The sequence below is a fragment of the Bos indicus genome, chromosome 2 (assembly GCF_029378745.1).
Source record: "Bos indicus isolate NIAB-ARS_2022 breed Sahiwal x Tharparkar chromosome 2, NIAB-ARS_B.indTharparkar_mat_pri_1.0, whole genome shotgun sequence".
Taxonomy (NCBI): Eukaryota; Metazoa; Chordata; class Mammalia; order Artiodactyla; family Bovidae; genus Bos; species Bos indicus.
Window position 1 is genome coordinate 118799408 of NC_091761.1, and position 121896 is coordinate 118921303.

Below are 121896 nucleotides of genomic sequence, written 5' to 3' on the forward strand. Positions count from 1 at the left end.
GACCTTCTATTTGATATTCTGTAAAGTGGAGCTTGCTCTGAGTCTTAACTGAGGAATGGAGATGACGCCTGTGAATACTGTCCTTTCATCCCCTCTGATCTCGAGGTGCCTGGCAGGGAAAATGTGCCTGGTTGCTGAGATCTGTACATTCATGATGTCCTGGAGAGGTATGGTCTCATTCTACTTTTAGAGCTCCCCTGGTACTGTTAGAGCTTCCTGGCCACTCGTGACCAGCATCATCCTACCATAAAGCTGGATCTGGAGAGACTCAGGCTCAAGCTCCAAGTTGATACAACCAGGTGGATTTTTTTTCTCATTCTTTTATTTTTTTCAATTATAGAAGTATGGCAATACATTTAAATGAGACTTGGAAAATATAGAACAAAGTTACATACAGTTCCACTATATATTACAATTATTTTTGAGTAGATAAATTAAGATTTTTTAATTGGAATTTTAATATCAAACTCTCAAAAATTAATAGAATATACAGAGAAGTAGAAGGATATAGTAGACCTAAAAAGCATCATGAACCAATTCAACATGATTAAGATTTATACAATTTTCACACAACAGCAGGATACAAACTCTATTCAAGTTCCCATAGACTGTAAACTAGGAGACACTGGAACATATCCAGGGTGCAAGAATTTCATGGTCTAAAGGTATTGAAATCCTACAGAGTCTGACTAGGTGGATTTTTAAAGGAAGACCAAGTTGAGTGGCTTTGAAGTTCTTACAGCACAGTTCAGCTGTTGTTCACTCCCTGCCCCACCAAGCCTCAGATGCGGACAGAACCTCCTGGAGCCGCCTGGAAGCCATGGCCCCGGCAGCGGGTGCAGATACCCTCTTTGAGGGTGCAGGTCGAGGCTGCTTTTTGCCAACGCTGTGCTAAAGATGCAGACGTGCAAGCCCTGCTCAGGGAGCCTGTCAGCTGCTCCTGGATGCTAATTAAGCAGGGTGGGCTAGCGTGCACCCTTCACCCAGATGTCCTTTCAGCTGTTGCTCTCAGGTCTTCTATCATGAGCCCCTCAGTGGATGTGTGGGGCTGGGATGGGGTAGAATGGCTGAAATGTGGCTTGAGTGCCGGTTTCTGCTGATGGAGGGGGTGCCTCTGTGCCCTTCCCCCATCCACCCAGACAGTGCAGGTGTGCCCTGAGTGCCTGCCCACCACTCCCCCTGACACCGCTGTACCATCGTGGGCCCCTCGGGAGCACTACAGGGGCTTAAGTCAGGGTTTCTGGTTCAGCGTCCTCTCCCAGGCTTCTTAATGAACCTTCATTAGACCCTAGAGTTCAGGTAAGGCTGAGATGCTTAACCCCCAGAAGAACACCTGCTGTCCCAGAGATCTGCACTCCCAGTGCCCTAATGGGAACCAGCGCTGGCCAGGGAGAACACAAAGGGGAGCAGAACATGCCACCCGAAAGTGTGCCACTTTGGTGTGTGGATTATTTTGAACTGAAGGCGATTAAGACCTTGAAAACTTAGGAAAACCTTTTTACCTCTTCTTTAACTGCCTGAAAAGTGAACACGTTAGTCGCTCAGTTGTGTCCAACTTCTTGTGACCCCATGGACTGTAGCCCACCAGGCTCCTCTGTCCAGGTGATTCTCCAGGCAAAAATAGTGGAGTGGGTTGCCATTGTCCTTCTGACCCAGGATCTTCCTGACCCAGGGATTGAATCTGCTTAGCAGGCAGATTCTTTACTGTCTGAGCCATCAGGGAAGCCTAAGAGATTTTTGAAAGGAAGCTTGTATCAAAAAGACAGCTCTTACCAGAGATAACTTTTTTCTAATCTGAGAGACTTACTGGCCTGGGTAATATCTGATGCCAACCATCTGCTCTTCCCATCTTCCTGTGAATGGCCCTCATCCTCCTCTGGCACCCCAGACCCCTAACCCTTTCCTCAGCTCAGGATGGCAGCAAAGCCTCAATTGGCCAACTGCCTTTGTATCTTCTGTCTTTGTGGGGTTCCAGTATGCACATAATTTGTTTTTCTCCTATTAATTTGTCATCTGTCAACTTAATTATTACACCAGCCAAAGAATCTAGAATGGAGGAAAAGAATCCTTTTCTTCCCCAGCAACGAGGAGATGAGCTTCTAGCACAAGGGAGGGAGGGGAAGGAGGAAGAAAAGACTAGGATGAAAAAGAGGGAGAAGAGAAGAGAAAGAGGTGCCAGCAACTCAATCAACATCACTCCTTGATTTCTAAATCAGCACTTTTCTATCACTCCTCCTCCCAAGCTCTACTTGAGCAAATACGTGTGCTAAGTTGCTTCAGTCGTGTCTGACTCTTTGTGACCCCATGGACTGTAGCCCACCAGGCTCCTCTGTCCACGGGATTTTCCAGGCAAGAATAGTGGAGTGGGTTGTCATGCCCTCCTCCAGGGGATTTTCCTGACTCAGGGATAGAACCCAGGTCTCCTGCATCTCCTGCATTGCAGGTGAATTCATTACCACTGAGCCACTGGGAAGCTGAGCAAATATAAAGAAGCAAATTGTTTCAGAAATCCTAGTTTCACTTTATGTCTCCATTGCTAAACCAGAGACATAAGAGCAAGCCTGTTTGTTTCATGATTTTTAGGGCATGAACAGAGGGAAGGAAGAAATACTCTTGGCAGCCTACCGCTTTTTCTAAGGCCTTCATAATTTCCTGTTAATTTAAGACCTGAACCTTTGCCAGGTAAATAACACAGGTAAAGATAAACTTCACTGGCCCTGGACTCTGACCTTTGTTGAACGCCCCGCCCCCTCTCCAATCTGGCCTCCATCCCACCGCTGGAAAGTTTGGAACTGTTACCTGGAAATTTTGAGCAGAGAACAAATAGCTGAAGAGATAGAACATATTGATTTTAGACCAGTGAAAGTATAAAAACACCAGCACATTTGAGAGTTCCTCTCCAGTCAGCTGATAAGTTTCCCTCTCTTTCTCAAAAAGGTAACCCAATGGAGTCAATTTCCCTTCCACGTTCTTGATAGGGCTCCCACCGACTCTGCCACCTCCCAGCTTATACCCACCCAGGCTGTACTTTGCCAGCATTGCACAGAACAATTTACTTAGACAAGAGTAATTTAAATAAGTATTTAATCACTTTTTCTCCCTATTGTTGAGCACACCTATATTTCTCTTCTTGTTGGAAGGCTTCCTCTAACAGTGATTTCAAAGAGGGGCTGTATATGATAAAGGGGTTATACCCTTTATATAGCTGATAATCTAGCTAAAGATCAAAATCTAGGTTCCAAGTTCTTTCTCTTTGATACTTTAAAAATATCATTCAACTATTTTCTTAAATCCAGTGTTACTGTTTAGAAATCTGAAGGCAATTGATTTTTGTTCCTTCCTCACCCCTCCGCTACCCTGTTGCCTGGAGCATAGAGGTAATGGCTGGAGCTTTCGCTGCCAGTTTGAATCATGAGGACAAGATGGAGGAATAGTGATCCAGAATGAAACCTGTGTCTTCAAAGACCCAGTAAAACAGAGCTACAACATCAGCCATGAACTATCCATCTTTAAACTTCTACAACAGAGAGAAATAAATGTTCATTGTGTTTATACAGTTATGTGTAGTCCGTGTCATTAGCAGCTAAAATGAATCTGATTTCATGTATTGATTAAATCTGCATTAGCTTATACTTTCCAGAAATCTGATTAATTTTCTCAGTGAGTTCCTGTTCACCAGATATCAGCTATCTTGGCTGGCAGCGGGTAAATATGAAAGGGACTGAAATTTAGGGTTTATCTTGAGCTCCCTCCTAGTGAGCTCAAGGAATATGAGTGGGCATAGGAATGGCCTCTGGCATGACAGTGGGAATTTGGCAACTCCCCATGTGCCACCACGCTCCACCCCCATCAGGGGACTTGTGGGCACATTCTCCCCGCACGACTCTTTTCATGAGCCAGGCCTTGTGGTTGGAATGCCCTGTTCCCGCCAGGGGAAAGAAGGGACTGCTAGGCTGCAGGTCTGCTTGTCTGTACTTCTGCCCTCAGCCTGATGTTACCATCTGGGGCTGTTTTCAGTGCCATGGGAGGCGGGGTGGGGAGAGGCTGGAATTGGGCAATGATCTATGGAGGCCTCTGTGGGGTGAAAAGAACACATCACAAGGCGATCGATCACTCAGCCTATCCCTTTCCAGGGCACCCAGCTCTCATCTGGAAAGGGTTTCTGTGTCTCTCCCACACATGTGGCCTCCCCTGCTGCGGCCGCCAGGAAGGTAGGGTGGGGGAGGGCACATTTCATGGTTTTAGGTTTGTCTCTCGGTCTTCTTCAACCTCCCTCTCGCTTCCATAGCACCTTCAGGTCTGTATTCACGGGAGTGTGCCGACATCTCAGGCACATTACCATCTTGTCAGCCCTGCATTTTTTCATTGTACCAATCACCATCTGAAGCTGATATTTATACATGTATTTGTTTACGGTCTTTCTCTCGAAACCTCCACTAGATCTGCAGCTCCACAAAGGTTGTAATTTCGCCTGTTCACAGCTGTCTTCCCAGCACTGGGCACAGTGCATGGTAGAGATGCTTGATAAATCCAAACTGTTGACTGAATCACTGAGCTGGTGCTGGAGCACAACCTGATTCCAGCGCGGGGATTCCTGCTCCATATCTTGTGCTTTTCCCACCAAAGTCCCTGGATCTCCTGGGCAAAAATGGTGTAGAGAAGCAAGAGCTCATATTAACTAAGACCCCAACAATGATATTGGGTCCTTCCCGAAACACTGGCTGAAATCACTGCTGGATGATCAGACGTAGGGCAGGGCTCCTCTGTCCATGGAATCCTCACGGCTTGAGCTCAAGAAAGCTTTGTTTTAATTGAATAGACACACAAACTCTCCAGGAAGAGGTGTTTCAACATAACTACAGGGGGCAGGAAACAGGGTAACTACAAGAGCAGTTTGGGGGTTATATGGTGGAGGAGAGAATGGAATACTAACGTGTTCTTGGCTTAAAAGGGTCTTTGGTCTATACTGTCTCATAGAGGGCAGGTAAAGAGCCTTGACCAGCGCTGCCCAATGCCCTAGCCACTCATTTCGTGTGGCTATTTACACTTAATTAAAATGAAATAAAATCTAAAATTCAGTTTCTCAATAGCACTAGCCAGGGCTACTGATTTCCAGTGCTCCATAATAGCCACATATGGCTAGTAGCTATTGCACTGGACAGCTGTTGTTTAGTTGCTTAGCACTGTCCGACACTTCTGCAACCCCATGGACTGGAGCCCACCAGGCTCCTCTCTCTACAAGATTGACCAGGCAAGAATACTGGAGTGGGTTGCCATTTCCTCCTCCAGGGGATCTTCCCAACCCAGGGATCGAACCTGCATCTCCGGCATTGCGGGCAGATTCTTTACCGCCGAACCACTTCGGAAGCCATCACTGGACAGTACAGGTAATATATAAAACACTTTCATCATCACAGAATGTTCTGTTGGACAAAGCTGACTTAGACCCTCAGAATGAAAGGGAATTTATTCCTATTGCTGACCTGGCCTACTGACATTCTCTTGTCTTCCAGCCCATCCCCACGTCCCCAACACACACATAGATCAAAACAGCATCCCATCCCCCCAGACTTCCTGCTCCACAGGGAGCAACACTATCTGCCTTTACTTCCAGGGCCCTGCAGGTCATAGGATTTACTGAAACGATGAGCCCTCAATACGTTTTTGTTCAAGGCTGAAGGCCCCCAAAGTGAGTCAAGGACCGAAATAAAGGAAGAGACTCCTGCTTCCCTTCTTTTCTCACCTCTGGTGCCCACACACACACACACCCTCCCCAAATTCCAAAGCGGCAGTCAGGGACAGTCCCACCTCCAAAACTTCTGTCCCCACACCACGAGAATGCCTCAGAAATATCTGCTCCAGGTCTCAGACCAGTCTTGCTTGTGAAGGTACATTTGTTCACATGATAATTTTCTGTCTTACCCCACCTTCGACTCCTGTGCACTTAGCACAAGTGTGAGCTGCTCAGCCGTGTCTGACTCTTTGTGACCCCGTGGACTGTAGCCCACCAGGCTCCTCTGTCCGTGGAATTCTCCAGGCAAGAATCCTGGAGAGGGTGGCCGTTCCCTTCTCCAGTGCACATAGTAGGTGTTCAGTAAATGTTGAATGAACCGCTCAGTTTCCCCTTGTCTGCCACCCGGGGGACCTCGGGAGGCGCCACCCTTAGAGAGCTGGTGGGGAGAAAGCCCCCGCCCAGTTCCCGGCTGAAGCTGGGCAATCCGGCCCGAGGGCCGGGGGTCGGGCAAGGCGCAGCCCTGGAGGCGTGTCCTCCCGGGCCGGGCGCTGCCGCCCCGAGAGGCGGGCAGTTGGCCCGGCAGGGCCGCAGCGGCCGCAGAGGTCGGGCGGCCGCGAGCATGGAGAGGGAGCTGGAGGCGCTGGCCGCCCGGCCCGAGAGCCCGGGCGAGCCGCCCTTCCAGGCGCTGGTGGAGGCGGCGGGCGGCCGCGGGCAGGTGCTGCTGGTGGGCGAGCTATGGGAGCGCGAGCAGAGTCGCGCGCTGCTGTGGGACTTCGCCCGAGCGATGTTCCCGCCCCAACAAGCCGCCGGCAAGCCGGGCGGCGGGGCCGCCGAGGGCGCGGGGCCCGGGGCGCCGAGGGCGCCGAAAAGGCACGCGACCGGGGCGCGCGCCATCCGCTCGCCGCTCGTCTTCGTGCTGTGCCGCGCGTCGTCGCTGGCCGCCCGGGGGCCGCGGCGCCACCTGCGGGAGATGCTGCGGGATGTGCGAGGCCGGCGGCGGGCCGGCGCGGCGCTTGTCGGGGTGCTGGTGGCCGAGGCGGAGCCGGAGGACGCGGTGGCCCCGGAGCTGCGGCTGCTGGAGGCGCTGCTGCGCACTGTGTTCGGCCGCCAGGCGGGAGGCCCAGTGCAGGCGGCAGCCTACCGCCCTGGCCAGCCGGGTTCCAGCCTGGCGGTTCAGGCGGCCGCCTGCAGGGCCCTGCAAGCCGCCGGGCCCTGGCAGCCAGGTGAGGGGGGCGCGAGGCCCGCGGGGCATGGGCGGGCGGCAGCTGGACATCGCACTGGGTGGGAGCTCTTTAGGACAGCGCCCCCCGCCCCCGCCTATTGGTACCCGAGGTAAACTGAGGCCGGGAGAGAGGCGGTGCCTAGCCCTAGACCTCCCAACGAGGGCGGAGCGGGCCCTGGGCAAGGGGCCGAGTCTGTGCCAGGCGGACCCTGAGTGTATGCGAAATACAGGGGCTTAGGAAAGCCAAGCAGAAGGCAGGGGAGGTTGGTAGAGAGAGGGCTGGACGGCGCTGGACAAAGATCTAGAAGTTTCTGGGAGGAGAAGGAGGGCGAGGAGACGGGGAAGCCTTGCGAAACGCCAGTTTAAAGGTGGGAGGAGCACAGGACTGGGACTAGGGTGTTTCTGGTGCTGGGAGCTTCTAGGACGCGCGCTGCTAGGGATGCGGAATGCGCTACGGGTGCGATGGTGAAGCGCCGTGGGGTCAAAGGAACAAGGCAAGGAATAAATGCGGGGCACTTGGAAGTTGGGGGAAAAGGATGTAAGGGACTGAGGCACAGGCTTTCCCAGTCCTTCTTGACTGCCCACCGCAGTATCTGTCTCTCTTCCTCCTAAGGAGAGGGGAGGGGAGTGGGGGTCTTTTCCCAGCCCCGGTGACTGCTGCCATCAGCGAAAGGGTGAGAATCTCCTCCATTCTGGTACACGAGGTCTTACAGAAGCTTTCCAGGGCCCCGAGATTAAAATACGGACGCTAAGTACAACTGGACCTGGCAAAGCTAGGAAGTGCCAGAGCGATCTTTGCACTTCTAGCATCCTTCGCCTACTCCTCTCTCCAGCATCTGCCACCCCCAAGCCTTCCAGCCTCTACCAACCCTTCTTGCTACAGTTTCTTAAGATAGAGGCTGTATTCTGCCTCCCTGGGCATTCGTGTGTTAACCCAGCAACTGGATGATGCCAGACTTAACAGGGGTGGGGATGGGTCTCCTTTTCCAGCAGGAAACCTGGTACCCCTGATGTCACAGGCTTCCCTGCCAACTTGGCCAGCCTAGGTGAAGACCATCCCTTTCAGCTGTAGAGCCTGTCCTAACCTCTCCCACCCCTTCCCACATCTGTTCTGTTGAGTCTGTGAGAAAGCCAGCTAAATTTGAAACACAGTGTCTAGCATCCAGAAAGACATAATATCCCGAGGTGGATTGTCATTCAGATTGTTGCTGCCAGCACCTTTGCTGACCTGGCCCCATGGGGAAAATTTTCTGTTCCTTAGTGAGTTTGTGCCTAGAAAATTATCTGAGCCCTTAGTTTCTTAGCTATCTACTATTCCCAGGGAACAACTTTTTAATTCCCCAGAGCCAAGCTTGCTCTGGCCTCTACTTTTTTTTTTAACATTGCAATTGCATGAAAAGCGTTTTCTTCCATCCTCCTTTTCCTCTCACCATTCAGAAGTGGACTTCTCCTCCAGAAAGCCTTCCCTGACCCACTCCCCATCACAAATCAAACCCCAGGACCCGCTTCTGCTCTCCAAGCTCTTACCATGGTGGTTTCGTCACTTTCCCGTGTGAATCACCACTGTATTCCCATTTCCCGACACCCTGCTCAGCACACAGAATCCTTGCCTCCTTTTAAACAGGAACACTTAAAATCTTTTAAAAGTTTGTGAGGGAATCATTCTCTATTGGATTAAAGTCAATTATACTTTCATCAAAAAGTATTGAACATGAAACCTTTCATTAATGACTGAAGGTCATGGGTGTAATTATAACTCATTGTCCAGAAATTCCTTTCAGGTTTTTGTGGTAGGCTATGCCGTGGATTCATGCTGCTAAGGTTTTGCTAGTGATAGCAAAGTTTTCCAGTCTCTTCCCTCACTGTCTGGTGGCTATTCTTAGACTTTTAGGCTACCTGCCTCTTGCTAGTGGTTGTTTACTCGGTGTATGCTTAATACAGCTGTCTTTTGGTTGCAAAACTAAGGACCCACTCTTATTAAATTGGGTACAAATTAAGAGTAAATGGGCCCCACATAAAGAATCATAAATAAGGATTTTCTGTGTTTTGGCTCTCTGGAGTCCTTTTTTAAAACTTTGTTCCAGTTGACCTGATTGCAGATGGCTAGGGATCCCCAGATAACTGAGGTGATACTATAATAAGGAAACTCGAATCAACATGTAATTATTTTGTGTATGATTATCAAAAATGATTAATTCTATTCCTATTAAGAAATAGTTTGATGGCTTTTTCAAGAATAGTTGAATGGCCATCATTAAAAAATACAAATAATAAATGTTGAAGAGGGTTTGAAGAAATGGGAACTGCTCGCTACACGGTTCGTAGGAATGTAAAGTGGAGCAGCCACGATGGAAAACAGCATGGAGGTTCCTCAAAAAACTAAAAATAGAGTCTCCACGCGATCCGGCAGTCCCACTCCTGGTCATATATCCAAGGGAAGCCATAATTCAAAAAGGTACACCACCCCTACGTTCACAGCAGCACTGTTTACAATAGCCAAATGTGGGAACAACCTGAGTGTCCATTGACAGATGGAGAGACAAAGAAGATGAGATACATACACAATGAAATGTTACTCAGCGTAACAAAGAATAAAATAATGACATTTATATATATATATATATAATGAAATATTACTCAGCCATAACAAAGAATGAAATAATGCCATTATATATATACAATGAAATATGACTCAGCCATAACAAAGTATGAAATAATGTCATTATATATATAATGAAATATTACTCAGCCATAACAAAGTATGAAATAATGTCATTTTATATATATATATAATGAAATATTACTCAGCCATAAAGAAGAATGAAATAATGTCATTCTCAGCAACATGGATAGACTTAGAGATTATCTTACTGAGCGAATGAAGAAAGTCAGAAATATCATATGATATCACTTATATGTGGAATTTAAAATATGACACAAAAGAGCATATCTATGAAACAAACAGACTCACAGACAGAGAGCAGACTTCTGTTTGCCAAGGAGGAAGGGTCATGCAGAAGGAAAGGATTGAGAGCTTGGGGTTAAAATTATTATGTATAGGAGGGACACACAGCAAAGTCCTACTGTATAGCACTGGGAGCTATATTCAATATCCTTTGATAAACAGAAATGGAAAAGAATATATTTTTTAAATGTATAACTGAGTCACTTTGTGGCACAGCATAAATTAGCACAACACTGTAAATCAACTATACTTCAATAAAATTTTAAAAACTTGTTTGAACTAAAAAATCGAGGGAGGAGGTTTATGGGTCCTTGAATTTTTTCTTTTGTGCTATATAATTATAATTAACTTCACATCGTTTTGGTTACTGTTGTTTCTCCAATATGGTACCTACATAGGGTTTCTGTGAAAATGAAATGAAGTAATATCAATATATATAAAAACAACTGGGTTTTTAAAGTTAAGTTTGAAAACCCTACCCCCTTTTGCAAATTAGAATCTTTTTTTTTCTTTTCTTTTTTTTTTTAGTTAGTTGAAACTAGGGCAGTTGACAGCTGAAACTTTGGTTGCTGAACTGAAAATTCTCTCAGTTGCATCAGGAATCATCTGACCCATGGCCTCTGAGACTTTGTGTTCTTTCTAGCAGAAGGAGCCTGGGAGAGACCAGGCCTTCCAGCACTGCTGGCGTGCTTTTCCTGGGGTCCCTGGAGCCGGGGGAAGAACCCAGATACCAGCTCCCGCAGTGGTCCAGCTCAGGGTGAGTGTGTCGCCTTCTTGGACTCCTGGACCCTGAGGCGGGGGCGGGGGGGGGGGGGGTGGGGGGGTTGGGGTTACAGTCAGGTGCACACAGGGACAGGAGGGATGGAGTGGACCAACATCCAGGAAGGCGGGGAGTAGCAGGGTGGGGTGGGGTGGGGGCTCTAGCCCCAGAAGTCTCCGCCTAAGGAAGGCCGTGTGGGCGGGGCCGTAAGGCAGATGTCAGACTTGCCTGGTGGGGCACCTGGAGCCAAAAGCATTGTTCCCTGCCTTGCCCCACCCCCGCACCCCTGCCCACCCCCCCAAGGATCTTGGGAGGTTCCCCAGAACAAGTGACTTTTGAGCTAAGGGTTGGGGGATTTTCTTAGACGGAAATGGGAAAGCTTTGGAGAGGGAGCACTATGAACCAAGGCTTGACAGCATGATGTCAAGCTCAGAAAAGGGACCCCTGCCCAGAGGGCCGGGGTGTGAGACGCATAAGAGGACTGGTGAGGGCCAAGGCTGAAGAAGAGAGTCAGAACCAAATCAGGGCCCTGGGCCCAGGTCTCTCAGGAATAGGGAGCCACTGGCGACTTCTGAGCAAAGGCGTGCAGATTAGGATGTTAAAGAGGGGGCTGGACTGCAGGAGCAGGGAGAGACCAGAGGCAGAGCCCAGCTAAGAGGGAACTGCACCCTGCTGGGGCGCTGGGGTCCCTGCCTCCGCAGGCTGTCACCCCAAGAGGCCCTGAAATTGCCTCCTCTCCCAGGCTCTCTCACTCATGGCGGCTGCTCCTTCCATCAGCAAGAGAATCTCCAGCCTCGTGTAACATAATGTAATCACAGGAGGGACAACCCGTCACCTTTGGCACAAACCGAAATCAGTGGCCTGACTATCTCATCATATTCACAGGTCCCACCCGCACACAAAGGAGGGGATTATGCAGCATAAGTGCCCCAAGGAGTGGGAAACTTGCTGTCTCAGAATTCTGCCCACACAACTGAAAGCTTAAAAAATACAAAAGGAGAAACACAAATATTAAAAATCATTCGTTTAGTTCCCTCACTCAAAGGTAACCATAATTTGGATAGACTACTCTGTCTCCCTAGCTACCTATTTATAGCACCTTGTACTATTTACATTTTAATAAATTCACTTCTATATAATAGATAAATCATCTGCAAAATGCATCACATATTTAAAATATTTAATTACAGAAATGTTGACTTCAATCTCTGCATCATCATTTTGGATGTATCTGGAAACTAAAGGGAAAGAAAGTGAAGGAATCATAAACAACTTTATGTAGATCTTGGATCACTTCCCTCTGTAGCATAGAACAGATTGTTTAGTCTCATGTAGAAGTGAATACATTAAGATGCAAATTGCATGTACAGACCATATGTATACGTTTATAATGCAGATCATAAATAGTAGATTATACATACATACATATACTGTTTTAGAGTCTGCTTTCTTCATCAATAGCATAGTGTGACTGTGCAGTATTCCACAGCAACAATTACACATCAGCATCTTTCATCTTCTTTTTTCTTTGAGATAATTGTAGATTCACACACAGTTGGAAGAGACCATGTAAAGAGTTTCTATGTACATCTTGCCCAGTTTCCCCCCATGGTAACTTCTTGCAAAACTATAGGATAATATCGACAACCTGGATATGGACACTGAAACAATCCACAGGCCTTATTCATACACAAATGCAAGTAGAATTAGATATCCCTAATTCTACTTGCGTTTGTGCATGTGTTTAGTCTTAGGGAATTTGATACATCATTTTTAATGCCTGAATCCCATCATATGACTGAGTAAGCGATAGTTTACTCAGCCAATCCCTTTGTCAGACCTCATATCAATTAGGGTGCTCTCAGCTCCGGGTGAAGAAACCATGATGCAAACCAGTATCAACAGCCAAGGAATTCATTATTTCACCTAAAAGACAGTCTAGAGATGGAATCAGCTTCAGGGCTCATTGATTCAGGGGCCCAGCGACCCCATCAAGGACTCAGGCTCTTTCCTTCTCTCTGCCGGGCTGTCCGTGCCGTTTCATCGGTAGGCTGGTAGCAAGATGGCTGGAGCAGTTCCACTGCTGCTGGTGCTATGCTGCTGCTATATCGCTTTAGTCGTGTCCGACTCTTTGCAACCCCATGGACTGTAACCTGCCAGGCTCCTCTCTCTTTGGGATTCTCCAGGCTAGAATACTGGAATGGGTTGCCGTGCCCTCCTCCAGGGGATCTTCCTGACCTAGGGATTGAGCTCAGTCTCCTGTCTCCTGCCCTGCAGGCAGATTCTTGACCGCTGAGCCACCACCACTGGGAATTCTAATTATTCCTAATTATTTCCTTAGGATAAAATCCTAGAAGTGGAATTGCTGGGTCAAAGGGTATGTACCTTTTTAAGGTTTTCACTATGCATTTTGTTGGGTTTTTAAAGTAGATAGTTACTGGGGCCGACTTCTTCGCTTTCATTCCCAGCATACCCACTCAGAAACTTTGTCCTCTGACTGGGTGATTCCTTCTCTTATGTTCCAGGTGACCTCCGGGACTCTGAGGAGGAGCTGGTACTGACGGCTGTATATCCCAATGGAGATTGCGAGGATCCCGGAGAGGGGTCAGAACCCTGTGACAGAATTGCCTCTGCTCCCACTGAGCCCGCCGGAGACTTGAGATGAAGGCTGGACCCCTGGCTGCCCCAGCTCTAACCTGCAGACTTGGAGCTGGCTCTTCTCACTGAGTTCCCCCTGCCTCCGTGTTGACCTTGGGATGATGGTAACTACAAGGTCCCACCTGCCGGGGGCTGTTGCATTGACATGTTACCAGCCAGGCAGTGAGACTTACGAAGCTAAGTAGGGCCTAGGAAAATGTATCCTCTGGGAACCTGCACCCCACCTTGCATCTGCTCATTCTCTGGTCACAGTGGGGTTATTATTTCTCTTTGTGCCTCGGTTTCTCTATGCCATTGAAACAGACAGCTATGGGCTTTGAGGTCCTGTGGTGCTGTGGCATCCTGTCGTTGTTTGCATGAGCATCCATCATTTCAAGAGCAGCTGGACCAGAAATCATCAGATCTGAGAGAGGAGCCCTGGACCTGTCACTCAACCTTTGGGGCTTCTAGTTTTCAAACACGTAGGAGTGCTACCAGCCCAGTGGCTCTCAACCAGGGGCCAGGCTACTGCTCCAGGCAGCATTGGAAACTGTGTTGTGTGTGTGTATTGGGAGAGTCACTGTGACTGTGGGGCACCCCTGGAATTTAGTGGGCACCTCATAATGTACAGGACAATCTCCAATGGTGCAAAATTGTTCCATTAAAAAATGCCAGTTGTGGCAACTTTGAGAAACGATGGGTGAGACTGTCTCCTCCCAGTCAAATTCTAGGAAGAGTCCCCAGAGCAGAGAGAATTGGATTTCCTGGGGCTTTGGCTCCCAGAGCAAGCCAGAATAAAGATGCACTGCCATCCTGGGGGCCTCTGGGGCCAGAGCGAAGATGGCCCATGATGCAGCCCCAGAGTATAAGTAGTTTTGCGCATCTTTATTCTCCACGTTGACATTGACTTTCTGTGCCAAGTTCTTTGAGAATAAAGATGCTGGGAACTGACCATGTCACCAAACAGAAGGAAAGTTAGGGGTAGGAATTACAAGAGCATAGGATTTGTTTTGGATCTCAGATCTGGTCCTAACACAAGATCAAAGCTGATGAAGCCCAGAGGTACCAAGTTCCAGAATCCTTTTTGCTCTGCTTATGAGTCCATCGGAGTCAATGATGTTCCTTTAAAAGTCAGGAAGACCATCTGTGTTTACTCAGAGAGAAAACTCTGTATTACCTCCCTTGTCCTTCTCACCTGCCCCTGGAGAAATCCAGTCTTTAGAATGGCAAGGAGAGCTCTGATTTTCCCAAGTAGAAAGCACTATCTGTGGGAAGCAGCTAAATGCATTCATCCATGCATGATTCACTCAGCAGACATGCAGCTGTGACTGCTATTTGCCCAGCACTCTACAAGATGCTACATAACTTGTGTTAGTTATTTCAGCTCTTGCTATGATGGCAACCAAACATGGAATGGGAAACCTTCTGCTGCCCAGGAGCTCTTTGATGTTAAGGAGGAGCGCTTTCTGCTCCAGGCCTCCTGTTTATTCTAACAGGGAGCCTAATCCATATTCGACTTCCCAGGTGACACTAGCGGTAAAGACTCTGCCTGCCAATGCAGAAGAGGCAGGTGCTATCCCTGGGTCAGGAAGATGCCCTGGAGGAGGACACGGCAACCCACTCCAGTATTCTTGCCTGGAAAAAGTCCATGAACAGAGGAGGCTGGCAGGGTACAGCCAGAGGGTCAAAAAGAGTTGGACACGACTGCATGACTGAGCACACACACAGTCCTTATCAATGTGAGGGCAGGTAGGATGACAGGAAGGACTTCCCCATACACAAGGATGGATCAGTGAACTGCTGGTTTTGTTTTAAAACAAGGGGCCCCATTCCTTCAACCGTGGCCACCTCCTGGGAAGAGAGGAAGCGGGAGAGCAGCCCATGTCCCCCTGTCACCCACGTCCTCCAGCCAGGCAAGCTGTTTGCCTGCACCGCCACTGCAAGCTGGATCCAGAGTTGCAGGCAGACCAATTTCTGCATCAGTATTATCTCGACTGAAGGCTAGGACTGCAGAGGGCTCTGCGGTATTTAGTGGGGCCCAGAATGGTGTGTCTCAGTTAATCCAGAGGGAGTTCAGACCAGTGCAGTCAGCAGAGATGCTGAGACTGCGGCCACTTTTATTGGTGCACTTGTGCAACAACAGGAGTGGCTGGTTCCAGTGCTGGTATTGGAACAGTCTTCGGCAGCCTCATCATTGATTATGCCAGAAACCCTTTTCTGAAGCAGCAACTATTCTCATAAGCTATCCTGGAATTTTTTTTTTTTTTTTTTTGCCAAACCACATGGCATGTGGGATCTTAGTTTCCAGACCAGGGATCGAACCCACACCCCCTGCACTGCAAGGCGGAAACTTTACCACTGGACTGCCAGGGAAGTCCCTGATGATTGCTTTCTTGAATTTTGTTTGCCATGTAACAGAAATTACTGCTTGAAATGTTGGCATTCATATTAAGTATGGATGTAATTCTGTGTATCTAACTGTGACTCTGAAAACTGTAGTACTGGTGTCAGGGAAATGTACATTATTTCCAAAGTCATTTCGTTAACGATAAAAACTTTAAAAAATAAAAAGGAATTAAATAAAATGGGAAGGCTGGTAATTTTGAAGCTGCTATATATTTCTATTTCTCTGTTAACCTCTTTGTAATAATTTGATTGAAGTTTTTTTAATCTAGTGGGGGAGGTGGGAGCTTTATTTAAGTTAGGAAATTGTCTAAGGCAGAAGTCACACGACAGCAGCCTCTGCTGTGTTTAAAAATCTTTTGTAGGGATTTCCCTGGCAGTCTAGTGGTTAAGAATCCACCTTCTAATGTAGGGGATGTGGGTTCAATCCAAAGTAAGATGGCAGCTGAGCCCACGCACTGCAAAAAAGAGTCTGCCACTACTGAGACCCGCAAGTAAGTCTGCAAGCCTCTGGTGTGAAGGGTGGTTTGGTGATGTTCAGTCGCTTCAGTCATGTCCGACCCTCTGCAACCCCATGGACCGTAGCCCACCAGGCTCCTCTGTCCATGAGATTTCCCAGGCAAGAATACTGGAGTGGATACCATTCCCTTCTCCAGGAGATCTTCCAGACCCAGGGATCGAACCCAGGTCTCCTCCATCTTCTGCATTGTAGGTGGATTCTTTACCGCTGAGCCACTGGGGAAGCCCAAAGGGTGGTTTACACATGATTTTTTCATTACCTTCAGTATTTGCTGTGAATAGTTGAAGAGAGCAGGTCTTTCTTTACTGAGCTTTGGGTTCTGCCTCCCAAATGTTAAATGGGACTGAGACCCACCTTTGCTTCCTTCGGGCAGGGTCTGCTCCTCTCCCCACCCCACAGTTCCTGCTTGGAAGCCCTGGCCTGCCTTCTCTGCCATCTCGAGAAATTGCTAAGACAAGCCCCATCCTTTCAGGAAGTATGGTTGCTGTCTTCTAGCAGACAGTAGAGTTGGGTACCAGAGGGATGCCCTTGATGGTGAGTCTCTTCGCAAGGTACAAAGGTTGGGGTGGGCCTTTCTGAGGGGGCAATTAGAACAATGCTACCAGGAGCCATCAGCAAGGGGCCTCCGGTCAGGTCCCAGTGTGGACTCTTGGGGGCTAATCTTTCTAATATGGCCGTGGTTCTGACTTGAATCAAGAATTCCTAATAGCTAATAAAATCAGACCTCATTGCTGTCTAATCAAAAACAAAATGGATCTTCCCCTTTATTCTCATAAAATGTTTCTTGAAGGGACCTTTGAGAGCAGGGCATCAGGGTGAATGGCAGGGCCTCTGGAATCATCTGGTCTGAAAATCCCCCAGTCCTGGCCAGGGTGACATGTCCGCAACCACATTTGCTGGGATTGGAAAACCGGCAGCTGGAAAGTATCAGTAAACATTTAAAAGAGACTGCCTTTTCTTTAAAAGATAGCATTTAACTTGGTACTTATTAGGGTGTGTGTCTGCACACGCGGATGTTTAACAAGCCAAGACAGCCTAACGGAGTCTCAGAGAACCCTTTATACTATGTGCGTCACGGTTTCCTCTCAAAGCCTTTGTCTACAAGAGGACTCTGCACAGGGGTCCCTTGGTGATCAAACCACAGGCTTAAGGCAAAGTTGCAAAGGGGCCAGGGGCTGAGGCCCCCAAACCTGTGGTCTAAACAAGCCCCTCTCAGCCGGGACAGACCACCTAGGACCCCACGTGCCTGGAGAAGGTTGATGGTGGCCACGTTAACCTGAAAGCCATCCATGCTGTAGCAGATCCCCGCTGCAGGGCTATTCCTGTGGTCAGGAGGCTGCACTTTGTCCTGTTTGGGAGGCAAACACAGCCCACACAGCGGAGGAAGCCAGTTGTTTAGGAGGAAGCCGCTTATTTTGTACTCGAGGCCTGTATAACCCCCTCGTGACATGGTTTTATGTGTAAGTGGCTCAAGGATTGGGACAGAAGTGGAAGCTGCCCTGGGCAGCCTGCCACATTATTACATGTGGAAAGTTCAGGGGGAAACAGGGTACAAGGCAGGAGTGACGCCCAGAATCCCACATGTATCCCTGAAGCCTTTGGTCCCTGGGCCGGAACCCTCTGGTTGCCTTCAATTTGGGGCTGCCTAATTGGAGCAGGGGCTTCCCTAGTGGCTCTGTGGTAAAGAATTCGCCTGCATTGCAGGAGACATGGGTTTGACCCCTGGGTTGGGAGGAGCCCCTGGAGAAGGGTGTGGCTACCCACTCCAGTATTCTTGCCTGGAGAATTCCATGGACAGAGGAGCTGGTGGGCTACAGTCATGGGGTGGCAAAGAGTCAGACACGACTGACCTACTAACACACATATACAATATGGAGCAGAGGCAGAGACCAAGCCACGCTGTGGTTCACAGAGATCTTGGAATTCGACTCCGAGGGACCATGGGATGTGACTGGCTGGGCGCTGAGGCTGTCGTGGGACCAGGGCTTTGACAAGAGCGTGAATCTTGTCTGGCTTCCTCCCTGAGCTGCCCAGTCTCAGCCAGGCCTCCTGCTGCAAGTGCAGACCAGTGCATTTCCAAGACAGAAATTCAGATTTTAAGTCTTAAATCATGCTTGTGACTGTCCTGCTCTGCATTTATTTGGAGTAATTAGGTGCTGTGCTTAGTCCTTGTGACCAAGCCCTCATAAAGAGTCCCAGTGGCAGAAACCGGGCCTTTGTCTTGTCACAGGAGTTCTTTCTCTTCCTCACTGGTTGACAAGGTCTTCGCAGAGCAGGGTGTGGCCTCAGATCACTACCCCAACACCAGAAGGCCTCCAGCCTGACCACCCTGACCCTCCCCCGTCCGGGGCACTGTGCTCTCCAGAACTCCTAGCTGCCATGGCGGTCACTCCCAGCCCCTTAACCCCAGAGAGAGGTGGGTATTGTGTTCAACTTTTGCCCCTGGTCTGGTCTGGCCCTGCCTGTGCCATCACCAAGGAGCAGCCACGACTATGAAGTAAGGCAAGGGGCCTGGCCCGAATCCAAGGGCAGAGGGACTGCGGCCTTTGGGTGAGTCTAGACCAGCTCGTCTCAGGAGAACCTACAGGCACACCTATAGCTTTAGCTTTTCTAGTAGCCATATTGTAAAAAAGATCAAAAGAAACAGGGGAAATCATTTTAACAACATTTTATTTAGCTCAGTATGTCCAAAATAGTATCATTCCAACCGCATTTTTAATACATTTTAATGAGACATTTTGCGTCTTTGAAATCCCAGTGAGAATTTTACACTTCAGATAAGTTTTATTCATAACACTTACTCTATATTTAGATTTTATTAAATTTACAGTTGCAAAAATAGATTTACATCTTCAGATTGTTCCACATACACTTACAAATTGTCCAGTGACTGAATTGGGTGTCCGTTTTTAAATTTCAATGGAAAAAAATTGTAATTTAATTTAAAATCAGTTCCTGGGTTGCACAAGCCACATTTCAAGCGGCCACCTGGGGCTAGTAGCCCTCGGATAGAACAGCCAGAGTGCAGGAGACCTCTCCTGAGGGCACATTGTGACTCCTCCCACCCCTGGCCACTAGCCCAGAGCTGGCTCGTCATCTTAGACCTTTCACTCTCTCAGCCACCCTAGCCCCTACTCCGGACCCTATACCCACCATGCCCTCTCCCTACACCCTTCCCCCACCCCACGAGGGGACAGTGGCTTCCAGCATCAGCTCGTCCATGGCAGACTTCCAGTTTCCCAAGATAGGCATTGCCTTCCTGGTCACTGTCCTTCGAGGAAAGAGACCCTAACATCTTCAATGGCTTCCAGGGTTCTCTCATGCTTTAGTCCATCCAGGCCAATTCCAGCCCCAGCCGGGCATTTCCCTCCAACGGAGCACCTACCCCCTGGAGGCCCAAGTCCCCATCTGCATTTCCCGTTTCTGCTCCACGAATAAGTGCTTTCAGTCAAAAAGCATGTGGCCTGCAGGCTATACGTGAAGCAACCAGTAGCCACGTGACCAGTTTTACTGCCCGCTGTCCTCTGCCAAGCCCTTGATGACAGCACCTCCCGGCACGAGCCCGGCTGCCACGTAGGTGGACCCACCCTCTATACAGCAGATCTACTGTGCAACAGGGATCTGATCCCTGGTGTCCTGGAACCGACAGCGGCCCTTTGCACCTTATCACTCGGCAGCTTAGGAAGCAATCCCTGGCAGTCAGTGATTAAAGACACATGGCTGGAAAAGAGGGAGAAAGGAGAAAGGAAGAAAGAGAGAGGAAGGGAAAGAGAAAGACAGAGACAGGGACACAGAAAGAGACAGAGAGGCAGAGCCAGGCAAAGGGCACGTGCACGGAGGTCTTCTGAAAATTTGCCTGTGTTTGCTGAGCTCATCACCTCTGTGGAGATCAAGATCACTCCCATGAAAAGTGGGTCTGACATGTACTCCAGTGTTCATCGCAGCACTGTTTACAATAGCCAGGACATGGAAGCAACCTAGATGTCCACTGGCAGACGAATGGATAAGGAAGCTGTGGTACATATACACAATAGAATGTTACTCAGCCATTAAAAAGTATGCATTTGAATCAGTTCTAATGAGGTGGATGAAACTGGAGCCTATTATGCAGAGCAAAGTAAGTCAGAAAGAAAAACACCAATACAGTATATTAACAATATATATGGAATTTAGAAAGATGGTAACAATGACCCTATATGCGAGACAGCAGAAGAGACACAGATGTAAAGAACAGACTTTTGGACTCTGTGGGAGAAGGCGAGGGTGGGATGATTTGAAAGAATAGCACTGAAACATGTATATTACCATATGTGAAATAGACTGTCAGTCCAGGTTCGATGCATGAGACAGGGTGCTCAGGGCTGGTGCACTGGGATGACCCTGAGGGATGGGATGGGAGCGAGGTGGGAGGGGGGTTCAGGATGGGGAACGTATGTACACCCGTGGCTGATTCATGTCAATGTATGGCAAAAACCACCACAATACTGTAAAGTAATTAGCCTCCAATTAAAATAAATAAATTTTTAAAAAAGAAAAGTGGATCTGCCACCCTCACCTCAGCCACCAGCACTTGTCTTTGGCAGCCCCAGGGGGCCACTTGAAAGGTGGCTAGTGCAACCCAGGAACTGATTTTAAATTAAATTAAAATTTTATTTCATTGAAATTTAAAAACCGACACCCAATTCAGTCATCGGACAACGCTTAAGTATATGTGTCTAATACGTCTAAGTAGAGGAGCTATCCCTTGAGTTCTGCCCCTGCCCTTGATTGGAGTGGATGGTGTCCTTTGGTGGTGTTTTAAATCCCCGGCGGGAGAACCAAGATCCCGCATTCCAGGTGACAAGGCCAAAAATAAATAAGTAGATTCAATTCGCTTAAAATATCTGTTGTAAAAATCAAATACGTAGATTCAATTCGCTTAAAATACCTGTTGTAAAACTCAATTAATCAATAATTTTTTTTTTTTTTTAAAGAAAAACTCCCAGGGCTTCCACTAGAGGGGGCAGGGCTTCCATCCGTGGTTGGGGAACTACGATCCCGCATGCCAAACGGAGGCCAAAAAAAAAATTTTTTTTTCAAAAATCCCCAAATTTTTAAAAAAGTAGCGGGGGGTGGGGAGGTGGAAAGCAATCAAATCCAGTTCTTCACAGGAGGACCGGGCCCTCCGAAGACCCAGGATTTAAATGCCAGAAGGCTTACGGACTGGGCGGGGGCGGATGGGAGGCTGGGGCAGCGGATAGACGGTGCTCGCTTTGGAGAGCTCGCCCCTTCCCATTTTCTCCGCCTTCTGGGAGGCGCTGCAACCACTAGAGGGCGCTGCGCGGGCCACGGAGATGCTCCCACTACGCTTCGGACTGAATCCTGCTCCAGGTGGGTATGAAAGTGAAAGTGAAAGTCGCTCGGTAGTGTCGGACTCTTTGCGACCCCATGGACTATACAGTCCATGGAATTCTCCAGGCCAGAATACTGGAATGTGGGTAGCCTTTCCCTTCTCCAGGGAATCTTCCCAAACCAGGGATCCAACGGGGATCTCCTGCATTGCAGGCGGATTCTTTACCCACTGAGCTTCAGGGAAGCACCAAGATGGGTATATGTGCAAATAAAAATCAGAATCATGGTTTCCTCCTTTCACTCTGACAGAGACCCCGGCCCAGCCCATACGAGTGTGAGACAACAACTGACCTCGTTGGGGCTTTGAGATCTTTTGTGTTACCCCTAAATCTGGAGGGAGATTGTTTTTATGAACAGAGCACTGGGTAAGAATCCTTTCTGTGGTCTTGCTGTGTCCTTTGAAAAGAAATCACTTTAGAGTCTTGGAGAGGCAGGGGTTTCTAAGATATAGGTCTGAGTTCCACCCTTGTGCCATTGGTCTAATAAACATTTATTGATCATCTGTTACCTGCGTGACCCTGTGCTAGTTACCATAGGGGACACAGATGAATGAGATGTGGCTGTGCCCTTGAGTAGTTCCTTGTCTACTTGGAACATAGGCAAGGAGATAAGATTATAGCTGTGTGGGGTAAAGGCTGTAAGGGGACACATCGTAAGGTGGTCATGGAAGGCTTCCTGGAGGAGGTGTGGCTTGACCGGAACTCAGGACAAGTCTGATTAGCTGGGTATGAGAGGGAGAAGGCCTTGAAGGTAGAAGGGCGGTCAGAGACAAGGTGCACAGCTGCACAGCTGCTCAGGATGGCAGGAGTGTGGCCCACAGGGCAGAGGAGTGGGGCATGCAGGTGGAGGGTAAGCAGGGTTGGGTGAAAGTCCTGGAGGAGCTCGGAGGAGACAGTCCCTGTCTTCCTTGTTTTGAGTAGTGCTCTAGGCTGGCTGTGAAGAATGGCCCGCAGAATTGTGAGATGGTGAGCAGGAAGTCAAGGCTGTTGGGAGCTGCTGCAGCGAAAAAAGAAAGAGGGGAAATTTATTTTTCTTATAAATATAAGTTTATACCTTTCTACCCTCTTCACCCATTTCACCCAAGTTACCAACTTTAAAAATTCCAAGGATTTCACAAAAAATTCTGGTTTCTGGTTTTTCTTGGAAAAAAGTCATAAGCCCTCATGACAGTAGCCCGCATCTTGGCCGACCACCACAGTAGGAGCAAGCAGCCACTGCTCTCTTTAAATGGGGTGGGCAAGCATTCGCAATCGCTCAGTCCAACTCTTTTCGACCTTTGGACTGCAGCTTGCCAGACTCCTCTGTCCATGGGAGTTTTGAGGCAAGAATACTGGAGTGGGTTGCCATTTTCCTCCTCCAGGGGATCTTCTTGACCCAGAGATTGAACCTGTGTCTCCTGTGTCTCCTGTATTGCAGGTGGATTCTTTACCCACAGAGCCATCAGGAAAGCCCTGAATCGGGGCATCACTCTTCACTTTGTCCCAGTCGCCGCTACCCCCTACTGCCCCTCACACACTAGTATCAGTTTCCATGCACTATCCTGCTGAGCCGGTGTTTTCTTACACTAGACGTGCTTCACTCATTTCCACTACCTGTTAGCGTTTGTATCTGATTCTTTTAGGACTTTGGGGCACACAAGAGTCTTTATGTGAGTGATCAGTCAGAGTACTGATCAGTACTCAGCCTGTTTGTTTTTCATGCACACTTCTGAGGGCAGTGCCTTTTAATCTGAGCTAGATTCTTCAAAAGTGTTTAATAATTACATTTAATATATTTTAACACATAGCTTTAAGAATACTAATTTTTTTTAGTTGATGACACTCAAGTGTGTCATCAATCAAATTTTATTTCCAGTGAGAAACAATGGTTTGTGGAACTAGGTTAAACTGTTTTGAAAAGGCCTCAGAAATAAGCTTTAGTAATAACTAGCCTGTTGAAGACTAGCTTGATAGTGCGAGGCTAGAAGCTTTAAAATGCCACCATTTGTCACTCATGTTTGTCAAGACTTTCTCAGTACTGACTATTGAAGTAAATTGTCTACTAAAGCTGGAATAAAACCGCGGATGGCGATCATAACTGCCATTTCAAATTAGATATACTAAAAAACAGGAACCCGCTGCTATGGAGGCTGAGAGGAACTGGGCAGAGGGAAGGCAACAACGACATTTTTTTTCCTTTGGAACACTTTTCACTGTATATCTTTGTATATTTCTGATTTTTAAACCATTTACAATATTCACTATTCCAAATGTAAATTAAAACTTTCCTTGTTCAACTTTATGATAAACCAGTGATTACTTAGGCATTCACTGTGATACGATAATAGAGCACTGATGTGAGAATTTCTTTTAAAGCTGGGCTCCACTTTTTAAAAATTTTGAAAATCACTTTTCTAAGAAAATGCTCTTTGCACTACCCAGACCCTCAAAGGCTTGGCTGGGGGGCGCTGCAGGGAGACCGCCCAGGCAGCAGGTGGCGCTGCCAACACCGCGAGCAACCTCCCCTCAACCTCCCTTTTCTCATCAATGGCGGGTGACGGTGGGGTCCTTTTCCTAGGGGTGGCTATTCTGAAGCCTGACCCCAGGTGCGGACGCGAGTTCCTGTCCCCGTGGGAGCTGTGGCCTCGAGGAGGGTTAGAGAAGACCATGGAGCTCTTCGTGCACCCCCATCCCGCGCGAGGCGGGGCGGCAGCGGCGGCCCGGGGAGACACTGGCCCAGGGGGCAGAATTCGCGCCGGGCGGCAGGCGGCGTCGCGGGCAGCTCCGGGGCGGGCAGGGTCCTGGGTGAGAAGTGAGCCGGCGGCCTGAGGCGGCGACTGACTCGAGCAGGGCACCGGGGGGAGCCAGGAGGCTCGGCGAAGCGAGCGGGCCCTGAGCTGACAGATACACGGCGCGGCCCGGGCGGCGAGCGAGCGGGCGGGCGAGTGCGGGGCGCAGCCATGATCACTTCGGCCGGTGAGTGGGGCCGCCGCCGGCGCCGCCAGGGAGGAGCCGCCACGCCGGCTTTTAGCTGAGTCAGGGCCGGTGACTGGGCACCTCGGCGGAGGCGCGGCGCGCCTCGCTGTCCGAAGCCCACCTCCGGGCGGGAGCTGGCCGTGCGGCCCGGCCTCTCCGAGGGGGGCCCCGCGACCACCTCCGGCTCGGGGGGAAAATCGCGCTGAGTGGACCGGCTCGTCGTCCCTCCCCAGCCACTCCCCCCGACCCGTGCCCGCACCCTAGGGGCTTCCCGGGCCGGTCTGCGACCCCAACGGCTTTTCCTTAATTCCCTCCCTCCCGAGGTTGAGCGTGTGGGGCCGTCCGATCCCAGCCCTTTCTCGCGGGTGGTTAGGGTGGGATGGTTCCCTCTGTGCAGCCGGACAGTAAGGCAGCCCATGCTACACACTACTTCCCGACCTGACCCAGCTCTTATCTTCTTTGGAGTGAAATCTAAATTAAACGAGGGCTGGGGCAGGTCGTTTCTGAGTTTATTCCAAGGATATTTTAATTAGGCACCCCGAGAACTTTTCCTGTGTACTGAGAATCAGCCTAAGGTTTTGAGGCTGGATGCGCGGTAACTCTGCTACCTTGAAGAAGGAACTCCTGGGTGTGCGGGCGGGTTTCCTCTACTTAACCCTTGAGCGCGTGGATTCGTGGAATGACGTTTGCAGTGGTATCAGCTCCGAAGTCAGTTTTCAAGTGGAGATTTTTAAGCCCCTCACTACAGATCGATCTGCACAAAGTTGTCCACAGTCTTGGTGCCTTTTTTTTTTTTTTTTTTTTTTGCCGGCTCACAGACCTTTTTCTCGTCCTGCTTTACTCTACACTTGTCCCGCAAGTGTTTTGTTGTAAACAAACTGATGATCAGAAGACAGTGACTTGCACTTTTAAGGAACTTGTGTTTCTAAAGATTGCTTAAATTGGCGGGACCCTGGAAGGCATAATTTTACACTTGAAGAAATGCCACCGGTACATAGACTTTTGTTTTAGTTCAGTATAAGTAAAAGCTTTTCCAGTCAGAATTCTGTAAAGATAAAATTAGCATTAAATTTCTTACCACTTGTAAATGTAGGACTCATTATTTTTCAGATTCATCTTCTTAGCCCAAAGTACCTTCATCTCTTGCCTGGGTTGCTTTGAGAGCCCTAAGATTCTGTTTTTCCGACATTACCTCCATATAGTTTATTCTTCTTGTTGTAGTCAGAGTATTCTTTCTTAAACTTTAATCACATAATATTCTTTTGCTTAAAATCCTTCAGTGCTCTCTGTTGTGTTTATAATAAAATACAAATTTAAAGACCTACATGATTTGATTCCTGCTTTGTCTTGTACTACTCTCTCCTTCGGTTTTACATAATCATACTGGCCTTTCTGTTCCTTGAATATGTCAGTTTCTTTCCTATGGGCCCTGTCACATTCTCTTCCCCCTTTCTAAACTCTTCTTCCTCAAGTTTTCCCTTAGCTTCTCAGTCCTTAGTTTCTGATCACATTTTAGTCTTTCCTGATCATCCTATTAAAACATGCTGGGTCTCTCCCCCTGATCCATCCCCTTCCTTCATTACAGTCCTGTAATTACTTTGTTTACTTACCTGACTACTGTCTTTCTGTCTGTGGTAGAATTTGGGGCGGGAAACCTTTCATAATTCCTAGAACTGCCAAGCAGATGGCAGAACTTCAAAAGTGTATCTCGAATGAAGAAATCAGTTAACTAATCGAATCAATAAATCAGTCACTAGAGTATTTGAAGTAGAGGCTAAAAAGAAAACACTTGTATGGAACTTAATAGAATTTAAACCTGATGATTTCTGAAGTCCTGCTCTGAGGCTCAGTGATGGTAGAATAGTACTTATTTTGTTACTCATTGGTTACATTTACAGGATTACTTAATCAGCTTCTGCTCCAAACCTTTTTGTCACCTGATTTCCTGTTCTTTGGCTGGCTGTGGTTTAGGATCTGTCCCTGGTGCTAAAGAGAAGCTAACAGGTTCCAGTTTGAATTAGTCGGTTTATTTGTTCATTTATGGTCTAGGCACTTGCAGGACACTACAGACACAGTGGTGAATAAAAGGTCAGCATGTACTGTTAAGTTTTTCAAGAGTTTTGGCTGTGAAAGGGAGTGGAGAGAGAGAGATAGGGGGTTATTAAAAGGGAGATGTTAGAATGAAATTCTTTGAGGCAACTGTTTCAACTTCAGGCTGTGTCTTCTGGAGCATAGCTTCATGTTTATGAATAATATGCTATTTTAAATAATGCTATAAGTTGATACAGCAACTTAGATAGTACTTGCTGACTTCGTATTACGGCACAGGAGATTTTTTAGCATCCTGAAACCTTTCCCATTCCCCAGTGCACCCATCCCCCATCTAAAGGTGAGTTCTCCTGCTTTTAAGATGGGAAATATTTGTGTATGAAGTGTAGGTATTTGATTTCATTGTGTTCCATGGACAATGGCAGCATTTCTAAGCCAGGACAACCATGTAACACGTTAGTCATAAGTGAAACCAAACAGGAGAGTGTACAAAAATTTTCATCACGTCTTTTGGTAAAAGCAGTTCAGGCATACTGTTGATTGTTGATAAGGGAATGGGTAGCATTTTTAGTATTTTGATAAAGCGTTCTGCTGTTTACCATCTGTTCCAGATTTAAGGCACTCTTCTCTATTAGCTCTTCATTGTCACTAGTTCCCAATCTCCCCCCACCCCCCACATTGGATTCTTTAATCTGTTTTCTCTTCATGCTTTCAATTCAGCCTCTCTCTTCTGAATTTGTTATACCAACCTATAGCACCAAGAGGTTCCTTTTATTTGCATTTAAAGTTTTAGAATAGTAATATGCCCTAGCTAGAACCATGGCATAGTTTCCTTCGCTGAATTTTGTGTCTTTTCCCATATGACTCTTTAAAGACTCCTGAAGCTGTTTGGCAAACCTACACTTAACACTTAGAAATGACTACATCTACTAAGGAAAGTTGCCTTGACACTTTTTGTATCAGCTTACAGTTTCAACTCACTGTTGCAGAATGATTTTTAGGACCTACATGGAAAACATCTGAGAAACATTTTAGTTTCCTTTATGGTTCAAGGACAATAATTTCCCACTTTTTTCCCCCCCTTAATAATCCCTTTGATATGTGACTGTATTTCAGGGTGCATTTTTGGGAGAGAACAGTTATTTCCTCTACTCTTCACTGTTGGTGCCAACACCTCAGGCTCGCATGAGGATTGCTTTGCTTCAGTAACATGTCAGAACAAGTGAGATTGCTCATCATTTAGTGAAACCTTGTAGGTTACTTGTAATACAACAGAGGTGCCTTAATATAAGCATCTTGAAATAGTCAAATTATTTTACTCCATTGAGTTGACAAGTAAATATTCCTGCTTCTGTAAATAATTTTATGACTCTTGGTTTATTTCGTGTGAATAATTTTATTCTAAAATTGTGTAGGCAAGTTTCTCATTTTGGTCAGTCAATTAGGCCAGTGATTTTCAAACTATAATGAATATCAGTATTGTAAGGAAGGCTTGTGGCCCCATTACTGGACCCCACCCCCACAATTTTTGATTCACTAGATCTGTAATGGGGCCAAGAATTTTTATTTTTAACAAGTTCCCAGGTAATGTTTGTACCAATTGATCCAGGAGCCATACTTTGAAAACTGTTGAATTAGGCACATAATGTGATATATGTGGTATCGTGAGAGTTTGATAACAGTTAACTCTTGAACTTTGAAATAGAAACTTTTTGGTTTTAAAGAAAAATAATCATTCCTATAATGAAGTCACCCCTCAAAAAATGCTTATTTTCCAACTGTGATATATTTTTCATTAAGCATTAGTTTATCTTAGCATATATATTGCATAATCACAATATATAGCCTCCCTGGTGGCTTAGTTGGTAAAGAATCTGCCTGCAATGCAGGAGACCCCAGTTCGATCCTTGGGTTTGGAAGATGGCAACCCACTTCAGTATTTTTTCTTGGGGAATCCCATAGATAGAGGAGCTTGGCGGGCTACAGTCTATCAGGTCACAAGAGTTGGACACAGCTGAGCAACTAAATTAATCACAGTCTACCTTTTGTCTTGTAGCTGGAATTATTTCTCTTCTGGATGAAGAAGAACCACAGCTTAAGGTATGAGTTGAAGAAAATTAACTGGGCTTAATATTTGTGCTTTGAAACTGTTTGGCTATATTGATATTTGTGTATATTCCATCATTTAAAATAGCATCGTACCCAGTCTATAACCACTCATTGAAATCTAGACCCAGAAGACAGTGTTTTGGCAACAACAGTTGGTTTTCCCTAGAGTTTAGCAAAGCTGAGGCAAATAAATCTCAGTATGGTACCTAGAAACCAACCCCCCTCCAATTTTCTATATCAACAGAAATCACATATTTTAAAGCTTTTTTGATACGACAAGAATTTTAAATATACTTTAGTTGGCTCTAGGCACCTGAATTCATTTATATCCAAACCAGCAACCTAGAGTCAATCTTACACATACTGTCAAAGAATAAAAATGTTCAGTATGATAAGGAGTGACATTATATGGCTAGTCTCATGTTCTATGACTGAAAACAGAAAGGAAGTATGTAAGCCAAAGAGAAAATGTAAGTTAGTTGGTAAACTTTTATATTTGTCATAGATTAAAACTTTTAGTAAATATGACTTAAAATTTGGCCATTGATTTGTTTGCTTTTTTTTTTTAAGGAAATATAATGATAAGCCTGTCTCAAAATCGAATTTTGGTTTTATCTTCTACAGGAATTTGCACTACACAAATTGAATGCAGTTGTCAATGACTTCTGGGCAGAAATTTCTGAGTCTGTAGACAAAATGTAAGAATTTGTTTCTATTAATTGGAATAAAGTAGATCAACCTTAATTATCCATGGATGTGGGTCTTGTGATTTATAAATTCATTTAGAAATTTGCTGCCACTAAATTGTGACTTGAGTATATAGATTTGGAATTTTTAAAGAGAACCACAGTTTGAACTAGGCCTATACTTCCTAATTTCTTTCAGAGAAGTTTTGTATGAAGATGAAGGGTTCCGGAGTCGGCAGTTTGCGGCCTTAGTGGCATCTAAAGTATTTTATCACCTGGGGGCTTTTGAGGAGTCTCTGAATTATGCACTTGGAGCAGGTGACCTCTTCAATGTCAATGATAACTCTGAATATGTGGAAACTATTATAGGTAATTATCTTCCATCTAGTAAGGCTTTATATTGTTGGCCTCTTTCTTGCTCTCCTACATATAGCATTTTTCCCCCCTGAATTACTCTTTGATGTTGGCACGTTCCATTTTAATGAAAGTTCATAATCTTTCTACAGTAATCTTATGCAGACTTGAGTTTTTAGATCTGCCTTAGAATTCTGTGCTGTTATTTATCATAATAAACAGTAACATCAATAACAGTAATTATTAATGAAAGCACTCACCTCACAAAATATTTTAAGAGTGACTAAGAAATTATTCAGAAACAGCTGACTTAAGGCAAAGTTAGTTATCTCGGTGGTTATGGTCATCTCTTTTCCAGTGGGCATATGCTTATACAAAAAAATTTAATCAGGTTATTGTGAATAACAGAAATTAAATGATAGCAATTTATAGAACTGTTTCTAGCACAAACATTATTCAGTATTTCTACTGTGCTAGGCACTGTCTTGGTCATTCTTCATTTCATGGTTTATTCATAGCTTTCCTGTGAAGGGGGAGCTCACCCTGTTGTAAAGATGAGAAAACTTGGGTTTCAAGATGATAAAGACACATGGTTATTAAATAGGAGGGTCAGAATTTAAAATCTAGGCTTAATCTCTACGAAATCCATATTGTTTCTACTAGTAACCGTTGTTGTCTTATTTTTTTCTGTATTTTTGAAGTGAGAAGGTAGCACACAGGCAAGCCTCTGGGTTCTCCATCTTGCAAGTTGAATCAGCTCTGTAAGATTTTGTTCTGAGCTTTTGTAGCTTTAAAAATGTTAGAAAACACTTGCTCTAATAGATGAAAGAAGAGATTGTGTACCCTTCAGACATGTCTTTAGGAATATCAAGCTTTAGGTCATAATTACAGATAGCCCAAGAGTGTTTTCTGGAAATGTGTATAGTATAGCTAGTTTTTTTAATTCCTGATTAAGAGGAGATCTGTATTATTCCCCTGCACTTTTAAAGGGAGAAAATTGGTATTCTCTTTCAGAAATTGGGAAATGCTGTACTAGGGAGTCCAAAGGGGTACTTTTCAAATGTCCCTGAAGTTTGTAGTAAGATTTTGTGTTCACATTTAAAAATTTTTTGCCATGATGGTGCGAGGATGTTTCAAGCTTTATTGTTATTGGGGATTCATTAAATTGGAGTTTTCATCTGTGAATCCTGTGGGAAGAACAGATTATTTTAAAGAATAGACCATATCATTTGAAACCAGAACACTTCCCCTGCATTGTTAGGAATGGGGAGTTAAATACTTTTATCTCTTTTCTTTTATTTGAAGGATTTATTTTGATGAGTGTTGATAATTTTATCCAGCATTGATCTGCAGGTGCTTGTAATGTTACCATTTTACAAATGATTTTAATCAGGACAGTTGGTCCATGAGGTGGCAGCTTCCTTCCTGTGTATCATCTTAATCTTAGCTTGTAAGAGGTGATTGTTGATTGGTAGACCAGTTCTGTTTGCTCTTCTTTAGGTAGAAATGGGGTTCACCCTTCTAGTTTTCTTGGGACTATTAGAATGGATTTTTTTTTTTTCATAATATCAGTGAGATCTGTGAAAAGATACATAAAATAGAATTTAGGAACACCTTCGTAGGACCTTAAATGAATGTCATAAACAGTACACTCAGAAAACTCAAGGCTAAAAATTTTCTCCCAATTGTAATAAGACTTTAGCTAGAAATGAGGCTACAGTTAGTATATACCTGGTAAGTGAGAGCACGAGTCTCATTTGAAACTAGGAGGTAACATTTTTCTTTCTCCATTATTAAATCTGAGATTCCTCTCTGGTGAGACAGGGGTAATGTTTCCTCGCAACTACATTTGGTTCAAAAAGCTCCTGTTGGGGCCTGGTAAAGATTTTCTGCAATGAAAATTGTTTAAGGTCTGTGTTGTGACTGCCACTTTGTTCTTACTAACTGTACCTGAACCTGTCTAATTCTTCCTGGATCGATCCTGAACCTGGTATATTCCAGTTTAGGAAAGTGTTCTGCTTCCCCCGAATATAGCCCCATTGACATGGGCCTTGTAGTCGATCGGCAGTTCTTCCTGCTAGTTCAATCATTTCTGTTTGCTAAGGCTGTAGTTTGCAACTCATTAATCTTGTCCTTGTACCTTTCTCTTTGAAATGGAGAGTGACAAGCCAGTGAGTTATAGAGAGGACAGCTGTTATATATCTCATTTAGCTTGAGTGGCTATCTTCCTTATGAAGGTGGAAGAAGTCTTAGGGTAATTTCCCTTTTTGGTTGCTCTTAACAAGTTTATGGTATGATGGTAAAGTAGTGTAAGTTGTAAACATGATACTTCCTCCCCTTTCATCCAAATCATTGTGAAATGTGAAAGCCAAATAGTGCATGTGCACCACTGCATGAATTTTCATACTCTAGGGGAGAGGGGAAATATGTGTGAAAAGTTCTCCCTACCTCACATTGAGGCAGTGAATATTTTAGTTGATTGCTGGAAAGGGTTTTGGAAATCTTCTTTAGGATTGCCTTTGGGACCAGTGACACATTTCAGGTCATTTCACCATTATTCTACAAAGATGATTAAGGCAGGCTCTACTTTCAAGGAACTAATAGTTTCATTAATGTGAAGACTGATAATTTATTGCCACGTGATAATTGCTACAATAGGTTTTTGTTAATATTCTCAATGGCAAGTGTTTGTTTTTTGAAAAGTGAAACAGTCAGCTATTTGTAGCCAACTCTGTAAAATAAGCAGCTTGGCCAAGTTGAATAATGTAATTTTGGTCAAAGTACAGTAAAAAGATAGTAATGTTTTAAATAATGTCAACTTATGGAATTAGTATAACTGTTATGAAGGGAGGTATTGTTTGAAGGTATAACTTCTAGCATTTAAAATATTTGAAATTTACTTATTACTCCACAGTCATCCCGTAAGTTTTCATGGTGATAACTGTAGGTATTGTCCTTTCTAGTAGTATCAGCCCAATTTACAAAGTAATCAGTTATTTTATTTTCTCTGTAGCAAAGTGCATTGATCACTACACCAAACAATGTGTGGAAAATGCAGATTTGCCCGAAGGAGAAAAAAAACCAATTGACCAGAGATTGGAAGGCATTGTGAATAAAATGTTTCAAAGATGTCTGGATGATCACAAGTATAAGCAAGCTATCGGCATTGCTCTGGAAACACGAAGACTGGACGTCTTTGAGAAGACTATACTTGAGTCGGTAGGTAGAGGGTGCAACTTTAGAGATTGTTATTGATGAAGAATCAGCAGAGCAAATTATTAAAACTGAAAATTATAGTGAGAAGAAACTCTAGCTTAGAATAAAATGCAATGCTCTTTTGAAAAAAGTTTATTTTTATGATTTTAAAATATGCTTTTTTATATTTTTAATGTATTTTAAAGGAATTTTGGCTGTGCTTGTTGAATAGCCTCTTTTGTCTTACCACTTTTATTCCTTTGAGGTCTTGCATGGGGAAGTTGTCTTAATTAGGCTTTCTCTAGTTGCTGTGCTTGGGCTTCTCATTGCCGTGGCTTCTCTTACTATAGCGCATGGGCTCTAGGGTGCAGGCTTCAGTAGTATGGCATGTGGCCGTGGCTCTCCTAAGGCACGGGGAATCTTCCCAGGCCAGGGATTGAACCTGTGACCCTTGCATTAGCAGGCAGATTCTTAACCACTGGACCATCAGAGAAGTCCTCTGCCCTTTTAAAGAAGACTATAATGATAGCTACTATTGTAGTCCCTTTATTACGGCTAAAACTATACTTTCCTAGTTTGGGGGTGTTTTGCAATAATTATGACAATTGTAAGTCACCAACCAATGTGGTCAGAGAGGTGCAAGCCTGAGTTAAATGAAGATTGATCTGTTAAGTGCCCACTTAGCCTGCCTCACCCTCTTTCCTTCTCCACGAGCTAGCTCTCTGTACTCCAGCCATCTTGACTTTGTCTCTTCTTCTAGATGGACGGTGCCTCATTCCCCTTACCAAAAACATTGTCCCTCCGGAAAACATCCTTTTCTTTTCCTTACCTGCTTTATTCCTGTTCAAGATTCATAGTTCAGTTCACCTGTCATTTGTTTACAGATCCTTCTGTCACTCCCTGCCAGCCATATCCTCCACAACCCCTAGATCCAACTAGGTCCACCAGATCAGAACCTACTTGAGGACAGGTGCTTTTACCACTGGGTCCCTAAAGCCTAAGGCAGCATTTAGCAGCAGTGGTAAGATTTGTTTAAATAAGTGTAAATATATGAATGGCCCAGTGTCATAGAATGGCCCTTATTTTGCTGTTTGATTTTTGTGCAGTTACTCCTTGTCTTCAGGTGACTAGAACTAAAATACTTGTTTTTATTCATTCAACACTGTTCTCGGCAATGGAGATAACAGTGGGAAGCAAGGAACAAAGTTCCTGCTCAAATGGAATAATCCACTAGGGGAACCGGCAGTGACACCTATTCCCTGTAAGGTAAAGAGGTGATAAGTGTTTAAAAAAAGAGTAAAGCAAAGTAAGAAGTACATCTTACTTTGTCTCCCAATGCTCATATACATATATTAATGCTGCTAAGTCACTACAGTCGTGTCCGACTTCGTGCGACCCCATAGACGGAAGCCCACCAGGCTCCCTCGTCCCTGGGATTCTCCAGGCAAGAATGCTGGAGTGGGTTGCCATTTCCTTCTCCAGTGCGTGAAAGTGAAAAGTAAAAGGGAAGTCACTCAGTCATGTCCGACTCTTAGCGACCCATGGACTGCAGCCTACCAGGCTCCTCCGTCCATGGGATTTTCCAGGCAAAAGTACTGGAGTGGGGTACCATCGCCTCCTCCGACATATATTAATAGATGTAACTTAAGATGAAATGTGCTGTGCTTAGTCACTCAGTTGTGTCCGACTCTCTGTGACCCCATGGACTGTATCCCTCCAGGCTCCTCTGTCCATGGGGATTCTCCAGGCAAGAATACTAGAGTGGGTTGCCATGCCCTCCTCTAGGGGATCTTCCCAAACCAGGGACAGAACCCAGGTCTCCCTCATTGCAGGCAGATTCTTTTTGTCTGAGCCACCAGGGAAGCCCATAAGATGAAATAATACCTACTTTTTCTGCTTGTGATATAATCATGGTATTTTAAAAATTGTACTTCATTTTTTTGAAAAATGTTAGTCTATTAAGTTGATTTCATTATGTGTGCAGATTTGTCACAACTTGCTTACAAAATAAATTTTATCATTGAATGTTAACTTTCTTTAAATTCTATAGCAATTTACAGCTTTTCAAAAGTTTTGCATGCTTTTTATATAATCCTGTATTAACCCTTTTTAATCCCCTACTCTTCTACCACCCCTCCCCCTTCCCTGTCCCCTCTGATAACTACTAGTTTGTTCCCTATATCTGTGAGTCTGCTTTTGTTTTTTATTTTATTCACTATTTTGTTGTGTTTTTTAGATTCCACGTATAAGTGATACCATATGGTATTTGTCTTTCTCTATCTGACTTTATTTTACTTGGCATAGTGCCCTCCACATCCATCCATGTTGCTGCAAATGGCAAAATTTCATTCTTTTTTATGACTGAGTAGCATTCCCTTGTATATATACATATGTGTGTGTGCATATATATGTGTGTGTGTATGCATATGTATGTACACACACATATCTTTATCCATTCATCTGTTGATGGATACTTAAGTTGCTTCCATATCTTGGCTATTATTAATAACACTGCTATGAATATTGGGATGCACAACGGAAGTCTTTCTGAATTAGTGAATTTTTTTGAATTTTACATTTCTCAACTCCATTTTTGAGAAATACTCCTGTAGCTCTTCAGCATTCTTGTTTATGCTGAAGAACTTTTATAGGTTGGTATCTCAAAATTCAGGCATGCTTTGAAGAACCACAAGGTAAACATAAATAATCAGGAGTCAAAACTTCCTCAGGAGAGTGCCAGTTAGATGTGACGGCACTCAAAGCTTGAGTCACTCAGAGCTAGAGAACAGTTCTATCGTCTTGTGTTCCTGGTCATTGAATATAGGCGATAAATCCTGAGGATTAGCTAGGTTGTCTGCTTGGTATATGGACAGTTGTGTAGATCTTTTTATAATAATTAACAGCACCACTCTGTTATAGTATACTGTGTTCATATAGTGATGATTCTGGATGAGCACTAAATATTTGTTTTCAACCCATTTTTTCATGAAGACGGGGAAATAGGTAATTTTCTTTTAAGATTTTCATCTAAAATAGTTAAAAATTTTAAATTTTATTTAAGTAGCAAATAAAGCTTTAGCTGCCTAGAATGACTAAAGAATATTGATTTAAATAATTTGATTTCTAAATAAACATGCTTCAGTAACTAGATAATGATGTCTCTTCAAATTATGTCTTTCAGAATGATGTCCCAGGAATGCTGGCTTATAGCTTGAAGCTCTGCATGTCTTTAATGCAGAATAAACAGTTTCGGAATAAAGTACTGAGAGTCCTAGTTAAAATCTACATGAATTTAGAGAAACCTGATTTCATCAATGTTTGTCAGGTAATAACATTGTATTATTTTACACTGTATTGCTGGGTAATGCCTCACTACCTCATGTGTGTACCTCATCACATCACTGTAATTTCATACATATATCTGTCAATTGATCTTTACAACAGCCCTGTGAAGATAAGTTGTGTATTTATGTTCTGCTTTACTGATTAAAAAACCTGAAGTTCTCAAAACTAAAAAGCTATTTTGTTATAATGTATTCCTTGTGTTCTTTTTTTTATTTTGAAAATAATCCAGGCATTTAAGGAAGTTTTTGGAAATGAGGTTAAAAAAAAATAAATAGAAGAAAAAATAAAGATAAAAACAGTACCTATGTTATGTCATTCTAAAAGAATTTCACATATAAAAATTATCATTGGTTTCATTTCCCAAACACAACCAGGACCTTTGAGTATTTTCTTTCTCTCTTTTAATGTATGGATTTCCTTGCCTAATTAAAAAGAAATTAAGACAGTACAGAAAATATATAAAATGAAATCTGTATCTATCCCTTTCCCTGGGCATTTTCCCAGTTAAAAGATTCATAGATGTTTTCCTCCAAAAACATATGGAGCTACGTCATTCTTCTCAATGACTGGATTGTATTTTTATTGACTGGAAATGCTCAGTTTGCTTTTCAACAGTTACCACACTGTAAATTTCTGTATTCTGCTTAGAGCATAGCATTTTATCACACATTTTTTTATTTGTTCACTATAATGTATTCTCAATATGTGTTTCTATCCTCTATACATATTTAAAATTTAGATTAATGCATTCTTTTTTGAATGCTTTTTAAAAAAAAATCATTATAGGCTATTACAAGATAGTGAATATAGTTCTCTGAACTCTGTTGCTCATCGATTTTATGTATACCTTTTGATGCTTTTTAAAGCAAGTGTGAAACACAGAAAAAGTTGGAAGAAAAATATCCACCTTTATGTCACTTGAAGTCTACTAACATTTTAGTATATTTCCTTTCACTTTTCTCTATATAGTTTTTTTTTTGAGTTTTGTTTGCTTCTAAATAGTTTTTAATAGTTTCTTACGTGTTTTTTTAAAAGTTACATGAAAAACGATAGTCCTTTGCCTTCTTTTCTCAGTGTATTTCAGTTTTATTTCCCAGAAGTAATTTTATTTATTTTAGTATTTTATTCCTTGTCCCTGAAAAAATATTTTTTGAATTTTACGTTTTTAAAATTTATTTTTGAACAGATGATATTACGTTCACATGACTCAAAATTCATGAAGGACCAAGGGGTATATAGTTAAAAGTCTTCCTGCCACTTCTCCCTTTGGCTTCCAAGTTCCCTTACCTGGAAGCAAACTATCAATTATATATGTCCTTCAGTTTAATGTTTTTTCCATGTTTTAACTCTTCACAAACTCTTGTACGAACTCTTTCTTGATTATGCAGTAGTCATTCAGTGGGTGTTCTTTGCCTTTTTTATCCAGTCTTGTGTTATTGGTCATTTATTTTGTTTCCATAATTTCCTGTTCTTAGTTTATAATAATTTTGATTAATGTGTTCATTTTGAAATTGAGTTACTTGCTATTTAAAACAAATTTTAAATTGAACTCTTAAATATCCTAGGTTTATTGGATGGCTTTTGTTAAAACATGTGGCAGATCATAAGAGTAGTAAGAGAAATGCTTCTGAATGTTCATGTTAGTGCCTCTTGTCCTAGCCCAGCACAATGCAGTGCTGCGTTATGAATGAATAAATGAATGGCTCCTACAGTTTATGGTAAAGCAGAAATTAGAAGTTTTGTTTGCTTCTAAATCACTATCAAGAGCACTTGATAGTGATTTATGAGTAAGTTTTAAAGAAGTCAGGATTCATTCACCAACCAGTTATTAAGTATTGCTAATTGCCAGGCACAGTATTAGGAGCCGTGAGCATAACTTGTATGGACTTTCTTATAGGAGGCAGATTCTACTTTCAGGAAAATTCTGGTGCCAGGATGAAAAGTGGAATGCTGTTATTAGACTAGATAGTTAGTTTGCTGCAGTTTGCCTTCACTTTTATTTATGGTTTCCCGTGTTGTTGACTGTAACTCTTTAAGTATCTTACAGAGCAAAATTTTCGATTACTATGTAATTGTTCTCTATCTGTGTTTCAGTGCCTAATTTTCTTAGATGATCCTCAGGCCGTGAGTGATATCTTAGAAAAACTGGTAAAGGAAGACAACCTCCTGATGGCCTATCAGATTTGTTTTGATTTGTATGAAAGTGCTAGCCAGCAGTTTTTGTCATCCGTAATCCAGAATCTTCGAACTGTTGGCACCCCTCTTGCTTCTGTGCCTGGGTCCACCAACACAGGCACTGTTCCAGGATCAGAGAGAGAAAGGTACGCCTATCTGTTTCTGCATAGAACTAATCCAGCTATCTTTATCTTATTTGGGGAGTAGAGAGAGTATTTCTAGTCAACATAGTCTAAGAATAAATACCATTAGGTTTCATAGATTGTAAACTCTTAAGAAGACTATTGCTGTGTTTTGCACTCTGCTGGGCACATTAAGGAAAATGAAAAAAAAATGGACCCTCCTGGAAACAATGAAAGTGGTTGTCTGATGGGGCGGGTGTGGGTCCTGCATGCTTTCTTATCAAGTAAATTTAAAAATCTCAGGTAGGGTAGGTTGGGCTAGATTTTAGGTGTTTGGTTAGATATTTTACAGGTAGAAACATCCTTAGCTTTTTTATGCTTTTATTAGAACTGATAAAAATTATTATAATCCAGTAATCTTCATTTATCTAGGTTTTTAAAAAATTTTTCTCAACATTATTTTGTAGATTTTGGTACAGGACTTTTGTACATTTTCCCCTAAAGTTATTCCTAAGTATATTATGTCTTTTGATACTATTGTAAGTGCTATGTTTAAGTTTCAATTCAATTTAAATTGCTTATTGCTAATATGTAGAATTATACTTGATTGTTGTATATTAAAATTGAATCCCACAACCTTACTTAAGTCATTTAGTGGGTCGAGTAAATTTTTTTATAGTAATATTCTTTTATAACCTGTAGTTTATCTGTACTGAAATTAGTTTTCCTAAGTATTTACAAAGGAGGCTTGTTTAGCATAGTTTCTAGAACTTCCTGTTCTGTTGTGTTGTGGAGTTTTAAACAGAATGGTGTCTTATGTTGTGAGATCTCCTGGCTCTGTTTCCTTTCTCACGTTCATTTTGGCCTTCTTTTTCCCTCGTTTCTGCTTTCTTAATTTGAATTCTATGCCCAGCATTTTCTCTTTTGTGTTTTGCTTTGACCTAGAAGAGAGTGTTGGCCGGTCGGTTTTAAGAGTTGTTGGAGCTCTGACTGCTTTACTTCAGACTGGTTTTGTGGCCGGTGGTGGTGGCTCTGTTTTGGGAATCTGGGAGATACTTTGTCCCCTGGTTTCGTTGTATTTATTGTCCTTTTTATTTGCTAACCTAGTTAGTTGCTTTGCGTGTTTTATGAAATTATCTGGCGGAAATTTGGTAACTGAAGTGCCTCCATCTTATTTTACAGTCTTTTCTGTTTCTTAACAGCAGTACTTTAAAAGTTATTTAGTGTTTTTTCCTTGCAAAATACTTCTTATGGACATGGTTCAGATCTTCCGTTTGATTAAAAGGAAAGAGAAAAAGTCACCCACACATACCATTCAGAAAAGATTTATCATACTGATAACTGTTGGTTCTCTTCGTTTTAGTGACTCGATGGAAACGGAAGAAAAGACAGGTAGTGTACTTGTAGGAAAGACGCCAGAAGTGGTAAGTGTGCTTTTTGAAGTTGAGGTTTCCATTTAAACATAGATTTCCACACTATATTGTAAATTACTTAAAAGTGTTACATACCTGTTTTTATGGAGGTTTATTAATAAGTTTGATATCAAAGTTATTTTATAAAAATAGACTTTGTATAAAAAGTAAAATTTTAAAAATTAATCTCAGGAAATTCCTTGGTGGTCCAAGGTTAGGCCTTGGCGCTTTCACTGCTGAGGGCCTGAGTTCATTCCCTGCTTGAGTGGGGAACTAAAATCCCACAAGCTGCACAGCACAGGCAAAAAGCAAAAGATTGATCCCAGAAAACACTTGCCTTAGAAGAAATCAAGTCCCCAGATCCATACCAAAGAATGAACTCTGTTCAGAATAACTCTGAATTATATGTCATAGCGTGAGAAAAAAACTATGGCCTCTAACAAATAAATGGCAACTTGTAGAGACAGAGGACAATTTAGTTGTCTTTATTTTTAATATTCATAGTGTACTTACGAGTGAGGCAAGGATTAGAGCAGTAGTCTGTTGGATGTAATGTGTCCTACATCAGAATTTTTGGTTTCTGGTTATCAGGTATATAAATTTCAACTCTTCTTGTGGTTGGAACAAGTTGTGTTGGTGGCTTGGTATAATTCATGAGATCATATATATGTGTTGATTAAAAGTGCTTTTTCTGAATTTTGAAGAGAGAGTTTCTCACCTAAACTATGAGTTGACTAAGTATAAAATAGTTCTTCCTGCATATCATCATTACTCTTACAGATTTTTTAAAAATTTTTTGTATTGGAAGCGTGCTTAAGTTTTTTTATGTGTATGACTGAATTTCACTGGTTTAAGGCTATTGAAATTAGCTTACTGGATTTCAGTAATATAATAATTTTCATTCTTGTTTGTTTTGGCAGAGTCCAGAGCCCAAGGACCAGACTTTGAAAATGATTAAAATTCTAAGTGGTGAAATGGCTATTGAGTTACATCTACAGTTTTTAATACGAAACAATAATACAGATCTCATGATTCTAAAAAACACAAAGGTAGAAAATTTATCTGTAATGGAGGCTTTTTTCTTATATTTATTTCTTTGTTGATTATAAGTACTTAATACTTCTTATTGAATAATTTGTTGCATTTTGTGAAGGAAATACATTTTTGAAAAAACAATGGGAGAGACACTTGATCTTACTGAAGAAGAAAGGGAATTAATACTGATTGAACTGTTTTTTGTGTTAGTCTGTCACTGGGAAGTTTAGTGTTTTTTTTTTTTTTTTAATTTGTTTATTTTTTAATTGAAGGATAATTGCTCTACAGAATTTTGTTGTTTTCTGTCAAACCTCAATATGAATCAGCCATAGGTATACATATGGTTTGGTTTTAGTTGCTAAGTTGTGTCCGACTCTTGCGACCCCATGGACTGTAGCCTGCCAGGCTTCTCTGTCCATGGGATTCTCCAGGCAAGAATACTGGAGTGGGTTGCCATTTCCTTCTTCAAGGTATACATATATCCCCTCTCTTTTGAACCTCCCTCCCCATCCCATTCCTCTAGGTTGATATAGAGCCCCCGTTTGAGTTTCCTGAGACATATAGCAAATTCCTATTGGCTATCTACTTTACATATGGTAATAGCTAACTTTTATTTGAATGTGTACATGTGGCATTTGGACAGATACCACAATCAGAGCATTAATACAGGTTGTGTGTTTGTTTTTCCCAGTGAACTGCAGACTCCTTGAGAACAGGGGTTCTTAACCTTGGTATTGTAACCTTTGCTGAGATATTCATCCTGATAATCGTTCACTTTAATTTTTGAACAGATAATCTATTCATCTGGTTCCAAAAAAATTTTAGTATGAAAAGATACATACTGTGAAAAATCTTCCTGCCTTGCCTGTGTTATTTACCCAAATCCTTTCCCAAAGTCATTTTACATAGTCATATATTATTTCATTAATATGAAGTTGTTTGATTGAGGTGTATGTAATCATTCTTCTCTGGATTTTTAAAATAATTTTTACAAGTGTGCAAGAGAAAAATTTGCATCTATGACAGTTTTCTGATGTTTATCTTTATAGTGCAGTTGAATTAAACAGAATTGCTCTGGTGCTGCCAGAGGTACAGTGCCAGAAGAGGTACACCATTGTTCCTCAAGTTACATCCATTCTTGGAGACCTTGAGCAGGATATCAGAGAGAAATGGCAAACTATTTAGAAACTAACAATTAGAATATCTACTATTAAATTCTTACTTGAAATCTATTGACCTCAAGTTAAGACCACAAATAAAACTTTTGATTTGCTGTTTTTTAATAAGCTAGCTATTTAATCTTTATAAAGAAATTTCCAAGATTCATATTTTAAATGCTGATTCAGTTTACTCATGTTTTCACTACAAAATAGTGCTTCTTATTGTGTGTTTACATGCAAGCTTGCATTTGTATGAATACAAATGATAAATATCTGTGTTTGTTTTTTAGGATGCAGTAAGGAATTCTGTCTGTCATACAGCAACTGTCATAGCAAACTCTTTTATGCACTGCGGCACTACCAGTGACCAGTTTCTTAGGTAAATGTACTCGTAGGCTCCCACTTCAGTTTAAAAGTGTCTCTGACAGAGACTCTGTTGTCACTATTACATGGATGTGAGGAACTTTACCTGCTTGTCAGTCCTAAATTTTAAATTCTACTTTTGCTATTTTATAAATTTTTTTAATTGCATTTATCTACGTGTTTTGAGGTAAAATTAATTTTCTTCATTAGTTGCCTTGAATACAGATTTTTTAATGAAATATATTAACCTCTGAAGTTTGATACAATTTTGCTTTTGCTCATAGTATAATTACATATGTGTTTTTAGAAAGTCCTTAGAATATTAAGAGGCCTTAAGAGGTAAAACAGAATCATCAGTAACTTGAAATCCATAAAGTAAAATGATTTTTAACAGTTCAAGGTAAAAATGTTAGAGCTTTGACTTTAGTATTATAAAAAGCTTTATGAAATTCATTTTAATAATATTGCTAAATTTTGTTTTCTTACAGAGATAACTTGGAATGGTTAGCCAGAGCCACTAATTGGGCAAAATTTACAGCTACAGCCAGTTTGGGTGTGATTCATAAGGTAATATATACTGGTCTCTGTGAGCAGGCATCAGAACAGAAACAATTTTTCTCGAGTTAAGGAACAAAAAAATCGGGACTTCCCTGGCAGTCCAGTGCTTGAGACTCGGAGCATCCAATTCAGTGGACAGACCAGGGAATTAAGATCCCACATGCCACGTAGTGCAACAACAACAAAAAATAGAGAAACATGTTTACTATAATGCATTGACAAGTACCTTTTGTTATATTAGATCAGTCCTTATACAGGGAAGGATGAAGTAAATAAGAAATGTGTGGGTTTTTTTTTTAATAAGTAGAAATCTTTTGTGTGTGAAGAGTAAGCCCTTTCTTAAAAGATGAATTGAAATAATTATTTGCAGAGTCTAAGATAAATTTGGGGAAATGTTATGAAACAAAGAGGAGGGGAATGGAAGCATTTGTTTCTAACTAAGATGTGATTTAGGATCACTTAAATCTGTCTTCTGTGAGTGATAAAGTTGCTTAGAAGAGAACTCCACTTCCTCCTTCACTCTGGAGAAAAAGCAATAGTCATAGAAAATGTTTCTCTCACTTTCTTTTACTGACACCTCTGTGGTGGCTCACATTTACAGGGTCATGAGAAGGAAGCATTACAGTTAATGGCAACATACCTTCCCAAGGACACCTCTCCAGGGTCAGCCTATCAGGAAGGTGGAGGTCTCTATGCATTAGGTCTCATTCATGCCAATCATGGTGGTGATATAATTGACTATCTGCTTAACCAGCTTAAGAATGCCAGCAATGACGTAAGTATTATAATGCACAACTAAATTCCCATTACTTAAGAATGAGGGAAACATTATATTTGCCAAATTATTTCAGTGAATAGAAGAAATCTTGTAGGATTCCCAAATCTACATTCCCAGATCTAAAGTACTGTTTTCATAGAATATTATCTTTTAAAGGTAATTTCCTCTCCTCCTCTGTAAGCTAAAATTGTGTTTGTAGTCCCTTAAACCTTATGTGTGAAAAGTGAAATTAAGTATCAGATATTTATAAAATGTACATTGTATGCATTGTAAGACACTTTAGAGTCTTGTTATGTTACATAAGTGATTTTCTGTTATTTTATAGGAAACCAAAGCCCCTCCAAAATTGCCTGTACTCTTTTGGGAGTCAGAATTCTTGCTTGTGTAATCTTTTTGGTGATTTTTAAATGTAACTCTTTTAGAAAAACTTATTAAGCATCCCTGTTTTTATTTTGAGGAGCCATGACAGGATTTTAGACTTTTTAAAGTTTTATGTTAGGGTAGTCTCTATTAGAAAGCTATCGGGAGAATAGCTCAGTGAGCCAGAAAACTTTGTCCTACTTTAGCGAAAAGACTGAGATAAGTAGGATGGTCTGTCTCAGCTAATATGCCCCTATCCACAAATCTTACATAATTTATAGATATCACTGCCTTAAATTTCTGGTGATCTCAGGTAAAAATTTTCTTACCAGATAAAGCTTTTTGATTACCATCAACAAAAACCTCTGCTGACCAGCTTAAACAAGGAGTTTATTGGAACTAGCTTATATAATTAAAGGAAAAGCTGGTGAACTAGTTCTCACAAAGGTTAAAGCAGGGTGATTCTGGGAATCTTGGTAATAGGAACTAATGGAATGGTCTCGTCGGGACTCTGCTGTCAGGATGAATAAACTTGAAATGTTTTTGGTCCTTGGGTCCTTCCACTTAAGAAAGATTAAAATTCCAGAGGAGCATCTGATTGGCCTGTCTAGAGTCACAGGCCCACACTTTCCCCAGGGGAATATGAGAGTTTATTTTCAATGACAGTCTCACCAAGATTTGAACCAGTAGGGAGGAAAATTCCCCAAGCAGGACTGGGGTACTGTCACTAATAAAAGGATACTGTACATTCAAAAGTAACAGATCATCACACAAATATTCTCCAAATAAAGACAAACTTTTGCTCTTGACACCATTTTCTCCCACTTTCTTCATAACCATGTTCCATTAGGTTCCTTCTCCTCTGTGCTTCCTCCCTCAGTTCATAAGCATATTCACCTATCCTAAAAAGACTCTTTTCTTGCAGTTGCTTCTCTCTCTTAGTTGTTGTCATCTGTCTCCTCCCTTCTTGTGTAAACTTATTAAAAGAGAGCTGTACTGTCTCCACTTTGTTTTCATTTCCTTAACTCCCCATTAGTTTATATCAGCAGGCAGCATTCTTTCGAAACTGAAATTGTGAGGTTACCACTGACCCTCTGTATCCTTTGATAATATCCACTAGGCCAAATGCTCTCCATGCCAACAGCACAATATATTTTGAAAGTAAAATGAAAGGTTGGATTTTAAGTACTGTGTACCAGATAAATGGAGCCCATGCTTTTTCTCTAGATCGTTAGACATGGTGGCAGTCTAGGCCTTGGTTTGGCTGCCATGGGGACCGCACGCCAGGATGTGTATGATTTGCTAAAAACAAACCTCTATCAGGATGATGCTGTGACAGGTAAGTGATTCTTTCCAAAGATGACATACTGTAGGATTAAGTAATGTAACTGTAACATTTGTTTTCTGCTTGTATTTTGTGGTCTCTTAAAAATCTAATAGATTTCTCTACTTGTAAAGGGCGTTAATTTTTGCCACATTTATTAAATTCATTGTATAAAAATATGTTTTATGATATATAGGCTTCTAAAAATAGTATATCTTGTGTGTATGTCTGATTACTGACTTTTGCAAATAGAAATTTATTAGAGTGATCTCCTTGTATCTTGGGACTATCTATACTGCTTGGTGATAATGAAAAAAAAATATTGCCATAGTATCTCATTTGAAATCACTGCAGGATTTCATGGTATATCCTATCACAATCTAAAAGGAAAATAGCTATAAATATATGGATGGACTTCCATATAAACTATCCTCCTTTATATCTGATGGCTTGGAAAAAATGCTACAGAAGCTGGTGGTTATTTTGATAGCTGTTAATAGTTAGCACTTCCAGTAGAATATGTTTTATTTACATACTTAACTCTTATTATTTAATGTTTTGCTTCCTACTCACTAGGCGAAGCAGCTGGCCTGGCCCTAGGTTTGGTTATGTTGGGCTCTAAAAATGCCCAGGCTATTGAGGACATGGTTGGCTATGCACAGGAAACTCAACATGAGAAGATTCTCCGTGGTCTTGCAGTTGGCATTGCGTTAGTGATGTACGGGAGGATGGAAGAGGCTGATGCTCTCATTGAATCTCTCTGCCGTGATAAGGTGAGATCACATATTATTCATCCTTTTCTCCCTCCTTTTCCTCACCCTTCAGTTATTATATCTAACATTTACAGAAACACTTAACCTTGACTAGAAATTATCTCTATTCCCATCAGAACTCCTAGGTACATTTATTGATGAAACTTCTCGAAAGATATATAAAGCCTAATAAAATTTAGGCAAGAAAAACACTGATTAGAAGAGGTGAGCAGAGCTAATTTGAGATTAAGACTTCAGTGGTTTTCAAATAAGCAGATTTAGAAAAGATCTTTAGAAATTGTAAGTTGATTTATTTTAGAAATAATGTTTTGGGCATGATTTCATAAACATTTAATAGGATACAAAGTTTACTTCATTGTTTTTTCATCACAAAACAGTGCCCATCTCTGGACTTTTTTATTTGGATGAGTTTTTTTTTCCTTTGCCTTTTGTCTTGTTTTTGAAAAACTGGAAAGTGAAAGTCACACAATCGTGTCTGACTCTTCACGATCCCATGGACTATAGCCTGCCCAGCTCCTCTATCCATGGAATTCTCCAGGCAAGAGTACTAGAGTGGGTTGCCATTTCCTTCTCCAGGGGATCTTCCTGACCTGGGGATCAAACCCAGGTCTCCTGCACTGCAGGCAGATTCTTTACCAACTGAGTCACGAGGAAAGCCCCTGTCTTGTCTACCTACCATATACAATATAGTAAAAATGGTTTTACTGTTGTAAAAACAAAAAACAAGATGTGTGTGTGTGTGTGTGTGTGTGTCTTGTTTTTACAACAGTGAAACGATTTTTACTGTATTGCATATAGTAAGTAGACAGTGGTAAACAGTACTGTCCTCTGTAATCTGATAAAAAAAAAATCCACTGCTACAGTTCATTGATAAAACTACTAATTATTTTGCTCAGCTGTCAAACTCCATATCTCTTCCACTCATAGCTCAGTGCCCAAGAATTAAGTGATAAGGTAAAAAGCAAATTAGAATAGCAAGCTTCTTTGTTTGACAAATGAAAGACATAAGGCAGTTGGCTTGAGTTTATACATACTAAAAAGTGTGAGGCAGCATAGGTATGTTGTACAGAATACTGGGAATTAAAAGTAGTTAGTTATTCCTGTGTTAGAGCCTTTAATTTTCCCATTCATTTAGAAAACTACCAACCACAAAATGGTTCTCTTTTAGTTCATTTTCTGCCTAAAACCAGCTCCCCTTATGGATGCAACTAAGCCTGTAAGAAGTTACTATTTGAAATAAGTTGATGATGTTGAATTATTTCTTAGGATCCAATTCTTCGACGATCTGGAATGTATACTGTAGCCATGGCTTATTGTGGCTCAGGTAACAACAAAGCTATTCGACGCCTGCTACATGTTGCTGTAAGTATTCTAATCCTTTGTTGTATAGAGATGAAAGGGAAAGTTTGCAGATGGACCCTCAATGTGTTGATGACTGTAACACCCACACCACATAATCACCACCAGTGGTCTCAGATTCATATTCTCTTCCATTGAATACAGTCAGCCATAACTGAGCACCAGGGTCACTTAGCTTTTCCAGATAATGGTGTGTCTTATTTGAGTAGAAGTCCTTAAAGTCATTCAGGGCAACTTCTGGAACTCTGTTCCGAGGGAAACCCTCGTTAGTAAGAAACAAGACCATGTGAATGTGTGCAGCCACCCCAGGGTAGGGAAATCTGATGAACAATAGAGACAACTTCTTTTTACCTGTGAAGTTAGCTTCCAGGTAACCCTGAGGGACATGCTCTGTGACAGGAGACACACTGCACAGGAGAGCCAATGTCCATGTTTTCCAGTAGGCTTTTTCCACTCATAGTCACCCAATTCAGGTGTAGTTTTCCAATAATGTTGTCTGATGACACAGTGGACATTCCCTATGTCTTCACGCAGGATGTTTCTACCATCTTGGTGCTGGGAGAAGGTAGACCCAAGGTCACCTTCCCATGCAAGAAAGGGTTTAATACTGTTAATATTTTTTTCTTCCTAGAGATGTTCACATCACACAGTATTTATTAGCAATTTATTATTTATCAGTGCAACATGTGGTATGTTCTAGATGTTTGTCTTTTGCTTAAGTTTAGGGCATATTTTTTTTTAAACAACAATGAAGAAACGATTAGATTTTTGGTGTGGGCCACAAATGCTATAGTACAGCTGAAATAATCTTTAAAACTATCCCTGAATCTTAAACTTCACCAAGCTGTAAAGGATTTTAAGTCTTGAAATGAAGAAATTCTCAGATGAATCTTTCTAAATTTGGGTAAGACATTCTAATAGAGGAATATAGTAGTCTGCCTGCCTTATACATGGATATATGTTCTTAAACAACCAATGAATGCCTGAAACCATGGATAGTACTGAAACATACTATGTTTTTTCATATACAGATATATATCCATACTTGTAATAAAGTTTAATTTATAAATTAGGCATAGTAAGAGAATACTTGAATTGCCAGTATCACTACTTCTGTGCTTTGGGGCCAGTATTAAGTAAACTAATATAACCTTTATTAAGTAAACCATTATTAAGTAAATTAAATAATGTAAGAACTAAATAAACTTAGCCATTATTAAGTAAACAATAATAAACTTTTAAGTAACCATTATTAAGTAAACTAGAGGTTATTTGTGATCCTATGAACTGCAGCCCACTAGACCCCTCTGTCCCTAGGAATTCTCCAAGCAAGAATACTGGAGTGGATTGCTATGCCCTCCTCCAGGGGATTTTCCCAACCCAGGGATCGAACCCAGGTGGATTCTTTACCAGCTGAGCCACCTGGGAAGCCCAAGAATACTAGAGTGGGTAGCCTATCCTTTCTTCATGGGATCTTCCCAACCCAGGAATCGAACCAGGGTCTCTTGCATTGCAGGCAGATTCTTTACCAGCTGAGCTACCAGGAAACCCTGTTTGAATATAAGCACTGTAAAACCCTGTGGATCTGATAAATGAGTGGGTAACTAAGTGACTGGTGTGTGAATAACAAATACAGCTTGGATACACTGACCAAAGGGTTATATCCCAGTTGGGACAGAGTGGGACAGCATGAGAATTCATCTCGATACTGAGAATGCATGCAGTTTAAAACTTGTGAGTTGTTTATTTCTGGAAATTTCCATTCCAGATAAATAAATTCAGACCACAGTTGATTGTGGGTAACTGAAACTGCTGAAAGTGAAACTGTGAATAGGAAGATAGCTAGGGTAATATACAAATGAGATCTAATTTACATTTAAATGATGTGGGCCACTCATATCAGTTTATTCTAGTAATAGAATGCATGCAATACAATGACTGTAGTAATAGAATGCATGTAGTATATAATCATCCTTTGAAATTTTTCCTAGGTAAGCGATGTTAATGATGACGTCAGGAGGGCAGCAGTAGAATCACTTGGGTTCATTCTCTTCAGGTAATTTCTAAGTTTTGATTCTGTTTATATTCCATTTCTATTTGTAATTGGTAGTTACACAGTAACTGACTCTGAGAAATCTATCTAGGTTCAGAATGTGGACCATTTAATAATAAAGTTAGTGTTGTTCCTCTGAAAAAGAAGCCAGTATGTTTTGAGAGATTGGGATGCTATTTGAGAAGTAGCAGTCCTCTTCTCATTTGGTAATTCAAATGGGATGCTGTCTTTCACACAGGCTTGTAGAGTTCTTGAAGCTCTTTAATGAGACTGAAAAGTAATAGGCTTCGTTAAAATGCAGAAGAGTGAACAATTTGCAGATGTGGAGATGCCCGTGGCATTATAGTATGGTTGTGATCCGGGGGACACACTCTGAAACCAACCTGCCAGAATTGAATCTTGGCTCTGCCACTTACTGAGTCACTCAAAGTCTGAGTGACTTAGAGCTTGTTACTTAGCCTCTTTGAATTTCAGACTCCTCATCTGTAAAATTCTGTAAAAGAGGTAGAGTAATAGTATCTAAGACTGTTTTTTGACAACTAAGTGAGTTAATATATCTAAAGCCCTTAGAATGGTATCTGGCACTAGTAAGTGCTAGTCAAGTGGGTGTGGGTAGTAGCAATTGTAATAGTGGCAGTAGGTGCAATAACACCTCTTAAAATAGTTCTGCTGTCTGATCTCACATAGTTTCTTTTCACTAAGGTACTTTAAAGTGCAACACAGGAAGATTAAAAGTACTTCTTTCAGCTCTTTTTTTGGCTGGATATTGGATATTCTTTTTTTGGATATTGTGATGAAATTGCACCATAATGTAGGGATGGGAATCTGAAGGAACAAGTAAGATGAGTTTCGTGTTCTTTTAATCTCTGGTACAGATTTTCTACCCCAAGTTCCTGGAATAAACCTTTGTTGTAAAGATTGTAATGTAATTCAACAAATAATATTTATACATATATATTTTTTCCAACAAATATTCGTTCAGCATCCATTGAACTGGTTAGAGGACCTTCTCTAAGATGCAAGATAGAAAGTTAGCCATTTAGTGTAGACACTAAATACTTTTTTCCTATTTTGGATAAAAATGTTGGCTAAAACAGCAAAGCTCAGATCCATATAAGCATGCTAATAGGTTTCTCCTTTCACCAGTCAGTTTGTTGAAGGAGGTTGTTTAACAAAATACTAATCTCCTTCAGTGTATTATCCTCTAACCCTCATTTGTCCAGCTTGTTCACAAAAACACTGGAGAGATTTCACTAAATCCTGTGGTATTTATACAGATCTGGTTTTCTTGCCTGGGAAATTCCATGCACAGAGGAGCCTGGAGGGCTACAGTACATGGGGTCGCAAAAGAGTTGGATACAACTTAGTGACAAAACAACTAGTCTGGTACCTCTAAAACAGAGTATGTGGTTAATTGGTTATTACTGATTTTAGTAGATTCATAGAAGTATCAGGTGTTCATTGATTTCTTTTCTAAGATCTGATAAAACCTATTTGTATTAAGCTATTCCACGTTTTTTCAGAAGATCTACAACAGACTCCACAGTTTAAATTTCTTGATTCCCATCCCTTTTTTCTCTTTTTGAACGTTAGGATATTTGCCACTTACAGTCCTTTTGTACCTTTGCCATTTTCTGTTTTTCCTCAGATTTGTCAGCGATGGTTCTATAATTATATTCACAGGTTCTGTTTCAGGGATGTGAGTCATTTAGCTTAGAGACTTGAACCCATTTAAGGTAGCCAGTCTCTTCACCTATTTTACATTTTGATCAGTTTTAACATTACTTTTTCTGGTCTAAAAATCATTCTCTTGAGACAAAAGATGGAAGCAGAATAGAAGCTGTGTAGTACTGTTTCCTTCCTGTTGTCTTTGGCATATCATTGTAGCCAATCTGTGATGCTAACCTTTCCTTATTTTTGCTCTAAGCTTAGACACAATTTAAAAACAAAAATTAATGGTTTTACTTTTGCCTTTCAGGGAGGGTTTTTTTATGAAAAGATAATTTTCATATGAGAAATATATTCTTTTAGGTGTACCCTTAGTAACTATTGGTTACCCTTAGTAACTTATAAAGAATCTTACTCATCAAGGTCTCTTCCTTTATTTATTCATTATCGGCTACTAATTCTTCCTATTAGTCACTTTATATTTTATATCATGTAACTCAGTCACCTCGTGTGTATATTCTGCCACACAGGAAGTTGAGTTTTCATGAAAACTGTTTTTTTTCTCCCTTTTTTAACCTGAGCATGCTTTGATCTCTAATTAACAAAATTCATTTCTGCTCTTGTATTTACTGTAGCTCACACATGTGCTCAATTCCCAGTTTCAGCAGCAGATGTCTTCCCTGAGCTGCTTTTAGGCTTTGCTAAGAATTCTCAGATCCAGCTAATGAATTATGTGTTTTTTATTTCTAAAAGGCCATTCAGGGTTTTGTTGTGTGTGTGTTTCCTTCATAATATGATTCTTATAAGAAGTAGAAACTATAAAAGATGTTAGGAATGCTTTTATCTAAAACTTCATGGATGAAGAAAATTAAACGTAATCAACTTGTCTAAGGTGCTGCAGTTAAAACCAAGTTCTCAAATTATTAATAACTAGTAAATGACACAGACTGGATTTGTTCCACGTCTGGCAGTGCAAGTTAAAATGACAAACCGATGAATAAAAAATTCTGTGCCAGAAGTTCAACCAACTCTTTGAGCAAGCTTGGGCAGCCATGATCTTATTTACAAATTCATTAAAGTTTAGGTTCCTGGATTAAAGTCCCATGCCTCTAGTTTACACATGCTCTTTGAGAAACACAAGGTTCATGTACCCAAGACTGTTTTCATTTGCTTTTTCTTCCTCTAGGAAACCTGCCTCTGCTCAGTAAATGCCTGGTATGAGCCATTTAACAAAGAGCTGTAATTCCAAGATCCAGTTCTTTTGTGTGATATCCAGATAGTCTCTTCCCGACCCCCTTTCATCAAGACAGTTTCCTGATCAGTGCAAAATTGTGGCTGCATTTAACTAAAGTGAAAGTGAAAGTGTTAGTTACTCAGTCATGTCTGTGGCCCGGTGGTCTATAGCCCACCAGGCTCCTTTGTCCATGGTATTCTCCAGGCAAGAATACTGGAGTGGGTTGCCATGCCCTCCTCCAGGGGATCCTCCCAACCCAGGGATTGAACCTGGGTCTCCTGCATTGCAGGCAGATTGTTTACCATGGGAAGCACCAGGGAAGCCCACATTTAACTAAGCCAAACTGTAAATGGCAGTCTTAGCTTATCTTCAGATGTGATCATTATTTGATACTCTTATTTTTAGACCTCATATCACTGTTGTTCTGCCTTGAAGACAAGGTTAATGCTTGTTTGTTTTGTTTATTTCATTCTTGGCATAGCTTAACATGCAGTTAGGAACTAAATAAATTCTTATGGTAGCATTGTTTTTTTGTATGGTGACATTGTATTTTTCTAAACCACAAGTTTATTGATTTATTAATTTTATTTCATTTGACTGTCTTAACATTTAACCAGTGTGCTGGATTGTTTTAATTTTCAACTCTACAAAAATGATTTTTTATTAGTAGTAGAATAGTTTTGCCCAAATAAAGAAAATTGGATAATCTTAATACATAATTCTTAATTTATTAAGAGATGATTTTTGATACATGATATAAAGTTCTTTATATAATTCTGGTATATTTATATTTTCTTCATCATCTTACTCATCATTATATTAAAATTGTGCCATTTCTACTATACGTAACTGATTTGCTCTTCAGTTTTGTCACCTTCATTTTCGGTGAGGAGAAGTGTATCTAGTAAAATGATGGATGAAGACTGAACGGTTGAACCTCGGAGCCTCATTGGACTCTGGTACATGGCAGGATTAATGCCATTTCGCATTCCATGTTTCATAAAAAATATAGAATTCTCTGCCATTGGATTCTGGAAGTAGATATTACTGGAGCATTTTCCAAGGGCTTTTACTGATGTGGGGGCTCGGTAATTGCAGGTGAGGTACCGGCCAAATGCATCCCGAAATGTCTTGTTGAAGAGAGTGTAGACCAGAGGATTCACTCCTGAGGAAACATAGCCTATCCACACAAATATCTCCAGGAGCATGTTGAGAGTCGTCTGGTTGCATGAGTCACATAAAACTAAAGTTACATTTGTAATAAAAAAGGGGCACCACATAAGTAAAAAGAGGAAAAATACAATCCCGAGAACCTTTGAGGCTCTCTGTTCATTGGAAATGGTCTGCACTGACTTTTTCCCTACTGTGGACATTCTTCGCATAAGTATGTCAGCACTTGCATTGGGCAGAGTTTTGTCCTTGTGAAAGCCATCCAGCATTGCCACTTTTTCTGGTGATGAGCAAGGTGTTTCATCCCTTTGGAAAACTGTGGACACAGTCAACCATGTTAGGCGTTGAGGTGGCTTGTTTTTGACCAAGTAAGCTTTCTTCTGTAAAGCATGGATAGTGAGAAAGTAGGTGACAATCATGATGGCCAGAGGTGTGAAGAAGGAAGCCAGTGAGCCAAAGAGCATGAAACTGCCAAAACGATCCTTTGTCAGCCCGCAGGTGATGTTGTTTGGGTTAGCCACATCAGTTTCTATCCCTTTAATAGGAACTGGAAGGGCAATGCCTAAGGAAAACAAGATAAACTGAGTTATGACCTTTGATTAGATCCTTTTAAAGTTTGTCTTACTGACATTTCACTGTTAGTATATGTTAATTCCTGGTACCCGAAGGCAGAATCAAAGCACTTAATCAATGGAAGATTTGACAAACAGAATCTAAGTAGGCAAACCTGCTGTTTTTAAAGAGACACGTTAGTGGTTTCAATTGTATAATTAAAGCGTCGCTGAAACTATATTGTACCCATGACATAGAGAATGTCTTCATTTATTCTCCACTTCACAGTATCTATTTTTGTTTCTTGAGCTATCCCGGGTTAAGGAAAGGAATATAGGAGAGAAGCTGCTTTTATCTTAATATCCCATGTGATTGAGCTCAAAAGACTTAAGAATACATTCATGCAGTATCTTAGTTCTGAGTTGATACCTATTTTTTAATCTCTGAGCTTACACAGTTTCATTTAACAGACAGTTTATCTTTTGATATTTGTGAATGTCTTTTAACTTCTTCTTTCTGACTTCTTAGGGAAAACTAAGGGTTCATTGTTTTTTATTAAATGTTACTTAAGAGTTTGTGGTCATGAAATTTATTTTCAGGATTGCATTTTCCTCCATTAGAAATGAAAGCAATACATTTCATGCTAATTTTCTTATACTTTAAATATTATGAAGTAGGTATTTAAATATGATCTTGCTTATTAGTAAAATAGCTTATTAGGAAGAGAACACAAGGGTTGGCCCTAATCTTTTCCCTTTGAAACAGCAGATATTTTAAAGTAAGTCTGAGTTAATTGATCTTTAGACATCTCTAGGATTCTTGAGGTATCATAGAAGGATTCACTTCTCTGAATCTGAACATATTCCTGTCATCTACATCGCCTTTTTATTGTAGCATGGAGACCTTGACAAGAATGTATTCCTCAAACCCTTTCTAATGAAGGCTGCTGCCTTGTCTGCTTTTTCTCAGGTACATCACCAGAAAGATCATCTGTATACTTTCTGTTCTACACTAGGGGTCAACAAACTGTGGCTCAGTGGCCAAATCTGGCCTGTCTTCCATTTTTGTAAATAAAATTGTGTTGGAACACAGCCATACCCGTTGTTAATATATGGTCTGTGGCTGCTTTTGTTCTCCTGCTGCTGAGCTGAGTAGTTTTGACAGAAATCATACAGAATCTGTAAGACCAAAACATTTACTATCTTGCCCTTTGCAGAAAACTTTCGCTGGTCCTTCTGTCCTATTACTTCCAGTAACCATTACACTGTTCTCCCCACTATACCCCCACCCCCTCAAAAGCACATCTCTTTCAAAGCCTGTGTAAGCTACTTACACTGTTCTCCATCTGGATCCTCTACCAACCTCCAGGATATATTGTCTGTCTTCCTTAATGGGTTTAGCCCTTTGCTATAGTTTTCTATCCCCTGTTCCATTCTATCATCTTCCATAATTTCATCCCATTGATGACTCTTCTAATGCCTAAGGTTATATTTCTTGAACTCTTCACCTCCAGTTATTTGTTTGCATTCCTGAAGCCATCCATCAGTTCAGTTCAGTCGCTCAGTCGTGTCCGACTCTTTGCAACCTCATGAATCGCAGCACGCCGGGGCTCCCTGTCCATTACCAACTCCCAGAGTTCACTCAGACTCATGTCCATCAAGTCAGTGATGCCATCCAGCCATCTCATCCTCTGTTGTCCCCTTCTCCTCCTGCCCCCAATCCCTCCCAGCATCGGAGTCTTTTCCAATGAGTCAACTCTTCGCATAAGGTGGCCAAAGTACTGGAGTTTCAGCCTTAGCATCATTCCTTCTAAAGAAATCCCAAGGCTGATCTCCTTCAGAATGGACTGGTTGGATCTCCTTGCAGTCCAAGAAGCCATCCATAAGCCCACTTAAAATTATCCCATATCTAAAATCATGAACGGTTATTTCCCTTTCTTGTCCTGCTGCTCTTCATTACTGTAGAACTTCTTTTCACAGTTATCTTGACCTCTAGTTCATCCTTCTCTTTTTCCCACATTCCATTAACTCCCATCAAGGCTCATGTTATCTTCTCAACCAGCTTGTTGGTCAGTAACCTTTGTCTTCTCTGGTATTTTGTATACCTTACCCTGTTACTCTCCTTTCAACCTTACTGTTGTCAGGTATTACCTGGGATAACTGTAAATCCAGAAGAAGAAAGTGAGCTCTTTTCAGCACTTTCAGAGTTTAAAAACTGAACTAACATCATTATCTGCCTTTTCTTTTACAAATTTGTTAAATTGTCATTGGTTCTACAGCATAGAGTGTGATAAAATGAAAATGGCATTGATCTTGGCCTTTGTGCTAAAAACCATAGGTCTTTAAGCCAACTATTTAAATCCTCTAGGTTTCTTTTCTCATCTATAGAAGGAAAAAATAGGTTTGTAAGATCCCTTGTAAGCTGTAAATCTGAGGTCATCTTTTTATTCTTTTCTTCTGTATACTTAGTACTTACTATGAGACCATCTTCCTGAGTGAAAAGATTCTTTTTCTTATTTTTGTATTCTTAGTGTCTAACATATAAGCACTCTATAAATTTGATCAGTTTTATCAATGTAAATTCATGTCATCCAGGCTTAATCGAGGTACAGCTTCTACCAACAGGCTCTATATTGGCTTGAATATATATTTCAGTTTCACATGTTTTAATTCTTAAGGAGCCGTTTCTCCTATTTTCCCTCTACCTTTGCCCTGTCCCCCATTCCACCCCTCGCTTCCACCCTACTGCAACACACACTGTTTCCCTTTCCTTTCCTCTCTTTGCCCTGAGCTTACCAAAAAGATATGGGGTTTTTGACATGAACTTCAGTTTTCTTTCTCTCCACTTTAAATTTTGGCAGTTGTCACCCATTATCTCTAATGCCCTTTCCATAGCTTCTTTTTTAGGGGCCTCTTCTGTTCTATCAATCAGCCTCTTTCCCCAAAATTAGCTTTTTCTCACTGCTTGCAGATAAATAGACTTCTCCTTGACTCTTAATGTCTTCCCAAGCCAGAGTAGTAACACTCCTTACTTTAACCTCCAAAGTTTTCAAAAGAGAGTTGGTCTTGGTATCTGTATTCCAAGAATATGTAGGTCATTTTCAATGTCTTGCTTTCTTTTTTCCCCTAATCCCCAGTGTCTTTTTTTTTCTCATTAGAGAAAGAAGTCACATCTTTACTTGATTTCTTTCTAGCATTTCAAGTCTCTCGATTATTTCAAGTCTCTCTTGATTTTTTTCCTCTTTGAATTTTCCGTACTGGGAGAAGTGAACATAGTGGTCAATCTGTTAATGATCATTGTAACTGTTGTGAATCTGTTTGTGTTTGTGATATTAGCTTATAAAAGATTTGAGTTACCATTTATGCTTTACTTCATTCTCAGATACTCTAATATAGCAGCTATCTTTGAGTATTAAAGATGGGCACAGGGGCATAAAACAGTTAAGAAATATAATTTTTTCCAGAAATTATTTCTGAATATCATTTATATCTCTCTTAACATTTCTAATTAAACACATTCAAGGACTTCCTTGGTGGTCCAGTGGTTAAGACCCCACACTTCCACTGCAAGGAGTACAGGTTCAATCCCTTGGTTGGCGATCTAAGATCTCACATGCCATGCAGTATAGCCAAAAAAAAAATTTATAAACATGTTCAAAACACTTAAACAGACACTGATGTGTCTAGTCTATATACGTATTAATTTCCAAGGTGACTATATGAACTTTGATATTGACATAAAATGTTTTGATTCTTTTTTCTCATTTCCTATTTATTTTCTTAGGTGTTATTTAAGATGCATGGCATTTTTTGGTGTTACTTTAATAACATTTCAAGATTCTGTATGCTACCTAGGCCTTAATGATTGGTTGACAAATATGAAAACCTTTTCAGATTTAGTCTTCCTGCATGTCAACAACAAGCCATGAACTTTTCTGCTTTTTCACCTTTTTTGTGATACAATGGTTTAGAAGCTATATGATGAGTGTAATGTTATGAGGAGTTTGTTTTGATGTATCACTGTCTACCAGGCCTGATAATCTCCTAGCCAAAAGGAACCAAAGGCATGTATACCCCACCCCACACCCTGGCATTCCCCACATACCTATTGAAATTAACCACACCACGATAATCTTGATGAATGCTGTAGCTCGTGAGTTATATTGATTGGCCTGGATTGGCTTTTTGATGGCTATGTAACGATCCACTGAAATGGCGCAGAGATGCAGAATGGATGCAGTAGAAAAAAGAACATCAAGAAATAACCAGGCAGGGCATAGAACAAGTGGGAGGGGCCACATAGCCTCTGAAAGAAAGGAAAAAACAAAAACATATTCTCCTGCAGTTTCTTTTTTAACTGATAAATATTTTTTAACCTTTTTCAATATTCATCTGAAATTTTACAACTTAACTTCCAAGAAAACTTCAGATAATAAAGTTGACAATATATACATTTCTGTAGATGGCACCTTTTAAATAGATTTTGTTTTGTATAGTAATTACAACTCTTTCTAAATCAGTTTAGCATTTTTAGCATGATTTTGACCTTTACTCTTTGTCTATTTCTTTTGTAATTTTTTAGAAATGTATATAGTGTTACAGCTTAATTTTGCTATTCTGATAAAATTTATTTTTAAGCTGCTATTTAAAAACAACAACAACACCTTTTGCCAGATAGAGGAAGCAGTGTAATGTGGCAAAAATAATATTAGCATGGGAGTCTCAGGCTTGGGATTTGGGCTCATTTCTAGCATTAACTAGCAGGAGCAGCATGAGCCTTGTTGATAGCAAACTCTAGTTTGGTGAAATAACTAAGTGGAATGACTTGAGTTTTCCTTTTGACAGAAGGAGTTCTGAAATAAAGTTTGCAGTAGGAATGGCTTTAGGTTATTCCAGAGAAAAGTGGATTGTTACCCTTCCAAAAGTCCATCCTTCACTCTAAGCACTTGAGATGTAATACAGATTTTTGGTTTAAAAAGAACATCTCATTATTAGGCATGGTGATTAATTTAACAGAGTATTTAAAAAGCATTTATACCTCATACCTATACCTCATACAGTCTTAAACACTTTAGAATATTAAATTTTTTAAAAAATTTCAGGTTTAGGATATGCTATTGAATATTCTATGTAGTTTTCCAATAAACTTACTTAGAAGAGTATCCATACATATATGAATTTGATAGACTATACATTGTACATATATACTCACTACTATATTTTTTTGCAGTTTTAAAACAACTAAAATTTATTATAGCATTTTCCCTAGAGTATTTCAGTTTGAATCCATTTTATAAACACATAAATTTTAGAACTTTCTATAAAGGCACATTGCTTCTGTGTAGAACAAATGCCATACATATGAGATTATCTAAACCCTTTTTATGGTTTAATTGTTGTATGTCCACTGACGAAATGTAAACTACTTTTCTTGGTTTTTGCAAGTGTATCTGCCTTTGACAGGTATAAAATAATTGAGGTAATTGGAGGGGGAACGAAGATTACCTCAGGATTTCAGAGCACCAAGAGACCCTTTAGTTGTAAACTGTTTAAATTCAGGAAGTCTTAGGGGTGGAGAGAGGTTAGACCCCACCCCAGCCCCACCCCACCAAAATAAAGACTATAATTTAGGGAAAGATGTTTTAGATAGACTTGAATTTCTTTTTTTTTTTTTAAGAATCAAGTAGGATCTCAGTGAAAAATACTTGGATATTTCACCAAAAAAGCTAGCAAAGTTGACAAATATTCCCATTGGTGCCTTCTGCTTCCGCAGTTGGTATGTGGCATTCCCAACAGGAATATTAAAATATTTTTTAAATCAGTATTGAGTTTTTTTTTTATTGAAAAAGAATAAATGATTCCTTTGTACTTGGTTGCATCTTCAGCAGATTCTTTAAAAAGGCTTTAAAGCATCAGATGGAGGGAGTAATTCATACTTTTAAGTAAATTACTTTAATCAGGCTTTTCCTACTTCATTGAATTGGGGTGGGGATAAGGGATGGAGATAATAAAATTTAATCACTGAGCTGGAAGGGACCTTAGAGATTATATCCTGATTTTGCAGATGGGTAAAATCAGGTATAATTAAGTCTTTAAGTGTGAGGGGGAGCATTTATTTATCAAAATTTACTAAAATGTAAATGTTAATTGAAAGTGTTCTTTAGGACCTTGCTACTCAAGATACGCTCTTCAGATCTGCAAGTATCAACATCACCTGGGAACTTTTTAGAACTGCAGGCTCCCTACCTGCTGAATCAGACTGCAGGTGAAGGAAATAACCTTAGGTGATTTGTATGCAGATTAGTGTTTGAGAAGCCCTGCTTTCTTGAAAAGGTTGTTTATTGAGTTTGCTGGCATAGGATAGGCACTCAGAATTCCACATAAAAAACTTAATGGGAGACTGCTCAAAATAAACAAAAGAAATAAAATATGGCAGAGATACTTGTGTTTAGGAAGAATCTAATCAGTTAGATTTTCTCCCTCTTAGCTGTGGTGTTCAGTTTTCTTTTTAATTAGCAGGAAAGGACCTTGAACAGTCAAAGGCAGCAGTGTATTCTTTGACCTGAGCTTAAGGAAATTAATGGCCTAAATAGAGTGAAAAGAATCATCTATGACTGAGTTTTGCAGTGGAAACTATTTAAAAGTGAGGCTGCATTTTAAACTCTCCTGAAGTTCAGGTTTAGAACTGAGCAGCAAACAGGAAAATACTTAAATCTAGAGCTACAGCCAGAGATTCTAATCATAGTTAAAGATTTTAAAAGGCAGTTAATTAAGGTCTTATGTCTTAGGCTTCCTCTTGTAAAATGCCTGCTCTCTATCATCTTTTAAATGGGTTGCTAATAATTTACATTTGCCTATTTAGCTATTCTAATTTTGGATTGTATTCTTTTCAGTTCTCGTCTGGAAAATTGTGGTCAGAAATCTAGTAGCCGCGAGCAGCAGGCCACAATAGAACTCTCATATTAAAAGTACATATCTCTGGAATTGAATTGTTTGACCTACATACTTCTGATTGTGAACTAAGAGGGAACGCTCTTTAGTCTTGATTTTAGCTAAGCCTAGAAGCCTTGTTAGCTTTGTTTTCCAGCAAAAAGAATTTATAAACTCTACAATTTTGGAGCAGAAAGGGGTTACTAAAATTAATGCAGATCATTAGAATATTTTGCTTTAGTCAGTGCTTTCTTAATCAATAACAGTAGAAATGTTGAAGCGTGATAGAGAATTTTCTTTAAGAAAGAAAGAGACTGAGATTTAGGATTAAGAGTGATAGATCTTTTTGTTTAACCTTTATGATTCCAGGTTTCATGAGATATTAGTGAGTAGGCTGTTTTTATGAAACTAACAAAAGTAACAGATGATTGGATTATATTATAGGAATCTTTTATACAAAGCCAAAATAATTGCTTAAGTAGAATTCATGTAATATAATAATTTATGCAAGTTAAAAACAGCTCTAGACATTCTCAGTTTATAAAAGGACTTTTCCTAGTCCAGATATTTTCATTCTAAAATTGTTTTCTCAGTTAGTATGAATTTGACAGGCTTGAGGTCAGAAAAGTTTGTTACTACTCAGAGTAACTGGAAAGGTTTTAAAGATTTATAATTTCATTTATTTGTTGCAATGTATTATGTCTAACTTATTTCCATAAGAATGTAATGTATTATTTCAAATGGAAGTTAAGATTTACATAAACAGAAAAGTGTATCTAAGAATCTAAGGGAAATAAGTTATCAGATACTTAAACTAAATTAATTCCTGAGGCTCTATTTTTTTTAATAAAAACTGTTACAGAAGAAAAAACATTTAAATTATATAGTATGTATCATTTAGTATGAAATATAACTTAAAATAATATTGGGTTCTGCCTTGTCTCTAGATAAAATTCTGTGGCCCTCCTGTTAAGATCAAGTTATTTAAGATAAAATGTTGCCTGCTTGCCAAATACAACAGTTTTGGTTGATACAATTTCTCATTTCATTTGAGAAAGCAGAGTAAAAGAGGTTAAGAGTGTGAATTCTAGAATTAGTTCTCCTAGGTTCAGATAATATCATTTATTTATTCCTATGTCTTCCCTTGTAAAATGAGGATGACAATAATACCATTTTATAGAGCTGCTTTGAGGATTAAATACAGTGATGCGTGTAAAGTGTTTAGAACAACGTCTGGCATACAGAAAGCACCCAATAAATGTTAGTTCTTATTACTCTTATTGTTTGGCAGAAACTAGCCAACTAATCCAGCCATTAAAACCCTCCCACTTATAAACAATGAGCTGTATCATCAGTATAAAATCAGTGTTTGTCTTCTTGCCTTCGGTAGCAAAATGCATCCAATTAAAATGAAAACTCTACTTCAGAAAAAGGGCATGAGAACATATTTAACTGTTCAACTCTTAACTAAATTTGTCATGAAAGTATGCTTTTACTAAAGTTGAATTTTAACTATTTATATCAAATATGGCTAAGAAGCATAAATAACCTGTGTGCATTGCCATGCCTTTTTTGTTTTGTTTTCTTTTGGGTGAGTTGTTTGTTTGGCTTTCTTTTTAACTGGTATAGAAACCTGAATTTTTAAACCACAAACTTGGCTTCTTGATGACATAGACTAATTTTCATCTGAAACTTGCTTATCCTTGGGGCAAGTTTTTAGTTTGAAAAGCTGAGTTATGCTGTTAGTTTGGAAAGTAATTGACATTAATCTCTGAATCTGGGACATAAAAGATTTCCCTCTTGAAGATTTAAAGACTATTTTTAAAGCCATTCCAAGGGGACTCTGTTCATTGAGGTATGTAGTTCTTGAAGATACTGGAGCAGGACAAGTCCTAAATTGCCCTAATGTCCAGAAAGGACATAGTTTTCAAGTATGTTTTTTTTTTTTAAATCTCAGAAATTCTTGTTTCTATATTTATCTTCTGGAAAAGACAGCTAGATCAGTGCTTAAATTTTTATTACAAAGCTTCTTTGTTTTTGTTATTGTTGTTTTTTCACTGTATTTGAGCATATGAAGGATCATAGGGTTAAATGTCTAATATAGTGTTATAAATGTTTCGAGTGATTTAATACTTGTGAAAATTTTACATTGGTTTTTTAAAATTTCCATTTTTCAGAAAGAAGTGCCTTTAATTGCTTTGCTCCCTTGTTTTTTCACTGTATAAATGAATAACTGATTTTTTTCTCTTTTACTGCTATACATTTATTTCATCTCTGGTCAAACTCATATCTAAACTAAATATTGTATTTAAGTATATAAACCTTTTGCATGTTGTACAAATACTTGCCAAATATTAGTGTATAATATGTGCTGGGACCTACTTGACAATTTCACAGGATAGTGGCAGTGGAAGATTCAGCATAGCCATTTTACACACGGGGTGCTTGAGCTCTGATATGTTGTTAAGTGACTTGCCTAAGCCAATACAAGAGAACCAGGATTCAAAGCATATGGTATCTTGCTTCAAATGAACCCCCATATTTCAGCCATTTTATATGCCCACTTTCAGCTGCACCACAGATACTGTTTCAACTTACAGATCATGAAACATTGTTTTAAATTTGTTATAAAGAAGCCAGTAATGACCAATGGATGACCAAATGTGTCCCTTTACATTTTAAATAATTTGTTTAATGGGAGAAGGGAAAGTTCAGAGACATTCTTAAACTGTAAATAACCTGTCTTTTTTATACTGGCATATGATACTCTTTTTTCCTTTGCGTTCTACTCAAATATGTCTAACCTAAGCATCTTCAAGCCTTAAATTATACGCTACTAATTCATGATCATAGTTTTTAAGAATTATAGACAAGACAGTGAAAAAACTAGAAAGTAAAGGTTAAGTCCAATGCTCCCAAGGAGGAAGAAGTGACAGAAAAGTTAATGTAGCACAATTTATTTGAAAAACCATGTTATATCAGTCATCATAATCTTGGTAAAATAGAAATTCAAATACTGTATAATCAAATATGCAAATTATTGCTTCGATAAAATGTTACTCAGTGTAAAAGCCACTTTAAAATTGTCAGTGCTGTCCTTTTTTTTTTTAATTTAATTTTGTTAGAATATAAAGTTTCAGTGTTACTTTCTTTAAATTTCCCTAAGATAACTGAAATAACTCTTATCACTAATAGTGGTAGTTAATTTTTTTTAATTTCAATAACCAGGGATACTTTTGTTTGTACAGACTTCAGAAATTCTGAAGATTTTTCCTATAATGAAAGAAAAATGCACAAAATCTACCCCTGCATTTTAAAGTTACAGAAATTCTTATAAATGCATTGATTTAGTTAACACATGAAAGGTCATTTAAAAACTCAACAGTATTTGAACTCAGGTCCCCATTTATAATATACGCAGTTCCAAGTTTATGAATGCATCCTTTTGAAGCTTTTAAGAGGGCAACATGCATTTTCTCGTAGAAGTAGAATGTTTTCAATAATGAATTAATGCAGTAATAAATAGTGGTTCTCAATTTAGCTTGTTTTTAAAAATCTACTAACCTTTCTATGCAGCTTAGTTACTGATAGCAGAAATGTTTTGGGCTATGAAAGTTTATTTTGTAATTAAAAATTTACATTTGAAAGAACAAAATGAAGTTAAAAGTGTGTATACATAATAATTTTTTGAACATAGATAGGAAGATGTTCTACATATTGTATGTTAAAATATGTTGGATTTTTTGCTCTTATAGCTAAGAATATCTTGGGCCCCAAATATTTAAATATAAACTTAGTTTTCAGCTGCTGTATGCCTGCTGTTTTCCTGTGAAATACATGGGATTATCACTGTTACCTGCTCTTATATTTTGTTTATCAGCTTACTTTAATGTCATGAAACTTTGCCTTTTAAGATTCCTTAACTGTCTAACTGTTGGTTAAGTGTCTACAACAGTGTTTTGCAAATACCAATAGATGATTGATACTTATAAACTCATGGATTTTAAAGTTAAAATACATTTCAATCTCATTTATTCAGTGTAACATGTCAATTAAATTTTGTTTTGTAGTTGGGATGAGCATTTTAACATTTTCCGTATGCCTAACAGCACAGTTTAAAGAGTAACTTCACACATTAAACTGTTGTGCACATGGAGATAAGAATTTGAATTGGTGTCTGTACAATCTTTACCAAATATGCATAAATGTTCCTATATAATCCTCATTTACTTCTTTTAAACTTTATTCAGAATTAAGATTGTTTAGGCTGACCTATAGAGTAGATTTCTCAATCATTTCCCTGGTTGTGTGTTGCACTGGATTTTTACAAACTTACCAGAGAGGGGATAGATAGAGAATACTAATGAAGAGAGAGTCTTTTAAAGCAGAAAAGACATTACTATTTGTCCCACCAAAGAATTTAACACCTAGCTAAGAATGGAAAGTTTTAGCCTGTCACCATGTAATTGTATTTGAGGGATCAAGTATTAATATTAGATACCTTTCTATAATTACTTATAAAAATGTAACATTTAACCTGAATACAATGAAACATGCAATCTAATTCTAGTTAATAAATTTTACTTCTATAACCTGAAATATTTTTATCTTCACCATATAAGCAACTCTAAAAAGCTCTATTTGCTGTAAATAATCATCTTCTTCAGCAATTAATGAATGGACTATCAATTTATGTCAAGCATTAAATAAGTTATATACCCTTTTAATGCTGATTCTTGAAAGCCTTCATAATTCATCATCAGAATTGTATTTACCCAAATTATATAACTAGAGATGTTATGCATGAATCATAAACTACTTGCATCATTTTAATATCGTTTTCTGTTTTATTATGACAAACTAAAATTTTAGTTCTAATTATGTTTTAAATTCTTGTAATAACTCAGATTTGGTCATTTATTTTAATAACTTAGAGGTCTTATTCCTCTAACATACATCAAGGACATGAATGGTCAGAAATTATAAAAATTAAACAGATGGATCATCTCTTGGGATTTTCTGAGCCAGACCATTCCTTAGCAACTAAACATAATTTTTTGTTAACACAACACATGTGTAACACTTCAGTTTAAGTACACAAACTATAAAGAGCTATAGCAAGACTTTTCAGAACAATTCCAATTGAAATTTGAGTTTAGAGATTTATTTCAGCATTTAGTGATTCAGAGATCTCATTATTAATAATTAACCCAGCACATTAACTGTCACAGTAGTGTTCTAGCTATTGCTTTATCAAGAAAAAAAAGTACTAGTAATGGGATAAAGTATAGAGTCGTCTCTTCTTCACAATAAGTTTTAGGTAATACATTCAGAATATATGAATATTGCTAACTTGGATGACTTCTTAATGATTGTTTTAGGTGACTGAGAGGGAATAGAATTGTTTAAGAAATTATTTTTTGCTCTTTAAAACTGATTATCAACCATAGAAAATGATGAAAAATGAGGGACTCTTTACTCCCTGTATCTTTAAATAGTCCAAATTCATATTTAAACCCTGAATGAGTATCCATTTCTCTAATAGTATATCATAGTTCTGTGGTTTGATGGCAAGAACAAAGTGAAATACTTACCAAACATTATTGTTAAGAGGGCAATCGGCATCACAAACAATCCAACCAGCAAGTCGGCCACTGCCAGGGACATTAGGAAATAATTGGTAGCATACTGCAACTTTTTCTCCAGTGAAACAGCCAGAATAACAAGGATGTTGCCACCAATTGTGGGTATTATCACCATGAGTATCAGAAGAGCTGCCCATCGCGGTTTATTTCCCTGTTCCTCACCAGTCTGTTTCATTTTCTCTGTTATTGATTCTGTCTGTAATCCAGACCAGTTAGAAGAGATTAAGTGGTCAAATGAGCTCAGCAAAACATGCCCAGGACTTGTGCGTTGCTCGAATATTCTAAAAGAGAAAGCCATTCGCTGTTTTTCTTTGATTTGATCTGATTCCAGACACTGATCAGCATGGTCAGTAGCTAAGCTGGTCATCTGCTTTTTTAAGGCTTTGTACCCATGCCAAACACTCAAGGCCAAAGTTGACTCCTTCCTTAAAAAGAGAATTTCAAGTTCTATAAAATGAAAGTGTAAGTACATCTGTCCATGTCTGTAGGTGAGGCCCGAGTGGTTAGTGTTCTGCAGAGGCTCAGGTTTCGGAAGGCTTAGTGAAAGAAACTGATAGCTGTGGGGAAGAAAGGCTATTTTTTGGTTTCTCTCTCTCCCTTTTTTTTTCTTGTTGTGGCAGAATCGAGTTTGAATTTGAATGCCAAAGAGTTCTCCCTAGATATAAAATATATCAATTGCATTATTTTCTTTATTTCTTAATAAAACCCAGTTTAAAAAAGCAGTTGAATTTATTAGTAGCCCCTCCCTTCTCCATAGGTCTCTTGTGCATTTGTGACAATACAACCAGTTCTAAAATCATATATATGCCTGATATGTTCCAATTAGTGAAGTGGGAGATACATTAATTTTTTTCAGTGGTATAATGAAAACCTAGGTGCTTCCTGACCCTTGATTGTCATTTTACCTTTACTTTAGAATATGTACAGAAGATTAGAAACATCCAAACACCAAACAGAACTTTTCATACACACTGGCCTTCTACCCAGAAACACTCCAAGCCCCCACCCCCACCCCCCCGCCCCACCATGATTTACCAGCATAGGAATCCTTATTTGTAATTAGATTTGGTCGGATCAAGTTTATTTTAATACTCATATAAATGCCATTTTTATAAAACATTTTTATAACTCATTCTAAAAAACTGGGGTTTCTAGAACTCCTTTATAGTTTGAAAGAAGAGGAGAAAGTATTCCTAGGATCCAAATAACTGTTTTTACTTGTTTCATCTTTCAAAGAAAGCATGTTTCTGTACAGATATTTTCCAAATTTATCACTTTATGCCAAGTTTGAACCAGTTATTTTTTTAAGTAGTAATTTCTTTTTTTCTTAACCTTCCCAGTTTCTGAGGCAAGGAGAGGAGGCTAGGAGGAAGATTAAATCATTTTTTCATAAAGCCTTACAAATCCCACATTAAAATCTTCCCTTTAACATTTGTAAATTTTTCATTTTGGTTTTTCAAGCACTGAGTAGAAATAAAAAATTATGGTAGCAGAGTTTTGTAAGAAAGAAAAGGAAAAGCCTTTAGATTAACTCTATATTTATCTATGGGTACTTACCTCTTATTTGCGGGTTACTCTCCTAAGCGTGTCATATGATCTACTCAGGAGACCTGCTTGCTGCTGTGGTGGGAGTCCTCCTCCCGTTGACTTATTCTGAGCCTCCAGCACTGGTGCTTCAAATCATACAAATGTGTTGTGTAGCTGTAAGCGTGCCAAGGAGGTTGTTTCATCTTCGATACACTCGTTTTTAGAGAGTAGCAGCATTTATTATAATTCATAAAATCACCAGTTAAATATGTTGAACCAATTCATGATCCTTATTCAAGTTATATTCTTAAGAGCTGTCTTTAATTTGGGGGACTATGATAAACTCTGTCATTATAGCTTAAGATAGTTTCGTTTTCAATTAACCCTAGGCTGTTTTTCCTAATTGAGAAAAAATAAGATACAGTCTAGAGATACTGGAGCTTTAATTCTGTGGAGATTCTGCCCAGTGAGCCTTAAAGTGATTTCCAGAGTTTTAATTTCTACCAGTGAAACATGTGTCTTATGTAGCTTTCATGCCTTTGTTGTGGAACATAATTAATTTGCTCTGATTGCAACCTTATATAGAAGAACACAGGAAGGTTTGAATTGTACATGCGTATACCCCTCTCCAGTACTCTTGCCTGGAAAATCCCATGGATGGAGGAGCCTGGTACGCTGCAGTCCATGGGGTCACAAAGAGTCGGACACGACTGAGCGACTTCACTTTCACTTTTCACTTTCATGCATTGGAGAAGGAAATGGCAACCCACTCCGGTGTTCTTGCCTGGAGAATCCCAGGGATGGGGGAGCCTGGTGGGCTGCCGTCTATGGGGTCGCACAGAGTCGGACACGACTGAAGCGACTTAGCACCAGCACCGTATAAGTTTTAGAAGAGACTTTTTCATTGCTTATTTTTAAAAAGATGACCTCTGGATTTGGCAGTTGATTCATTGGCAGTTTTTTGGGGTTTTTTTCCCCCCCTATGGATATATTGGGAAAAGTGTATGATAGGTAATGAAAATATATTTCTGCCTTATTTTAGAAAATTAGTGTAGAAGTCTTAACAGCTATGCTATCTAAGCATCCTTAAACTAAAAGACTAGCTTTGTATTAGAACTTCGGCATTTTCAGAGCTTCCCTTTAAAAGATTATGTAATAGGGGACTTGCCTATTGGTCCAGTGGTTAAGAGTCCACGCTTCCAGTGCAGGGAGTGCAGGTTCAATCCCTGGTTGGGGAACTAAAGATCCCACATGCTACACAGAAATAGATAAAAGATCATCATACATCACTCATATTTTTAAGTTATTTAATTACTTCTCTGTTGACAATAGCATTTATGCCATTTCAAATTTATGTTCCTTAGCTTGTGTGAAAGTTACCAGAAAATATTTTGTTCAGTTCTACTGAGCACTTCAGATTTTATTCAATATTTGCTGCTTTATTTTAACTCAAACTTAAATATTTTAGAAAAAAATATTTACTAATAATTTTGGGTGAAGACAAAATAATCCTCAAGAACAATCAAATAAATTTTAATGTGCCAGAATTTCTTTTCAGGAATATGGAAATACCTTATAATAGTGCTTTATTCTGAACCACAGTTTGGCTTCTGTGCTCATGCAGGCAGGTAGGTATCTGCAAAACAAGTAATGTCAGATTGGAAATAGCACCATTATATTTAATGAAAAGACATGTATGAAGTAAACCTTCATCAATTTGTGTTTACAGATAAGTTTTTAAAAATATTCATTGAGTATGTTATAAAAATACCGACCATTATTATTATATAATTCTGTGTCAATACTAACCCTTCTACCCACATTGACTCATTTCTTTTTTTAAACCTTAACTAAAAATAGTTAAAATTGGTTCCTAGAATGTTTTTATTTTATATTTATATTTTTAATTAGCTTAATGGCTAGGGACCATAAGAAGTTAGAACAACTACTTATTGTTGTAGTTAACAACAACTTTGAGTTATCAGAAGCATAGCTGACAATCAGAGAGAAAGCAAAATAATAATACTAAATAAAAGAGTAGATGAATCTAATTGACAAATAACTAAATCTGTGCTCTAAAACCTCATGCACATTAGGTAGAAGACTGTCTGTAAGTCACCACTTCAAATCTTTTTTACACTAAACACACACAAAAACTTGTCTTTCCCCTGTCTTGAATGAAAAAAACCATTTGCCCATGGTAGTAAATCTAAGCAGTACAAAAGAATATTCAGTGATAAATTCACTCTTGAGACAGTTTTAACAAACACATTTCCGTCTCTTCTCCAAAATAGAGTAACAGATTAAAAGGTGGATGGCTCTTTGGTAATAGCGAATAGGGCCAACTGAAAAAACAAGAATTACAAAGAACAGGCATGTAGTTCTGTTCAAAATAGAGACTTGTAGCTCTCATAACTCAGCCCTCCACAACTCTTGTGTGGTATGGTAATTGATATAGTGATGGCTATCACATATTTAATCTTCAAATGAAAGTGAAAGTCGCTCAGTCGTGTCCAACTATTTGCGACCCCATGGACTGTAGCCTGCCAGGCTCCTCTGTCCATGGAATTCTCCAGGCCAGAATACTGAAGTGGGTAGCCTTTCCCTTCTCCAGGGCATCTTCCCAACCTAGGGGTCAAACCCAGGTCTTCCTTGTTGCAGGTAGATTCTTTACCATCTGAGCCACCAGAGAAGCCCAAGAATACTAGAGTGGGTAGCCTATCCCTTTTCCAGGAAGTGGATCTTCTCAACCCAGGAATTGAACCGGGGTCTCCTGCATTGCAGGCAGAGTCTTTACCAGCTGAGAGCTTAAATCATCTTTATTCAGCTCTGTTCTGGGTGACTGGAATAAGTGAAATGCATTTTTTTGAGATTTCAAATATCTGGAAACTTTGTGTAGAATATGTTATTTAGAGAACTAGATAAGTTTATTTAATTAACTTAAATTAATTTATCAAGAACTCCAGATAAATTAATTCTTACTTAAGTAGCTTAAAGGTCAGTTTCAAACTCTAATCTGACTATAACCAAAACACCTAATTGGTGCCTTTTTTCCTAAAATACTGAATTTTATCCCTGATGCCTTTTGTTTTGTTGAACAGAATCTGTCTTCTACTTAAAGGGGCAATGTAGTATCTTTTATAGGTCTAGGAAGGCAATTTAAATATCAGCCAAGATGGTTGGCTAGTTGGATAGTCTATACCTCTCAGTCATGATACCTTTCAAACACTTAACACCTTAATGAATCTTTGACAATATGTGGATTGTGTTCATTACATATTCATTCATGTGTAAAGCAGTTGTTGAGTTCCATTTGCTTGTGGAGATACAGTGAAGAACAGAATAAGCATGTTTTGCCTTTATATAGAATTTATAATCTATGGCGGATGCAAACAGTGTGAGTGAGTGAGTGATAGTCGCTCAGTTGTGTCCAACTCTTTGCGACCCCATGGATTGTATAGCCCGCCAAGCTCCTTTGTCCATGGAATTTTCCAGGCAAAAATACTGGAGTGGGTTGCCATTTCCTTCTCTAATCAGATGCTCCAATCTGATTCTCCTAATCAGACACTCTCTTAAATACAAGATTACAGTCTCTCAGAAAACCTCCTATAGAGACACATAACTTCAGATCCAAGTACTAACAGAGTAAATGAAAATCTCTCAGGTCTTCAAAGATTTCAAAGGGAGGACAGGAAGCCAGGTTGAAAGAAGAGGAGGGAGGTGGGGGGCAAAAAGGGTGGAAACAGTATACTGATAGTGAAGGCAGTGGCACCCCACTCCAGTGCTCTTGCCTGGAGAATCCCACGGACGGAGGAGCCTGGTGGGCTGCAGTCCATGGGGTCGCAAAGACACGACTGAGCGACTCCACTCACTCACTCACAATATAGGTATGGTAGAGGTAAGACTAGCTCGCTTCAACAGGGCCTGCACTGCAGCCCAAAAACATCTTGACATTTTTTTAAAAATTTCTTTCTTATTCATTCTTTTTTGATGAGATCAGTGAAATAACTGAACTTTAGTAAGAGTAGCTGTTTTAGACTTAGTCTGTTCTCCTTAGACTCTTTGTGCTCATATTCCCCTGATGACTGAATTTACCGCTTATTTTCATGAAAGGCTTAAACCAATCTGAAAGCTCAGTCAGCTTTTAACTTCTTAAAATGTCTTTCCATCCATCCTATTCTTTGGGATCATGTTGTCATCCCTCTTTTCCATAACTAACTTCTACCTAAGTTCTTAATCCCAACTCTTTATGATATTATTTGCAATCTTGCTAAATAAAGTATCTTTTTCACACATAGAATCCATGCCTTAAATATTCGTTTTCTCAGCTTTAACTTCTTTCTTGCAGACGTGCTCAGGTTTACCACTTAATGAAAAATAAAACCTTTCTTTATCCCTTCAGTCTCTTTCCTTCATCATTTGACTTTAGATAATTGCCTATCCTTTTTCCTTCTTACTGGGCTTACCTGATAGCTCAGTTGATAAAGAATCTGCCTGCAATGCAGGAGAACCTGGTTTGATTCCTGGGTTGGGAAGATCCCCTGGAGAAGGGAAAGGCTACTCACTCCAGGATTCTGGCCTGGAGAATTCCATGGACTGTATAGTCCATGGGGTCGCAAAGAGTTGGACACAACTGAGCGACTTTTACTCCACTTTCCTTCTTACTACCTACCTAGTCTGTAACCTTGCAATCAGATTTTTATCCCCAGCACTCTACTAAAATAACTCTTTGTTGTTCAGTTGCTTAGTTGTGTCCAACTCTTTGCGACCCCATGGACTGCAGCATGCCAGGCTTCCCTGTCCTTCACCATCTCCCTGAGCTTGCTCAAACTTATGTCCATTGAGTCATTGATGCCGTCCAACCATCTCGTCCTCTGTTGTCTCCTTCTCCTACTGCCCTCGTATCAGAGTCTTTTCTAATGAGTTGGCTCTTCACATCAGGTGACAAATTTCAAACTTTTCCCCTCTATGTTCATGACTACAACCTTTTCCAAGTCACTGGTTATTATATCTTATTATATCTGGTTATTATATCTTAACCAGATTTCTGAGGTAGCCTCTTAATTGGCCTTTTTTCTACCTTTACCTCTTGTCTCAGTAGAGCAGCCAAAATGACTGTTTTTAAACAAGTCAGATCATATCATTCCTTCGCTTAGAATCCTGATAGCCCTTCATTTCACTCATAGTAAAAGCCCGTTTCCTATAACCTGCCGCTCTTTTCATCTGCTCTTCCCTCTTCACTACCGTCAAACTCTTGGTGTCTTTGCCCCTCCTCGAACATGCTGGGTGTCATTCTGCCACAGGGCACTTGCATGAGCTGTTTCCACTACCTGTATTCTTCCTCTGGGTAGCTACTTGGCTCACTTCTTCACTGCCTTCTTGTCTTAGCTTAAATGTCACTTCATCACTGAAGGTGCCCTGACTGCACCAATGAATGGTGCAAAATGCCCCATTCTCTTGGCTCTTCCAAGGCCCTTTACCATGATTTAGTTTTTTTGTTATTCATAGAGCTTCAGCTTTTTACTTACTTTATCACTTATTATTGTCTGTCTCCTACTAGAGTGTAGTCTTTGTCTTTTTTGTGTACCATTCTCTGAGTTTATCCTGCTTGGAGTTTGTTAAGTTTCTAGTCTTTCATCAAAATTTGGGATGTTTCTGTCTGTTATTTCTTTAAGTATTCTTTCAGCCTTCTCTTTTTCTTCTCCCATTGGGACTCCTATTATGCATATGTTTGTATGTTTTGTGATGCCCACAGGTCTCTTAGGCTGTGTTCGCATTTCTTCATTCTTTTCTTTTTCTACTCCTCAGATTGGATTGTCTCAGCCAACCTAACTTCAATTCTCAATTAACCTAAGAAAGATGATATTATCTCTGCCTGTTCTGCTGTTGAGCCCCCTCTAGTGAATTTTTCATTTCTTAGTTTACTCATTTAAAGGGCAGGGCTCAGAAACATGCTGATAATGCTGTAACTTTTTGAATGTTACTCTAGGTTCAGAAATGCACTCTGAGATTTTTAAGAGCTTTGTTGCTTATCACGGGCTTCCCTGATAGCTCAGTTGGTAAAGAATCTGCCTGCAGTGCAGGAGACCCTGGTTTGATTCCTGGGTTGGGAAGATCCCATGGAGAAGGGATAGGCTACCCACTCCAGTATTGTTGGGCTTCCCTTGTGGCTCAGCTGATAAAAAATCTGCCTCCAATGTGGGAGACCTGGGTTTGATTCCTGGGTTGGGAAGATCCCCTGGAGAAGGGAAAGGCTACCCACTCCAGTATTCTGGCCTGGAGAATTCCATGGACTGTATAGTCCATGGGGTCGCAAAGAGTCGGACACAACTGAGTGACTTTCACTTTCACTTCTTATAGTGAAGTAGCAATTTCTTTATATAAATCTTATGAATCTACTTTCTTCTCACCTCTTTGAGAAGATTTCATTCCATTTTGGCATCACCTGAAAGCAATTAATCTGTTTGGAAACATACCACAAGCTTATCTAAAACTATAATAATTTTTAGTTTTTCAAAATACACTAAGATGATAAAAAAGAAATATTAAAGATAGGACTAAAATCATAAGGTTTGAGGCAGGGTCTGTGTGGTTTTGTTTTCCTTATGGTACTTTACATGTAGTAGATGGATAATTCTTTAAATACTAAATTGATGGTAAAAAACTGCAGTAAAAACTAATTTAAAAACTGCAAATAGCAGTAGCTTAGGATCCAGAATCTCAAGGGACACTGTCTTTTGGAGATGAAACTGTTTTCTTTTTCAGTTATTTTTCTGATAATATTTTATATATTTTTTATATTGAGATGAAAACAAAATTCAAAGTGTATACTATCACCCCTCTTTTAATCTCTAAATCTCATATTCACTTTCTAAACTTTTATAAACTAGCCAAAAAATAGAGCAGGAAATGTTCATGGAGACAGATGAACTTTTATTTCTGATTAGGGATTAGTCATTTAAATACTTAATTATACTGATCCAAAGGCATTAAAACAAGATACAGAAATTATTTGATGATGTTATCTTAAGAGATAAATGTTTACATAGAAAAACTAACATTCAAGGAATGTCAGAATTAGCTAAAACAACTGAATGAAAGTCTTATGAACTGTTATTAAAGAGTTAGTGTATTTTCTACTAATTTTCAGGTTCTTCCTCCATATCTTGCCTAGCCCTCCCCACCCTCATTGCATCTCTGTGTAATATAACATGTTTTTTGCTCTTCTGTATTTCCTATAAATTGATACATGTAAAGACTTGGTCTAATTCAGAGTCAGTTTTTCACTCATTTCTTCTTTTCTCTCTCTCTCTTTTTTTTTTTTTTAAATTTAAGGAGAGGCTGGCAGTGTGCATAAGGCATAAGGTCTAGTTGTTTTTCTTTTCATGATGTTAGCAGTCTGATAATGATGCTGATATCCATTAATTTCATTACATGTTGCAAAATATTGACTATATTGATATCATTTTGTCATTTATTCATTTATTAGCTTAGTTTTAAAAATTGTATATTTACCAGCATGTGTGTGTGGGGTTCCCTGATGGCTGTGTGGAAAGAATCCTCCTGCCAATGCAGGAGACACAGGTTCCATCCCTGGGTCTCGAAGATCCCCTGGAGAAGGAAATGGCAACCCCCTCTAATGTTCTTGCCTGGGAAATCCCATGAACAGAGGAGCCTGGTGGGCTACAGTCAATGGGGTCACAAGAGTTGGACATGACTTAGCAACTAAACAATAATAATAGCATGTATGTATGTGTTTGGATAAAGATTAACATAAGGAAGTTTTGCTTTCAGTGAATGTTTGCATTGCGATCATTGCTTGGAAAAATTCATTTGTACTTTGAGAGCTGCCTATCGAAAAATTAAAGTAAACCTAGAATATTATGATTTGGGGGCTTCCCAGGCGGCGCTAGTGGTAAAGTATTCGCCTGCCAGTGCAGGAGGCATAAGAGGCACAGGTTCAGTCTCTGGGTCAAGAAGATCCCCTGGAGAAGAAAAAGGCAACCCACTCCAATATGCTTGCCTGGAGAATCCCATGGACAGAGGAACTTGGCAGGCTACAGTCCATAGGGTTGCATATAGTCAGACACGACTGAAGCGACTTAGCACTCTTGCATTATTTTATTTTGCTCTTGAAGAAGTTGAATGTCTAAGCTAATTTATTAATGAGTTTGTCGTTCCTTGTCTTAAAAAATTTTCTGAAGAATGTGTCAGAGTTGGAATAATTATTATTAGACTGAGAGACATATAAGGATTTTTTTATGTGCTTTTTTGAGTTTCTAGCCCTCACAGCCTGTCTCAGTCATTATGGTAATAAACTAAGTAAAGCTCTCTGATTAAGCTCCCAAACAAAGGTCTGTGTTTGTGTTCACAGGCAAATTTTTTTCTAAACCTCATGAAATAGTTAATACTTTTTTTTAAGGCATAATACTTTTAACAAGGGGAGAGTCATAAAATAAGATTTTGATACGTTTCAGATAAAGTCTTTGTGAGTCACTTTTCCCTGGACTGTCCTGTCCTTGCTGCAGCTAAGGGGCAAAGTGGGCGGAGTGTTCTCTGTACCACCAACTCTCTGAAAAGTCAGTGAAGAGATCTGGATGTCAAGAATCCTAGGTATAATCAGTTTCCTGGGTTTGATATCCAACTGGTTTTTACATTGTTTTGAGTGAACTTTTGGGTATGAGTTACTTTTTTTTAAAATAATAAAGTTAGTAAATAATCCAACCTTCCCTTTCATCAAAGTTCTTCCCCCCCACCCCACCTTTTTGAGGTATGGTTGATGTATAATATTGTATAAGTCTTAGATGTACAACATACTGATTCACAATTTTAAAAGACTGTGTTCCATATATAGTTACCATAATATATTGGCTATATCCCCTGTGTTGTAGAATGTATCTTCATAGCTTATTTACTTTATACATGGTAGTTTGTACTCTTAATCCTCTACCCCTGTCTTGCCTCTCCCCACAAATTCACCTTTATAGACGTTTTCATAAATTTGGCTCTACTTCATTGGAAATTTGAATTTACCATTCATTGGGGTTTGAGGCTAGAGGACAGTTTCAGCATAGAATTATAGGTTTGAATTGGTCTGTATGTAATAACTGCTTTCATTCACAACAAGATACTTTTTTTAACTTTCTATTGAAATGTAATATATGAATAGTCTCTTTTTTAAGTTTTTATTGAAGTATAATATACATCTAAAAACGAGCGCATAATTAGCCTACAGCTTGGTGAATTGTCACAGCTGAACAGCCTGTGTAACCAGACCTAGTTCAACATCAGCACCAGCCTTTCAGAATCCCCCTTACACTCTCTTCCAGTTATTATACGCATCAGGTTGCCCCTCACAAGTAACCATCCTAACAGGATAGTCTTTCAGAGAGGAGATCAGATACTTCATTTGTCAGGGTTGTCCTCTTTTCTCTATTTGCTGCAAATATGAAGAAGATAAGAAAAGAACAACTTCTCTTTTCTTATCAACACAAAAATAATTGCTGAAGGCAAAAAACAAAAATCAATTCTTTTCAAACTGACTCCTATTTACCAATGTAATATTCCATCAGAGTAATAACTGGAAGATTTAAATCATTTGGAATCATGTTGGAGTCTCTGTATGTGACATTTGTCTTCTGAAGCAAGACCCAGAGTAAGCAGGAGTAATGAGAGGATGCAGAGCGGCGTTTGCCCCCACCCCCTCCACCCATGACTGTTTCCCACCCTGGAGGAGACAAGGAATGACAGATGCTGGGATGCAGAGCTGTGGTCGAGGGATCACCTGATACTTTCCTGTCTTTGCTTACAGTCTCTGAACGTTGATGATAGATTTCTAATATCAATATTAGAATTCTGTTGGAGATTTTTAATTCGGCAACTTCTGTGATGAATATAACTCTCTTGTTTCCCATAACTTTCACAAAATTGATTAAAGTTGTTCCATCTTGATTTAAAATATGTCTCTGTTTCTCATCAGGACCCCTGAACAGTGCCCTAGCGTTGTTTCATTGTTGTCAGAGAGTTACAATCCTCACGTGCGTTATGGAGCTGCCATGGCCCTGGGCATCTGCTGTGCTGGTACAGGAAACAAGGTAAAGCCCAAAGCCAGGCAGGCAGCTCTTTCCTGGCGCCAGACTGTTTTTCCTAGCAGAAAAGTTTATGTAACAGCTGTAAAAATACAAGTGTGCTATAATCTGTACTTGCCTCGCAAGCTAAGCTTTCCCGAACTTCCCCACTTTACTGTGCCGGATTGCTGAAAGCGGTTTAAGAACAAACCACATTATATGGGTGGCTCTAGTAGAAACAATGCTGTTGAATTTTTTGAAAAGTGTTGATTTCTTTAAAAAGAAAAAAAAAATATTTTTCTCTTTGAAGAACTACTCTGGCCATTTTACATTGTTATTTCACATATTTAATTTGCATAATTAGTATTGTGGAAATCAAAGTTCTTCTTGAGACCACCATGGTCAATTCAGTTTGATTTTTCGTGTGTGTGTTTTAACCTTATACCTAACTGCTGTTTGTCTGTTTTTTTCCTCAAGAACGTAATAGGTAACATGGTATTTGTTAAGCCCTCAAAAGTGACAGAAAGAGCTGGGCTAGGCACATTGATGATTTGAAAACGGTTTTTCATGAGATTCATAAAGAAATGCACCAGTGTTTTAATAACAGGTATTCGTGATCAACAGCAATGACATAATCATCACATTTTGCCTTTCATAGCACACATAAACACATCTTGCCTAGTTCCTCAAAAGGTGTACTTTTTCTTTTAATAGCGTACAAGCGTGTGTCTGTGTGTGAAAGAGAGAACAAGAAAATGGTTATATCCCCAGAGTCTTTACATCAGAATGGAGCCATGTTTTAGAAATCATTTCTTATCCAAACTAAAGTAAAGTATAATTTTTGGTTTATTGATTGATTCCAGAAATTAGATTTTAACTTCCTTGACTTTTTCTCTAATAAGGAGGGTTAGTATTGGATACAAATAATTTTTCCTAGTCACATAAAACATTATTGAAGCTAGAAATTAAAATAGGCATTTTCACTGTGTGGTAAGAATTGTATAAAAATTTATAGAGAGACATGCCCTTCCAGTATTCCCATTCTGTCTCCTTACCCTGCTTTATTTTTCTTCAGAGCACTTAGCATCACCTGACATATTTTTATGACTTAATTGAGCAAAAGAGTTCTTCGTCAAATACAATGAACAAATGCTGGGATATACAAAGCTCTAGTGGTTTCTTTGTCTTTTTTTTTTTACTTTTTATTTTGACCTATTTATTTATTGTCTGTCTCCTCTCCACTGAAATGTAGGGTCCCTGAGAACCAAATATTCACTGCTAAAACCTAAAGTCAGACCTGACACATAGTAGAGTTTCAGTAAACATTTGTCAATTGAAATATAGAGGGAAGATCATTTTAAGGATATGATGAGGAGCAAGTTGGACATGGTTTCTGCCCTCACAGTTTTGTTTTTTTAAATGTTTTCCTTTTTTTGGAGGAGAATTTCTTACATGAGAATGTATCTTCAGTTTTATTAGAAAAGTCATTGTGTGTAAAAATACAGTTTATAGAAATTGGCCTTCATTTTTTTCCAGACACATCTGTTCTATAAATAAAGGAAAAATATAGTTGAATGTTTTGCAAAGTATTTTCTCCCTCGGGTCTTTAGTAGACATTTATGTCAGACTTCATAAGTTAAATGTAAATTAGATTTTTTTTCTTTCCAGATTATTCTGAACTTAATATGGTATCTAGGAGCAAATGTTCTTTGAGACACAGCATCTGACAAGTTAATTCAATGAACATTTTTCATTACTTTTACTAAACAAGTCTGCTTTATTTCTAGATAGTTTATATGATCTACTTATGAATATCTGTCTGAAGTTTGGCACTTTAATTTTCTTTCTGAAAAACCTGAAACACTCGGTTTATTCTAAAATATGTCTTTGAGGTTATATCACATACTCTAAAGGCCAAGTTAGTGTCTTCTAACTCATAAGTTGGAAATTTTGTTAAATTTTTATCATGACTACTTCATAAACAATATTAACAATATATGAATAATATTTGAAAAACTTATTCTTCTAAACAACAGCACTACATTTTACAGGGAAGTGAGAAAGAATGTACTTATGTGATGTTTATCTGTTAATCACTCTTGATTTTTTTTTTAGTAAATAAATTGACATGTAAGGAAATCATTACTCCCCACCCCCAAAAAAGGATTCAATTCATTTACCCGGCTTTGAAACAAAGGACATTTGAGAAATTACATACTGTATTAAAATAAGTTTGATAATCATATAAACTCATTCTTCTGTTCTTCCAGATTTATACTTACCTAAGGACCTTGTTAGAGGTGCTAAACAAAGCTCCTGCAGAGTGTTTAATAGAGCAAAAGACTTCCTGGTCAAATATACAAAGCTCTAGTGGTTTCTTTCTCTTTTTTTTTTTTTTGAATTTTTATTTTATTTTGGAGTACAGCCAGTTAACAATGTTGTGATAGTTTCAGGTGGACAGAAAAGGGACTCAGCCACAAATATACATGTATCCATTCTCCCCCAAACTCCCTTCCCATCCAGGCTGCCACATAACATTGAGAGTTCCCTGTGCTAAGGAGTAGGACCTTGTTGGTTATTCATTTTAAATATGCAGTGTGTGCATGTCAATTTCAAACTCCCTAACTATCCCTTTCCCCACCCTTCTCCCCTGGCAAACATAAGTTTGTTCTCTAAATCTATGAGTCTGTTTACTAGCGGTTCCTTTAATTAGGTTTCTTAAACCTTTTGTTATGATATATACGTTCCTGGAGCCCTTGATGTGCTAGATACATTTTTGAATCTGCAAGAGGGGTTAATATATAGTATGCTAGAGTTCCCAAACTTATTTAATCAAGGAATCCTGTTTTCGTAGAACTGATATTCTGAAGAATTTAATATTGGGAAAATCCTGGTAAACATTTTGGAAAATTCCACCATATATAGTCTTTCAAAGTGTAACCATGGAATCAGTTCTAATCCTGTTTGATTTAATTTGTGTTGCCATTCTACTAGCAAGTAAAATCTTGTTTTCAGAGTTCTGTTTGTTTTTTGTTTGTTTCGATTTAGATTTGATTAATTTTTTAAATTAGGTTTTGTAAAATCATCTTAAGATATTATCTTTCTCTAGTATTTGAAAGAAGTTGGATACAGAGTCAGACTGGCCTGAGTTTGCTACACTTAGGTGATTTTTGGCAATTCACCTTTCTGTTTCTTTGTTTATAAAGATTGTTTTCTATTGCTCTTGTTGTTTTAGTGGAAGGTATTTTATACATTTTGGATGAATATACCCTCTTCATCCTGAATATGTAATAAATATATAAAATATCTTCCACTGCACCTGGAAAATAATATTGTTTATCAAACATTAATCTCATTTTTTCTTACTTTCTTCCTGACCTCTTTTACCTGAAAACAGGGGCACTCCTGTTCTCTAAGCTTCCTTTTCACTTACCATCAGTTATATTGAAACTTAAAGCATGCTCAGTTCTGACCATTACATCCAAATAGTCTTAAATTAACTTGTGAATACAATGTTAGATGGAAATATTGTGTTAGAAAGACAGTAACTAATTTGAAAATTTAGCCACCTGAACTTTATTAAAAGTTTTTTTTTATGCTTTCAGGAAGCAATTAATTTGCTGGAACCAATGACAAATGACCCTGTGAACTATGTGAGGCAAGGAGCTCTCATAGCTTCGGCTCTCATCATGATCCAGCAGACTGAAATCACTTGTCCAAAGGTGAGCGGACAAAAATATTCTCTAGGAGAGAACTAGTTCAGACTTTTCTTTAGTAGCTTATCTTCTCTTGAGTACATTTTTACCTCAGCTATTGTGAACACAATGCATAGGAAGTAAAGAAGTAGGAGAATGGGAAAGCTTTAAGTATATAATATTCTTTGAATGCATTTTTTATAAATTAATGGTCACTTTGTTAATTCAGCTGCATAGCCATACTTGAAAAATTGGAACTCATAGGTTGGCAAAATCATAAAAATCAACTTTAATTTCTGCCTTCTGCTGTCCTTTTAAAGTTTGTTCAGTGGGATGACCTGTTCCTCTAATACATGATACAAACTCAGTGGTCCATGACTTTTTTGATTCATCCTCTGAGGCAATAAAAAGTTCTGCAGTCACTTTATATAGTGTATACAGTCTCAGTTAAGAAAAGAGCTCATCCAGATTCTCTGTAGCAATGTCGTTGCCTTCATTGGAGACCCCTTGGGCGGGGTTTCAAGTGGCTCCAGGAAGACTGACTTACTTTATCCACAACTCTTACATATTTTGCCCTCCTGCAGGTCAGATTGTAATAGATTTTCATTGCAGCTTTGCTTGCCTCTTCCTCTCTCTCCCTCCTTCCTTTTCTTCTCCCTCCCTCTTGCATTGCTTGTGCCTCAGTCAATAGCAAATGCCTCTCACTTCATGTGTCAGATGTCAGTGCACAGTGACCGCTGATTATATTAAGCCCACGGCGTAGTCTCTCTGAAGCCCATTTCTAGGCTTGGAGTTAGGAGGACTGATTTAAAGCCCAGCTTTCCCCATTCAAGTCCTTTTCACATATCCTTCTATCATCTAGTCCTCACATAGACCATGTGGGTGACTCCATAACAGATTTCAAGGCATCTATTTTAAAATCTCACGGGCTCTCCTCTCAGACCTTATTTCAGACTTTTGTGTCTAATGTATCTTTGCAGCTCAGCCAGAACTTCTCATTTTGTTGAGAAACAGATGATGTATAGATCGTATTTACATATACTAAAATTACCATGTTTGACATAATGTAATAGATGTATATAGTTTATGCAGTAATTTCAGATCTTTTCATTCTTAATTTAAACTTAGAGCATTTAACAAGCTTGTATTATTTCTGCTTCTGTATGAGAAGCAGTGAAAGAGATTGACAACAGAAAATGCCATTGGTATACTGTCTTTTTGCTCATCAGGTAGATTTATTTTCAGCAAAGTAGATAGACTGGGAAGGGGGCAAGGGAGGGTGAAGGAGAAAAATAATTTTAGAATTCATTGATTATTCTGTGAAACTTTGTTTAATAAATTTCAGTTTCTGAGCAGTTGCTATCATTTTTGTTGCTGTTTTTTGGGTTTTTTTTTAATCCAGTTCTACTCTTTCAAAATCACTTCTAAGACTTCTAAAAACTGGATTATTGCAGAAATAGAATCAAACTTTGCATCCTGTTTTAATAATATATTACTCTAGAACATCTTTTCAAACAGACCATGTTTCTTTTTGGGTTGTGTTTTTAAATACAGCAGTTATAATATGAGTAGTTTTTGCATCTTTTATGTCTGCTTTTGATCGTCTGTTGATCTTTGTTAGCTAGAAGTTATCCAACTGAGTAATGTCATTAAAGAAGGAAGTTTGGTCATGGAATGCATCTCCCCTAACAGAAATATACCCTGATATTTATTCACTTTGGTCTGTTACTTTCATGTTTATGTATTATGAACATGACAAATGTTTTACCATCTTCCCATCCTCTGCTGTAGAATTTCATTGATTTGATTTTATAACCATAAACTGTGTACCAACAATGGCCAAGTACTAATAAGTAACACTTTTGCATATTTAGAAAAAGTTAAAAAGAATGCAGCAATTAGAATAATTATTATTTTGTAATCATTCTTAAACATTTGTTGAACCAAGTCTTAGCTGATGTGAATATGTGGAACACAATTCCATCTTCACATTGTATCAGAATCTTTGGTATTGATTCAGAATGTTGAAATGTAGTTATACCTGGTAGCCTATGCCATTAATATAAATTGCATGGGGGAAAGTTAAATGTGTACCCCAAGGACAAAAAAGCAAAACTTTATACAACAAATGTTCTTTCTGGAAACACTACCCCTTACAGTGAAATTGTTACTCAGTTCATAAATCCTTAAAGTTTCATAAATCCTTAGAGTTTAAGTTCTATTTTGTTGTTTTCTGCTCTGAAGCATATGATCAAGAGCTTTGTAGACTATAGTTCATATCATCTCTCTTTTATCTGATAATTGCTAAGAAGACAACATTGATTGGGAATTCCCTGGTGATCCAGTGATTAGGACTCCACACTTCCACTGCAGAGAAACTGGTCAGGGAACTAAGATCCTGCAAGCTTCACAGTGAGGCAAAAAAAAAAAAAGATATTCTTTCAGGGTGGTATGTGTTATTGCTGAAAAGAAACAACTGTTAACAAGCTTGAAGAGAAGTTCTCCAGGCTACAGGGTCCTAGTCACAAGGTTACAACCAGTCCATGAAATAAAGTGAAAATGCCTTGAAATCAAAAGTTGCATGTTAATTTAATCAAGACTATAACCCTTTCCTTAAAGGAATCCAGAAGAGATATTTCTGAGACATTTTATGAGATTCTCAATGGAAATTTCCAAAGGAAATGTTTTTTATGTAATCGTATCTATATCACATCCTTTTATAGAATGCTGTCTTTAAGCTCACTAAGCTCTACATATTGTGGTCTTAGTTGAACTAACTCCAGTACATCTTTGCTTTTCTTCTGCCGGTTTCTTACTCTCACAAACATAGGCCTAAGAACCTGTATACCCTTTTGGGTGATTACAGACCCAATTTAAAAAGCTGTTATACCAGAGGATCAGAACCATTTAACTAGAATAATGTTCTTTTACAGATCTTGAGAGTTATTTTGTCTCCAAAACCAAACTCTTTATGAAGAATCTACTTCTGTTTTTCTTATTAAATGAACTCCACTGTCAGCAGTTACTTGAACATGTATATAGCAAGTAACATACATAGCATCAGATAAAAATATTGAAGTATAAGAATAGGACCTAGTGCTCATCCTTGCCCAATATCATCAAGCCTAAGACCTGCTACAAGGAAGCTTCTCCTACCACTGACAGGTACCCCATTTGGAAGTAGGATCATATTTGGCCAAGTTTGATAAGCTTTTGCAGTTCTAAAATAAATCAGCATCAACTTTTATAAGGTTCATTTTACAGTATAACACATTTGTAAATAGAAATCTATATTACATACTGTTGCCTTAAGTAAGAGGGGATTTAGACACTACAGGTGTTGGTGGTAATATAAAGATAAGGCACAGGCAACTAACGTGAACAAAATTATGCTAATAAAATTGAGGAGGAAGCTAGAAACATGATTTGTTATGTTGATAGGAGGAAATTATAATAGCACTGCCAGGAATATCTTGAAAAAGAAGAAAGATAATTTTCACTTTAGTCACATTAAGTTTGAGATTATAGCAAGTCATTTGGAGATAAGATGAGAACATAGGGAAATAATCAGAACTAAAGAAAAAAATAGGAGCCAGTCCAGATAAATTATGTAAGTCCAGAGCCCTTTATCTGCAATTCCAATTCCAGAAAACTCTAAAAACTAAGAATTTTATTTGTTTTTAAACTCTCATTTGGCTGTAAAATCTAACCTTGTATGAACATGTTTATAGCCTTTATCCCATTTAGTAAAATATTCAGTCATTTTGCTGCTTCAGAAATATTAATTTGGTTAATTATGGGATACTATCCCCATACTCCACTGAGGTTATTGCATAGTTAATGGTGTATGCACCTGTTAACTGTGAATTCTGAATTCCAAAATTCATTTGGCCTCAAGGATTTTGTGGAAGGAATTAAGAGCCCTAGTTGAAGTCATAAGAGCTAATGTATTATTATAAAAAGATAAAAGGGGGCAAGAAAAACCCTCTGAAATTGATCTCTGATGTACAGTTTCATTTCTATATCCTGGAAAACTGAAGGAAAAAAGAGAGACAGAGGAAGAGACACACCTAGGTGATAAGTAACAACAGAAAAGACTTAATGGAATTTTATTCCCTTCTCCCCCCTACCTTTATTTTTCTCTGTGGCATACAAGCATGGGTTATTTTTTTTCCCCGCAACAGTATAAGGTGTGTAGAAATAAAAACATGACGATTATTTAAAATGTAGGAATTTGGAGAGGGTAGACTTTAATCACGGAGAAGGCAATGGCACGCCACTCCAGTACTCTTGCCTGGAGAATCCCATGGATGGAGGAGCCTGGTAGGCTGCAGTCCATGGGGTCGCTAAGAGTCGGACACGACTGAGTGACTTCACTTTCACTTTTCACTTTCATGCATTGGAGAAGGAAATGGCAACCCACTCCAGTGTTCTTGCCTGGAGAATCCCAGGGATGGGGGAGCCTGGTAGGCTACAGTCCATGGGGCCGCACAGAGTCGGACACGACTGACGCTACTTAGCAGCAGCAGCAGACTTTAATCAAGCACAGCAGAAAGCATGGATCACAGCATTGTCTGAAATTTAATTATCTTTTCTTTGAGATTATCATGATATAAAATGGAAAGTTAATATGACTTTCTTCTACAAATTCTAATTTGTTTTCTGTAGGGGCCATATTATTCATACTGATGAAGTTGAGTCAGAAAATCATGATCCTTAGCCATGAAATTCTTTATGAAGAATTGTAATAATGAAAATGAAGTCACTGCTGCATAAATAATAAAATAGAAAAATTTTTAATTGATGAACAAAAACTGGCTTTTTAAGTACTAGTCTACTTAATGTTAATTGGATAAACCTATTATGTATTTGTATTGATTTTTTTTTTAATTCCATCTTTCAGATGTTGCCTTCTTATTTTGGGTGTGATTTTATATTTAAATTTTTCCTTATAATGTACATACAGTGCTTTGTCCAGTGTTTCTTTTTGTAAGTTCATGAACCATTTCATAAACTGTTAGCACATAAAATTTCCATCCTATATAAGGTAATGTAAGTGTTCTTCTAAAATAAGTTCAGAATCAAAGGAATTTGACCTGTTGAACTAGAGTAAAGGCATCAAACCTTAGGATTTTTAAAGCTGGAAGGAAATTTGGTGATGATCTCATCATGCAGGGTTTTATAGTTAGAGAAAGTAAGATGTAGAGAAGTGGCTTGTTAATGGTCATAAGCTGGGTAGTGGCACAGTTAGCTCATTGTTTTCCCCATCACATTCTGTTGCTGCCTATGAATAAGAGTGAGCACCATTTTAAGAAGTATTGTTTTGTTAGAGGTAATAGTCACGGAGGACCGGTGGGATTCTTCTCTGGTATAGTAAGACAGCCGTGCTTATTGAACTATACAATGCCTTTTACACATTGCTTTATGTATATATTACCTCATATGATCCTTAAAACAGCCATGTAGGTGTTACAATCCCTGTAGACATGAAGAAACTGAGACTCAGAAAAGATCAGTATCAAAAAAAAAAAGCTCAGTATCAAGAACTTAGCCAAACAGCTTATTAGAGCAGAGGTATTTACAAGCCAGTGTCGTCTGATCCTGTATTACTCTGTATTATAGCGCAGTGTGGCCTCCCAGACCAAGATAACGGAAGGGAGAAGAGATTCTGAAAGAACATGTAGTGTAGATAAAATCATTATGTTAGGAAACTCAAATTCGGTGTTTTCCGCTTTTGGCAGATTTGGGGAACTCCATAATCATTCCTTCTTGAACAAGCAGGTTTCTTTCTCAGTACCTACCATTTGAAAAGTGCTTGGTGGGAAAAGAAAAGTGTAAGACATGGAAGAAACATAAAATATTTCCTTTATTGTCACATAAAAATCATAGGTACTTTTAACAAGAGCATATATTTTATAAATCCTCTTTTCTAGTTATAAAAGTTAATATATGTTAATTTTAGAAAGTACAGAAAATAATAAAGAAGCAAATAGAAATTACCCATAATCCCTCCCGAAATGTGTCAGCATGTGTGTTCCTTTTTGGTGTGTTCTTTTGGTAAGAGTAATTATTACTCCTCAAAAAGTTAATGTGTGTGCGTAATGAAAATCTGTATTGTATGTGTGAATATAAATCCAAAACATACTCATGCAGCTGCAGTGAAGAGTAGTTTGTTTTAGGGTAGAATGGAAGGACTGTGCCCCATAGAAGCCCTGTAGGTGGATGGTGAGCAGAATAGCCCTAATGCACAGTGCAGCGAAAGCCTGTGTTCACTCACACAGTTTCAGCCTGCTGACTAACAGTGGTGCAGTACAAAATCGCATTCAGCATTCCCCCGAGTCTGAATCATCCACTGTGGAATGAGGATTGAAAACAGAACTGGTGCTCTGATACCAGAAAAGTCGTGACATCTGTGCTTCAACCATGGGACAGGTCTGCCGTCAAATCTGGTCCAGACCCCCCTCTCTTTGCATGTTGTGAATCAGAATTGAGGTTTCATTACCACTTGAGCAGTCTGTTCCCTGCTCTAAAATCACACAGCAAGGGAATAGAATTAGGCTGTAATTCTTTTTCTTGTTCCTTCAGGTGAATCAGTTCAGACAGCTGTATTCCAAAGTCATCAATGATAAACATGATGATGTCATGGCCAAGTTTGGCGCTATTCTGGCCCAGGGCATACTGGACGCAGGTAAATGTTTTTAAATCTTCCACATTTATTTATCTCTTTAAACTAAATCTAATGAAATATCTTTTCTGACTATATGACAAAGTAGAAATTGAGTCTGAGACAAATTATTTCTGGAAAAAATTTGGAATCTGCAGTTCATAGAAATAATTTAGTACAGTTAAGGCTGCAAACTGTCAGGGTTTGAATCCCAGTTACTTTACAGTCCTAGCTATAGTTCCCCTCTTTATGTCTGTTTTCTTGTCTTGTAGAGTCTACCTCATAGTGTTGGGAGGATTAAAAATACATGTAAAGCAATTAAAACCATCCCAGTATCTTAGTAAAGTGTTTGATGAGTGTTGGCTGATTTTTTTCCTTTGATTTTCGTAGTATGTATCAGTTTTAAACAAGTTGACATTGGAAATTTTTTGAGGAAAATAAATTTTAGATAAATTCTAGCAGCCAAATCATCCTAAAGTGAGGTACATGCAATATTTGCCTCATATGCATAGCACATTGTACCGGCTCCTGAATTCATGTTCATCATTACTACGCTATGGTTTGTTTCAAAAGAAATGGGCTGATTTTTCAAGATAGAATGGTGTGTTTTAGGACCTTGGATTTTGGGTTTATTTAGCAGCATACTCTTTAACTGTTTGTTATTATTGGTGATATTTCACTCAGTGAGATTCTTTCTCTAACTGTACCCTAGGCATGTATATAATATATGAATTATACATAAAAATAAAAAATTGTATAATCTTTTTTATTAATCTTTGCTGATTTGGAAGGTAAAAAATAGTATCTCAAGGTTTTCATAGTAATTCTATTATTAGGTGAGCTCTCAAACTTATTAGTTAATTTCTTCTAATAACTGTTAACCATATTTATTACCACTGTTTTATTGGTCAACTAGAAATGTGTTTATATTTCTAGTGAATGAGATCAGGAAAAGAAGCTGAATGTTTTGATACCTTAGGTTTTTTTGGTTAACCTCTTCATATTTTCCACTTGGAGTATTTTTTAGTCATAGCAAGATTTTCAGTGTCCTTATTTTATAATTTTAGGTAATCTCCCTTATAGATGAGGCTTTTTAAAAAATCTGTCTCCTTTCTAATTTGATTGTTTTACCTTTTTCTTGATTAAGGTTATTAGATTTCTCTTCATATTTGTTTATATGCTACTGTTAGTCTTTCTGCCCCCTAGATTATTTTGGCTTGACTCTTATTTGCTTTTCTCTCTCTCTCTCTCTTTTTTTTTTGTAATGTTAGCGCAGTTTTCTAAGTTTCTAAGGCAAATACTCTTCTCTTTTAATCCATTTGTCTAATGGCATTTGTTTTGTTTTAATTTTCCAAGAAGTTGAGAGTTTTCTGCTTAAATTTTTAGTGTTTAAGGTACAGTTTATATTTTTCTCTTTTCTATTTAAAAATAGGTTATTGCAGCTGTATATAAATAAGGAAAATATTCTATGGATACTTCAGATGAAGTAAACCATTTCAGTTCTTGACAATATTGATTCTCTTTTTCCTGTGGTTATAAACATTACAGACATTGACATGCCATAGTTTCTTCCTTCTCATTCTTTGCCACCTTTCAAGGTTTTTATGTTATACTTACATTGTCATTGTTGTTGTTCAGTGATTAAGTCATGTCCAACTCTTTATTACCCCATGAACTGCAGCACGACAGGCTTCCCTGTCCTTCACTGTCTCCCAGAGTTTGCTCACACTCATGTCCATTGAGTTAGTAATGCCATCCATCCATCCATCCTCTGTCATCCCCTTCTGTTGCCCTCAATCTTTCCCAACATCAGAGTCTTTTCCAGTGAGTCAGCTCTTTGCATCAGGTGGCCAAAGTACTGGGATTTCAACTTCAGCATCAGTCCTTACAGTGAATATTCAAGGTTGATTTCCTTTAGGATTGGCTGGTTTGATCACCTTGCTGTCTAAGGGACTCTCAAGAGTTTTCTCCAGCACCACAGTTCAAAAGCATCAGTTCATCAGCATGCAGCCTTCTTTTGGCTTCCCTGGTATCTCTGCTGTTAAAGAATCCACCTACAGTGCAGGTGACCCTGGCGTCGGGAAAATCCCCTGGAGAAGGGAACGCCTACCCACTCCAGTATTCTTCCCTAGAGGATTCCATGGACAGAGAAGCCTGACAGGCTACAGTCCATTTGATTGCAAAGAATTGGACACAATTCTGTGAGTGATTTTCACTTCACACTCTTCACAGCCTTCTTTATGGTCCAACTCTCACATCCGTACATGACTACTGAAAAAACTGTTGCTTTGACTATATGGACCTTTGATAACAAAGTGTTGTCTCTGCTTTTTAATACACTGTCTAGGTTTGTCATAGCTATTCTTCCAAGGAGCAAGCATCTCTTAATTTTGTGGTTGCAGTCACCATCCGCACTGATTTTGGAACCCAAGAAAATGGAATCTGACACTCTTGACATTTTCCACATCTATTTGCCATGAAGTGATAGGATCTGATGCCATGATCTTAGTTTTTTTGAATATTGAGTTTTAAGCCAGCTTTTTCCTTCATCAAAAGGCTCTTTAGTTCCTCTTCACTTTGTGCCATTTAAGTGGCATCATCTGCATATCTGAGGCTGTTGATATTTCTCCCAGCAGTCTTGATTCCAGCTTGTGATTCGTTGTCATGGCTCATAACAAATACATTCTCTTGTGAAATTATAGTTCTCAGTTTAGTCTTAGATTCATGTTTAAATGAATTCTTGCTTACCACCATTTCTTTTTTGCTGCTGCTTTTTCCAGGGTATCTATACTAAGACTTGACACTTAACTGACTGGATTTTGTCAGTCTCTAGTATACATTCAGGTTCACTCTGTGGGTTTTGATAGATGCGTAATGATATGTATCCACCTTTACAGTATGATACAGAATAGTTGTACTGCCTTAAAAATCCTCTGTGCTCTACCTTTTCATCCCTCCCTCCTTCCTATCTCCAGTCCCCTAGCAGCCACTAATCTTTTTTGCTATCTCTTAGCTTTAGTGTTTCCTTTTCCAGAATGTTATACAGTTGGAATCATACAGTGTATAGCCTTTTCAGATTGACTATTTTTGGTAATTGGTTTTTAAATAGGATTTAGAAGTAACGTTTTACCACTCCATAATCTTTTATTTTTTCTTTTAGCTGCTTTGTTTTGAATTTTATGATTTTACATTTCAACCCTTTACTCATTCATTCATTGGATTTTTACTAAATCAGAGTCATTTGTTAAGGAATTGGGGAGAGAACAATTCTTTATTTTAGCTTTATTCTGCCATCTCTACTAGAAGTCCTCTCTGTGTTTTCCCCTCCTTCCTCTTTGAACCCCTCTCTCCTTCTGCCACTTTTTTTGTGTCTGTTTGATCTGTGATGAGCCAATTAAATTTTGGTGCTTCTTTCCATTTCTTTTTAGTGTTATTAAAAGTTCTGTAGTGCCATGTTCACTATTAGGAGCATAAAATTATTTCCTTTCCCTTTTTCACTTTGCTTTAGAAAAAATTTTGGTACTGTGATTTGTCTCAGAAGTTAATGGTAATAGAGAAAATCCGGAGAGGGAAACTTCAAAGAAGTGAGTGAAGTTGAAGTTTATGAGAACTCATTCAATGATTTAGTCTCTTCATGGAGAAAAGCTGGAGATTAAGAAAGTTTATAGTTGAAGTTTATAAAACTGTGCAAATACTATCAGTAAAATAAACTTTCCCTTGTTTTATATTAATCTCACACTGTTAGAACAAAAGGCAGGTTTAGTTTCTAAGTCTGAAGAAGATAGATTTCATTGAAATAAAAGGAAATTCCGCTTCAAAACAGGTCAAATATCACATTCTCTAGGAAGCCTTTCCTTCCCTTCTACCCTCTTCAGCCTCTGCCATGGGTTAGGTGGGCCTAGCTTTATGTCTGTCATAATACTTTTATGCCTTATTTTAATTATCAAATTATCCATCTTCACTAGATTGGAGCTGCTTGGAATCTTTTTCAGCATTTTGTTCAGAATTCTCAATCCGTAGTAAGCATTCTGTGAATGTGAGGTCAGAATGGGGAGGAATATAAGCCAACAGTAAAAGTAGAACTCATTCCTGTTGGAAAAATACATTTAAAGTATACCTGATTTTTTCTAGGTAAAATTGTAAATGAAATATCTGTAAAGGAGTAACGAAAAAATCTAGGTTATTTGGTTGAACAGTAGAACCCTGATTCTTACAAAAAATTAAAATGCTTTTTGGTTTAAGTTTGTACTCACTTCCTGATTCCAAGCAAAATGTGAAGACATCTGTGAGATACTGAGATGAAGTGGAATCAAACAATGGAGATCCACAATTGGAATTCAGATTAGGATGTTGACTAGGCGCAAACAAGCCCTGTTTTCATAGGCTGCATTATATGAAGTACAAAGTTCACATCTTGAGTTCTGGGGTCCAACACTAACACTGTGACTGTAGACCAGAGGCTGCAACACAGTAGCCCGTGGGCCACATCTGCCTTAAACACGTGTTTTTGCCTGCCTAGCAAAATCTGCAAATACTTGTCAGAAATCCAGATTCAAGTGCACTTTTAAAAACAAAATTACATGATGACCATGGACCTACACCCCGAGTAACATGTCCTCTTTAAATATGATACGAACTTTTCCGTTTGCTTCAACCGTACTGCTTTCTCATTTGTTTACCTGACCTGTCCTAAAGACATTCATGTTTGCAACCTCCAGAGCATCCTAGAATCTCAGCCTTATGAGGGCCTGTAAAGATGTAGCTAACTGACACTTGGACCTTAGTTCTTTCTTTACTGGCTTTCAAACTGTATTTCTCTATACTCCCTCAGGGGATAGTCTAGGAGACATGGCAGCTGGTAGATTAATAGGTCAGGTTCAAGCCCAAAATCTCTTCTAATTTAATAGAATTAGCTCTGATTTGTTTTATATATTATGCTTCCTCCAAAAATTTTTTAAATCAAATCAAGGATTCGATATTAAAATTTTTCTTCTTTCATGGTAGTGCTCTAGTGCAGATGGTCAGATTCAAACTCTCATTTTGCCAATGGGGCAAAAAAAACCTTTTAGAGGTAAAATGATTTGTATAAGATCACAAGCCTAGTTAATCTTGGTGCTACCTGCGTTCAGACAATACTAAAGCAGAAAGACAAAAAGAAGCAAACAGTATCTACCTCTTGTCTTATGCTGTTGTATGACATGTACTAAAATTTTACTTTTAGTTTGTACATTAAAAGCCAGTGTACAATATAAATTAATATTTAATTTAACGTACAAGTTCCGATTCCTTCAGGCTTAGTTTTTTAAAAATGCCTAGTGTATGTTTGTGTGTATGTATGTGTGTGTGTGTGTGTGTGTAAAGAAGTTTTCGATTACCCTGAGTCCAACATTTCCTTTTGGAGACCCTTGATAGATCACTGGCTAATTCCAGTGACTTCATATTAGATTTTATGAACTATACTCTCAAACTAATCACCAAATTCTTTTCTAGTGCAGTACTTAGAAATTGTAGTTTGCTCTGCTAGATTCATGTTCATGATTTCTGTCCTTTTCTGCAGGTGGACATAATGTCACGATCTCCTTGCAGTCCAGAACTGGACACACCCATATGCCTTCTGTGGTTGGCGTCCTTGTCTTTACCCAGTTCTGGTTCTGGTTTCCTCTTTCACACTTCCTGTCATTGGCTTATACCCCTACCTGTGTCATTGGCCTGAACAAAGACTTAAAGGTATGTTTGCAAGAGCTCAGTTTTATAGAATATCTTTACTATATCCTGTTCGCCACCCACTCCTGAGGATTTTCATGAAAATCTTAAAGATTAGTTGGCATCTTATTAATAAAATATTTTCCCCTCAGACTGAGTCACCTTACTGAGAGGAGTGTGTTGGTGGAAGTTTTGAAAATTAAGTCTCTTTACTAACAGTGTAACCTTGGGTAAATCAGTTAAGAAATGGTGAGAGGGGGCAAAGGCTTTATAATCATTGATGAATTTTATTTAATATTGAACGTCTGTGAGAGCTTTTGTAGGATTTCATGCAGATAAATGACATGGTGAGATTTGCAGTTTAGAAACATCATTCTCCTATCAGTGGAAATTTGTTACAATGCTGTTGCAACCGTCTGGGCAAGGGAGACCTAAACTAAACCTTACTAAGAAAGGAAGGTTAGAGACAGGGGTATGTTCCACTGTTATGCAATGCTAGAGTGTTTGCTGGAGGAAAGGATTGTTACTAAGGGAAAACCAGATAGGTAGATGTCCCTTTGGTAGTGACAAAACAGGACCAGGGAGGTGAGGAGCCAGGGGCAGTGATAGAATGAAACTAGTCACATAAGTCAAAGACTTAAGGTGATGCATTCCCTGTCATCACACTGTTTTGGAGTGGAACGAGGCAGGGGTCGTGGTTTCACTTGTGTCTTTCTCAGTCCTTTGGCCCAGTGATTCACTTTCTTGGTCTTCCATCCTCTCAGAGGCTTTCTGACCTTTAAATAACTCTTACATTTGGTCATCACTGTTGTTAAAATATTCTTTAAGTTTTCAAGGTGGAAAAATTTTAGGTAAAAAAATGACAGATAAAGATTGAGTGTTTCACTGGATTGATTTTTTTTTTCTTCAGTATAGCTGTATAGCCAATTAATTGTCTTGTAAATGTTTCAGTATTAACTACTTGTATATATATATCGAGCAGTTTGCTCTCTTAGAGCAAGAATCTTTTGGTTTCCCAATCTCTAACATTGTGGTTAAACATACAGTGTAATCTTAGGGACTTCTTCCTCCGGCACACAGTTTTGTGATCTCTATATCCATTCCTTACAATGAAAGTGGGATGGAAAAGACAAGGTTGCTTGTCCTAGTAAATGTCGTGCTTATTACCATTCCCTATCAATGCAAATTGGGTAAAAGAGAAAATTTCAGACTAGAGAACTTTAAACCTGGTCACCAAGTAATGCAAAGCCAACTTTTCCATTAGGCTCATGCTAGACTCTGTAGTGTAAGGACGGGACGTGGAAGTTAGGTGTGCAGATTAGATAATCAGATGATACTACAAAAAAGGTAACAGTTGATCTGATGCTCACACCATGACTGGGACTTAACCCTCTGAAGCAGGGTGCATGGTAAAATGAAAAATGAAAGGGATGCCTGTTCAAAGGCACAGAGCTTCAAGAAAGTATAGGAACCACAGTGGTTCTATAAAGCACCTCAAAACTAACTCAGTGAAAGAAGACAGATGCCTTTAAGGGAAGTGTGGTAACATAATTGAATAGCTGTGTGATTTAATGTGAATTGAAACTTCTGGCATCCCTTTGCATCTGTATGCTTATTTTGAGTATAGAATCCTTAAACCTTGATTTTGATTATTTTAATAAAGGGGAAGAATTCTCTTATTTCTTCAGATGCCGAAAGTTCAATATAAATCAAACTGTAAACCATCAACATTTGCGTATCCTGCCCCTCTGGAAGTACCAAAAGAAAAAGAAAAGGAAAAGGTAGGTTCTTTGTTACTTTGAGCACCATTTGTACCTATATAGGAGCTGCTTAGTGTTTCACTTGGGTTTGTTTTAAATACTGTTATGTTTTAAAGTAGGTATTTTTAAAGTAATACTTCTTATGGTCAAATCCAGCATTACACAAGAGATGGAGTGAAAGCCCTTTTCTCTCCTGGTCATCCAGGTCCCATGTTTCAGGAGTCATAATTTGTGAATCCTCCAAATGTTTTTTCTGCACATGTCAATACTTTTTATACCACAAATCATGTTTTCTACATACTGTTCTGCATCTTACTGCTTTCATTTTAGCGGTTCTTTTAATGTGTATTGATCTCATTTTTTCCAAAGCTGCAGAGCAAGCCCTTCGTGTGTATATTGTTTTACCAGTTCCTTATCTGATAGACATTTAAGGTTATTTCTGATTTATCACTGTTACAGATGAGACTGGGATAGAGTTTTTATACCTGTGTATTTGTGCACTTGTACAAGTATATCTGTAAGTTAGGATCTTAGATGTGGAATTGCTTGATCAAAAGTAATGCAAATTGTTCATTTTTATAAGTATTAACTGAATTTCCTTTCAAAATGGATATAACCGATTTATAGTCCTCCCAATGAGTATAAAGATATTCAGTTAAACTATGGTAAAATTGAGAGCTGTGCTTGTCCCTGTAGTTTTCTCAGTAAAATTATCCTTTATGACACTTCAGGTTTAGGAAAATGACTTTTTCTCTTAAGAGAATATTCCGTATTAGCCAGTTGATTGTTTGCTGTAAATGTTATGGTTGCTGCTGCTGCTGCTAAGTCGCTTCAGTCGTGTCCGACTCTGTGCAACCCATAGACGGCAGCCCACCAGGCTTCCTGTCCCTGGGATTCTCCATGCAAGAACACTGGAGTGGGTTGCCATTTCCTTCTCCAATGCATCAAAGTGAAAAGTGAAAGTGAAGTCGCTCGGTCGTGTTCGACCCTAGCGACCCCATGGACTGCAGCCTACCAGGCTCCTCCATCCATGGAATTTTCTAGGCAAAAGTACTAGAGTGGGGTGCCATTGCCTTCTCCGAATGTTATGGTTAAGTAGGGATAATTACGTAATTGATGAAATTTCCAGGTGGTAGGTGATAGTGTCCTTTGATAATGGCATCTTGTTCATCAGCTGTGTATCTTATTCATCAGCTGTGTTTCAGGGTGCCCCCCTACCTTTGAGTCTAAAACAAGGGCAGCTTTACACAATTACTGCCTAGCCTTTCAAGGTCCCTGTTTCACTTCTGGTTTCAGTGAGACCCATCAAGGATGATAATTCCAGATTAACCACTTAGCCACTGTGGGTTACCATTGTAGGGCATCTAGTCCAGTGAAATAGCTTTACAACCAGGTTTGGAGAAAATTATTGTTTTCCAGTGCTTTCCCTATCAAGTGAAAAAGGATGTGGCACCCAGATCTCTGTCTCAGAAACTTATCGTAGCAAATTAACATCCAAGGTATACTACAGATTTAAATTAAAAAATTTAGAGCTATATTGGACACAAGCCTCTAGCAATTAAAGATTTACCTGATGACTGTAACAGTAAGTTATCCTTATATTCCCAGATTATTTTGTTCTTTTCGATTCTTTACTACCAGGAAACAACAACATTGTAGAACGGAATTCTCACTGGGCTTGTGCGTTTGTGTGTAAGTGAAACTGTTAGTTGCTCAATTGTTGTGACCTTGTGACTATAGCCTGCCAGGCTCTTCTATTCATGGCATTCTCCAGGCAAGAATACTGGACTGGGTTGTCATTCTCTTCTCCAGAGGATCTTCCTGACCCAGGGATTGAACCTGGGTCTCCTGCATTGCAGGCAGATTCTTGACCCTCTGAAGCACCAGGGAAGCCCGTGTATTATAATAGTTTACTCTGTTCACTCCTCTAGGTTTCCACTGCTGTGTTATCTATAACTGCCAAGGCTAAAAAGAAGGAAAAAGAAAAGGAAAAAAAGGAAGAGGAGAAAATGGAAGTGGTGGGTATAACTTTCTGGTGATATGGGTTGATGTAGCTGTCTCTGTCATGGTCCAGATTCTTCCTTAGTTGAACGTTGTTATACCTTGTTCTTGAGTTCTTTAAATAATTATCCTGTTCCAAGCATGGAAACTCATAAAATTTTACTTGAAAGAGACTTTAGAAATTAAACTCATTCGTGGGAATAATAGTAGGGTACAAATCAAGAATGAGTTCTTGGAAGGAATGACAACTAAAATGGGTTTTGAAGGGCAGAGTAGGATTTTCATCAGACAGTGCGGTGATGGTATGAGAAAGAAAAGCCCTTTCAGGCAAAGGCAACATCATTTATTTAAATATCTCTGCTAATGGAAAAATCTTCTTACCCTTTTCAATTAAGTTAAATATCATTCTCACCCCAAGCAGTTACCATCTCTGTCTTCTGAGTCTGGTATCAGTTTGGTTCTATTTCCATTATATCTAATCCTAACTACCTTTTGCACCTGATAGTTGCTCAGTAAATTTATTAAACAATGCTGTAAAACAGAAGTGAACCTTTATGGGACTATATTTTTTTCCCTCCCCCGCAGGATGAAGCAGAGAAAAAGGAAGAAAAAGAGAAGAAAAAAGAACCTGAGCCAAACTTCCAGTTATTGGATAACCCAGCCCGAGTTATGCCTGCCCAGCTTAAGGTCCTAAGCATGCTGGAGACCTGTAGATACCAGCCTTTCAAACCAGTAAGTTACCAATTGCCCTTAGTTATACCAGTAGGATGTTAATCTCTAAGGCAATGGAATCTTTATAGAGAAAGATAAATTGCCCAAATGTTGGAAACAGCTCTCTAGTACTAATAAATCTCTTAGCAAAAGTGAACATACCCTTCCATTCATACAGATTTGGATTCTTGACTTTTGTGTAACCATTCATCTACCAAAGGTTTACATCATAGAGTTACTAATACAGCATAGTGATTAGGACCATGGACTCTGGAGCTGGACATCCTGAGTTTAAATCCTGATTCTACCACTTTCAGCCTGAGTAATCTTAAGCCAAGAACTAATCCTCTCTCCATCAGTTTTCACTACTATAAAATAAGAATTATGATCCCTAACTCATGAGAATGTGATTGAACAACGTAATATACAAGCGTATACAAGCTTGTATACAAGCATATACAGTTAATACACAAGCACAAGAGTGTTCTGTTTTACAATTAGAAAAGGATCTTCATGCCACTTAATTTATTCTAGGGCAGAAAGTTTCGTGTTAGAAACAAATGCTGATCAGAAATTTGAGCATGGTAATGTCTTTCTTTTTTGAGTTCTTATATCTTGCAAATTGGAGAACCATTAGTAGATACACTTAGTACATTCAAATCCTGGACCAATCTGAAATGTCATAGATAAGATTTCTAGATTCTTCTGGAAAAGTAAACCCATTCTCATTGGCTTGACGGTGTTCCCTGCTGGTGGTGACAACTCTTACTCACAATTGTGAGTCAGGGTCTTACCCGACTAGATTATCAGGAAACAAGGGCAGAGGATGGAAGATAGCTGTATTTAATGGAAGAGCTGGAACTGGGTGGAACTGAGTTTATATTGTAGCTCTGCCATGTCTTAGCTGTGTGACAGACAGCTCCTTAAATTGCTTCCTGTTTGTTTCCTCATCTAATAATTGGAATGGTGATATTACCTACCACTCAGGAATATTGTTAAGATTAAATAGGTTGTTATGTGTGAAATACCTAAAACAATATCTTTAAGTGGTAAATCCTCAGTCAGTAGCTATTACTTGGTGATGGTGACAAGTCATTTCTGTGGGTAGCAGCAGTCAGGCCAGGAAGGATAGAACAGTTTGAAGGTCTTCTCCCACCTCCTATTAATCTTGCATTACTGGGACCCAATACTACTTGGCCTGTAATGTTGAATGAATGAATTGTTAGAACCACCAGTGGAGAAGGGAATGGCAACCCACTCCAGTATTCTTGCCTGGAGAATCAATCCCATGGGCAGAGGAGAGCCTAGTGGGCTACAGTCCATGGGGTTGCAGAGTCGGACACAACTGAGCGACTTTTACTCACTCACCAGTGGACACATTATATTAGTCACTGTCTAATCTGCAACGCAGCTCACCTAAGTGACATGTTTCTAGAAAATATATTCTAACAGCATGCTTTCAAAACTGCTCTTGCCAGAACAGCTGTATTAGTACACAACCAGTGAACACTTTAAGCACACACAAGATACCCAGTGATTTTGACAGTTATGAAGAACTAAAGACAGCAAAGTATATGCTCAGTGTCATGACACCATATGAGGAGGCTGGTTTGCCTCAGCTGGAACTTAAATGATTGTTAAACCTTTGCTCAAATCAGAGGAAATATATTTCCTATGTCTGTGCCTGGCTGGCTGTTGGTAGGACCCCAGTCATACACATAGCCCCTCAGCAAAGACTGGGAGACTTATTCCCAGTATATAAGGATCTTCCTCACTAGTTATTAGCTGTCCAGTCAGATAACTGAGAGATTTCAGTGGTCACATACAACAAAAATACTCTCTAGAAAAGTCACAAAACATAACTTTTTTTTTTAATGGGCAAAGGATTTGAATAGGCATTTCTCCAAAAAGATTTACAAATGGCTAAAAGCACATGAAGACTCTCAACGTCATTCATCGTAAGGGAAATGTAAATCAAAACCACAAGGAGATGCTTCATCATACCTACTAATATACCTGTAATCAAAAAGGCAGACAGTAAATTTTAGATTAAAGTTAGCAAGGATGTGGGGAGATTGGAACCCTCAGATGGCACTGGTGTAGGAGTGTACAGTGTTGTTGCAGCCTCTATGGAAACCAGTTTGACAGTTCCTTGAAAAATTAAATGCGGGCATATCATATGACCCAGCAATTCCACTCCTTGGTATATGCCCAAGAGAATGAAAACCATGTCCACACAAACACTTGTGCACTGATGTTTATATCAGCTTTACACATAATAGCCAAAAGGGGTAAACAACTCAGATGTCCATCAAGTGGTGGGTGAATAAATAAAAATGATATGCACAATGGAATTTTATTCAGCCAAAAGAAATGACATAGTGATATATACCGCACCATGTTTGAACCTAAAAACATTAGCCTACGTGACAAAAGCCAGACACAAAAGACCACATGTTGTATGATTCTGTTTATTTGAGATGTCCAAAACAGACGAATCCATAGAAACAGAAGTTGTTTTAATGGTTGCAAGGGCTGGAAGTAGGGAAAAATGAAGACTGGCTGCTAATAGATGCAGAATTTCTTTTAGATTAAACATTCATCAGAATGTGCTCTTGAATTAGATAGTGGAGGTGGTTGTATGACTCTATGAATATACTTATGAAAAACACTGAATTGTATACTTAAAAGAGTTAATTTATATTATGTGAATTATATCTCAATTTTGGAAAAAAGACTGCCTCTGTGTGTTTGTGGTGAAGAAAAGAGTGCCCCCTGACTCATCTCCTCTAGTACCCTGCTGGCAGGGTCATCAGGTCCTTCCTCAGACATTGCGTTTAATCTTGAAAATGGGTTGCATTCCTACTGTTTCCTGTCCATCTTAAAAGACGCCTTACAGAGAGTGTGGAGCTTTTGGCAGCAGGAAGTGTCCCATTGTCTCTGTCTTCAGTTGTCACTAGCCTTCTCAGAAAACAGACTGTCGTATATCTTATTTTCTGGTTAGAGAATGTGTGAACTCTCTAACATATAAGGCATTAATAAATCTAAACCATGTAGGTATAAAAAGCTCTTCCTATATGTTGGTTATACTGCAGGATTTGGGTTGGAGGATTCCAGTTAAGCACGAAATAGTACTGTTACAACCTAGAGCCATTGTTTCCAAAATGCAGGAAGTCCTCTGCTGACTCTCCATTGGTCCTTTAGAGGTTCATACACACTTTTAGACCATGAAGTATTAAGATAGTGGCCAAGTAACTCTGTTCTTGGGTGAATACTGGTGGTAAAGTCAGGGACCATTCATAAAATGGTTTTTTTCAAGAAAACTTTTTAAGGAAAAGGGTTATAGATTAATATGTATGGATATGTGTGTATTGAGACAGGGGAAATAGTTTAGAAATTCATGCAGGCACACCAGTTTTATAGCGTGGCAGAGCAGGGTTCTGATGGGAAAATTAGATTAGGTTGAACCGCAGAGATGCTTATACATATGTGAATCATTTGACTAATGTGCTTGGGCTTCTTTTCCTTCCCAGTAATGTGCTTTGGTAGAAATGTGTTTTTTCCAGATGTGCCCTCCACTGTTGACTGATTTAATTAGAGAGAGCAGCTTTCCATTTCCTTTGACACAGGCAAGCAAATAGAATAAGATTGGTACACCAGAGATGGGCGAACAGTTTGGCTCTTGAATTTACCTTTTGCTAATATGTTTGGGAGAGGGCGTAATAGAATTGCTTCTACATTCTACTTCCCTTTTATTTCCCATCTAGTTTTTCACTGTCTTGCATCACAACGATTTGTAGATTAAAATGAAAAACACTCAGATATTTGTGATATTTATATTGTTCTGTCATTCTAAAATTTCTGGAGAAAAATACTCTTTTCATTTATAAATTGTCTTTTGTGTCCAAAATGATGCTTTTCACACAAATGATAAAAGGATCTATTAGATTGTGTGTCTTAAACTTTAGCATGCGTAAAAATCACCTGAGGATCTTGTTAAACACAAATTCAGAATTCTAAAGTAGGGCTAAGTTTTCTGCATTTCTAACAAGCTCTGACATGATAATGATGCTACTGGCCCAGGACCACATGTTAAGTAGCACAACATTAGAGTGCCTCGTTGGATAGTAAACATTTTCCCTGCAGTCCAGCTAAGGCTAGTACAGTACTAGGTAATGCTTCTTAAATCGGGATGCATTGTCCAAACAGAGCAACACCGCGTGTTCCACCCTCCAGAGCCATTGGATTAAATTTGAGGATACTCTTATAGCCAACAGTTATCTTTATCCTTTGTTATATACACTGGCAGTGCTGTCCACGTTCAGTCCTCAGACTAACCTGAAGGAATAGATGAGGAAGATATTATTAGCCCCATCTTACAGTTGAAAAGTTAAGTTACTGGTGTAGCCTCACACAGGGACAAATGCCAAGTTTCCTGACTGTCATCTAGGAGAGTGTAGTTCCAGTTTTCTACTTCCAAATCATTCTCATTCTCTTGGGGTACCATTTAACAAGTATGCACTCAAGATTGTGGAGCATTCTGGAAATATGAGTGGAGCTTGAGCATCTTCATTCCTTGCTCTGTTTAATAGCTGTCCATTGGAGGCATCATCATTCTGAAGGATACCAGTGAAGACATTGAAGAGCTGGTGGAACCCGTGGCAGCTCATGGCCCAAAAATCGAGGAGGAAGAACAAGAACCAGAACCTCCAGAACCATTTGAGTATATTGATGACTAAGGACCAGAGGTGCGTGTGGAGCAAAATTGTGTACCACGAGAAGTCTCTCTGTCGATTCTTCACAAATGTTTTTACAAGGACGTGATCTCACTTTGCCCTTCTGTTCTTAATCCCTATTTGTGTAAATGACATTAAAACTTCTCTTTATTTGACCTCTTCCTGAATATGTAACCACCAATTCCTTTTTCTTTTTTTCTTGATTCTCTTCCCCTAGTCTAGTGTTCTGCCAGTTCTATTCAAAGTGGCTGATCTGCAAACTGTTTTCATAGGTCCCTGAGGAAGGGGCTTGCTCCAGAATGTAACTCAATGCTTCGCTCATCAAAAAGCCTTGCTATTCTCTAACCCCCCCAAAAAATAACTGAACTGTCTGTCTATTCAGTAATGGAGTTGATTTCCATTCTGATGTAAGCTCCTTCTTGTGGATCAGTTATAGTTTGTGGACTGGCACTGTTCTGTAGATTACACTTTGAGTAGCACAAGTCTGAATTTCTCATGATTCTTCTCTCTTTCCTTTGGTAATACTTCGGGCTCTAAAAGCCTTACAATTCATTTATTCAGTGAAGCTACTGAACATCTAATATGTATAAGACAATAGTGCTTATTGGTACTTGTGGTCAGTTAGACTGTAAACAAAGCTTTGTCCAGTTGAAAAAGATAATTATTATGCTAGTTTCCTAACCGAAGGGGATTTTTAGGTGCAAAAGATTGCAATTTCACAAAATTATCATTCTGTTCCTCTATTTTTTTTTCAAATGGGTGTTACATATTTGAAGATGCAATTCCCTGGTGGCTCAGAAGATTAAAAAATCCACCTGCAGTGCAGAAGACCTGGGTTCAGTCCCTGGGTTGGGAAGATCCCTTAGAGGAGGGCATGGCAACACACTCCAGTGTTCTTGCCTGGAGAATCACCATGGGCAGAGGAGCCTGGAGGGCTACAGTTCATGGGGTCACAAAGAGTCGGACACCACCGAGCAACTAAGCACAAACTGTATAATCAAGGTTCTCTAATCCCACCGTAGGACAAATAGGTTATAAAACAAACATGAATTGTACTCTTCAAAGAAGATAAGAATAGTATCGTTATGACAAAGGAAAAATACATTTTAAATGTCATATTGCAGATCTAGCTTCATAAGTAACAATTAAAGCTTTCTCAGATAAATAATTAAGGCAGAAACCCTGCTCTTAGTAGCAACATATAGTCAGACCCCCAAGAGACAATTTTCAGATTGATAACTTCTATTCCTGCTTTTGAAAATTACCTTTCAGCTCTTGCTGGTTTCCTAAGCTTTACCCAACCCGCACACAGCAGTATTAATACCCTGAGCTCTCAGTTTGTGTGCAGAACTGAGCTCACGTTAGCCCCTGGCAGCCTTTCACAATCCCTTACTGAAAACCTCCCAATTAAGTCTTTCAGGGCCGTGAACTACCAGATGGCGTAGAAGTTTTCAGTTGGAAATTGGATTCTTGTTAGTTTTTAAAAGGGCAAAACATTCAGTCCAATAAGAATCTGAAACCTATAGTCTGTCTTAGTACAAACTGGCATATTGAGACTGTATCAGCAGGGTTAGGAGCTTGGTTTTTTGGTTTATTTTGTTATGTCTTGGCTGCACCAGGCCACATGCACGATCCTAGTTCCCAGACCAGGGATCAAATTTGTGCCCCTTGTGGTGGAGGTGTGACGTCTTAACCATTGGACCGCCAGGAAAGTCCCTAGGGGCTAGTTTTAAAGTTCAACATCTAGTGTCTTTGGGGCAGTGCGAGGTGGGAGGGTGGGGGGGTGGGGGGGTGGTTTGTTGTTGTTGGTTTTTAATGTTTTTAAGAGTAACCCTAGCTTCTCCCTCTCCCCACTACCCCAGGATCTTATTGCTCACCTGAAGAAGATTGTCCAGGCTCATATTGGAAATGCCTGTGAGGAAATTTATGCTGAGACCTGCTATTCACTGCATGTATCATTGCCTCTGTGCTGACCTTGTCTGCAAGTCTTTGGTTGAAGAGATGGTATATGACTAGTGTTCTCTTTCACACAACTTGGTTTTCAAATAAATATATTAAGATCTTCAGATGGACAAGAACTTCTTGTTTGTTTTTCAGACTGGATTGTAAATAAATGGATCGAATACTATTCTCCCCACCATGAAACCCCTAAACCCAAAGAGCTGAATCTGATTCCTGGGGTGAATAGGCATGACTTTAATATCAGTGAAGGAGTTAAACTATTTTATAAATTATTTGAAAAATAATGGGAAAAAAATAAGAAACACAACCACCCTTGTTTATTCAGTTCAGTTCATTTTAGTCGCTCAGTCATGTCCGACTCTTCACAACCCCATGGACCACAGCACACCAGGCTTCCCTGTCCATCACCAACTCCTGGAGTTTATTCAAACTCATGTCCATTGAGTCTGTGATGCCATCCAACCATCTCATCCTCTGTCATCCCCTTCTCCTCCTGCCTTCAATCTTTGCCAGCATCAGGGTCTTTTCAAATGAGTCAGCTCTTTGCATCAGGTAGCCAAAGTATTGGAGTTTCAGCTTCAGCATCAGTCCTTCCAGTGAGCACCCAGGACTCATCTCCTTTAGGATGGACTGGTTGGATCTCCTTGCAGTCTAAGGGACTCTCAAGAGTCTTCTCCAGCACCACAGTTCAAAAGCATCAATTCTTCGGTGCTCAGCTTTCTTTATAGTCCAACTCTCACATCCATACATGACCACTGGAAAAACCATAGCCTTGATGAGATGGACCTTTGTTGGCAAAGTAATGTCTCTGCTTTTTAATATGCTGTCTAGGACGGTCATAGCTTTTCTTCCAGAGACAAGCACCTCTTGGCTGCAGTCACCAGCTGCAGTGATTTTGGAGCCCAAGAAAATAAAGTCAGCTACTGTTTTCCACTGTTTACCCATCCATTTGCCATGAAGTGATGGGACCAGATTCCATGATCTTAGTTTTCTGAATGTTGAGCTTTAAGACAACTTTTTTACTCTCTTTCATTTTCTTCAAGAGGCTCTTTAGTTCTTCACTTTCTGCCATAAGGGTGGTGTCATCTCCATATCTGAGGTTATTGATATTTCTCCCGGCAATCTTGATTCCAGTTTGGGCTTCATCCAGCCCAGTGTTTCTCATGATGTACTCTGCATATAAGTTAAATAAACAGGGTGACAATATACAGCCTTGACAAACTCCTTTTCCTATTTGGAACCAGTCTGTTGTTCCATGTCCAGTTCTAACTGTTGCTTCCTGGCCTGCATATAGGTTTCTCAAGAGGCAGGTCAGGTGGTCTGGTTTTCCCATCTCTTGAAGAATTTTCCACAGTTGACTGTGATCCACACAGTCAAAGGCTTTGGCATAGTCAATAAAGCAGAAATAGATGTTTTTCTAGAACGCTTGCTTTTTCAGTGATCCAGCAGATGTTGGCACTTTGATCTCTGGTTCCTCTGCCTTTTCTAAAACCAGCTTGAACATCAGGAAGTTCACAGTTCACGTATCACTGAAGCCTGGCTTGGAGAATTTTGAGCATTACTTTACTAGTGTGTGAGATGAGTGCAGTTGTGCGGTTATTTGAGCATTCTTTGGCATTACCTTTCTTTGGGATTGGAATGAAAACTGACCTTTTCCAGTCCTGTGGCCACTGCTGAGTTTTCCAAATTTGCTGGCATATTGAATGCAGCACTTTCACAGCATCATCTTTCAGGATTTGAAATAACTCAACTGGAATTCCATCACCTCCACTAGCTTTGTTCGTAGTGATGCTTCCTAAGGCCCACTTTACTTCACATTCCAGGATGTCTGTCTCTAGGTGAGTGATCACACCATCATGATTATCTGGGTCGTGAAGATCTTTTTTGTACAGTTCTTCTGTGTATTCTCGCCAACTCTTCTTAATATATTCTGCTTCTGTTAGGTCCATACCATTTCTGTCCTTTATTGAGCCCATCTTTGCATGAAATGTTCCCTTGGTATCTCTAATTTTCTTGAAGAGATCTCTAGTCTTTCCCATTCTGTTGTTTTCCTCTATTTCTTTGCATTGATCGCTGAGGAAGGCTTTCTTATCTCTCCTTGCTGTTCTTTGGAACTCTGCATTCAAATGGGTATCAGATCAGATCAGACCAGTTGCTCAGTCGTGTCCGACTCTGCGACCCCATGAATCGCAGCACGCCAGGCCTCCCTGTCCATCACCAACTCCCGGAGTTCACTGAGACACGTCCATCGAGTCAGTGATGCCATCCAGCCATCTCATCCTCTGTCGTCCCCTTCTCCTGCCCCCAATCCCTCCCAGCATCAGAGTCTTTTCCAATGAGTCAACTCTTGTGAGGTGGCCAAAGTACTGGAGTTTCAGCTTTAGCATCATTCCTTCCAAAGAAATCCCAGGGCTGATCTCCTTCAGAATGGACTGGTTGGATCTCCTTGCAGTCCAAGGGACTCTCAACAGTCTTCTCCAACACCACCATTCAAAAGCATCAATTCTTCAGCGCTCAGCCTTCTTCACAGTCCAACTCTCACATCCATACATGACCACAGGAAAAACCATAGCCTTGACTAGACGAACCTTTGTTGGCAAAATAATGTCTCTGCTTTTGAATATGCTATCTAGGTTGGTCATAACTTTCCTTCCAAGGAGTAAGTGTCTTTTAATTTCATGGCTGCAGTCACCATCTGCAGTGATTTTGGAGCCCAGAAAAATAAAGTCTGACACTGTTTCCACTGTTTCCCCATCTATTTCCCATGAAGTGGTGGGACCGGATGCCGTGATCTTCGTTTTCTGAATGTTGAGCTTTAAGCCAACTTTTTCACTCTCCACTTTCATTTTCATCAAGAGGCTTTTGAGTTCCTCTTCACTTTCTGCCATAAGGGTGGTGTCATCTGCATATCTGAGGTTATTGATATTTCTCCCGTCAATCTTAATTCCAGCTTGTGTTTCTTCCAGTCCAGCGTTTCTCATGATGTACTCTACATATAAGTTAAATAAACAGGGTGACAATATACAGCCTTGACGAACTCCTTTTCCTATTTGGAACCAGTCTGTTGTTCCATGTCCAGTTCTAACTGTTGCTTCCTGACCTGCATGCAAATTTCTTAAGAGAATATCTTTCCTTTTCTCCTTTGCTTTTTGCTTATCTTTGTTTCACAGCTATTTGTAAGACCTCCTCACAGCCATTTTGCTTTTTTGCATTTCTTTTTCTTGGGGATGGTCTTGATCCCTGTCTCCTGTACAATGTCACGAACCTCCATCCATAGTTCACAGGCACTCTTTGTCTATCAGATCTAGGCCCTTAAATCTATTTCTCACTTCCACTGTATAATCGTAAGGGATTTGATTTAGGTCATACCTGAATGGTCTAGTGGTTTCCCCTACTTTCTTCAATTTAAATCTGAAATTGGCAATAAGGAGTTCATGATCTGAGCCACAGTCAGCTCCCGGTCTTGTTTTTGCTGACTGTGTAGAGCATCTCCATCTTTGGTTGCAAAGAATGTAATCAGTCTGATTTCAGTGTTGGCCATCTATTGATGTCCATGTGTAGAGTCTTCTCTTGTGTTGTTGGAAGAGGGTGTTTGCTATGACTAGTGCATTCTCTTGGCAAAACTCTATTAGGCTTTGCCCTGCTTCGTTCTGTACTCTTAAGGCCAAATTTGCCTGTTACTCCAGGTGTTTCTTGACTTCCTACTTTTGCATTCCAGTCCCCTATAATGAAAAGGACATCTTTTTTGGGTGTTAGTTTTAAAAGGTCTTGTAGGTCTTCAAAGAACCATTCAGCTTCTTCAGTGTTACTGGTTGGGGCATAGACTTGGATTACTGTGATACTGAATGGTTTGCCTTGGAAATGAACAGAGATCATTCTGTCGTTTTTGAGATTGCATCCAAGTACTGCATTTCGGACTCTTTGGCTGACCATGATGGCTACTCCATTTCTTCTAAGGGATTCCTGCCCACAGTAGTAGATATAAGGGTCATCTGAGTTAAATTCACCCATTCAGTTCCATTTTAGTCTCTGATTCCTAGAATGTCGACGTTCACTCTTGCCATCTCCTGTTTGACCACTTCCAATTTGTCTTGATTCATGGACCTGACATTCCAGGTTCCTATGCAATATTGTTCTTTACAACATTGGACCTTGCTTCTGTCACCAGTCACATCCACAACTGGGTGTTGCTTTTGCTTTGGCTCCATCTCTTCATTCTTTCTGGAGTTATTTCTCCACTGATCTCCAGTAGCATATTGGGCACCTACCAACCTGGGGAGTTCATCTTTCAGTGTCCTATCTTTTTGCCTTTTCATACTGTTCATGGGGGTTCTCAAGGCAAGAATACTGAAGTGGTTTGCTATTCCCTTCTCCAGTAAGACGGTAGGCGCTGAGAGAGGGTATCAGAGGGAAGACAGACTGAAACCACAATCACAGAAAACTAACCAGTCTAATCACATGGACCACAGCCTTGTCTAACTCAATGAAACGAAGCCATGCCGTGTAGGGCCACCCAAGATGGACGGGTCTTGGTGGAGAGTTCTGACAAAATGTGGTCCACTGGAGAAGGGAATGGCAAACCACTTCAGTATTCTTGCCTTGAGAACACTTGTTTATTACTCCAAGAATTCTCTGCATTTTTATTAATGGGATTGAGGATGTAGAGTGCTGTTCAGTTACTGAGGAAGTCCCTTTAATGATCCAAGGGAAATGAAGTCTACTTAGGCACCTCAGAAGCTTTTTTTTTTTTTTAATAAGCTTTACTTCTTGTTTCCTGCTTTTGATCCTGTTTTGGACAATAGGTATAAACTTATTTAACCACAAGACCTGATTGTGTACCCTTTTTTCCTTCTTTTCTAACTTTTTCCCCATGTTTCCTTTTTAAATTGAGATATAATTTAAATGTAATAAAAAAAAATGCAGACATTTGGTTCTGTAGGGTATTTTTGTGCCTTGGCCTTCAATCATTAAAGTAGGTAGTTTCCAACATTTATACATAAATGATTCTTTACTCCAGCGTTGATTTTGTCACTTTGTGATTTAAGATGTAGCCTCCTGCATCTAAGGAAAAGAAAATTAATCTTAGAGGAAACTAACTCCTGGATAGATGAGCAGTGTCCATTCATCCATCACAGCTTTACTGTTAGGTCTAGGTCTAAAGATTATTGATTCCAAAGGATGGCTCCACTCACTGGTTAATTTCATTGTTTCCCCTCCTTTGTAAATTCCTTGTTTCCTCAATATCAGATGATTTCTATAAAAGAGATTATCTCATTTCCTAGCCTCTCATTAGCTATATCCTTCCTCTTCAAGGTCTTAACATTGCTTGCATTTCAGACAGTTATCACTACCATTTCCCATAATATATGAAATGTTTAAAAAAAAACAGAAGTCTCTCAGTGATGTCACTGCCCAAAATTGAGTAGTCTGGGAAAAGTGGTACATTCACTGGTCTCTGGCCAAAGTTAATAAATTCTTTCTAAAATAGTGGGTTGCTCCCTGAAGGAGCAGTCAGCACCAGTTCCTGGTAAGCAGTGCCATTTAGAATTTGTTATCTTGGTCTTAAATCTTAAGGTTACAACTTTTAAAAATGCAAGCTGTTGAGATAAAACGTCTATTTGAGTCAGACTGTGATGGGATGGTATCTCTTTTCCTGATTTTTTCCCTCTAGATTTCCTAAGATACTCATAGCATTGAGATAACCAAGGTGCAGAGAAATCTAAAGTGAAATAGAATAGAGTGAAACAAGGTCCTGTATGGAGATGGACAGGAGCTAGAATTGACACATTCAATAGAAGAAGCAGAAGCGAGAGTGGCAGTGCTTACTCAGGTGGTGTTTGTGTGGACACTGATTCAGAGTTGAAGGCAAGGGGGTGCCTTACAGGCACCAAAAACCATGTAAGCAAAGCACGTCCAGCCTCTTCTCCCCCTTGAGGGGCATGGGAACCCCTCCATCTAGTGATCCAACCAGATACCCAGAAAGGCTTCACCCTTGACTCAGGTTTACCCTCTCAAACATCTCTCCACTTCACCGACCCTCCTTCCCCACTCTTCACTACCCTTCGTTCAAGTACTTACCTGTCCTTCTGCCTCCAGACTTGCCCAGTATTGCCCCTGCGGTCCTCATTTACTGGCTCCGCATTTGTCTTGCTTACCGTTAAAACCCTAGCACACAATGTGTGATCATATATCCTTGGACTCTAATTGTTAGAATGGTGAGAGCTACACCTGAGCACTAAGAACAACTGGGACAGAACCCCTGAGCACAGGGAGGAGATTAATTCAAACGTCTCTCGTGTATCTCCTGCAGTGACTAAACTACTAAGAACTGCTTTTCAGGTGGTTTTACTCTTGAAGAACCTTGGCTTTTCTTTGTGTGTACATGTAAGATAATGTGTCTGCAGTCTCTAACTGGCATGAGATGATGATAAGTGAACTTGGGCCAAGAAGTTTTCATGACTTTGTCTCAGTCCCCTCCCCAACCTCCTTATTATCCTCATCATAAATGAGATGACACTTCAGCTTTTCACAGAAAATCCCTTAGAAGGTCCTAAGCTCAATTGTTTGTAGCACTCAAGTTTTTTTTTTTCCCACCCTCTCATTTTTCACAGTGAAGAGCTAGAAGGGAGGGCCCTATCCAAAGCAAACTGCGTAATGGGAAGACGGTGGGCCCTGACTTCAGACTTTGGTTCACATCCAGATCTTGTCCCTTAATGGTTTCTTCATCTGTACAGAGGAAATAATGTTTACCTCAAGGTTGTGGGGATTAGATGATAATGGCTAATTAGTAAGTGCTTGCTACATGCTAGATATCAAGAAATCACATATATTGATTTATGCTTCACAACCACCTTGTGAGGTAGATGCTATTATGTTGAGAGAATCTATCTAGGTTAAAGAACCTAGCACTAAGCAGGTAGTCACTAATTTTTAGCTGAGTCGGAATGGTGTGGTCTACCCCTCATTTTACACATGAAGACACTCAAAAGAGTGAAGTCTACATCAAGCGCCATTTTTACAGTTGTGTCTCCAGTTCATCTTTCCACAAAGCAGGTCTCTGGCCTATTTGTTTTATGAGCTTATTTGATCCAAAGGCAGCAGACCTCCTAATAGCCATTTCTCTGCACGTTCTACATCCATACTCTGCTCCAAGTCTGTGTCTTCTTCCATTCTCCTAAACCAGTGTGCCTTTTAAGAAAGAGATTGTCAACAAAAGCATTATTTCCAGATACCCGTTGCCTCTACGTCACGGCCCACTGCTGACGGGCATTTCCCATCTGTTTGCTGGGATCTGGGCAGTCCTTTCTTTGGTGTGCATGCATTCAGTGATTGTCAAGTCAGTGAGTTATTTATTTATAATAAAATTGCATCCAGCAGATAATTACCTTCAAAGATCTTGGGCATTACACAGAGCTGGGACTTGGCAAGTGGTTGGACAGAGAGAAAGAGTTTCCCACCAAGCCGTGTTCCCATGACCTGGTGTGAGCAGCCTCTGACTCACGCCGTGATCTTCTCTCAGAAGCCCTGGTTTATGTTCTAAAGATTTAGGAGGTTTACATGCATCCCAGGCTCTCTGCTTATGCTGGGTATGAACCAACCCCTCCAAAACAAGGAATAAACATATTCCTTCCTTTGTTCTTGGATTAGAAGCCTGGTGGAGTTCCTCACTTACACCTCACCGCTAGCCCCGGTAATCAGTCTCTCTGAGCAGCTCCCAGGCACGTATGACACATGGTTGGCAGGCGATTCGTTGTTCTTGAGTGATTTCCTGTGTGTATGGGATTTTTACTGCCCAGCCAGCTTATAAATAAGCTCTTTAAGGGCAAGTTCCAACGTATCTCCCCAAGTCCCTGTCACAGTGTTTGAGACAGCATGCCTACTGGCTTCAGACTAAACAAGTGGTTGTCTGAGGAGACTTTACAAATAACTGAGGAAAGAAGAGAAGCAAAAGGCAAGGGAGAAAGGGAAAGATATACCCAACTGAATGCAGAGTTCCAGAGAATAGTAAGGAGAGATGAGAAGGCTTCTTGAATGATCAGTGCAAAGAAATAGAGGAAAACAGTAGCTTCTGTGTGCTAGGCACTCTGTTCAGCACATTATTTTACTCAGATGACCATTTTCAACCCTTACAATTCTAAATGTTACCATCCCCGTTTTACAAAAAAATGAGACTTCTAGAGGATGAGGGTATCTAGCAAGTCATGAGGATGGAATTCAAACCCAGGTCTGTCTGATTACAAAACCTGTATCTTTTGGGTTTGCTTTTGCTTATTTATTTGCTTTTGCTCATTACTCTTGAGAGTCCCTTGGACTGCACAGAGATCAGACCAGTCAATCCTAAAGGAAATCAACCCTGAATATTCATTGGAAAGACTGATGCTGAAGCTGAAGCTCCAATACTTTGGCCACCTGATATAGAGCCAACTCATTGAAGAAGACCCTGATGCTGGGAAAGAGTGAGGACAAGAAGAGAAGGGGACGACAGAGGATGAGATGGTTGGATGGCATCACCAACTTGATGGACATGAGTCTGAGCAAGCTCCAGGAGTTGGTGATGGACAGGGAAGCCTGGCATGCTGCAGTCCATGGGGTCTCAAAGAGTCAGAGACAACTTAGTGACAGAACAACAATAGCTTATTGTAGCCACTATGGCAGTGGCTAAACTCAATTCAAGTCCAACTCAGAAATCACTTTAGCTGGCACTCAGGTGATCCTGATAAAGGTGATCCTGAGACCACACTGAGAAACACTCCTACACAAAGGGGTCTCCAGAGCTGGGTCCCCTTGCTGTTTAGATGGGGTGTGGACACAGGGCTAGTCAGGACCCCAGAACCCCTCCAACCACACAGCCATCTGCAAAACCCTCCTTAGAGGACAGATGTCTCTAGAGGCAAGGCAGGACACACCTGGAGGCAGTTACTCCCCAAAGGAAAGGCCTTCAGAACCCAAATTGGCAGACCAAGTGGCAGAAAGTGGGAGTGCTGTCCTGCTGGGGCCGCTTGCACCGGTCTGGCTTGTAGTACATGTGATACATGGCACCAGGCTTGTTGGCCCCCTACCATCTCCAGAATACCCTACCTTCACCTTGGCGACTGCTGCTTGCCAGCAAAATGAACTTTGGATTTGTCTAACAGCATATTCGGAGAAGGCATTGGCACCCCACTCCAGTACTCTTGCCTGGGAAATCCCATGGACAGAAGAGCCTGGTAGGCTGCAGTCCATGGGGTCGCTAAGAGTCAGACACGACTGAGCGACTTCACTTTCACGCATTGGAGAAGGAAATGGCAACCCACTCCAGTGTTCTTGCCTGGAGAATCCCAGGGACAGAGGAGCCTGGTGGGCTGCCATCTATGGGGTCGCACAGAGTTGGACCCGACTGATGCGACTTAGCAGCAGCACCAGCAGCAACAGCATATTTAAAGAGATGCTATGCTCTCTTACCCAGAGCCCTGTGGTAGGCATACCGAGGAGCTAAGAGAGCTAGCAGGGGCAGTCACAATGTACCCAACCAGGGCCCCCAGCCTGACATCCTCTGTGGCTTAAAGTGACCCAGCAAGATCCAAATGCATTGCCTTGCCTGAGCAGACAGTGCCTGTGAGCGGATGCCCAACAGTCAGTCCTTGCCTGGAATCTTCAGGCCCCAAGCCAGCCCCACAGAGGCCTGGACATAGGTGCCTCGTCCTCTCCACTCTGCAGTGTTCTCTGGAGGCTGTGTTGAGTCTAGGAAGACCTCAGCCAGCAGCAGGGTAAACCATGCTCCAGGGTCAAACGGGGGCAGCAAGGCCAAATTCCCCATCAGCAGGCAGGAGTGTCTGCCAGAGCCAGCGGGGCAGAGGCCCAGGAAAAAATAATTTAATTTTTCTTAAAATAATTCGATCAACATATATTTGCAATTCAAATAGTCTTTATGGGAAAAATGAACAAATTATTAGACTTCTTTACATTTATTCCATGGCTTAGAAATGCTTTTATTTTTAATGGCAGTAATAGGGTCGGGTGAGGGAGGCACCATAATCTTCTTGTGCTTTGATCTCTATTTATTTTATTTATTTATTTATTGACTTGGCTGCAACAACAGGTCATAGTTGAGGATCTATAGCTGAGACGTGTGGAATCTAGTTCCTGGACCAGGGTTTGAACGAGGGCCCCCTACATTGGGAGGGTGGAGTCTTAGCCACTGGACCACCAGGGAAGTTCCTAGAACCTTTAAATGTCCTAATTCATTCCAAACAGGAACATGTAGTCTGTGCTTAGTTCCTCCACGTTCTCAAGCCACTGGTTCAAGACAAAGTCACACTCTGCAGTGGGGCTGACACTAATTGTTGTTACTGTTCAGTCGCTGACTCTTGTGACCCCATGAACTGCAGCACACCAGGCTACCCTGTTCTTCACTGTCTCCTGGAGCTTGCTCAAACTCATGTCCATTGAGTTGGTGATGCCATCCAACCACCACATCCTCTGTCGTCCCCTTCTCCTCTTGCCCTCAGTCTTTCCCAGCATCAGGGTCTTTTCCAATGAGTCAGTTCTTCGCATCAGGTGCCAAAGTATTAGAGCTTCAACTTTAGCATCAGTCCTTCCAATGAATATTCAGAGTTGATTTCCTTTAGGATTGACTGGTTTGATCTCCTTGCTGTCGAAGGGGCTCTCAAGAGTCTTCTCTAGCACAACAGTTCGAAAGCATCAATTCTTCAGTGCTCAGCCTTCTTTATGGTCCAATTCTCACAACCATACATGACTACTGGAAAAACCATAGTTCTGACTATGTGGACTGTCTAGGTTTGCCACAGCTTTTCTTCCAAAGAGCAAGAGTCTTAATTTCATGGCTGCAGTTACCATCTGCAGTGATTTTGGAGCCCAGGAAAAGAAAATCTGTCAGTGTTGCCCACAGGGAACATGGAAAAGCATTGTTTGTGGGGGCAAAGCCAGTGTGACTAAACAAATTGTGGAAATTAAATCCATAGATGACTGGATGTAGCTCACATTTCTCTACCACATTAGAGAAGGTCCAAGTTGCTCATTCCCTCCTGTATTCACTCATTCTCCAGTGAGCTTCTGTAATGTTTGCAGGCCAGCCACCATCTGCCTTCCTTCTGGGAACTGATGTCTGTGCCTTTATTTTTCCCTGAGGGAACTGGTGATGTCCTAGCTCAGCCTGGCTGCTTGCCATCACTCTTATCCCGCAGGCCTTGGTGACAGGCTCAGAGAAGAACACAGGGTCTGTCAGGACAATCCAAGCCAATAAGACCAATTCTGGAACCTCCTTTCCCACCCCTGGGAACCACTCTCTCCTCTACCTCTGACGTGACCCAGAGCTGAGCCTTGCTGCACACGAAGCCTGAATACAATGTCAACCCAGAGGAACCCGAGCTCAGAAGGGATCCAAAGCATCGCACACGCACCAAATCCAGCAGGACCTCCACTCCAGACTAGGAAGTGCCATGAGTGACAGATTCTCTTCTTTGCTTAAACAAAACACAGGGCACTTAGAGTTGAACTTTTGGAGTTTGATACCAAAAGATTACTTCAAGAGGAACTGTTGAAGAGGGGTGCTACGGGCTAAACTGTGTCCCCTCGAAGTTCGTATATGGAAGTCCTAACCACCAGTACCTCAGCGTATCTCCACACGTCTGTGGAGATGGGGCCTCTCAAGAGGTAGTTAAGTTAAAATGAATTCGTATGGATGGGCTCTAATCCTATGACTGGTGTCCTTGCAAGAGGGGATGAGGACACAGACAACACAGAGGTCAAAGGCAAATACGTAAGGACAAGCAAGAGGGCAGCTACCTGCAACCCGAGGAGAGAGGCCTCAGAAGAAACCAACCTGCTGACGCCTGATCTCAAGTTTCCAGCCTCCAGACTGTGATAAATTTCTGAGGTTTAAGTCACCCGGTCTCTAGTTTTTTGTATGGCAGCCCGAGAAAACTAATGCAGGGCTCTACTAGGGGACCACTGAGGTGACTGAACGGGGAGGGGGTAAGGGTGAGGATGTCACTACAGTCACCCACCAGGGAGATGAGGCTTGAATGAAGGAGGAGACAAGCGATAAAGAGAAGGACATGGATCTGAGAGAAAGTTTAGGCCACACTGACATAACTTGGTCACTGGCTATGATGAAGTGAGGGTAGGGATATCGAGCTTCTTGCTGGAGCCAGATAGCACCGTGTCCTTCAGGGGAGCGGGGGGAAGTCAGAGGCACCAAGTGGTGACCGTGAACTTTCCCTGTGTTTGTCCTCACGTGCCCCATGCCTCTCCCCACAGCAGGTTATTAGCTCCTCAGGCCCAGCTTGGTGGATTCAATCATCTCCCCTCTACCCTCACAGCCTGGAACCGGGCTTCTCAGGACAGGACCCGATCACCCCCGGAAGGAAAGCATGTCCCACACTGGTGGGGTGTGGGCATTTTTAATTCCCACTTGATTGGCCTTCCCTGGAGGCTCAGATGGTAAAGACTCTGTCTGCAATGCTGGAGACCCAGGTTCGATCCCTGGGTTGGGAAGATTCCATGGAGAGAGAAGCCTGGCTGGCTACAATCCAGGGGGTCACAAAGATTCGGACACGACTGAGCGACTTTCCCTTCACTTCAGGATCGGGGACCCCAACAGTGTTTCTGGTGGGAGCCCACCATGCTGGACATCGCACTAAGGGCAGCTGGAGTAGCACTGGGCTCTGTCTGGTCTGGAAATTTTCTGAGCCGTTCATCACCTTGAACTACCCAGTCAAAAAGTTGCACCACAGCAACTGCCTGAGGCCACGTGTATCAGACTGCTTTGTGTCCTCCCGTGCGGTCAACACAAGCTCATATATGAAAATAAAAGCTCCTTTAAATACACTGCTTTCCTTTTATTTCTTTCTATTACAGTGAGGACATTATAATGATCATTTTAAAATCAGGTGGGTGAGTGGGTTATATTATCTGGGGATTTCATTTTAGGGTAGGAAAGAGGCTATTATTACAAAGCATGTTAGAGAAGACAGCCTGAGAAGGTGAAGTAGACTCACCAACCAGGGCAGCGCCTCAGACTCAGTGGAGAGGCCCCCAAGGCCTCCCAGCCAGGGTGTTCCCTCAGGCCAAAACTGCACAGCCTCTACCCTATAAGGCCATGTGTGGGCTGAGCAAGCAGAGAAAATAAATGGGCTCCCCTTGCAGGCGCCTGCAGCTCTCACAGCTTCCTGGAGGGGAGAGAAGGGGGGCTGGGGTGGGTTAGGGGCGCAGCAGCCTCTCAGAGAGCCCCTTCCGCCCCCCAGAGGGCTTGGCCTGCACCATGCCCTGCTGCCGCTCCTGATTAAAGGATCCAGAGTGAGCCTCACTCCAGACCTTCAAGTGCAAGTAAAGAATGTTACCTTGTCTGCAGCCCCTTACTTCCTCCAGATAGGTACACACACATTTCCATAAGACACAATGCAAGTGTTAGACACACAGTCGTGTATGACTCTTCATGGCCCCATGGACTGTAACCTCCCATGCTCCCCTGTCCATGGGATTATCCTGGCCAGAATACTGGAGTGGGTTGCCATGCCCTTCTTCAGGGGATCTTCCCGATCCAGGGATCGAATCTGGGTCTCCTGCACTGCAGGCAGACTCTTTATCATCTGAACCACCAAGGCAGCCCATAAGACAGAGGGTTCTAGAAAATGTGAGTCAGAACAGACCAGAATCCTTGGGCTCTTGGGACCAGGACTGAGGAAAGGGCAGGGCAGAGAGAGAAAACGATCTTTGTCTTGGTTCCTTTCCAAACCTGTGTTCTGGATTCAGCACTGCTGCAGGAAATGGCAACAGACCTGGGCAGTTGTGTGGCCACAGCTCGCCTGGCCTGAGACCTGGCCTTCCAGAAACCTGGACAGCCTTGACACAAGGGGGTTCCAAGCCTTGCCTGGACACTGCGGGGAGCAGGGCCGCTATGGTGCACCACCATCCCGAATGACCCCTGGATACAGCAGTGGGTCAGCCAGCACCCCAAGACTAGCACTCAGCCCCCTTAGAAGGCCAAGCACTGCTCCTCTCATCTGCTCCTCACCCACCCTAACCCCAAAGAGCTTATCTGAGTATTTCTTCCAAATAAATCCAGTGCTCAGCCTATGAGAAAATCTGGAGAAAGAAATTTCCTTCCTCTCCATCCACATGGCCCCCTTCACCCTCCTAGCCCAGCCTTGGTTGTTGGGCTTCACCACTCACAGCCCAGCTGGGAAGCCTTGAAACAGAGCAGTTCCCCCTCTCCGCATCCACCAGCCAACAGGCCCAGAGCAAAGGTGCTGCTGCACCTAAAGGGCTCCAGCTTCCAGCCGGGAGCTGAAGGGATGGACGGAGGCCCCTTCACAGCAGGAGGGCCCCTCCCAGGGACTTCTCTGACTCTACAGTTTTCTCCTGTGATCCCGCTGACTCCAGAGCCTGTGGCCAGTGCAGTAGTCCCAAAGACCCGTGAGTCTGCGATGGGATCCGGCTGCTAGAGGCTGGCCAGCGATCCAAGCCTCAGACTGTTTTGCAGTGTTTGATGAAGGACCTTTCTGGTCCTTCCCGGATGTGCCCAGTCCCCGGGAGGCTGACTTCTAGCCCTGTGAGCTGACCTCTGTCAGGACTATCCCAGAGCCTCAGCTGGGCCATATTTGCCTGAACCCGAAGGATGGACAGGGTTCATATCATCTTTCCTGGACAGCTTCTCAGGCCCTCCTGAGAGCAGGGGCTGCACACACTCAATGTGGGGTGGGGGTGCATTAACTCTATTTACCAGAAACTTCTGAGCCTGGACCAGATGCTGCCACACTGTAGCTACTCTGACATCTCTGCCTACTTCTCCCCCAGGATCTTGGCAGGCCCTCCTGGGACTAGGCACAGAGGAGAAGGCCACTCCCCTGTCGCAGCGGAAGGGAGGAGGAGGAGGTCACAGACCTGGATGAGGGCAGTCTCCATGTCCCCCCTCCCTTCCCTCCTGCTAGAGGGCTCCACCTCAAGCCTCAGGGGCGGGCAGGGAGGCTGGGAGGGAGCCAGGTTTGCCCAGAGAGCCCTCGGGAGTCCAGATTCTTCCGGGGGGGGGGGGGGGGGTTGGGGCGCAGCCAGGCCTCAGGAGGGAGGGGAACCAGACCCTCAGGCCCTCAGACTCAGGGAGAGTGCTCTCACAGGGCTCTGTTCATCGTCCTCCCTGGCTCTCTGCCTAGGTCATCACCGCTCCCAGGCCCATGTCGCAGGCCCAACCACGGGGAGACCTGGCTTCCAGTCCCAGCCCCACACAGAGGTGGTGGCAGAACAGAGAGGACAGACGCCAAGAGCTGAAGGCCCTCCTTCAAACTCTGTCCCCAGCAGGCCAGCTCCACCCGACTTCCCTTTGACCAGAGCCCCAGAGGCCGGGAGGAGAAGGGAGCCAGGGAAGTCTGTCTTGGCTCAAGCTGCTTTGAGATGGGTTTCTGTCCCTGGACGTGAAGGAGGCTTTTGCTTCTCTGGTGCCACTTTGTCAGGAGTTGAAGAGGGAGGAGAAGGGACAGGGCCGGACTCCGGAGAGCCTTGGTGATGGGGAAGGTGGGCGTGGGCCTCGGCTGGGCTGCCTCGACCCCCGCCCCGCCCCCCTACCCCCGCCCCCTTCCCCGCCTCCACCCGCACCCCCAGTGTCTGTGCCCCACTTCCTTCCCAAGGTCACAGCTGTGGGCGGTCCTGGGAGGAAAACAGTGATGCCCGGGCCACGGGTGGGGAACTGCCTCCGCTCCCAAGCGCGGGTGATTTCTGGGAACCTCTCTGCCCGGCTGGCACAGCCAGGGTCCAGGTTCCTGGAAATGGCCGTGTTGGGGGAGCCAGGGTACGCCTGGGGCCAGGCCGGAGCCGAATTGCCGCCGGGGCGGAGTCGGGCTCAGGCCCGAGGGCTGCTGTCTTAAGCTCTCACCAGGACCCGCGCTGACCCCATCCTTCCCAGGCCCAAGATCACTGTAGTGACCATCCCCCCGCACGAAGATGGGGGTCACTGTCTGAAAACTCCGTGGACCCCTTGATCGTTGCTTCTTGGGGCGGAGGGCTCCGGGGGTGACCACGGCTCCACCTGGTCCCCGCGCGGGGCGGGTTGCGGCGGGCGTGGGGGGAGAGGTGGGGCGATGTCT

At 40.4% G+C, this 121896-nt stretch overlaps 3 protein-coding genes across 8 annotated transcripts; 2 read left to right on the top strand and 1 right to left on the bottom strand.

Moving 5' to 3' along the window:
* Positions 1–6219: 6219 nt before the first annotated feature.
* C2H2orf72 (chromosome 2 C2orf72 homolog) lies at positions 6220–15903 on the top strand. Of its 4 annotated transcripts, none has more exons than XM_070773856.1 (4): positions 6220–6957; positions 10565–10678; positions 13023–13058; positions 13207–13308. In XM_070773856.1, the coding sequence occupies exons 1-3, from the start codon at positions 6354–6356 to the stop codon at positions 13025–13027; spliced, it is 723 nt and encodes a 240-aa protein (XP_070629957.1). In that variant the 5' UTR covers positions 6220–6353; the 3' UTR covers positions 13028–13058; positions 13207–13308. The 4 variants fall into 4 exon arrangements, with proteins under 4 accessions (XP_070629957.1, XP_070629963.1, XP_070629948.1 ...); XM_070773862.1 differs by having other exon boundaries at positions 6228–6957; positions 10568–10678; XM_070773847.1 differs by lacking the exon at positions 13023–13058 and having other exon boundaries at positions 6264–6957; positions 13207–15903.
* An 8509-nt stretch (positions 15904–24412) lies between these two features.
* PSMD1 (proteasome 26S subunit, non-ATPase 1) lies at positions 24413–105924 on the top strand. 2 transcript variants are annotated; one of them, XM_019978454.2, is made up of 25 exons: positions 24413–24586; positions 28692–28735; positions 29369–29442; positions 29630–29799; positions 32798–33003; positions 36161–36304; positions 38419–38645; positions 39985–40045; positions 40954–41082; positions 42519–42607; positions 43080–43158; positions 43751–43924; positions 45515–45626; positions 46188–46384; positions 47651–47746; positions 49735–49799; positions 78501–78615; positions 82194–82310; positions 88869–88971; positions 94505–94674; positions 96339–96431; positions 98342–98428; positions 98997–99143; positions 103715–103870; positions 105721–105924. In XM_019978454.2, the coding sequence occupies exons 1-24, from the start codon at positions 24571–24573 to the stop codon at positions 103859–103861; spliced, it is 2862 nt and encodes a 953-aa protein (XP_019834013.1). In that variant the 5' UTR covers positions 24413–24570; the 3' UTR covers positions 103862–103870; positions 105721–105924. The 2 variants fall into 2 exon arrangements, with proteins under 2 accessions (XP_019834013.1, XP_070629978.1); XM_070773877.1 differs by lacking the exons at positions 24413–24586; positions 29630–29799.
* HTR2B (5-hydroxytryptamine receptor 2B) lies at positions 53407–68962 on the bottom strand. 2 transcript variants are annotated; one of them, XM_070773888.1, is made up of 4 exons: positions 68552–68962; positions 66944–67275; positions 58525–58725; positions 53407–54430 (listed from the first exon to the last, which is right to left on the bottom strand). In XM_070773888.1, the coding sequence occupies exons 2-4, from the start codon at positions 67167–67169 to the stop codon at positions 53538–53540; spliced, it is 1320 nt and encodes a 439-aa protein (XP_070629989.1). In that variant the 5' UTR covers positions 67170–67275; positions 68552–68962; the 3' UTR covers positions 53407–53537. The 2 variants fall into 2 exon arrangements, with proteins under 2 accessions (XP_070629989.1, XP_019834031.2); XM_019978472.2 differs by lacking the exon at positions 68552–68962 and having other exon boundaries at positions 66944–67644.
* Positions 105925–121896: the final 15972 nt, after the last annotated feature.

Coding starts and splice junctions, on each gene's coding strand:
- HTR2B (XM_019978472.2), bottom strand. CDS start 67,466: ATGTACTTACACTTTCATTTTATAGAACTTGAAATTCTCTTTTTAAGG. Junction 58,726..66,943: donor CCTCTTAACAATAATGTTTG/GTAAGTATTTCA, acceptor CCTTTCTTTCAG/AGGCTATGTGGCCCCTCCCA. Junction 54,431..58,524: donor GGTGTGGTTAATTTCAATAG/GTATGTGGGGAA, acceptor TGTTTTCCTTAG/GCATTGCCCTTCCAGTTCCT.
- C2H2orf72 (XM_070773847.1), top strand. CDS start 6,354: ATGGAGAGGGAGCTGGAGGCGCTGGCCGCCCGGCCCGAGAGCCCGGGC. Junction 6,958..10,564: donor CGCCGGGCCCTGGCAGCCAG/GTGAGGGGGGCG, acceptor TGTTCTTTCTAG/CAGAAGGAGCCTGGGAGAGA. Junction 10,679..13,206: donor CCGCAGTGGTCCAGCTCAGG/GTGAGTGTGTCG, acceptor CTTATGTTCCAG/GTGACCTCCGGGACTCTGAG.
- PSMD1 (XM_019978454.2), top strand. Junction 41,083..42,518: donor TGATTCTAAAAAACACAAAG/GTAGAAAATTTA, acceptor TTTGTTTTTTAG/GATGCAGTAAGGAATTCTGT. Junction 46,385..47,650: donor AATCTCTCTGCCGTGATAAG/GTGAGATCACAT, acceptor ATTATTTCTTAG/GATCCAATTCTTCGACGATC.